At 32.7% G+C, this 116420-nt stretch overlaps 6 protein-coding genes across 7 annotated transcripts; 3 read left to right on the forward strand and 3 right to left on the reverse strand.

The window, feature by feature from the left end:
* Positions 1 to 1107: 1107 nt before the first annotated feature.
* On the forward strand, positions 1108 to 13374 carry LOC132753586 (dynein beta chain, ciliary-like; the record flags this gene model as incomplete). The annotated part of the gene is given in 14 exon segments (XM_060744070.1): positions 1108 to 1287; positions 1631 to 1791; positions 3604 to 3796; positions 4436 to 4672; positions 5044 to 5321; positions 5913 to 6060; positions 6567 to 6672; positions 7211 to 7490; positions 8354 to 8555; positions 9572 to 9777; positions 10275 to 10411; positions 11088 to 11211; positions 11711 to 11991; positions 12262 to 13374. Coding segments are annotated over 14 exon segments (3134 nt in total), but the record flags the coding sequence as incomplete, so codon positions are not given.
* Positions 13375 to 15856: 2482 nt separating this feature from the next.
* LOC132753587 (BOS complex subunit TMEM147-like) lies at positions 15857 to 24156 on the reverse strand. Its single transcript, XM_060744071.1, has 6 exons — positions 24000 to 24156; positions 22073 to 22208; positions 19776 to 19912; positions 18784 to 18868; positions 17889 to 18010; positions 15857 to 16666 (listed from the first exon to the last, which is right to left on the reverse strand). Exons 1-6 carry the CDS (start codon positions 24074 to 24076, stop codon positions 16531 to 16533), a joined length of 693 nt encoding a protein of 230 aa, XP_060600054.1. The 5' UTR covers positions 24077 to 24156; the 3' UTR covers positions 15857 to 16530.
* Positions 24157 to 32611: 8455 nt separating this feature from the next.
* On the reverse strand, positions 32612 to 33211 carry LOC132753590 (KH domain-containing protein 3-like). Its single transcript, XM_060744074.1, has one exon. The coding sequence runs from the start codon at positions 33209 to 33211 to the stop codon at positions 32612 to 32614; it is 600 nt and encodes a 199-aa protein (XP_060600057.1).
* A 1632-nt stretch (positions 33212 to 34843) lies between these two features.
* Positions 34844 to 85546, forward strand: LOC132753588 (SID1 transmembrane family member 1-like). The gene is made up of 21 exons (XM_060744072.1): positions 34844 to 35022; positions 36067 to 36211; positions 48026 to 48109; positions 48809 to 48968; positions 49173 to 49266; positions 50314 to 50369; positions 51143 to 51202; positions 51873 to 52084; positions 52735 to 52808; positions 53321 to 53387; positions 54024 to 54172; positions 55919 to 55967; positions 58349 to 58466; positions 62274 to 62410; positions 65374 to 65476; positions 66428 to 66501; positions 68977 to 69023; positions 72181 to 72286; positions 77669 to 77779; positions 79161 to 79274; positions 79989 to 85546. Exons 1-21 carry the CDS (start codon positions 34844 to 34846, stop codon positions 80049 to 80051), a joined length of 2202 nt encoding a protein of 733 aa, XP_060600055.1. The 3' UTR covers positions 80052 to 85546.
* LOC132753589 (fibrinogen-like protein 1) lies at positions 37704 to 39793 on the reverse strand. The gene has a single exon (XM_060744073.1). It carries the CDS (start codon positions 39322 to 39324, stop codon positions 38044 to 38046), a length of 1281 nt encoding a protein of 426 aa, XP_060600056.1. The 5' UTR covers positions 39325 to 39793; the 3' UTR covers positions 37704 to 38043.
* Positions 85547 to 94236: 8690 nt separating the features above from the next.
* LOC132753591 (uncharacterized) lies at positions 94237 to 115231 on the forward strand. 2 transcript variants are annotated; one of them, XM_060744075.1, is made up of 6 exons: positions 94237 to 94539; positions 107735 to 107900; positions 109136 to 109468; positions 110174 to 110311; positions 111022 to 111165; positions 115173 to 115231. In XM_060744075.1, the coding sequence occupies exons 2-6, from the start codon at positions 107834 to 107836 to the stop codon at positions 115223 to 115225; spliced, it is 735 nt and encodes a 244-aa protein (XP_060600058.1). In that variant the 5' UTR covers positions 94237 to 94539; positions 107735 to 107833; the 3' UTR covers positions 115226 to 115231. The 2 variants fall into 2 exon arrangements, with proteins under 2 accessions (XP_060600058.1, XP_060600059.1); XM_060744076.1 differs by lacking the exon at positions 94237 to 94539 and adding an exon at positions 107243 to 107407.
* The last annotated feature ends 1189 nt before the right edge of the window (positions 115232 to 116420 follow it).

A 116420-nucleotide genomic window follows, 5' to 3' on the forward strand; every position in this document is an offset into this window, starting at 1 on the left:
TACAATAAAATAATTTTTAATCTGTTCTTTTTGGTCCGAAAATAAACCTTTGAAAAAGTCATGTCCACAAACTTACACGGAAACAATTTATTTAACATTATATAACCTGTATATGAAATATCAATATTGATTCAGTCTAACTTTATTTAAGCTGTATATTGATTCAATCTCACAAATTTATATTAACATTGCACACAAAAATTGAATTATGGAAACTACAACAGTTCTGTAGTACATAACCATATTAAAGAATGGTAGACAATCGGGATTAAAGCTTGATAGGCAAGCACGAGTTATTTTTCTTGTTTCCCCTACTTTCAAAAAATAACGTGTAAGAGTTATAAATGATTTTGTAATACAATTTTTCAAAAGCTTTGCGCACAGACTTTTCAGCTTTGCGCACAGAGTTTAAGGCAGACATGTGAAAGCACATTGTTTATACTTTCAAAAAAAAATTACCAGAACAATAGGAAAATTTTGAGATTCTCGCTACAGCGATCTCAAAATTAGAAAAAATCGGTCATTTTTGAGCTAAAAATAGCACATATTTAAAGTTCAGTAGACCGTGACATGATTCTGAGATCAATTAACCTGTTGATTTATTGGTACTCTACAATTTACGTGTACTTGCAGTCACTTTTCAATGAAAACGGAGAAGATATACGAATAAAATAAACATTTACAAAGTTGATCCTGTTAGTAAACAGATAAAATTTTATAACGGCTATGGGTTATAAAAATGATAACGTGTTTAAGTTACACCCCTGACTGTTTGAATAAAATAAAAATGCATATTAAGCTCTCAGCATTGAAAAAGGGGCTTAACTCTGTTGAAACATATATCACTATGATGAATTTGTTATATCTTTTATACAAGAAAACGTGTTTTCATCATTCAACATGAAATAATCAGCGATGATCAATATAACAAAACTGTTCATCATTTAAGAGGATTGTATACGTTTCATCTTAGATTCAGAATGACAGCAACTTTCTTGACCACAATAGACATAATAAAAAATTATAAAATGAAGCAAATTTCATCACAAAATTTTATAGCTTTAATACATGTATGAGAAATAAAATTTATATGATGTTATATTTTAGAGACACGCCCTGGCTCTACAGAAAGTAATAAGAGTACTAAAGAGAACACGTCCAAGTCACCAGATCTCGGACCATTATCTGAGTTCCACCAGCTTCTCTTATTGAGAATGCTGCGTCCTGACCGACTCCCTGTTGCTCTCGCGAAATATATCAACAAGTACCTGACACTGAACCTACCTGGTATGTATAAAACAGTATTCGTGAGTATAAAATAGATTCGAGAATGTTTCAATAAGTTATAGCTTCTGACACAATCAAACTAAAATAAATTGGTATAAACTAAACTTTAAAACAATATTTTTCAGAATTTAAAAAAATGCAATTTCGTGTCTTGCTAATTGGTAATATTTTGGAGCAATTGTAACATGTTAATATTTTGGAACAATTTAACAACAACAAAAATCGAAGTATCAAATCTTGAATGATCATTCTATTGCTTCAGATACGATTGATTGCAGCATAGTATAAAAGGCTTGTAATAATTTTAATGCAGGTGATAATTGATTCTATATTATTTTTACAGATCAGATAGAGTTTAATCTACAAGACACACTACGAGACTCTCGCCGTCATCTTGGAGTTCTCTTACTACTACCAGAAAGTTTGTCTTCTATAAAATCACAGCCTGTAACCAGGTTAAAGATGACTCATCCACCAGTAGATGTGCTCTTCAAACTTGCTAAGGTATTGTATTTAACCTTGAAATACTTGCACCAAATTATGACTTCTTTATGTATATTACTAAAGCTATATGCCATATATGTTTGATTTGTCAAGGATGTCAACTGAACTTTTGTATCTTCTCTTTTTAGTCCCCTACCGGTTTACCGGAGGGGACTTTAGGTTTACCCTCCGTCCGTCTGTCCGTCCGTCCGTCAGTCCGTCCGCACTCACAGGAGAGTAATTATGTGGCTAGAGGGACAATAGGTAACTGTTCTTTCTCTTTGATGTCATTCATTCCGTAATGCTTTTATGTGGCTATTTTCTTTTGCGTGGCTAAAAAGAACAATAGAGAGAACAATAGAGTAGCCACATAATTACTGTCCTGTGAGAACGTCCGTCTGTCCGTCCGTCAGTCCGTCCGTCCACAAAACTGGATCCCGCGATAACGCAAAAAGTACTGATAATATTTTAATGAAACTTGTTATATGGATAGATGGCAGTATGGAGATTATGCACGTCTTTTTCTTTTCTTCCTATGTTGAAAATTCTGGTTGCTATGGCAACAAATAGACTGAAAATATGGCAAATTTTACACATAACCTGGATCCAGTGATAACACAAAAAGTACTGAAAATATGTTTATGAAACTTGACATATGGGTAGATGGCAGTATGGAAATTATGCACATCCTTTTCTTATCTTCCTATGTTGAAAATTCTGGTTGCTATGGCAACAAATAGACTGAATTTCAAGATTTCTGGTTCTAGTTTTTAAGTTTTCTCACTATAAGTTATTTATTTCTTAAGGTATTTTCTTCAAACTTAAAATATAAGTTGCTTGTCATCAACCACATCATATGTGACAAGGTTTACAACTCTAGCACAGAATTTTTCAGAATTACCTCCCTTGAACTTTAAATTTTCATGAAAAAAACATTGTTTTTTTTTTAATAACTTCTTTTTCTGAATGTATCTACTTCAAACTTCATATAAATGTTTCTTATTATCACTCAACATTAAATTTTGTGAGTGTTCAATACTCTAGCAAGACTATTTCCAGAATTATGCCCCTTTTGAACTTAGACTTTTTTTTGAGAAATTGGTAATTTTTACTCCAACTTCTACAATCATGATAGGATTTTAGAAATGTTATATTTTGATAACAGGGATGTTTAAAAAGTAACTTTAGAGTGTCTTTCAGTCCGTCTGTCTGTACATAAAAACTGTTTCCTGTGATCACTTTTAAAGAACTTTTTCAACAAATTTACTTAAAATAGGAACCTAAGTGAATGGCCCTTCAGAATGTTGCTTGGGCTCTTACCGGTAGGGGACTTATGGATTGCTTGCAATACTATGATAATTGCTTGTTTTAATATGACATGTGTTATAGCCACAACATCACATGTCTGTAACTGTTCAAGTCCCTCACAGCTGTGGGTTCAAATCCAGTCAGGGGCCTTGTATTATTTCATGTGAGGAAGCTATTCAGCTAGCTCATGGAAGGTCGGTGGTTCTACTCAGGTGCCCGCTTGTGCCTGAAATAATGAACAAAGGGGCAACTGAGGTCTTCCCCAAACAATGAAGCAATAAAGTTGCCATATGATCTTTATAGTGTCAACAAAACAAAAAAAAGATCTGTTATTGGAATAGTGAAATATGTTTTTGTTTAATAAAACTGTTTTTGCAATGTTTGTATTTTTGTATTAATTGGCTGAATGTTGTTTTTCTTCAAAACAACAAATTGAAAAAGCTGATTATAGTGTAAATATGATCTCTTTAACAGAAGTCTTTATTGCAATTAAATACAGTAATATTTTGACCAATTCTTTAACAGAGTGAGAACGTGAATGTAGAACATGTACGTATTGGTGAAGGTAGTGAGGTGCTAGTAGAGGAAGCTATAGACACTGCTGAGAAGAACGACGGCTGGGTCGTTATTGAAGACCTACATTTAGCTCCTGAAAAATTCTGTAACCAGCTTAAAAAACATCTCATCCGTGTAAACAGGAGCAGAGAGAAGTTGAGAGGTTTGTATGTTTTACTATTTTATGACAATAAATAAGAGTTTGATGAAAGTTTAGAGTATTAAACAATATTTCAGATGTTTATGCACAGGAGTGTCTGCTTTTCATTATGAATTTGTTATAAACATGTTTAGTGTTTTCCCCTTTGTATTAATTTAAATGTTTCTTGTTTATACGAAATTGTTTTCACCAAGAAGTATGAATTTGTTACAAACATGTATATTAGTGTTTCACCGTTTGCATTAATTTGAACATTTCTTGTTTATATGAAATTGTTTTCATCAAGACTACAGGTTGTGAACTTGTATCAACAGAAAATATAAGCTTGAAATTGAAAAATCTCTTGACTTTTCTCTTAACCGGCTGGAACTGAAAGTAATTCGCTTTTGCCACCTCCATGAAATCTGTCAAGTCTCTATCAGTTTTGATATTTTGCTATTGAAATCCCTTGAACTTTAAATGGACTGTTCCAAATTCAAAGCAGGTCAAATCAAATACATGTATACAAAATGACAGCAGGTTAAGGGTTAATATTTTGTAAGATAAGTGTCAGTTAGTTTACTACTCTTCACAATTTTATGTAATTGAGATTATGTTTGAGCATTCTGTCTTATTTTATAACCCTTCAATGTCTATTTATAGCAAATAATCTAGAGGACCGCCAGAAGACGAGTAAATTCTGTGTTTGGATCACGAGTGAGCCGAGCGCCAGCATACCAAACTTCCTGATTCTCAATCTTCACAAGGTGGCCTGGAACCATATGACCATGGATATCCTAAATCCTGACGTGGCTGAGACAAATACTGAATCTGGTGGAGACGGTGGGGAAGCTCCACTTGCCATCAACTACAAGTCTCCACAAACATATCTACATACTGGTGGGTATCTTAAACTCTGCTTATTTCTATGTTCATATGAGTCCAAACTCTTGAATTATCTTTGTTTTATTAAATGATGTGGTCAGTGTCTAAAATGATTTTGTTCTTGCCTGACATTAAAATGTAGTTGTAAAATGAAGGGTGAGATGTTTGTTCCTGGAATAGGAAGATGATGTATTTTTTGACGCAGAAGGAACATTAACATTTTATACATAAATTCTTGACAGAAAAGTTGTTGAAAAGCTTTGTATTGGGCATAATGATAATATTACAGTTAAATAAAAAAAGTAGATTCAATAGCAGATACTGATTTTGTTTCACTGATTTAATATATACAATGTTCTTGTATATTCATATTGTTTTCATTTCAGCCATTGTGTCAACAATGAAACAGGTGCCAACAAAGGTTTGGGAGTTAGTCTTACAGGAGCCCCAGAATATCAGGAACATTGCCTTCTCTATAGCTGTTATACAAGCCATGCTTGTTGCTAGGCAACTGTTTGGTGCCCAGGGACTCAGTCAGTATTATCCATTCCGGGAAGTTCAGACCGGACAAGCTATGTTGCTGGTTCTCAGCAGAATGTTGAGACCAACTGATGAAGATGGAGGGGAACCAAACAAGGAGAAGTTAACTCAGCTTGTTACTCAGGTTTGTGTAGTATATGTTTATGCAGTAAAACATTCATTTTGACTCTCTTTTTTTCAAATGAAATAGAATATATTGAATGAGTGTAGGTTCAATACTGAACTTAATGAACAGTTGAATAAAATTATATTATGCGAGCCTCTGAGGAGCCAAATATTATTTTATTCAAGAAGTTCAATAAATTCAGTAATGAACTTACCCAAATTAAATATTCTATTTATCACATACCCAAAATAAAGACTGTTTAAACTGCTAAAGAATAATTTTTGACATGCCTATAGTGTAACACTTACATTTAACGTGTCTTTAATCGCAAATACCATTTTTATGTAGTCGCAAAATCTGCATGGTTATGTGAAAAAAATAGATTATACAAATTTGGAGGTTTTGCATGTACCTGCCATTAATGTGAATGAAACATATTTCAGACTAACTCTTCACCAAACAAGTCAGTAGTTCTAATGTAAGAAAATGTTATATTTTTAGGTTGAATTAAGGATCTCAGTGGAGTTCTTTTAAACAAGAAATTTCTAATGTAAATTATAGGCTATAGATTATCACCACAGTTATATAAGAGAATGTTTATTTGTATAGGTGGTATATGAGAATACAGCATATAGTGAGTTTGATCAGGAATACGTGAAGGCTCTAGTCAGAAATGTTCTACATAATGTGTACACTGACTCCTCCGGAACACTTGTCCTTGGTACCGTCGCAATCCCTACACCCCCAGCTAATGTTGGTAAGTTCCTTGTAGTCATTTACGTTATCTTAGGTGTACTTGTGTCCAATAAGTTTATTCAAGTTTCCATGTTCAATTTGTTTTGGAACAGACCATATGGGCCATGGAAAACGATGAAAGTTGCTACAATACAGCTGCATCTTTATATAGTCACCATATAATCTGGTCACCATATAATATTAGGTGTTGGTTTGACTTAAACGGAACTAAAAAGAAAATAAAAAAAAATAAACATTTAAAACCATGTGAACACTGAGAGAACTTGTTTTTTCCCTAGAGTATAGTGTACATTAGCCAATAGCCTCACGGCTGACAGCAGCTGATTCCACCCGTGCAGCCAGTGCAAACCATGGCTTGCACTATTCGCTATTCAGTTATTACATACATGTATTTTGAAATGTTCCCTAAAGATAATAAATGGTTTTGCCCAGATTGAAAGATGGACAAGTCAATTTGAAATATTTAGCGTGATAAGTGTGAATAAATTGGAAGATATTATGTTACAGAGCCAAGTGAATATGCCTGGTGGTATGAGAAGAATGTAGATGAAGAATTTACCATGTCTGCTTTACAACTTCACACCAGCGTGGAGAAAGAGGCCTGTGTTGCCAGGTGAGTTAGTAATCCAATCTGTGCTCGAAAAGTTGACTTGAATAATTTGTTTTTGATAAAACTTGATTGTAACTAGGTCTGTTATTTTATATATTAATCTTTTTCAATTGATCTTGCTAGTGTAAGATAGAGAAAACATAGTAATTAACTGATATTAGGTAAACTCCTTAACTTGTTGCCTGCAGGCAACAAATGATTCCACCCATGCAACCAGTGCAGATCAAGATCCGGCAGTTAATCCATGCCATCTGGTCATGGTCTGCACTGTTTGCTACTCAGGCAGTTCATTTTTTGCAATTTTCTGTAGAAATGATGACTGGTTTAGCCCAGATTGAAAGATAGACAAGTCCATTCACAATGATAAGCATTTTTAGGTTAAATAATTACACAGAAATTTTCCACCAAAAATGTTGGTATTGATATATTTGTATGTCAGAACATGACAAAAAACCAGGAACAATTTATTTATGATACATGAGATTAGTAAGTATCCTTTTATACATTATGAGTTCATTTATGCCATTCTTCTTTCTCTCAGCTCAACAGAGTTTATTTCTAACATGGACCACATGTTCGAGACACAAAACATGGAAGCGGGAGATGTTTCCACAAGCAATTCAGGTGTTGTAAATCTTAAACGTCTCAGATCCTCCCTGGATATCTGCCTTGAAGATTTACCTCCCTTGTTGGAGCTTGGCCAGATACCAGATTCTGTACAACAGGATTACAACTTCCCATACCATTGTCCCAGTGTGATCTCCATAGCAACTGCTTCAAGCACAATGATGCCAGAAACCATCGGTTATGTCCTATTACAGGTTTGTTTGATTGCTGGTTCCTGTATCTTAGTAATATTTCTCCCCCTTGGCTATTAATGGACATACCTGTATTTCAGGATCTGATTGTTATATTATTGAAATGAATGATCTAGAGGTGCTTCTACTGTATTGAATTCAAGAAAATTTAAAGAACCATGTAAAATTTATAAAAAAATGTGGAGGCTAATACAAATGCATGTACATGTTAAATCAAAATAAGCAATTAATCATTTAAGTCGACATAAAATTAGATATTTAATTTTCCTTGTAAGATTATTTTTTCATAAGACAACTATGTACAATATATTACAAGCTGTGACTTATCGCATGAACTTTTCAATTATCACCTTACCATCTCCAAATTCAGTCAATTTATTACATGCTTTTCGGTGGTTTATAGAAATATATCAGTGATATAAAACTGGTAATTTCACTGTTTGAAACAGTGAAATTACCACTTTGATAATTTCACTGTTTTGAATTTAAGCCCATTACGTTGTTTCAGTGAAATAATAGCGTTCACAGTACTGGGTACCAACTTAATAACGTGACGTCGTAAATGACGTCACGTTGTATTATTATTTGGCGTGCTTTACATTCAGTATTAGGTTAAATGTCTTTTTAAAACATTTAATTTACATATAATAAAAAGAAAATTTGTTAAGTTTAGTGTAAGATCCAAATATAATTCATCTTGTGAACACCAAAAGTTCATAATTCACTCGTGGCTGCGCCACTCGTGAAATATACCTTTTGGTGCTCACTCAGTGAAATATATTCCAATCTTACACTGAACTAAACAAATATCCTCTATATCTCATTGTATTAGAAGGTAATAATTAATGACATATTTTCTATTCTAGGAATGTTTATGGCTGAACTCAATACTCTGTCATATAAGAGAACAGATTAACAGTTTACAGGAAAGACTTATGGGCGGTCAAGAAGCTCTGCCTAATGTATACATGACCACTGTACTCAGTTTACAGGAAGAACATGTACCAGTGTCCTGGGTTCATCCTAACTCTCAACCATGTACACACTCACTTGTTTCCTGGTTACAAGGTAAGTTATGAAAATGTTGATCTGATTTTCTGCCTTAGGTTAACTCTCTTGATATTTTCTTGAGTAATGTAAATTTTTACCAAAGTATTTCTCTTGTATTATAGACATCAAATATTACAAAATTTGCCAAGTTGTCAGCCTGTATTTATAGAAATAATGAATTTTCCAATTACCAAACTTTATTACATGCTTTTCGGTGGTTTATAGAAATATATCAGTGATTTAAAACTGGTAATTTCACTGTTTGAAACAGTGAAATTACCACTTTTATAATTTCACTGTTTTGAATTTAAGCCCCTTACGTTGTTTCAGTGAAATACCAGCGTGCACAGAACTGGGTACCAACTTAATGACGTGACGTTATAAATGACGTCACATTGTATTATTATTTGGCGCGCTTTTCATTCAGTATTAGGTTTAATGTCTTTTTAAAACGTTTCTTTGCATATAATAAAAAGAAAATTTGTTTAGTTTAGTGTAAGATCGAAATATATTTCACCTTGTGAACACCAAAAGTTCACATTTCACTTGTGGCTGCGCCACTCGTGAAATATACCTTTTGGTGCTCACTCGGTGAAATATATTCCGATCTTACACTGAACTAAACAAATATCCTCTATATAAATTTTTATAGACATCTAAAATTCCAAAATTTGCCAAGTTGTCAGCCTGTATCTATAGAAATCATGAATTTTCCAATTACCAAACTATAAATTTTTATAGACATCACAAATTCTGAAATTACTTAGGTCTAGAGTCATAAAAAAATTCTAAAATTTCCAATTGCCAAATTGTCAACATCTACCTATTTATATCATAAATTCTGAAAATACCAGTCTATCAATTTTTATCTGAAGTCATCACAAATTCTAAAATTGCCAAATTGTTACCTTTTACCTATTTTCATTACCAATTCTGAAATTGCCAAGTTGTCAACTTCTATCTTCATTGTATTTACATCACATATTCTGAAATACTATAGGTGACATGTTATGTTATGATTATTATTTTTGTAGACATGCAGAAGAGATATGACCAGTTACAGTCATTTGTTAAATACGGAATGGTGCCAACATTTTCCGACGGTCAGATGGGAGAAAATCCTGTCATTGGTCACGGTAGACTGACCAAAATCTGGTTGGGAGGTCTCGTCAACCCAGAGGCTTTGTTAGCATCAATTAAACAAGAGAAAGCAGTGGTTAGCCAGTGTAATATTGATGATGTAAGTATGATATTCATTTGTGAGATATGATTTACACTTCACTTAGATTGTTTAACCTTTAACAAGCTTAATTTGTGTAATGGAGTTAGGCCGCTTTGATTGAAGACTGACCATTGGCATTTAAAAGGATTTTTACAACAAAAACCTAAAGTTTGCAACATTATGAAGTCTCCTTTGACTGCATGGATTTGCAGGCTGTGTGAATGAGCCTTTTCCTAGGGTTTAGGGAGTGTCATAAGCATGTCTTGAGAATAGTATTGGCAATATTATTGTTATATGGTAGTCAAATGTGATATAAAGGGTATATAAGAAATTTCAAAAAAAACCTGCTTGAATTTTATATTAGTTTATATAAATGATATGTAAAGCACACACACACATAATCCAAAGTGTTAAAGATGTATTAAATTGTATTATGCAGGTAATATCTTTTTACCAAGTGATTATATGTACATATACTGTTATAATTTATGAATATTTCTTATTTTAATGACTAGATTGTGTTTGAGTGTGTTGTCTTGGATACAGACAATACAGCAGAATATGATATAGATGAAGGTGGAATGTTTATAACATCAGTATATCTACAAGGTGCATCCTGGGACTACGATAATGATTGTCTACATGATGCCAGGTACATGGTTTATATCTCATATGGCAGGGTTTCAAACCTTAGTCTTCTGGTAGAAACATGTGACAAGTGCAGACCAAGGTCATTCAGCACATCTGTACTGTCTGATCATAGTCTTCATTGAATGTAATCAATACATAATTTGAAAAAGATGAATGGTTTTGTCCAGATTAAAATAAGAACAAGTCCAATTAAAGTTTTTAGTGTGGTAAGGGTAAAGTTTATCTGTGACAAAGACATTGTCAGTTTTAATTTTAACTCTTACACTGCTGTATTTTTAAAATGGACATATCCCCCCCTTTTTTGAATTTTGAATTATCTATAGTGAGTTTTGGGGCTTTCAATAAGTAGATGAAAATATAACAGTGTTTGATTTGTTATAGCCTCAGCATATTAACCACAGTATATAAACAAGTCTACTTCCTGTTATCACAAGTAAGGTACAAGTTTAGATATATATAGGCTCCCAAGTAAGGTACAGTGATCGAAAGTAACTTGTGCTTTTACTTGCAAGTCAGGGTACATGTTAACATTGTGTAGAAACTTTCCATTTAGCTTCATTAATGAAGGAAGAGCTTGATGGCCCCTCTGTACTACATGTATTTACTAGCTCAAAACAATATTTGGGTAGCTTTGTTTGTCTTATACCTATTTCATGTATTTTTTATAATAATTTTAGCTCTGCACTATTCAACATACCAAGTATATACCTAAAGCCAGTACTGCGTGCAGAATCACCTGACCCAGAGACACAGGAAAATAGAAACAAGAAAATTTACAGCTGTCCCGTATACATGAATAGGGTATGTGAAGTCATCTTTTTATTTTCCTTAAAAGCTTGGTTTCATTAGGTTGATACTTTATATATTTATTCAATATTAATGTAGATGGTATGATAACTGAATACTGACAGGAAAAGACTATGCAAACTTTAGCGATTTGTATGTATAGACTTGTTCTGTTTTGCATTAGAAACTGTCTATTGTTATTATTCATATCTAGATTTTACTGCAGCACTTTATTAACCCTTTACCTGTCCGAGCTGTAATTGTATTACATAGAATTTGCCTGTGTTAAGGTCAACATAACATCAAAATATTAACCCAAACCTTAAAACAGAAGTCCTTCAATACATCAACAAGCTTCAAATTTCACAGATACTTGCTCCTTGATGAGCAGTACCAAGAAGTTCAATTTAGAGTTCACATCGTCTTTAAATGTTACTCTTGTTTTATTTTAAGCCTATAAATATTGACATATTATAATAAGGAATACAACATGGAGTTCATTTTCTGTTTTCAGAGCAGGCAATATGAGGTAGTACAGTTACAATTAAACTGTCCACCGCCTACTGACACATGGCACCTCAGTAGAACAGCTCTCATGCTTGATGCTGGTCTACCTGAAGATGGCGTCAAGAAGTCACGCTCGTACTTAATGAACCTCCGAGCAACCACTATGATGCCGACTGAAGAGTCCGAGGAGGAGTCTGAAGAAGGTGACGAAGAGCTTGAGGAACTTGAACCAGACGAGTCTGATACTGAAGATGTTGGTCCCTCAGAACCATCCCAGTTATCATATAGGTACGCATTGATTTCTTTAAAACTTGACTTGAAATTTGAGCTAAATTATAGGGATTTTGTCGTAAACAAGTTTGGAAATCAATAAATCAGTGTATATAAAAGAAAATTTGTTAGACCTTGATAATCATTCTATAGGTTTGCTCAGCAGCTTTCCTATTTTTTTCGAAATTTCTTTCATAGAAATACATGTATCTTTGCAAATCATCTCTTCTTTGTTTTGTGTGTGTAAATCATGGCAGACAACTTATAAAAAAATTTACTTTCTTTCAGGCCTTTAAGTCCAAAAGCTCCACCACTTCCACCAGGACTTGGTTTATTACGAGAACCACCCATGGCTGAGGAACCAGACTCAGCCAAGTCAAAGGAAGGTAAAAGATCACCAGCTGATAGAAAAACACCTACTAGAAAAACACCTGACAGAAAAACTCCCACGAGAAAAACACCATCTCGCACGCCACCACCAAAAACAACCCCGCCAAAAATATCACCAAGAAAAACACCACCACCAAAGGGTGATAGAACACCTACATTACAAGCATTCCCAGATGATGATAAAGAAAAATCAAAAGAACAAACAGAAACAAAACAAGACAGACAAAGTCCAGGAGGACGCATGTCTCGAGGCTCCAAAGGATCTCGAGGAAGACTTTCACAAGCCTCGAAAAAAGTAAGCGGTGATATTGATGCAGAAGATGAAACAAGACCTTTCTCACAAGCTCATGAGGAACCTCTAACTCAAGTGGAGATAGAAACAGAGGATGGGGCTCAAGACACAGATAGAAATGAAAACAGAGCAGAAACTCCGGCAAGTCAGAAAGAGGCACGAAGGGAGGGAACTCCTCAAAAACAAACTGAAACTGATCAACAATAAAACAAACTTGATTTATAACTGATTTTATGTGGTTATTCTTGGAACTGTTCAGGGTTCGTTTGATTGTATTGTTTATGAGCAGATAATTGAATATGTTCAACATAATTGACTAATTGGTTAAGAGTGTGTCTTTTCTTTTTTGAAAGTCGATTTACTTGTGTTTAATCATAGGAGAGATTTGACGTTATATTGACAAATATTGTAAGTTAATCATCATCTATTGTTATTCGAATGTGACTGTATCATATTTTGATCTTGACTTGATGTTGATACAAATATGAATACCATATCTATTGTGTATATAGGATACTGTGCTATAAGGACAACTGCCAAGGTTTACACGAGGAGCTTTTTGCTGTGCTGATTTTGACATTCACTTTATTATAGTTATTTGATAATCCACAAAAATGGCAAATATCCGTCCAATTTGTTTCTATATAATTATGCTCATAAAAAGTCACATTCCAAAACATTTTTCATATATAGTTTTAGTTTTCACTTCACTTAGGTCTACAGTATTAAAGTTGACATTGAATTCATTTACAGATAAAAAACTTATGATTTTGATATTTTCTTATGATATAATTGTCATGTTTTCATAGTTTTTGTTGTGAAAGTTATAACAATGTCTTTTATTTTAAATACATGCATGTGGTACATCTATTATAATGAATTTTAATGTATGAATGATCTTTCGGGGAAAAAAAAAGAATTATATTTAAGATTTCTTAATTTCAACAATTTACAAGATCTAAAAGAAAGTATCCAATCTGTTACATGTACATGTGCATAATAATAAATTGTTAATGTTGATTTTGTTAAGATCTGTCTATTGTTACTGCTGAATATTTTATTGTTTAAAAAATTAATTTACAGGGACTGCTGATATTTTTATTGCTGAATAATTTATTATTGCTTTAATTTACTGCTGAAATGTTCATTGTCTTCAGTTTTATTTTAAAGGGGCATGCCTTTAAAGGTATAAAGTGGTATTATGGTGAAGAAAAATATTGAATACTTCTATTTTTATAATTGAAAGAAACAAATCTAATTGCTATTCTAATGAATTATTTCAATGTCTTGGGGGTAAATATATTTTACTTGCAAAATATAGGAGACCAAACACTTTATCTTTAGTAACAAATGTTTGTTCAAAAATTATCCAATGCCTTAATGAAGAACACTGTCAAGAAGAAAAAATAAGTTATTATCTCGTTTTAGAGCCATCATCCTTATTTTATAGAAAATGTGTAAATATAGGCTTATTTCAATTTGTTATATAAACTATTTTAATATACTTATAGGCATGCCACTTTAAAATGAAACAACTCTTGTTTGACAATGATATATATGCAATATGCACATTTCAAATGAACCAAAATATATGCAATATGCACATTCCAAATGAACCAAAAACCCATCTATTCCAAAAAATAACATATTTTTTTTAAATTCTTTATATGCTTCTAGAGAATGAAAATAATTGTTTCATTAAAAATGTAAGCAATAATCATAATTCAAATGACCTGCTTGTAAGGTCTAATTAATACAAGATATTAGCATAAATTTCGACATGAAATAAAAAATGTGCCAAAGTAAGATCTATACTTGTAGGGGATATCTACAGGGATTTATTTATAGAATATATATACAGAATTGATCATGTTTTCAGTTAGATGATAACTATTTATTACTTTATATTATCCTGATGTGATATTAATGATAATTTATTTTTGTGTTAGAAATATCTCTATTTAGATAAGATATATAATTTAATGTTTGTTAAATGAATTAAAACATGAGGAAACAAATAAGTTGTTGAGTTTTGATAACAAGAGGGCCATAATGGCCCTTATATCGCTCACCTGCAACCTTTCTGACAAATTGTCAAGACATTTGAGCTTAAAATGTATCCTTTTGAGTTATATGTTTTTCCAGATTTGGTCTGTGTGACATATATTTTACTCCGGATGACCCATATTCCAACATGAGCTAGAAATTATCAAAACAACCTTTCTGAATAAATTCCAGGATATTCAAGTTGAAAATGTAACCTCTCGAGTGTAAATAAGGTTTTTCCATCTTTGGGCTATGTGACCTAGATTTTGACCCCAGGTGACCCATATTTGAACTTGTGCTAGAAGTAGTTTAAACAACTTTTCTGACATATTTTCAGGATAATATAAGCTGAATATGTTACCTCTAGTGTTAACAAGGTTTCCCATATTTTCAGTATGACCTGGCTTTTGACCCATGGTGACCCATATTCAAACTTAGCCAAAACTAATCTAAATAGCATTTTTCACCAATTTACTGGACTTTATGACCAAAACACAAGCCTCTATAGTGTAAACGAAGTTTTTCCATATTTGGGCTGCATGACCTAGTTTTTGACTCCAGATGACCCATATTTAAACTTGAGCTTGAAATCTATTAACACAAGGCTGCCTCAAGTCTGCTGGCAGAAACAGATCCTATTAATGAGCTCAGTGCAGAGCAAGGTCAGCTGGCACATTTGAAAATTTCCCTTTTAAACAATTGTTTTGTTCAGATTGAAAGATGGACTTGTAAAATCTGGATGAGATTCGAAGGCAATATACATTGTGAATAAGTTTCATCGGAATCCCTTAGATTACTCCAAGTTAATGAGTAAACATTTTGGATTCCATCAAGTATTAGTTAATTCAAGGTTTACAACTCTGGTCACAAGAGTCCCTGAAAGCATAGATCCTTGACCTGTCTAATTCTAATAATCACCTTGGTGGATACAATAAAAATTTCACCACATTTGTTAACTGAAGAGCACATGTCAATGTTTGTGGTTAAATCTATTGTTCAAATGAAAGGTCAGAGTAGGGATCTGTCAAACTTTACTTCGATATCCTGCTTTACATACACTGTGACCAAGATGCAACCAGATTCCTCAGATAGTATCAGTAGACAAGCAAACACCAATTTCATCTGTCAGCTTGTAAAAACTTGAAAACAACATAATAATAAATAATGAAACTTTTTTATTATTTTCATTGTTTATTTTACAATAAATAATGAATGAGTTTTACTCTCCAGTTTATATTTGACATATGAAGTACATGTAGATACTGCTAGAAATAAAATTTACAAAAGTGAAAGAAAAATGTATAAAAGGAAAATACATAAAACAATCCAAATAATGTATAGAGACTTTCACAATTTTAATATAATGTTTGGACATGAAGGTACAATTTCATTTTTACAAACTAAAGATCTATCTACCAAATCTCTCGATTTATATTCACTGATAATTATAAGTTATAATTTGAATTTAAAGCTTATTTTCACAAATAATTTTCATCATGAATTTGTTCATAAAATAATTGACAAGAAAAAAAAAATTCAAAACCACACCATTGTACAAAACTACAACATACATTTTGAAAATCTTATTTATATTTTTCAATTTGACAAAATCTCAGATACAACTGAATAACACTTTTTTCTTACAAAATCCCCTGCAAAACACATTTTATTGCATTGAATCATATGAACATAGGGTGACAATTCAATCTTCTTTTTCATGCTAAGCTAAAAGCAATGTTTTGTTTCCTCCTTTCCATATTGTTCTGTCTTTCATAATCATAATAACAACGCAAGTGTTTGGTGACAATTTTCCTCCAAAAATTACCCTATCAATAATATGAGTTGACAGCCTGTGTTGCCATGCCCAGGTACATCTGTACTGCTATAGTACCCACTAGTCCGGTAAAGAAAGCTTTAGCTACCAGTAGAGTCCATGAACCAAGTCCCACTGCATGTGTTAAAATCCTGCAAAAGATTAATCCAAAGATATTTAAAGACAAAAGTGTCATAACTACATATTTTGGTTCATCTCCTTTTAAGCCAAGATGACATGTAAAAATCAGGAACACCAGGAGAAGGCACTATGGCAAACACACTCAATCTAAATGAAGCACATATGCTTGGATGATAATGGGAAAGTCTGAAGGCAACTTGGCAAGCCTGTCTTAGTTGGCCCTAAACAAAAATAATGACCTCACTTTTTGTTTAACCTCAACCACATGTTAAGGTGAGATCAATAAGTGTATGTTTACAGAAAATGCAATCATACACTAATAAATGGAAATTATTCAAAGGGCCATAATTGCCAACATTAAACAACTGGCATACTTTGTTAAACCACAGTTTGACCTTTTTCAAAAAATACTTGTTAAATGCCTAAAACATAAATTTCATTCTGCCTTGAAATTTCTTGTCACTGGCAAAAATTAATCAATTTAATTATGATTAAACTATTTACCAACAGATTGTCACAATTAAAATTAAAACTTCCAAAGATATTTTATAATTCATTAATAACGTTGTCAATGTTAAAATATGCACATAGTACAGTAAAAACCCGCTTTACGACCACCCCGTTTTCGAGACCAACCCGCTAATACGAACGATTTTTTAATGACCCGATTTTTTTATTATTTATTTTAATGGTCGCTAACCCCGATTTTGAGACCACCCCGTTATTCCGTAATACGACCAGTAAATTCAGTCCCATTTCGTAAATTCTGTACATTTGGAAACCCATAAATACGACCGCAGGCACTTTCTCACCTTGATATTGACAGGCATGTATATTGCTGAAATCTTTTTGACACGTGATGTAAACAACAGTTGTCCTAGTTTTACGACATTTAACGACATCCTATTTACGGCAGAGGTCAAGGTTACTTTGTATCAAACCCGGAAATGATCAATAATATTGTCGATAATTTCTTAATTTCACACCTTAAATGTCATAACTGGAGGATTAAAACAACAAAATATTGAACAGAAAACTTTCAATAAGTTTTTTTTAGAGGTGTTGCTGCTATCATTATCTCTTTCATTCCATAGTTTTAAACAAACATAAACATGATACGATTAGGTTTTTGAAGTTGTTATCGGCGATGAAAATTGTGAAAAGAATTAAAGGTTAATTGTTCGGTGTGCGTAAGCAAAGTAAACACTAAACATGTTAATTGAAGTAACTTACTCTACAATTAGTGGTCTGTAACAGCTCAATCCTAATAAAGCCATCACAACAGGTACAAATGACTTATTAAGATCATTCCTGTTATATAACCATACCAACATTGCTGTACAAATATGATGTACCTGAAATATTTCATAAAATAAAATACATAAACAGTAAGTTATTGTTTGCTCCACTTAGCTAACCCGCAGGGTGTAATTGTACATCCAAAATTTAATATAGTGGTGGCATGGCCGAGTGGTTAACACATCAGACTAGTAATCTGATGATCGCTAGCCGCACGGGTTTAAACCCCACCAAGGGCAAGTTGTTGTTTCTTGAACAAGAAATTTTACACTCATTGCTCAGTACTGGTTGGTTCCTGACACAGATTGTGTACAGTATAAACCAAATAAATTATGTATAGTATAAACCAAAATGCATTTTAGTTTGATTAAGTATAATGTTCTTAAGCTTAACTGATAGACTGATAGACAAACTATCATTTCCTTTCCTTAAACTAATCAGTCCTTAGAATGAGTGTAAACATTTTTGCATGAGGAAACAACAGCTAGCCCAAGACCGAGTTTAAAACCGTCAAAACCAGTAATCCTTTGATTCCTAGTCTGATGTGCTCTCCACTAAACTTTATAGTACATTAATTTATTACTATATACCACAGAAATAAAACCTCTCTTTATTCTGACTCATCCAGTATTTGTTACTTTATTCTATAACTAACTGCACATGTTTTAAAGACAACGGTACAGTATTATTAAATCTCGCTATAACTGAATGTTAATAGGCCAGATAGTAGAACCTTATTTTCTTTTTCTCTACTTTGTATTTAAAAACTATTTAGCAGAAATTTAAATCAATATTTCATTTATTTTGTAAATATTTCATTTTTACTTACCAAACTAATGTTCGAATCAAAACTCATTTGAATGTATTTCCAATCAAATTCAACACCTCTAGCACCAACCCACAATGGTAAAAATCTGTAAATACACCATTTACAACATTTAACAAAGCACCACATGTAATGATAATGCTTATATGTTAAAATAACAATTTTTGAAAAAAAATCTAAGTTAAAAAGGGCATAATTCCAAAATTATAGCTTTCATAATTACAATAGATGCCCCTTGTCTAACAACTGCACCTTGCTGAGATAAGCAAGTATTCCAAGTTTCATGTTGATAACTTTTTAAATTTTGAATAATGGGTTACAGTAAAGTTTTTGCATGACAATGCAATGATGACTATGGTGCAGTTATCATAGTAGCTGGACTTTTTGTTTGAAAAAGACCATCTAAAAATACTGATATCACTTTATATCAAAGACTGTATCATGAATTCTACATTTTAAGTATGATTGGTAAAATATAAGATTTTCATTTTGAAAAAAAAAATCTAGGAGGTTTTTAACATTTTAGAAGGATGAATTAATTGATAATTTATCATGAAAAAGCCTTATCATTAATATACACAATGTTAACACTGTAAACAACAGCTTTTGAATTTAAATATAAAACAAAATCTTCAGCTAAAAGAGTAAATACTATAAGTAAATATTGAACATGTGAAGTGGGTAATAATTTAGTACAAATCAATGCTAGAGTTATGGTTTGTGAATTCTGACCTCAACTTTGAATCCAGTAGACATGCAAAAAGTTTCATGGGAATACCTTCAATGTCTTTAAACCCTTGGTTAAGTTTTATACTAAAGCAACTATAAGCTAAAAACCAAATTCTTTAACTGTTTTTTAATTAACAAAACACATCATATAACATGTACAGGTATATGAAAAGTGAAAAGTTGGGTGAATTTAATTCAGCTTGTTTGATACTTTTCAACTATTTATATTCAATTTAAATTAGATCAATAAACAATTTTACATGTACCTTGTCATCACAAGTTCAGCTGTCGCCCAACCAAGCCCTGCTATCATAAACTTGAGCTGACCTTTGCCTGCTGTCTTTGACATTACAAAATATAGACCAATCAGATCTGCTAAATCCACTGTGCATTTCATCAGCTCCTAAAATAGAAGAGGAAAATAATGTAATACAATAAAACATTATGAAATCATTAAATGTACATATAGTTAAATTTAACCTTAACAGTGTTCATGGTAAATGAATTAACATTGTACCTATGAGACCAGTGCAGACAAACATCAGCTGGCACATCCATGTCATCTGATCATAATGGCTGGCACATCCATGTCATCTGATCATAATGTCCGGCACATCCATGTCATCTGATCATAATGGTCTGCACCATTCATGTCATCTGATCATAATGGTCTGTACCATTCATGTCATCTAATCATAATGGTCTGCACATCCATGTCATCTGATCATAATGGTCTGCACATCCATGTCATCTGATCATAATGGTTTGCACCATTCATGTCATCTAATCATAATGGTCTGTACCATTCATGTCATCTGATCATAATGGTCTGTACCATCCATGTCATCTGATCATAATGGTCTGCACCATTCATGTCATCTGATCATAATGGTCTGCACCATTCATGTCATCTGATCATAATGGTCTGCACCATTCATGTCATCTGATCATAATGGCCGGCACATCCGTGTCATCTGATCATAATGGCCGGCACACCCGTGTCATCTGATCATAATGGTCTGCACCATTCATGTCATCTGATCATAATGGCCGGCACATCCATGTCATCTGATCATAATGGTCTGCACATCCATGTCATCTGATCATAATGGTCTGCACCATTCATGTCATCTGATCATAATGGCCGGCACATCCATGTCATCTGATCATAATGGTCTGCACATCCATGTCATCTGATCATAATGGTCTGCACTATTCATGTCATCTGATCATAATGGTCTGCACATTAATGTCATTTGATCATAATGGTCTGTACATTAATGTCATCTGATCATAATGGTCTGCACATCCATGTCATCTGATCATAAAGGTCTGCACCATTCATGTCATCTGATCATAATGGCCTGCACCATTCATGTCATATGATCATAATGGTCTGCACATTAATGTCATCTGATCATAATGGTCTGCACCATTCATGTCATCTGATCATAATGGTCTGGCACATCCATGTCATCTGATCATAATGGCACATCCGTGTCATCTGATCATAATGGCCGGCACATCCGTGTCATCTGATCATAATGGCCGGCACATCCGTGTCATCTGATCATAATGGTCTGCACATCCATGTCATCTGATCATAATGGTCTGCACATCCGTGTCATCTGATCATAATGGCCGGCACATCCATGTCATCTAATCATAATGGTCTGCACCATCCATGTCATCTGATCATAATGGTCTGCACCATTCATGTCATCTGATCATAATGGTCTGCACATCCATGTCATCTGATCATAATGGTTTGCACCATTCATGTCATCTAATCATAATGGTCTGCACCATTCATGTCATCTGATCATAATGGTCTGCACATCCATGTCATCTGATCATAATGGTCTGCACCATTCATGTCATCTGATCATAATGGCCTGCACATCCATGTCATCTGATCATAATGGTCTGCACCATTCATGTCATCTGATCAGAATGGTCTGCACATCCATGTCATCTGATCATAATGGTCTGCACCATTCATGTCATCTAATCATAATGGTCTGCACCATTCATGTCATCTGATCATAATGTCTGCACATCCCATGTCATCTGATCATAATGGTCTGCACCATTCATGTCATCTGATCATAATGGTCTGCACCATTCATGTCATCTGATCATAATGGTCTGCACATCCATGTCATCTGATCATAATGGTCTGCACATCCATGTCATCTGATCATGGCCTGGACTATTCACGTACAAATGCAGTCGGTACCATACATATTTGAAATTTTCCTTAAAATTATGGTATAGTCTATATTGAAGGATGGACAAGTCTATTTTAGATATTTAGCATAAAAAGAGTTATAGCTGATCAAACAATATAAAATAAAATACAGTGAGCATATTCTGACTCTTAAAATACACATACAGAAATGGTAATTTGAAAGCTTCAAGCATGTAGAACTGAAGATTTAAAAAAAAAAAAACAACTAAAACCAACAACCAGATGCATAATGTTAAAATATAAATTCAAATTCTTTCGGGTGTAAAATAAATTCGTATAAACTAAACTAATAGCGTCAAAACATATTCTTACCCCTAGGATGTCTAATGAACCTGTTGGTACCTCTGTGGTTGGAAAGAATGTAGCTAGCACCAACATTTTACACAGCTGTGTGAACAGGTACGCTCCACCAGCCTGGACACATTTCCAAAATGCACTGTACTCTGATCTATACAACAAAAAATATACATCAAATATTAATACCTTAACATTAATATTAAAATCTTAACAAATGTCCAGTCTTAAGCAAATAAATTCTTCATAATAGGCAGAATGTCGGCCCAGCTCAGACTGAAGCGTATGACGTGTATTACATGTAGTTTAATTGAAATCACATTAAAATCAATAAAAAAATATATTTCTTAAAGTCTAACAAGTTTGAGAAAAATCCTTAGTTAGTAGGGCTCCGCCATTTTGAATCCTTGGACAGGTTCTATGTTTAAGCTAAATAAAGATAATCAGAAACACTCTGATGATAGGTTGAACACCTCCAATTTATTCATTTCTGTATAAGGTAGAAAAAAGTGCAAGAAAGATCTTGTCTACATACTGAAAATATTATGCTTATTAATATGAAAAAGGCAAAGCCTCAAAGCGACCTCGATTTTCTTTAACTGTGAAATAGTATGAAATAATCGTTCATTTTTATTTCACATTTTAATATCCTTTTTAAAAATGTCATTTGGTATTTTACACACTGCTTCTGTTTATTCTGTGCGTGTCAAATTATTCAGTACTTTGGACAAAAGCTTTGAAAACCATCACTTTCTAGCTGGTGCTCACGTTACCTCAAAGCTCACTTTGCGAGCATGCCCTTTGGGCCAGCTTTTCGAACTCTCTATATTACATCATAAGAGCATTCAGTATCATTGGTAGCGAGCTCGACGAGCTGGCCCGAAGGGCCTGCTCGCAAAGCGAGCTTTACGGTAACGCGAGTACCTGCTATGTGATGGTTTTGAAAACTTTCGTCCAAAGTACCGAATTGGACACATCGCAACCTTTCGAATTTAAAGATAACGATAAAAACTGAGGAATTCTGACTGAAAACGGATGTGTTGACTGGTCACCCGCGCACGTCTATGGAACCATAATTGGACAGGGAACCAGCCAAATAACGGAAGCTGTGTATAAAAAATGAAAATCGAAGGCGCCATTTTGTTTGAAATCTGATAAATAAAAACAATTTTTTGTCGAATTGTTTGTGAAAACTATCTAGAATGAAAGAGAATGGTCTAACTAAGAAAATGAATCCGAACACTAAATATCTTTTATTCAGTCGGCGTTACCGCTGTACAGACGTTTAAAAGTATTGTTTATGTGACGTCACAATGTAGCGCCAAACAGCACGTGCAAAACAAACAAATCAAGTACGCTATTTGAATGTCGCAAACGTTTTAAGTTTTACATTTATTTCACTTTAAATAATCTTTATTTCGCTTGAAAAATTATAGAGTGAAACAAAATAAACAAAGTTTTATCAACGTTTTCAAAACTCGTTATTCATTTCACGACAGGGGTGGAGCCATATTTAACACAGTACGTGTGACGTCACACGCACTCGTTACTGCATTTGAAATAAAAATGAGCGATTATTTCATACTATTTCACGTAAAAAGTACATCGAGCTCGCTTTGAGGCTTTGCCTTTTTCATATTAGCACCTAATTTCATAATTACTATCCATTTGTCTCCCTATTTTTCAATCTTTCTTTCATCTACCAGTAGAGAAAATTGTGAGATTTTGCTTTCATCATACTAACAAATATTTAACAATAAGCATATAATAAATAAATTATTCATATTAAAATTGGCATATCCTTCGCGAAGTCAGATTTCATGACGATAACATCTTATAAATTTTGTCAGTGTCACGTTTGTCAAAATTTAGGATATCATGATCTTTTTTACTTATAGTACAGCTTAGATAATTTGGAAAATAGCTGGAACAATATGATACTTACAATCCCGAACATTTGTATACTAAAACGTATGGAACATACGCTAATGCTACACAGTTTCCGAAGTGAAACAACGTCATAATTTTTTATAAACTTGGCAAGGTACGCTTCTTGTAGACACCGGTAAGCAATTATCACAACGTGTTGATATTACGAAGTTCGTTATCTGCCCCAAAGAAAAACAATACACGCCAATATAATCGATAGACCAAAACTGCATACTCAGTATATATGTTAGATATAGAACTTGGTTTGCCAAATTATTGGTTAAGTCAATCTGTGCCTTCTGTAGTCTGTTTTATTTCAAAAGTCTTGTTAAGTCCAGACTTCGAGATCAGTACGTATCGATTTATTCAGGGAAATGACATAAACACATATAACATGCATGCAAAGGTGGAACAGTGATGTCCAATCTTTAAGCAAATGTTTAAAAACTACCGTTTATTTAAATCAGAGTTTGTATTCGAAGATTATTTTATCATACTTCCTCGGCAACTGTCTTCAGCCTTGTTAAAGTTTAGATGTATGAATCATAAAATGCCAATTGAGAAAGGTAGATTCCAAAATATAGAGAGAAATTTACGTATATGTACTTTATGTGAGTCAAACCAACTGGGTGACGAATTTCACTATCTCTTTTATTGTTCACATTTTGTTAATAGTAGACGTAATTAAAGATAATTAAGTCGCCTATTGAGCAAACAAAAATCCCTGACACGGTTCCCTCCGTAAATGAATTTCCTTTCATGTGCTTTAAACCGCATGTTAATTGCTTGATTATTAAAAAAGTTTTGCCGATTCAAAGTTAGTCCGACCCGCGCATCAAACGAAGTGTCATAAATCGGCTGCTGTCTCTCTTCGGACCCCTACGTTTCACGCTAAATAATTGCATAATACACAAATATCGCACCAGAGAGGGTCAACAAGTTGCGGTAACACACTCTAACAACATTTTATGACCCAGTGACATCTAACCAATTAAAAAGCTGCTGATTAATATCAGTTTATAGCTGAAATTTCTTTCAATTCTTAACGTGATTTACTGATCGTCTGGTATCTGTCTCACATGTCACGTGACTATCGGTAAAAATTTGAGGCACTCAGTGGGGGGAAACGGAACGCATTTGCGCACCGCAAGCGGGGTATTTAATTGTTTCCTTTTTGATGTTTATTATTATTATCATTAGCATTATTATTGTATTATACCAGTATCACTCTGCCTGTGCATTCGTTGTATGAAAATTCCGTTAAAATAAAAATAAAATAACAAAAAACTAAACTTCTGACAGTCTTTTAAAGTCCATGGTAGATGTACAAATAAGCAGGGGATATTATATATTTTTTCCACCAAACTGATAATGCTTCACATATTTTAATAGAAAATAAAAAGTATTACTAGATCGTTATGATCTGGCCTTCTTGACTTCTATTATGAATCATCATCTATGCACGGCATAGAGATCCAGTTTCTACCGGGATAGACAATAAATTTTCATACTTTGTCCCAGATTTATTAGTACTGTTCCGATTTACTGACGCGAACAATTTATTTTCACTGAGGAATATATTTTAATATCTTTTTTTTTTATTTATAGAGAAATAATCATCTTTAGACAATCTAAAATGGTTTAGAAATTTTTCAGGGACACCTTTCCACAAGTCACATAGGCGTTCACATATAAAAATGTTGTCTGTTTTTGTTGTTGTTTTACTTGACATGTTAGAAAACGAGGTTGAATGTAAAGTAAGCCTTGGAATCCGTACAAAGGTCTATCAACTCAACGTAATATTTATCAGATTAACGGACAGACAAATTATTTTCACACATTATGGATATTTTAGCAACTACATTTTTAATCAACCACGTGGGTCGTGGCGATTTTGCCGTTTATGCTTAATTATTTATGTTTCAGTTACGTACATTGGCCGACAATTTCTTAAGTTTATAAAAAGGCTAAATGTTGAGATATTCATAAAAGATGTACGTTAGTTGTACGATACATGTATTACGAGAAGTATGGACCAGTATGGACCTGTAATTCACGGATATATATGGAACTACCGATTTCCCTCATTGATGCCTCAACAGGGGGCGGAGCGTTATCGATAATCGACAGGTTACGGCGAATGCAGATACAAATAGTATAGGTTCCGTTTTAAAACGTTTAAAAACACATTTTTTGGACTAACTGCTTCCAAAATTAAATCACAAATGTGTTCAGAAAAGGTTGATAAATCTACTTAGCAAAAAATCTCATTTTAGGTATTTTCAGTGATAATTGACTCCGTTGTCACCTTAAACCATATTATTATAGGTATCCTAATGCATTGAAATTTGAAGATCTTATAAATAGTAAAAACAAGTCATATTAAAAAAAAACCTTGCTTTATTTTGTAAAGAAATAATTACAACAGGCAAATAATAAGTATAATGTTATATCATTAGTCTCCTAGAAATTTTGAAGCATAAAATTTTGGTTATTATTGAGAGTCATATATTTTTTATTTTATGGATACAATATGATTGTCATTCATTCTCCTGTTTTATGTATATTTTCATGCATATTTTTCTGTGTTCCAGTTGTTACATGTTCACAATTTTGTATTTTATGTCACATGTTCTTATGAACCATGACTGTATTTAATAAAATCTGAAAAAAGACGGTTCATACCAAAAAGGTTCACACCAAGACGTTTCGCTCCCACAGTATTTTTATGCCAGAATAAATTTGATACTTTGGATTAAATAAACTTCATTGATAAAAAGTTTAATGATATTTTGATTAATAAATGACCTGAAAATTGATGTTATCTGTAGGTATACTGTGTAGGGCTTATTCAGCAAGATACACCAGGGAAACGCTTAGTCAAAAAGGACAGACTTAAAGTCTTCTTACCTCTTTGTGCGGCACATAGTTGCCTAGATTGTTCCTATACAAACATGTTATCATAAAAAGAGTTTTTAAATGTTTTGCTTTTACACTTTGTCTCTTATTAAAAATCCTTTGTCATGATTTATAACTTGATTTTCAATAATCTCCCCTTCGTGTGCGAATGTTACAGATGTCATTCATGAACAGGCTTAGTTAACAGGAGTCAGCTTTATTATCTATTTTGTCGTTTAGACAGTCCTTTAAGCTCACCCTTTTAGCGATTTCTTTAAATTTTGAAAGTTGCTGTTTGTACACAAATATTTTGTTTTAAATTATGTGCAAGTTTAAACAAGACCACTTCTATATGAAAATCATAGACTTAACATGGCTTTCGTTAGGGGTTCTTATTTTTTCTATTTTATTGCCACATTAGCGTTGTTTTTCCGTGCTGGAGGCTGTGGAAAGTCGCCCGTACATTCAATCAGAGATGTGTATATTTCCGATCCTAAAGATCGTTTAGCACGACATTATTGTTGTGCTTTTGGTATTTTTAGTTTTTACTTTTCGGCATTTTCTATTTAGGTTGGTTCCAATATTCCTAATTGAATAATGTTGAATCACCCTTAGATATGTTGCCTGCTTTGTAACTTTGTCTTTTGACGTCTTTATTTGTGATATGCAGGCTTCATAACCCCTTTCAAAATTTTCCATTTCATTGTTTTCTCGTTCTAAAGGGCACACGCTTCCCATTACTTGGGGACCATACGCCGCTTTTCATGGAATGGCACGGAAGTGTCACATTGAAGGTTCCATAAACCCCAATATGACACATCTGCTGATGTTTCTTAATTCAAAATTTTACCAATTTCATGTTTAAATGTTGGATTCTGCTTAAGATGGTGCCTAGGGCTGGACGGTAGTTTGCACTTGACAGTACCGTCCATGAACAGGCTCAATCAAACCGAGCCTGCAACATTTTCAATTTTGACGTGTTGGGCTTTCTTTAGGGATTCTTATTTTCTCTATTTTAAAAAAAGAAGAGACAAAAACTACACTGATTTTGAACCCATACCAATTATGGTGTTAACTTTTGTGTTGTTGACGAGTGTTTATGCTATGCTTTGTGCATATTACTTTTCATTAACAATAAATTGTACTTCTTAGTCACATGCCCATATTTTATTTGTGTGCGATTTGGTTCAAAAGTGTTAGATAAATAAAGTCTGTTCCAAATCGGACTTTGTGTTACTTTATATCCTTTAACATGGATCCAAACGGACCTAAATCATGTTTTGTTTTTTGTTTGTTTTGTTTCTGTTTGTTTTGTTTTGTTTTGTTTTAAATACACTTTGCTTATGTGTACACATGAGTGCATATTAGATACGTTACCATTGTCTTAAAAAAGAGGTATTACATGTAATACTTAAGTATGCCACATAGAATTAAGTGTACAAACATTTGTAGATTGGAACCTATCTCTGCTAGACTTCGATCCTGTCATAAATCTAGGTGAGCCACATCCAATGCAAGCTAAAGGGTAATTCGCTGTGGTTTGTTACATTCTGTACTCAGGATAATTTGTACGCTTTCAATGCATTACTCTGTGTAAATATAGACGCAAATATATTTGCAAACTACTGATAAACTTTGAAAAGGAAAAAAATCCTCTCATGAGAAACACAGGTGTTCGGGGCGTGGCCATGGTTTACATAAATTCATAAATCATATTTTTTTTCCATATACCGACAGCTCTTGTTATAACATAATACCCCCATCCAGTCGGACAAGTCCATATGTTTTATTGCCTTACATAAACGCATACTTCTATTTCATACTTCTATTTCTATTTATATAAAGCAGTGACTCGAATACTTGAATACTGTTGAATCACCCTTAGGATATTTGTTTGTCTTTTGACGTCATATCTGTGATATGCAGGCTTCATAACCTCAGATCCCCTTTCAAAATTCCATTTTATTTAGTTCCGCCCATTGTTTTCTCGTTTAGGGCACACGAAGTTTTTACTTGGGGCCATATGCCGCTTTTCATGGAATGACACTTACGTGTCACAATTAAGTTCCATGATAACCGCCATATGAACACGTCTGAGGATGTTTCAAAATTCAAAATTTTACCTGTTCATGTTAAATGTTGAATTCTGCTTAAGCCGGTGCTAGGGGGCGTGGACGGTAGTTTGCACTTGACAGTACCGTCCATGAACAGGCTCAATCAAACCGAGCCTGCAACATTTTCAATTTTACCATGTTGGGCTTTCTTTAGGGATTCTTACATGTATTTCTCTCTATTTTCTCTACTAAGCTATTATCAATAAGAAAGTGGCTAGCTGTACGGGCAGCCAAAATTTCTAGCCGTACGTGAGTCACGTAAGACTAGCAAGGACACACTGTATTGGCTAGCCGTACGGAATTTTCAAAATTATATGGAAGCCAAAAATGCATGTTATTTTATGACTTTAAGGGAGGATTTTAACCAAGAAACAGCAATTGTCTTCGTATGTTTACTTTTTAGAGATTAATCGCTTTGTTGGCTACAGCAAAAAAGTACCAATATCGATCTTTGTCATCTCAAGACGTTGAGAAAAAATAGCGTTTGGTCGCAGTTAAATAACATCAATTGAAATAAATTACAAAATTGTGATGATAATCCTTTTTTGTTTCATTAAGTTTAATTTTGGACACCTTTAAAATGAAACAAAAATAACCAAATTATTGTTGTTGGCCTCTGATAATTGCGTCAATTACCGACGGTATAGAAGTTTGTTAATATAAGGAAAGTTTGCATGTTCCGTAAAACGCATTATAAAATACTATTGTCAGTCCCTGGGTACTTATTAATTGATTGTGCTTTTATGTTCGATATTTATCTATTGTATTTGAAAATTGTACAATTATTTTTGATTTTCACCGTTTTTTTTTCTCAAAGAAATCATCTTTCATACAAATAAAACAACAAATCATAATCATGAGGCACAAAATAAATATGCATGTTCGACTTCCCTTGCTAGTCGTACGTGACTCACGTACGGCTAGCCGTACGGGCCCGTACGGCTAGCCACTTCCTATCAATAAATAGTTTTAAAGATAAATTTAGTGTGTTCCTGGAAGGAATCTTGGTAGGCAAACTTGTTTTCTAAAGATTTTTTTTACATTTGATAATCCAAGTTGACACATGCCGAAATAGTAAAAGGCCGCACCTGTCAAAATTTATAACTTTGCGCTGAATGCAAAACTTTTTGTTTTAATACCCGGAAGACCGGAAGCGAGACGAAACGGGCTGCAAACGAAAGTGAAAGTTGTTTCGAACAGGAAGGGTAGATTAATTTCTATCAACGCTGAAAAATAAAATGACTCGTATTTCTGTTTGGTGTTTCAGTGTTTACGTCGTATCAGTAATTTACTTGATTAATAAAGGTGCAACCCAAAAAATTAAATAATAAATTTAAGATGCTGAAATAAAATTTCAGCTATTTTTAATCTTTTTTTAAAACTTTCCAGGGAAAAAATGTGTTAAAAAAAAAATTTTTTCAAATTTAAAAAAAAAATAAAAAATATGGAATAACTAATTTTGGGGTTTTTCCTATTTACTTTAATAATAAAAGAAATGGTAATTAAAAAAAAATTTGTATTTAAAACATTATGAAATTCAAGAAATAAACGAAAAGGAACATTCCCCTTAACCCCCTAACGAAACCACAAATGTTTTTTTGTGCAAAAACTTAAAAAATTTTTTTTTTTTTTATTCTTTAAAATTATATCTCAAACAATATGAAAAATTCATTTTCCCTAGGTTTTAAAAAATTATTTTTTTTAATCATTTCACCTTTTTGTTTCTAAATGGTTTTAAATTTTGGGGGTTTCCTTTTGGCATGCAAAATAAATGTGAGGGGTTTTTACTTTTTGAAAAATTTAAGACAACCACGGGGTTTAATATTTTTACCCGGTCAAATCGCTTGTTTTCCATTTTAAAATCAAACGTAAAAAAAAGAAATATGTTTCAAAACTAATACCCCCTGTGAAACCGACAATACATTGACCCAAAAACCTTTTTTAATTTTTTCAGAATTTTCTATTTTAAATTTAATAAAAATTTTATTTTTTTTTATGTTAAAATATCTGTTTAAAAAGTTTTGTTTGGGGAAAAATTGTAAGGTACCGTAAAATACCACTTTAGCTAAAAAGCTTATTCCCGAAAAAACATTTTTATTTGTTTTTGGAAAATGGTTTCCTTTTTAAATAAAAAATAAGTCATTTTAAAAAATTTATAATAATGGATATTTTTTTTAGGAATCTTTCACATACAAAATAAGGATAAATTTTACCCCCAAAAGGGCCCCAAAAAAAAAACTTGTTAAAAAAAAAGGGAATTTAAAGGTTTAAAAAAATTTAAGTTACATTAATTTTTGAGGAGCATAAAAAAAAAAAATATGTTTTGAGGGGTAGCCCGGGCCCTCCAAAACTTGTATCTATTTACTAATGGTTACTTCAGCAAATGTTATCACTTTGTCCATTCCTTCCACAGTATTTTAAAAGCTTATTTGTGACATAGTGATTGTGAATAGTTTTGATTTACCTGGCACTTTTGCAGGAGATAGGGACTCTGTAGGGGTATTTTGACTTGTTTGTTCACTTAAAATAGATTCCTGGGGTTCATCTACTTTAGATGGTTGCTGTGTTTGTTATGACAGGTCAGATAGTTCAGGAGCTTTGTTTAGGAAATGGCGCTTTCTACAATAAACAGCACCGTAAGGGGGCTGCATGTGAAATGAGTGTTCATTATGCTGGGTTATAACCTTGGCTGGTATCCTGTACTTATCTTTACAAATTCTTACAGATTCTCCAATTTTTAGGGGTTTCATTTTGTGTGTGTTTTTATCAGAATGCTTCTTGCTAATTAATTTGAATTTTTTTCTATTTCTTTTCTTGGTTCACGATGATTTACTGTTTGTGGCGAGAGTTGGTTGTTGGGAGAAGTGACTTGAGTCATCTTTAAGTGAATGACCATCCACATTTAAGCGGTGTATTCCTATATTCTAAAAGGGGGAAAATAAGGATCTTTATTGTCATCCTTAGCTTTCTGGAGAATGTGTTTCGCAATTTTAACATATACTTCACTAAGTCCATTTGAACTTGCATGGTAGGGACTTAAAGTTTCGTGTTTAATGTTCCATTGTTTAAGGAAATTCTATATCAGCTATTTTCCAACATAACAGACTATCCTTTAACAATGCAAACAAACAACTTGTATAAAGACAAAATATAAAAAAGGATGAAGAAGATCAATGTTCATTTTTGAATCTGTAAAACAAATTGAGCCGCGTCACAACAAAACCAACATTGTGGGTTTGCAAACAGCATGGATCCAGACCACCCTGCGCATCCACGCAGTCTGATCAGGATCCATGCTGTTCGCTATTAGGTTCTCTACTTGTAATAGGGTTGGTAAGCGAACAGCATGGATCCTGATCAGACTGCGCGGATGTTGGTTTTGTCATGACACGGCTCAATTAGATTTGTAAGCACATATTAATATGGATAAGATAATAATTGACTAAAAGCAGATATCACGCTGCAATCAAGCATCACAGAATATTACAACATACTAGAATTCCATTTTATGTACACTTAACCTTATTATTAGAATTAGAAAAAGTAAATAAGAAAAATGAAAATGAGAATTCGATCATATATCATTACGACTGACCCAAAGTCCAGCATGCTGCCTCTAGCATATATCAGTAGCAGCATTTGATATATACTCAGTAGCAGCATTTGATATATACTCAGTAGCAGCATTTGATATATACTCAGTAGCAGCATCTGATATATACTCAGTAGCAGCATTTGATATATACTCAGTAGCAGCATCTGATATATACTCAGTAGCAGCATCTGATATATACTCAGTAGCAGCATCTGATATATACTCAGTAGCAGCATCTGATATATACTCAGTAGCAGCATTTGATATATTCTCAGTAGCAGCATCTGATATATACTCAATAGCAGCATTTGATATATACTCAGTAGCAGCATTTGATATATACTCAGTAGCAGCATCTGATATATACTCAGTAGCAGCATCTGATATATACTCAGTAGCAGCATCTGATATATACTCAGTAGCAGCATCTGATATATACTCAGTAGCAGCATTTGATATATACTCAATAGCAGCATCTGATATATTCTCAGTAGCAGCATCTGATATATACTCAGTAGCAGCATCTGATATATACTCAGTAGCAGCATCTGATATATACTCAATAGCAGCATCTGATATATACTCAACTATGAAAATATGAATGTGAAACAACATGTACATGTGTCAAGATAAAATTGGAAATGTTTGTGTAGCAGTTGCTGGTCTGAGCTGGCCTAAAACAAAGTCATTTGGGTAAGCTTAATAAAAAAATATATATAGATTAATTAATGTCAAATTGAATTAAAAGTTAGACAATAAAATGGTTAAAAGCTGTTATCCCCATAATTAAATATGGGAAAAGTGATCAGCAACTCCCACACACTCAAAAACTAACATACTGACAAATGACACTGTGGTTATACAGAATAGTTGTAAGTATATAAGAAGCATATAAGAAGCACATAAAAAATAATATCAAACAAAAAATAAAGGCCATATACAAAACACAGAAGAAATCAAAAGAAGCAGCTACATTAACATACATAAAGGCAGTAACTAAAGAAAAGGCATAAACAACAATACTAAAAACACTTGGGCACACATAGAGCACTTGCATTTGAAGCCACTCCAGGTCTGGATAAGCCTCTGGAATTTGCCGTAATCAGTTTCTGTTCTTAGCTCATTCGGCAGGCTATTCCAGACTTGTTTCACAATTGAAAACTGTAATTAATTTCAGTCATTTTATGTCTAAATCACCAAAGAAAGGTGCTAGACAGGAATAATTGGTGAAAAATAGGGAAAAAATTTGTCTGCTTTGATAAAGCAATAGACAATACAGTACTTTATCTAGGTGACCGATAAGTATCAGTAGCCTAGATTTTAATCAGTGTTAAACATACAATTTTTTTTGCAACAGCAATCAACAAATAATCAATGAGAAATGGTTTACATAAAGTAAAAAAAAATACAATAGTAATCACAATACAGATGAGAATTACAATAACTAATCCTCTTAGTTTTACCTACAAATTTAAGTACACAAACATTTTTAAGAGGTAATTCCTTGATTTTAGATTTATAATTATTGCATTTTATTAGCCACATATAAATACAAAATAAATAAATTCAATATTTTAATTTTTCTAAGGAATATTATTTTACATTAAAGTTAATAATATAAAAGTTTGATCAAAAATATATGAGCCGTGTCACGACAAAACCAACATAATGGGTGTGCAACCAGCATGGATCCAGACCAGCCTGCGCATCCGCGCAGTCTGATCAGGATCCATGCTGTTCGCTATCAGTCTCTCTGCTTGTGGGTTCGAATCCCGACAGGGACTTTGGATTCTTTCATGTGAGGAAGCTATCCAGCTAGCTTACGGAACGTCGGTGGTTCTACTCAGGTACCCGTTCGTGCCTGAAATAATGCACGGAAGGGCACCTGAGGTCTTCCTCCACCAGTAAAGCTGGAACGTCGCGATATGACCTATACTGTGTTGATGTGACGTACAACCCAAAACAAAACAAAATAAACTTGTAATAGGGTTAGTAAGCGAACAGCATGGATTCTGATCAGACTGCGGGGATGCGCAGGCTGGTCTGGATCCATGCTGGTTTCAAACCCATTATGTTGGTTTTGTCGTGGCACGGCTCATATGATACATGTAAATCCCTAGTTGTTATTATAGTTAATATTGTCAGAAATATCTGTTTCAGAAGAATCCTGGGGCTGTTAGGATATATTCAACTAGCATTGACAGTGTTCAAGATTTCCCCACTATAGTGGTTGTCAGACAAGAAAGAAGTGTTATGTCATGGCAGATACCTTTAGTTATGAAAAGTTTTAACTACATGGACGTGAGTCGCACACTGTGCCCTGTAGACACAAACCATACAGTTCAGAAGATATATGTGGAGTTTTCAACACAGGCAGAGAGGGAGATATCGTTTACATTGAGAGCAGAGCTTGTATATGACTTTATGCTACAGTAATATTTATTGCTTGAATAAATTTTCTAGTGACATCAATATTAAATACGTAGAATTGGGCCCCCACCGAAATTTGCTTAAAATACCTCCCCAAACCCCCAGGGCTACTGGGATTTCCCCCAGTGCTACGGGCCAATTTTTAGAGAAAATGATATTTCTAAGAAAAATTTTGATGATTCAGATTAAATTAAATTTTTTTTAATTTAAAATTAGCCCCCTTTGGGATGTACAGAATTTTTAATAGACTTGACTGTCTTGGTTTTTTCTGATGTTGTTTTTAGATACATTTTTTAATTTTGGGGAAAAAGATTTTTTTTAATCAAAGATTTATTTAGCAGAATTTAAAACTGAAAAAACCCAGGGGTATTTTTTATGTCTAATTAAAGTCTCAAATTTCATTCAGAGTTTGTTTTTTTAACCAAAATTTAACTATAAATGATCGGGAAATTTAAACCTTAAAAGTGCAACAAAAATGAAACAAAAAAATTAAACCCTTTTTAATCTGCTAAATGTCTAATTGATTTGCCTTGCTTTGAATTTGGAAGAATCTCGATCAAAATTTAATGGATTTCGATAATATTATCGAAATATAAAAATTGTGCTATCAACAGTATAGGGCTTGGTCATACTCTAGGGATATACAGACTGGCCTAACTTTATACTGGTGGAAAAGGCTAGATAATCTTAGTTCAAGTAGATAAAGGCTTAAATATCTACATCCCTTAGTCAAATAAAGTTACAATTATGTTTGAATTTAACTTTCTACAGGGTTGGAGCATTACCTCTAGACGCAGAAATCACAATGTAGAAAAGTATCGCTTTTTTCGCCCTTTCTTACATTTTTCATTCATGATTGTACATAAATCGGTGTGAAGAGATTAATTAGACAAACTAAAGTGCATTTCGATGGCTGAAAAGGCAAGATCAAGCACCTTGTCCGGTATATATAACCGGAATACGGTATTTAGTGTGGTGCTCCAACACTTTTTTTAGTCACACTCATGTCTTGGCAGAACTACGTCAGTATTTTGTTTTCATTACAGGACCAATAGTTATCATGAAGTGATCAGTTTACCATCCAAGCCAGTGTTTAATATGTACACATTCCCCGAGGGTGTAGAGACAGTGTTGGTCAGGGCAAAGTCTTCTGATAAGAAATGTGCTGTTCTTTCTATACAAAATACTCAGGTACGTAATTCAGATAACTTTTAAGAGTTTAGCTACAGATTTAAAAGATTTGAGCTATAGATTTAAAAAGAGTTTAGCTATATATATAAAATATTTTAGCTATAGATTTAAAATATTTTAGCTATAAATTTAATAGTATATAGCTATAGATTTAAAATAGTTAGCTATAGATTTAATAGAGTTAAGCTTTATATTTAAACGAGAGTTTTGCTATGAATTTAAAGATTTTAGCAGTAGAATAAAAATAGTTTAGCTATAGATTTTAGAGAGAGTTTAGCTATAGATTTAAAAGAAAGTTTATCTATAGATTTAAAAGAGAGGTTAGCTATAGATTTAATAGTGTATAGCTAGTGATTTAAAAGAGTTTAGCTATAGATTTAAAAGATTTTAGCCGTAGATTAAAGAAAGTTTAGATATAGATTTAAGAGAGAATTTAGCTATAGATTTAAAATGGGTTAGCTATAGAATTGAAAGTACAAAAAAACTTATTAGTAGAATTTTGCTGACTTGGCAATATTCATTTTAATGTAAAACTAAATTTGTGAACAGAAATAAAGCACTTTGATATCATAGTAAAAACAAACATGTCCAATATCAGTAAAAAGTTTACACAGATTCAAAAGCAAATGAGACTGTGTAAAAATCAAAAAACAAAATCGAAAATAAAATGATGAGAACGATTTGCACAAAAAGAATTTTAATGGCAAAATATTTACAAAAACATTTCTGTATACTGTAAAGAATATATTTTACAAAACTTTCAATATAATTTCTACATAGAAATTACATAGGAACATTGCAACGAACAAGTTCCTCCTTCAATGTAAATTAACCAAATCTAGTCTTTGTGATTTTTGCTGTATGATAGAGCATCTATTTTGGGACTGCCTAACGGTACAAATATTATGGAAAAATATATTCAAATGGCTAAATGAAATAGCAATAAATGTAACATATGACAATTTTACATCTGTCTTCATGCTAAAGGTAAGAAAACATCATATATTTTCCTCTTCTCAAAATATTACATTTATACCAGCAAAATAAATAAAGAAACAAATTCCAGACATTAGTATCTTTCAAAAGGAAGTTTTAAAACAGATAAAAATAGAAAGACCTGTTGCATTACAAAATGATACATTAGTTTGAAAATTGCTGGATAAATCTAATCGTTGGGTTGATATCTACAAAAATACATGCAGAGAGAATTGGTACCAAACAGTTTTTTTTCACACTTTTTGCCCCTTTTCTTGTGTAATTATCTATATAAATGAACCTCTTAACTTTATAAAATATCTTATATCTTCAAAAATACCTGACTTAAACATCATAAGTATATTTATTATTGATAACCTACTTATCAATTTAAATGCTATAGTTATCTTGTTTGTATTGTATTCTTTTCATGTTTGTTTTCTTTTTATTGAAATATTAAGGGGCCTTAAACTTGGTTAAAAAAAAACAACAAATATATATATATTCTAAAATCACATTTTGCCTGCCTTATTATTACTTTGTAAGAAATTTAAGATAACTCATATAGATAGCGTAACATTCTGTGGGATCTTCACAAGATTTGAAGAATTGGAATCAATACATATACATGTATACATGTATGTTTGAGGCACTATTTAATGTCAGGTAACATTTGCAACCAACAACGTAACTATGAAATGTTAGTCAACCTGACAGTGATTCCACTATGCATGTGTGCAGTCTTTTTTCTTGATAAGCTATCACAAGAAATATTTCTTTAAAGTTTACATAACAAAATACTACAAACGTATTATTTGATAAACTTTATAACTGTGATAATATCTCAGTAGATCATCTTAACGGAATTTCATTTCTACTTTTTTCAAACTGTAGTATTTTTTCTTCCAATCCCACCAGTTAATTCCAGTATAATGCATTTTGCCAGGCTGGTTATAATACTGTCCATTTAGATTGGAATAGTGGCAACTGTTATACCACCATGCACCATGATTACTTTTTGCACAATTCATTGTCCTGGATGTATCATGGTCTCTATCATACGTTGAGAACATCGCTCCATTATGACGTCTAAGAGAATCTCCAGCAGTTCCACTGTATCCACTCACCTCCAGTCTGTAATTGTCTTCTTCCGGATATACCTTAAACTTACTATACTTGGCATATGCACTGTTTCCCTCAAAATCTTCCATGTCTATTCTCAGTTCATGTCCGCCATCTGATGTCAGTAGACTCAAATGTTCATTGCCGAGCCAGAACTCACCATTCAGGTCACCAAAGCCGTTTTTATAATCAGTCCAGTTTCGATAAAAATCTGTTTTACCATTAAGTCTTCTTTGAAATACTACCCAGCCCCCACCGTCTGTAGTTTGGTCACAGTAGATTTCCAAACCTTTTTGAAAATTGTAAATTTTACTTTTCTTCTGATTAATTTTTCTTAACAAATCACAGGGGGAACTCGAGAATGAGTAACCACTGTGCATTAATAAAACAGTAACAAGAGTTTCAATGTTTTCAATTTGTTTAGTGTTTAGTTGTACCTGGTCAGCCATACTTTCTAGCGCTTTAATTTCAGGTGTGTTTATAATGTCTTTGTGCACATTTTGGACCTTTTCAAAGCTGGTTAATAAATGATCAGTGTTATTAACAGCAACTTCACAATAATCTTTAACATCTTTGTTTAGGGATATCAAATTGTTTTCAATCTTTGGAATTTCCCGTCGTAATCTTTTAATCTCAGTTTTTTCTTCTGTGAAGGCTGACCTAAGTCTAGTGAAATCCTCTTTCAATGTATCCACTGTTTCAAAATCAGTGTCGCCAGCTTTTGATGCAGCTGAAGGAATGGGCTGTTGTTTTCCAATAGTAGCATTTAACACTTTATCTATGTCATCTAGTCGTCCTGTAATTTCAGCAATATCCTCGTCTCTAAACGTAAACTCGGTATTAAGTCTAGTTTCTAAATGTTTGACCCTTAACTTTAGACGATCAAATTCGTTTGCTGAACTCGTCAAAGCAAATACACTGAAGAGAATGACTGTTACTTTACCGAACAACTGCATATTTATATGTAAATATTTGTTGTAAAACTTTCTTGAAGCTGGTACAAAATATTTGCCCATATCAGTTTAGAATAATTTGAAAACAACTTGAAACAATCCGATTCCTTTATTCATAAGAACAAAATTTTATCCCATTCGTTCACTATTCTTTCAGTTTATGATGATAAATTTTCTCTCGATCGAAAGAATGTATTGTTTATACATTAATTTAAAATAACTACTTAAATGCTCTTATTCTTAAGAGGTTGTGAACTGTTCTCTTGCCTGTCAAAAGAAACAAATACAAGATGCATTGAAACGAAATGGCACCAGTTATTTTTTCCTCAAGTGTTTTAAGGAGAGATACTTGATACATTGTACCATTACATCATTAAATCTAATCATAATAATGTCAAGTATACATACAATTAGTAATTTTCCCAAACAAGTTTCACATGATGTTTTGAATGTAATATAAAATTTATTTCCGGTACAATAATAGGACAAAAGTATTCAAATGCACGTGCCAGAATGTACATTATTTGAAAGCTGCCTCCTGATAAATAAATAAAGGGTCTTTCCTCAGTTTATATATTATTATAAATTATTTCATTTTTCTTCTTTATTTCAACATATTAGATGTAGCAATATATGGCTGACTGCGATTGGTTTTCTTTTTTGAAGACTTTATATAGAATAGTAAAAAAGAGTTTAAAACAAATGATTTTATATACATGTATTAGAATGAATGACAAGAACGTCAAAGTAGTCAAGCAGAATGATTAAACTGAATTTGTAGGATCTATTGCATAATACTTATTTTGACTGCATATATAGAGGTTGCGAGTTAGCTCAGTCGGTTAGACCACTGGATGTCACTTCCGAGGTCCCAAGTTCAATCCTGAGTAACACCCTTGGGATTTTTCAGAGACACTTTCAGTGTTTCCCACCTAACCAGAGGTGTACTGGTAAGAAGCCCAGGTAATCCTCGCATGTATCAGTGCTATTCACTGGGCATGTAAAAGAATCAAAGGGTCTTTTCAATAAGAGCTAGGGACTGGTTCCCAGATTCCCTTGTATCTCATAGCTTTCTCTCTGAAGTGACAAGTCTAGAGTCATGTCTACCAAATCTGCGTAAGAAGCTCAGCTTAGCATTCTTGATGATGTTCTGGCCTGAGTACTACATTACATTACATAACATAACATTACATTACATTACATTACATAACTTTACATTACATTACATATTTAACTATTTACTTGGGTTTAGCTAAATTAATCTCGCCTTGTAGCATAAGTGTATACATGGGACAGGATTAACTTGAGGACGAAAGATCTATTCCTTTACAGGCCAATTTACTCTTATTTTTCCACCAAACTTACATTGTAAATCAAAGCACAGAAGGCGCTGAATTTGTTTGGGTCTCAGAATGTAAGAAAGGTGCAGGTTGTGAGATTATATGTATAGTGCCACCAATGCTTTCCAGCGTTTTAATTGTAGTAAATTGGCTATAAGACTAATTGCAACACTGATATTCAATCCAATGTTTATTTGACTTTAACAATTTGAAAAAAAATGAGTTACCTTTACTGGGATTTGAACTCCAGACCTCTCGCTTTCTAAGCGAGCCCGAAAACCCTTCAGCCACGGTGAATTTATATGTGAACGGGCTGAAGAAAACCATATTATTCTAAATTAGGGCTTGTAACGACTTTAACTGTTGTTTAACACAGATGTAAATAATCCTGGAGCTTACTATAAGCATTTATATTTATAAAGAATCAAAGGGCTGCAAGTTCTGTGGTATTTTCTGATCTTTGCAATCTAAATCGTACTGTATATCTGTATGCATTTTCCTGTATAGGTTTATTTTTATGTAATTTAATTCATTTTGCAAGGCACCAGAGTTTGATACATACGGAATTCTGCATAACTAGAGTTGCATCAAAAAATCATTTATGTTCATTTTTTACGACAGCCACACTTTATCCTTGCATATCATGGCTACTTCCTTAACAAAAACACTTAAAAAAAGAATTTAACAAAAAAAAAGTTTCCTCGACTGGGATTCGAACTCGAGACCTCTCACTCACTACGCCAGCGCGTTACCACTGTACCACGGAGAAGTTATACACAGAAAGTCTGAATAATATCAAGTCATTCTAAATTTAGAACTTCCATTGCATTTCGGGTTTGTAATCCTTATTAATTTCGAGGTATTTTGTTCAGGGTAAACCTGTTGTTTAAAATTGAAGTAAATATTTTAGCGAAAATCCTCTCCCCCAAACAGTCCGACATGTAGAATCTATATATCCCACTTCTCGGTTTATGTAGTATTCGGTAATAAATAGTATTTTCATTGATAAAATCATATTCATCCGCGTAATTTGTGATTGTGCATTTATTGACAATTCTATAAGCCAACGCTATTGTTTAACTTTAAATGCGTTGTAATTTGTTGGATACTTGTAACAAAATAAAATATTTCTTTCTTTTAAATCGCTAGTTTTAAGCTGTTTTGAGAACTACTTGTTGTTAGGTTTGTTGTAAACTTCTGTGTCAGAGATTGAATGTCCGCTTCGTATTTAGTTATTTTCGATCAGAAAATACAATAAAACAATATTAGAAATCTTCGACCATTCGGGAATTACTTTGCTTGAAAATTGATGCGCCTGTCTTTGACCATCTTTACGCAGTGATCTCCCCTGAATTTTTCGGCTTTAGTGTACATACAAAAGGGAAGTAACCGCTTCAAAAAAGTGGACTACTTTCGGCATTTGCAATTAACAACATTAGACTCTGAAATTTCGCTACCATTATTTGTTTGGTCTGACGACCCAAACAAATAAAAATGGCCAAAAATACCTTAAATTCAGAATTTGTTTTTAAAGCTACATGCCTCCAGATGAGTCAAAATATCTCAATAAAAACAAACTTGAGAAAAAATGTACTAGGTTTTACATGTAGGAATAGTAAAAGGATACAAAATTCAAGTAATATTTTATATTTTATGTGCGATTAATGACTGATTTTTTGTGTCGCCTCTACGGAGTAGTGGCGACATATAGGGATCACTTCTCCGTCATCTGTCTGTCCCTCTGTCCGTCTGTCTGTCCGTCTGCACTCACAGGAGAGTAATTATGTGGCTAGAGGGACAATAGGTAACTGTTTTTATGCTCCCCGAAAAATTTCGGGGGAGCATATAGTCGTTGGGTCGTCCGTCCGTCCGTACGTCCCAAATTCGTGTCCGGTCCATAACTTTGTTATTTGAAGTCTTATTTTAAAACTATTTCACAGAAATGATCACCATATTGAGACGACGTGTCGCGCGCAACATTTGGCTTGCTATCTTGAAGGTCAAGGTCACAGCATGACCTTGCAGCAAAATCGTGTCCGGTCCATAACTTAATTATTTGAAGTCGGATTTTAAAAATATTTCACAGAAATGATCACCATATAAAAACGACGTGTCGTGCGCAACATTTGGGTCGCTACCTTGAAGGTCAAGGTCACAGCATGACCTTGCATCAAAATCGTGTCCAGCCCATACCTTTGTTATTTGAAGTTGGATTTTAAAACTTTTTCACAGAAATGATCACCATATTGAGACGACGTGTCATGCGCAACATTTGGGCCACTTCCTTGAAGGTCAAGGTCACAGCATGACCTTGCAGTAAAATTGTGTCCGGCCCATAACTTCGTTTTTTTAAAGTCCGATTTTAAAAATATTTCACAGAAATGATCATCATATTGAGATGACGTGTCATACACAACATTTAGGTCGCTACCTTGAAGGTCAAGGTCACAGCATGACCTTGCAGCAAATTTGTGTCCAGCCCATAACTTTGTTATTTGAAGTCAGATTTTAAAACTATTTCACAGAAATGATCACCGTATTGAGATGACCTGTCATGCGCAACATTTGGGTTGCTACCTTGAAGGTCAAGGTCACAGCATGACCTTGCAGCAAATTTGTGTCCGGCACATAACTTCATTATTTGAAGTCGGATTTTACAACTATTTCACAGAAATGATCACCATAATGAGACAATGTGTCACGCGCAACATTTGGTCGCCACCTTGAAGGTCAAGGTCACAGCATGACCTTGCAGCAAAATCGTGTCTGGCCCATAACTTCATTACTTGAAGTCGGATTTAACAACCATTTCACTGAGATGATCACCATATTGAGACGACGTGTCGTATGCAATATTTGGGTTGCTACCTTTAAGGTCAAGGTCACAGCATGACCTTGCAGCAGAATCATGTCCGGCCCATAACTTTGTTATTTGAAGTTGGATTTTACAACTATTTCACAAAAATGATCACCATAATTATTGAGACAATGTGTCGTGCACATTTGGGTTATTTTTGCACTTTGAACTTTTTCTGTGATATAACTCTGACACTGCAAGAGGTATACCTTCCTGTGTCCAAAACCTATTCAGGGAGCATCACCCGGTTCAACCAGCTCTTGTTTCTCTTTGATGTCATTCATTCCGTAATGCTTTTATGTGGCTATTTTCTTTTGTGTGGCTAAAAAGAACAATAGAGAGAACAAAAGAGTAGCCACATAATTACTGTCCTGTGAAAACGCCTGTCCGTCCGTCCATTACAAAACTTGTCCGGACTACTCCTCATATACTATTGGTGCAATTTCATCCAAACTTTACAGGAATGATCAGTACCAAGTCTAGTTGTGCATATTGTCAGCATTTTCCGGTTCAATGATTTTTGTCAGAGTTATGGCCCTTTAATAATTTTTAATTTTAAAGTTTGTCTGGACTACTTTTCTTATACAACTAATGCAATTTCAATGAAACTTTACAGGATTGATCTGTAGGTCAAGTCCTTGCGCATATTGCAAGGGTTTTCCAGTTGAATGATTTTTGGCCGAGTTATGGCCTTTTGATAAAAAGGTGTTTTTTCTGTGTGTTGCCAGATACACTAAAGCTTGTCCGTACTACTCCTCATAAACTACTGGTGCAATTTCATCCAAACTTCACAGGAATGATCAGTACCAAGTCTAGTTGTGCATATTATCAGCATTTTCCGGTTCAATGATTTTTGTCAGAGTTATGGCCCTTTAATAATTTTTGATTTTAAAGTTTGTCCGGACTTCTTCTCTTATACCACTAAAGCAATTTCAATGAAACTTTACAGGATTAATCTGTAGCTCAAGTCCTTGCGCATATTGCACGGTTTTCCGGTTGAATGATTTTTGGCCGAGTTATGGCCCTTTGATAAAAAGGTGTTTTTTTCTGTGTGTTGCCAGATACGCAAAAGCTTGTCTGTACTACTCCTGCAATTTTATCCAAACTTTACAGGAATGATCAGTACCAAGTGTAGTTGTGCACTGTTCGTCTGTCTGTCCGTCTGTCACAAACTTTGTCCCAACATGAAATTGGCCATCATGAGGCGACACATGTGATTACTGATCGCTCTTGTCAATATTTACAACTATATTTCTATTGCGTTACTAACGCAGTAAGGGCTATTCATGTATATTTTGACCACTTTTTGGTAATTAACATGGGTTGTAAGCGCCATTGATAATGTGTGTATTGCTTTTATTTGGTTATTTCACAATATTATACATTCAAATATATTTTCAAAAATTTCATGAAAATTAGTATGAATCTTGAGGCGTGCTGCTTTAAGATCTTAATTTTCTATGAGAAAAATATGCCTGACATGTAAAAGTAACCTGGTTATAAAGGGATTGCCGACTAACATGTCTTCAAACAAGATAGCCCCTCATTTCAATGAAATTTACTGATGATCACAGAACTCGCATACACTTCATAAAAATCTAATTATGCAAGTGAAAAATCCATGTCCTCCCTAGAAAACAATGTTTTCTGTAAATGTTAAATATGATTTGTGATCAGTTTCAGTTATACATTATTATATATATTTTTCAATTGTTTTTGCAGAAAAGATCATATTGTTGTTTACAATTGTTATTCATTGTTTAAACTGCCTTTGTGATGAAGTTTGATAAATGAAATTTAGATATTACAACTCTCTGTGTGATAATGTATTTAGATATTACAACTTTCTGTGTGATAAAGTATTTAGATATTATAACTCTCTGTGTGATAATGTATTTAGATATTTCAACTCTCTGTGTGATAAAGTATTTAGATATTACAACTTTCTGTGTGATAATGTATTTAGATATTACAACTCTCTGTGTGATAATGTATTTAGATATTACAACTCTCTGTGTGATAATGTATTTAGATATTACAACTCTCTGTGTGATAATGTATTTAGATATTACAACTCTCTGTGTGATAATGTATTTAGATATTACAACTCTCTGTGTGATAATGTATTTAGATATTACAACTCTCTGTGTGATAATGTATTTAGATATTACAACTTTCTGTGTGATAATGTATTTAGATATTACAACTCTCTGTGTGATAATGTATTAAGATATGCAAAATGATGGACATATAATGTTTTATTTCTGAATAAAGTATAAATTATTGTTACTGTGCTGCTATGATAATGTGACAGTGACGTAGAATTTATTTTAGAGAAAAAAATACAATCCGAACCAGTCTTGCATTGATATTTAACTAGAAAATTAACTGACAACCTTACCTACTGTGTTACGCTGACAGTTGATCAATTTGTCAATATTTTAATTATATAGCAAGCCTGCCTGCCTAAAGATAATAAACACAATATGATAACTGTTTTTTACACCATAATAGTGGACTTGACCACCGCATCTCGAAATAATTATCCTAAAGGGACAGTTTATAATCCAGTTAAAAAAACAACTTAATTTGTGTGTTGTCAGGGCTGAAATGACCTCTTAAATTACTGTTGTTCTTTCTGGTCATTCCACTTTTTAATTGGTCTTTTGTAATATTCCCCTTTCATGACCATATTATAATTATTCACAGGTTATTAGCCTGGGGTATATTTTAGTAATTCCAGGGATCTTCAATAGTAAATGAAAGCTTATTTTTTACTGCATGTATATAAAATATGTACCTTCAGTTTTGTAGAAAAAAAAGAAGTTTTTTTTCATAAAATCTAATTAAAATTTTGACAAAATTATATCAAAAGGTCAATAATAAGATATCATATTTCATTTAATTATTTCTGTAAATAGCAAAAAACTGCTGATTGAAATAGATACCCAGTCTTGTAAGAAATTTGACTTATATCAACCTGATATATATAAACTGCTGATTGAAATAGATACCCAGTTTTGTAAGACATTTGGCTTATATCAATCTGTAAATATAGTATTTCATTTTATTTCAATGTTAAAAAAGAAAAAATGAAATAGGGGGAAATTATATATTCATAAGTGAGTAAATAAGTAGTTTGATATGCTTCATAGACAAATTTCCATGAGTGAATAATTATTTCTTTGATTCACTGATATCTGTCATGAGTGAAAATAGCATTTTGTTTTGTTTCAATGATACACTGGAATGAGTACCATAATAACAGATATTTATTAATTATGTTTCAATGATGAAATGCCATGAGTGATAATTACTATTTCATTTTATTCCCGGGTTTCAGCAATATAATCTAAAGCTGCACACAAGTCCTCTACAGTTAAGATGAGTCAACCAATTTTCAAAATTTCAATCTGACACAATGAAACAAAAAAGATAAAAAAAATAGAACAGTAGAGATAATGTATGAATATTTATAAATCATTTGATGAGTTGCAATTTTTATGTAGACACATGTTTATTTGTTGCAATCAGTTATCAAGGTCAGTTTGAGTATTGTTAATATAGACAGGAAGTAAGAAATGAAGTGTTCATTGTTAAATTGTCACGTAATTATACATATATACAGGATCTAACATAAGCTGTCATTTTACACTGACCCCCCCCCCCCCCCCAAATAAAAAAAAAAGTTTGAAGAGACAAAATCATTGTGTTACAGGCAATATTTAAGTGATTTCACCAGACGTTGACTTAATTGTATTGTCAAGTGAACTACAATCAAAGAGTAAACAGCACTTACAATCTATGAAAATTACCAAATAATTTGCAAAAAATAGCACTTACTGCATTAGTCATACATTAGAAATAAGTGCTGCAAAGCCAGTAATTAATTGCATATATCATTAATTTTTACACATTAGTTTGAATTGAAAATTGCATTTTGGTGAGACTCTTGAGTCATTTTTCACACTTAAAAGAATTATTCTGGAAGAACTAAAAGTTTGCACACAAGTTTATTGGTTCAGACATACATCAAATAGTACATAAGTATTGAAAAAATATTTCCAGGCCAATCATATCAAAAGTCCTATGTTGAGTTCCTTTAAAATCACTTCATGTGCATTATTGATTTTTTTTATCAATAATAATTACAGAAATATTTTAAATTTCAATTTTTTTTTATGAATTATAGCATAAATCTTGAAACTGGCTTTAAAAAAACAACAACAAAAGACAACTTTGATCATTATCATGTTATGGTGGTATAATGACAAAATGAGCCGCATCACGACAAAACCAAAATAGTGCGTTTGCGACCAGCATGGCTCCAGACCAGCTTGCACATCCGCGCAGTCTGATCAGGATCCATGCTGTTCGCTATCAGTTTCTGTACTTGTAAAAGTGTTGGTAAGCGAACAACATGGATCCTTATCAGACTGAACGGATGCCCAGGCTGGTCTGGATACATGCTGGTCGCAAACGCATTATGTAGGTTTTGTCATGACGCGGCTCAAATGATTATTATTTTTCCTTTGATTTAACAAGTTAACTATTTTGTCTGTTTCAGTGTCCTATATTTGACCTTGACACAGATGTGGAGTATCAGGGCAAGTACCAGACCATGACAACACAGGGAGCAATTTCCATCGAGGTCTCAAAGTTTTCTTTAATTTTTATTAATGAATATGAGTTGCAATTGCTACCAACGTTTTTAGTTTCAACATTATTAGGAAAAACGTTTGTAGCTTATTTAAGCCTCTTTTATGGTGGCTGATTTTCCAAAATGCGAAAAACACAAATCGATGACTTCAGGTATTCGCATTTTCACATTTTGAGGCGAAGAAGCGAAAATATGACATGGCATTAATCAACCACATACTCTTTTGAGTTTGCTTCCTGGAACTAACCAGTTCTCTGATATCATATGAGAATATGGTTGGTACTGGATTTGAGCTCATACCTACAATACAATGTATTTAATGTCATATTTTGATAAATGAACATCAGAAAATTAACAATGAACTCTTTCAAAATGAAATTAGGACAGGTCTTTTATATCAAAATGAGCAGGGATTAAATGAATGGATTAAATGAATGAGTTGAATGAATTTATTGTGATAATTAGTTTATTGATAACATTTTTATATGGGTTTGTATACTGTATTTGAAGATTTTATGTCTCGAATCTTTTTTGCTCGAATAATTGGTCAGGAGAAGGCTTTTGCTAGTAGAGAATATTAAATTTCTATTACTGAACAGAAAAAATGGGTTTGTTATTGAATTTTGATAATAAATAAAAATCAATTTAGGTTGATTGAAATCATGATTATATAAATTTTGTTTACTGTAGAAATCCGAGCATCCAAGCGGGTCATTTTTTGTTGTTGTTGTTGTCAAACCGAGTGACACTGAATGTACAGATGGCGTTACACCGGTTGCTATTCAGCCGCCAAGTGGTGCCTTTATCCGGCAAAAAAATGTCTCAATTCACATTGAAAAAACTATACCAAGTAAGTCATTATTTATACAACCTTTTCAACCCAGATTTCTGTTCATAAATATGAAATTATTGCTATATTTACATGAAAATTCAATAGGCCACAATTTTTACAAGTATGATTTTAAGTCTGATGATAATTAAAAGTAATTAGTTTGGAGACAAAATAGTATTTTGAAAAAATGATAAATTAAGATTTGTAACTTTTGTATTTTAGAATCTCAGTATTATAAAGCTACCCTGGCTGCAGCTGGTTTCTTCATAGCATTTTATGTGGTGGCTCTAATTATAGGAATATGTTACCATGGCTGGTAAGATTGTTATTGTTTACAAGACATTGTTAGTTAGTTAAGTTCAGCTTTGGCTTAGTTTAACTTAGGCTTGGCTTAGCTTATTCATAATTTAGCTTAGCTTAGGCTTAGTTCATCTTAGATAAGTTTAGCTTAGCTAAGGCTTAGGTTAGCCTAATTTAGGTTTGGTTTGGCTTGGCTTATTATAGTCATATTTTAGCTTAGACTTAGGTTTAGTTCAGCTTAGGTTAGTTTAGCTTAGTGAAGCTTAGCTAGGACTTAGGCTTAGTTCATCTTAGATCAGCTTAGCTTAGGCTTAGTTTAGCTTTGCTAAGTTAAGCTTAGCTTAGGCTTAGTTAATTTAAGATTAGTTTAGCTTAGCTAAGGCTAGCTTAACTAAGGTTTGGCTATGGCTTGACTTAGCTTGCTCATAGTTAAGCTCAGCTCAGGCTTAGTTAAGCTTTAATAGCTTAGCTTTAAAGTTAAAACTTAGTTCAGTTTAGTTTATAAGTTGGACAGTAGGTGTGCTTGTTTGTTTCTTCTTTGATTGTTTTGGTTAAGCACTGCTAGTATTTAACAGTTGTTTAAGTCATAGAGTTCAGTAACTTATCAAACATTCTTGTATTCTGTGAGAGAATGTAACAATTTTCTGCAAATAAATGCTTTCCCACCAATAAGATCTGTGGTAATGTGTAGTGTGGGGAAAGTTAAGTGTATATTTTAATCTTAATTGTCATAGATAAACATTTTTTTATAGAAATAGTGAGAATATTGTCAGTTGTACAGTTGAGATTTTTCTAAATGATATTAAATTGCAAGCTAATAAAAAATGAATGTTAGCAGATACTGTCTGAGTTGAAGAATTTTTCTAAATATTGGAGATGAGATCTTGACAAAAGAATGCTAAGCAGTACAAGAAATGAAAACATACAGATCTCTGATCCTTCTACAAAATATGTGTCCTAGAAAATAAAATTCAGTGCTACGTAAAAAGAAAAACTTACTTTCTTTCAAGACCTTATATAGTCTATAGATTTAGATGAATTATTCATCATTCTTGTATTTCAGTAAGGACAATTGGGGCATAATAGAAATAGCTACATTTGAAAACTCAATGAAACAAGGTTTGCGATAAATTTTCTGTGTTTTTAGTCACATTTTAGTCACATTGGCACTGTTAAGGTCACACAATTGACAACTTTTAAGCTTTACTGTAGGACCTTAGTTGTTCCTTCATGCATTATATCAATTACAAGTTACTGCCAGAGTAAAACCACTAATCTTTCCTAAACTGTTTTTATAACTTTTTTGGGGGCATCCATGGCCGAGTGGTTAAGGTCATTGACTTCAAACCACTTGCCCCTCACTGCTGTGGGTTCAAATCCCGACAGGAACTTTGGATTCTTTCATGTGAGGAAGCTATCCAGCTAGCTTACGGAACTTCGGTGGTTTTACTCAGGTGCCCGTTTGTGCCTGAAATAATGCACGGAAGGACACCTGAGATCTTCCTCCACTAGTAAAGCTGGAACGTTGCCAAATGACCTATACTGTGTCGGTGTGATGTAAAACCCAAAATAAACAAACAAACAAAATAACTTCTTCACAATTAGGAATCATGTAAAGTGGTGTGAAATAAGTAACCGGACCAAAAGTTTTGTATTGGTGAGCAATTAATATCTGCCAACCAGGCATTAAATGAATGACTACCACATGGTTTAAGACTGTTAAAGCCTGGCTGTTAATGCTTGGAATGCCACACCACAGCGACTACTTTTAGAATGGTAAATAAATGAAGGAATGATGTTATATTTATAGTTTGAAGTGCACTGTGATTCTTATAGTTGCCATGGTGTTTATGTATTTTAGATGTTTTTATCTGATCATTTCTTTCTTTTAGAAGAGTTACATGAGCCAATAGCTGACACAAGTGGTCAATATCACACTTGCGGAACCCAAGGTGATGGTTCTTTAAATCTTTGTTTATCTGTGATTTATTTCACTGCATTTTACTCATTTACTGAAAACTACAAAAGGTCATGATACTACTGGTTATATCACTTATTTGATTATTTGAAGTATAGGGAGAGCAGGTATTGGCATCTGTGTCACACCTCGTTTAAGTTTTGCATGCAAGTTGGTATCTCCAAACTACTAAAAGGAATTGTTTGAAACTTCACACACTTATTTAAAAGAGCATAATAGGAGGTTCCTAGCCAAAGCAAATATTTTGACAGAATTACAGCTGTTTTATGAACTTGGAAAAATTCTACATTATCCGGGCTCTCTCTGTTACTATCAAGCACTTATTATAGTCAAGCATACTGTCCTACTGACAACTCTTGTTTATGGAGTTATCTCCCATTATTAAGAAAACATTATTTTTTAGTATGTTAATATGTTGTTTAGCCTCTACAAATAGGAAACAGTTAATGAATGTACAGATCAGAAGGAACATGAAGTCAATTACTGTGGTTAGTTGTATAATGTCCAACTTAAAGCACCTGTAATTGTACATGTTTTGCACAAATTCTTACAGACTCCCGCAAAAATATTTTTTTTGCAATTTTATATAAAGTAGCTATATATTGAATTGGCAGTTTACTTATTACAAGAATTTGAACTTTTAGATGGAGATAATCAACGTTTGGTTAATGAAACAGTTAGACATGAAGGTGGAGCCCAAAGTTATGGTGCTATTTCAAACCCCACCTCTAACCCAGCCTCTATTCCAGCAGCTGACCAATCACACAAGAGAGCTGAAGATCTTGAGTCAATCAGTTCTGAAGATTATGACTTCGTTAAAGATGCTGATCATGATAAAAATATATTCAGAACAAAGGTATCAACTTTTCATTCTTTAATCTTTAGGGTAATTGAAATTCATTTGGGTCATTCATTATCATTAGCATAATAGCAGCTCTAATCTGTTTAATAAGAACTCAAAGTTAAATGTAAATAGCCGATGCTGTTTACTTAATGCTTAATTCCAAAACTTTTTATGGTGAATATCAAGTGTGATATTCTTAATTTATCGCAGTGATATATATTGTTTAGTCAGTGGATAATTGAATATGTATATTACTGTACATAGTGCTAATTCAGTACTGTAATAGAACTACCTTGAAAGTCTGAACATATTAAATATGTACTATAGTCATTAAAGCCAACTGGTATCATTAAAACTTATGATTTTTTTTATTGATATGTCACTCTAAAATTAGGCATTTTTTGCTCAACTATTCAATTAAAGAATATAGAGAGCTATTGTACTAGACCAGTGTCACACTTTGATTGATGTTTTGTGTGTAATTTGTTATCTCCAAAACTTCAGAATGGAAATGGTTTAAACTTCATACACATGTTCTATGTGATTATCTACTATGATGGTCACAGGTCCCATAACTCTGAGTTACCTTTTTACAGAATAATGCCCCTTGTCGAATAGTTCAGCACACTGTCTTACTGACATCTCTTATTTTTCTATTACAGACAGCCCTATTTGTTTGTGACTTAGCAAGAAAAAGTGAGAAAAGGGCAGATAAATCCTATAAACTATATTGCAAGTAAGACTTCTTTAATTCACATACAAGCCTAAAAGTGACATGCTCATTTCTGCTATATATATTGTAAATGATTGTTAATGACAAATTTCAAGCCTAAAATGTAAAAACTATCCAAAATATAATAAAAAAGACTGCTCTACACCTTTATAACTCTAACATTGCCAATCAATTTTGAATTTTCGGTAAGTAATGTGGGTTAATGAATATTTATGGGGAAGTAGCTAGAATATAAAATTGATATCAAATAAGACAAAATGTAAAGTTATTTTGTTGACTCACCATTTATGCTTGGGTGAGCACAATGCCTTTTGAAGCTTTCAACACAACACATGACTTGGCTAAGCTATTAACATTGGAGAGGAGTGGAGCATTAACAAAGATCTTTGACTCGAAATATGCTAGTCTTATTTACTTAAAATTTGATTAAGCATCTTATTTTTGTGACCGTCTTTTTACATTTTGCTTGAACTATATCATTTACAGAATTCTAAATTTTGCTTTCTCACTTACAGAAATTTGTTCACGATAGCTATATTTTATGGGTTACCAGTAATACAACTTGTGATGACGTACCAAACAGTAAGACAATATTTTGTTTATTTAATAATATGTCAGATGTACTATAAACTACCTTTATTTATAAAGTTTAATAGTAGACATATACTGTATGTACAAGATTAAATTTATCTTACTAAGTATCTTTTTTTTTTCGATTTTTGATTTAAAAACTTGTTTTATAAAAAGAAACAAGGTTGATTAGGTTATCAAAACCAATTTATTTTGTTCTGTTTTGGTCATGTAGATGGTTGTAAGTTCTAGCCATATGTTTTTTGGTGTGACCGTGTCTGAATAAATACGGAGAGTCATAAAACAAAATACAATGAAATTGTATATGATTGTAAAATGAAAACATTTGAGCTGTGCCTTGACAAAACCAACATAGTGGGTTTGAGATTAGTATCGATCCAGACCAGCCTGCGCATCCATGCAGTCTGATCAGGATCCATGCTGTTCGCTGTCAGTTTCTCCACTTGTAATAGAGTTGGTAAGCGAACAGCATGGATCCTGATCGGATCGGACTGCGCGGATGCGTAGGCTGGTCTGGATCCATGCTGGTCGCAAACGCACTATGTTGGTTTTGTCGTGATGCAGCTCATTTGTACTGTTCAAGTTATTGCATGTACATGAATTTTGTCACTATTTTTGTGTTTGAAGGTACTAAACTTCACTGGCGACCAGGACATATGTTACTATAATTTTGAGTGTGCTCATCCGCTTGGTAGAGTGAGCTCATTTAATAATATCTACAGTAACATAGGTTATGTTATGCTGGGTATACTGTTCCTGATACTGGTTGCCCGCAGGTAAGTTAAAAAAAAAATTCTTTACACCCCTAAATTTCTATAATGGACTTACCCTGCTATGAATTTGGAATTGCACCTGGGTATTTTCGTGTGGATTTATTCAATATTTTTAGAGTAATTGCCCTTGACTTAGTAAAAATTTGCACTTTTCAACTTGTGTCGCATGTAACTCAAAAAGTATTTGACCTAGAGTCATGAAACTTTACAGGAATGTTGATCAGCATGTGTAGTTGTGCACGTGGGTATTTTTGTGTGGATATATTTAATATTTTTAAAGTTATTGCCCTTGACTTAGTAAAAATTTACAATTTTCAACTTGTGTTGCCTGTAACTCAAAAAGTATTTGACCTAGAGTCATGAAACTTTACAGGAATGTTGATCAGCATGTGTAGTTGTGCACCTGTGTACTTTAGTGTGGATTTATATAGTATTTTTAGAGTTATTGCCCTTGACATTTTGCAATTTTCAACTTGTGTCGCATGTAACTCAAAAAGAATTTGACATAGAGTCATGAAACTTTACAGGAATGTTGATCAGCTTGTGTAGTTGTGCACCTGTGTATTTTTGTCTGGATTTATTTAGTATTTTTAGAGTTATTGCCCTTGTCTTAGAACATTTTTGCAATTTTCAACTTGTTTAGCATGTAACTCAAAAAGGATTTGACATAGAGTCATGAAACCTTAAGGGAATGTTGATCAGCATATGTAGTTGTGCACCTTGGGTTTCGCTTGTGAATTTATCCAGTATGTAGAGTTATTGCCCTTGACTTAGTAAAAACCGTTTCATTATGTTGTGTTATTTGTTCCTCGAGTGCTTGAGCTAGAATCAACCAACTTTACAGGAATAATTATCAACATCACTAAATTACAGGAATAATGATCAACATCACTGTGAAGCTATGCACCTGGGACTTTGCAAGTGGATTTTTTTCAGTTTTGCTAGAGTTATTGCCCTTGACCTACAGTAGTATAAATTTGCAATTTTCAACTTGTTCATGCATAGCTCAAAAAGTATTTGACTTGTTGGCCTGAAAGTTTACAAGGATGTTGGTTAGCGTGTGTACTTATGCACCTTGGGGTTTGCTTGTGGATTTATTCAGTATTTGTAAAGTTCTTGCCCTTTACTTAGTAAAAGATTTTTAGTTTTCAACCTGTGGAACATGTAGTTTAAAAAATATTTGACCTAGAGTCATAAGATTGACAGAACAGTGGTGTGTGGGGGCACCCATGTCCTATGGACACATTTCTAGTTTCTTCAAGCAATAGTTCGTAAGAATATCTAAATGATACATTTCTGTTGTTTGTATCTATATTTGAAGTACTTTTGGAAAATGTGCCCATTGTAGACCAATTCACTTTAATACCATGTATTCTTAATTTTAAAGAAATAATGAGACATTTGCAAATTTGTTCAAATTTATAGTGATTTTGAGCTTCAGTTACCTATATGTTAAATAGTGAAAAATAAAACTGAAAAGTATAAGAAAATGGTTAGAAATTGTTTGTTAAAAATGGTAGAAAAGTCCAAATCTGTAAAATATTAAGATATTGTAGCTGCGCTTGTCGAGGAAAAGAGTAAACATCAATAGCCTGTCTAACAATGACAGCTGTTGCTTGAAAATAAATTCTGGTAAGTTTTGTTAATTTAGGCAATTGATATTGTAAAGGTTTTCTATTGATATCTTTATTTCATCTTCTTTAATTTTTTCAAAATATTTAGTTTTGCATTTTTTCTCTCCTCTTTCAGAGAGTTTCTGTACAAGACAGCAAAAGATAAAAGTGAAGGTAGACATAAGGTACCATGATTTGTATATTATTTTGAAATCAATTTTTTTATAAGTCTTTTTAAATCTGCAAATTTTGTCAATGCTTTCATTTATTGATAAGTAGATTTTGGACATAAGCAATCACATTGTGATGAAAAGTAGATTTTAGACATGGCCAATGACATTGTGATGAAAAGTAGTTTTTAGCTCGACTTCTAGTATTTGATAAGAAAAAGTATAGCTATTGAAGTCAACCCAGTGGCTTATGTTAAAGTTTTTGTGATACCTCCAATATTTTCATAGTCCATTGACATATAGATTTGAAACTTTGCAAACTTGTTCACAATCATGATTCAAACCTGTAGACAGGAGAAGGTAACTGTATCAAGCATTTTGACAGAATATTGCCCCTTTTTGTGTCGCCTTGAAAAAGGCGACATATAGGGGTTACTTTTGTCGGCGGCGTCGTTGTCGGCGTCCCCTAAAGCTTGTCCGGAGCATAAGTCAGTCATTATAAGTTGGATTGATTTCAAACTTGGTATGCATGCTTTTTATAATGACCCGAAGTGCAGTGCACAAGAATGGTACTCTGTACTTCTTATTTTTTGAGTTATTGCCCTTTGTTTATTTTCATACTTTATTTTTGTCCGTGCCATTTCTCCTAAAGTATAAAATCTATGGATTTAAAACTTCATAGGATGATAGATCTCATTAATAAGAAGTGCAGTGCACAAGAACTGGTACTCTGCATTTCTTATTTTTTGAGTTATTGCCCTTTGTTAATTTTCATACTTTATTTTTGTCCGTGCCATTTCTCCTGAAGTATAAAAGCTATGCATTTGAAACTTCATAGGATGATAGATCTCATTAAGAAGAAGTGCAGTGCACAAGAACTGGTACTCTGCATTTCTTATTTTTTGAGTTATTGCCCTTTGTTAATTTTCATACTTTATTTTTGTCCGGGCCATTTCTCCTAAAGTTTAAAAGCTATGGACATGAAACTTCATAGGATGATAGATCTCATTAAGAAGAAGTGCAGTGCCTAAGAACTGGTACACTGCATTTCTTATTTTTTGAGTTATTGCCCTTTGTTAATTTTCATACTTTATTTTTGTCAAGGCCATTTCTCATAAATTATAAAAGCTTTAGACTTGAAACTTAATAGGATGATAGATCTTATTGATAAGAAGTGCAGTGCACAGAAACTGCTGCTCTGCATTTCTTATTTTTTGAGATATTGCCCTTTGTTGATTTTCAAATTTCATTTTTGTTGTGGCCATTTCTCCTAAACTATATTGTTCACAAGGCGACACATCCGACTCGCGGAGTTCTAGTTCAACTTAGAATTTACGTTAAAGATTTTGTAATACCTCAAATATATTCAAAGTCCATTGACATATGACAGACTTGTTCACTATAATGACCCCAACCTGGTGGCAGGTGGAGGTAACTGTATTAAGCATTTGGACATAATTATGCCCCTTTTTCAACTTAGAATTTTCGTTTAAGTTTTTGTAGTACATCAAATATTTTTAAAGTCCATTGACATAATTATGGCTTTGAAACTTTGCACACTTATTCACACTCATTACCCCAACCTGTAGACAGGAGGAGGTAACTGTATCAAGCATTTTGACAGAATATTGCCCCTTTTTCGACATAGAATTTTCGTTAAAGTTTTTGTAATACCTCAAATATTTTTATAGTCCATTCACATATGACTTTGAAACTTTGCACACTTGGTTACCATCATGTCCCCAACCTGTAGACAGGAGGGGGTAACTCTATGAAGCATTTGGCAGAATAATGCCCTTTTTTCAACTCAGAATTTACAATTAAGTTTGCATACACCTCAGATATTTTCATATTCTATTGACATCTGGCTTTGAAACAAGTTGAAATTATATATTTTTTCTTTGAGAGCATAATAGGACTCTCTCCAAGGCCTATAACTGTAACATAGATTCAAAGAAAAAATTTGCCCTTTTGTTAACTTTGAAAATTTTACATTACCAAGGCTCTTTCATTATCAAGCACTTAGAATAGAGGAGCATTTCTGTCCTACCGACAGCTCTTGTTTGACTTGGCCAATGTCATTGTGATGAAAAGTAGATTTTTTAAAATGATCAATGTCATTATGATGAAAAGTAGATTTTTTACATGACCAATGACATTATGATGAAAAGTTTTGCACATGGCCAATGATATTGTGATGAAAAGTACATTTATTTGCTAGTTCTATAATAAATAAACCTTTTGACCAAGATGTTTGGGATGACTTTTCAGATTCTATATACCTCGAAGAATTATTGTGTATAATCCAAATTGTTAAAAAAACATTATCAGTTTATATATATATATTACTGCTTTGTTGTTGAAATATTATGTTGGTAAATTTTTGTTTTCCTCAGAAATTTGGAATACCACAGCATTTTGGTTTGTTTTATGGGATGGGGTTTGCATTGTGTATGGAGGGAATCATGAGTGCATGTTACCATGTGTGCCCAACTTTCTCCAATTTTCAGTTTGGTAAGTATCCATTTACAGTGTTTCTGCCAGCTCTGATTTTCTGAGGGTCTTTTATGACCCCATGTATGATATTTTAGGGGTCATTTCAAATTCATAAGGGTCATGCCAATAAATTTAACAAAAATGTAAAAAACAACAGGTAACACTTTATAAGTTTCATTTTCTTAGGCACTTTACTTCTTGCCAGAGAACATTTATGTACCATCATGTAGTTCAACTATATGTGAATAAAAATATTGTTAAATACTTGTTTTTGTGTTATATTTTTAAATAGTTATTTTAATTTTTTATGTCAATTTATTCATCAACAAAATTACACCATTTATAATGGATTGTTTTTCTTTCGGGGAATTAGTGTCATCGTCAACATTTTTTTATATGATACTTCTTTTTGGTCATGGACAACAATATTTTGTGTATTTTTCGTAAAGAAATTGGTCAATCTCCGCTATTTTGGAGCAGACGGCATTTTCCACAGACAGTTAATTCGTTCGCAGAATATGACGACAACAAAATAAATAATTTTGTCTGGGCGCTTTCAATATATGCAGTATCGTATAAATGCAAGCGTTTATTAACTAGATGAAATTGGCTAAATGCCGGACCACGGACCCGGTAAATTTCATTTCTCATTAAAATTATAGTGGAGCCCACGGTAAACATTCCGTACATTTTTATACTGAATTGACGGTTTATAGTCTGTATATCTGACTCGTGTTGAAATCAGCGACGGTGAAATTCTTGCGTCACAAAATACGCACTAACTAAATTTCATTGCGTCATGGCCGAAAATAATGCGCCAAAAACGCAAAAACGCGCTCTGGCAGAAACACTGCATTTAACCTTAAATTTATATAATGGACTAACCCAGTATTAATGTTTGAACAGTTGAATCTGAAACAGTCCATTGCAAGTTTAACCCAGTCCTTCATGAGCATTTTGTGAAAAATGGCTGTTTTCATTGAAAAGTCTCCCGTTACAAGTTCAAATTGCTATAATACTATAAAAACTGCTTCAACACTAATCAAACTTGGCACAAATGTTGACTGGACCATTGCCCTTGCAACAACATGCTCAGGCTTAAATTTTCTGTTACCATGGCAACGAGGGGACATCTCAAAATTGCCAAAAATCACTATTTTGCGTTGATTTTTTCCATCAAAATGGATTTCAAAGTGCTGCAACTTCTCAATGGATTGAGACAGAGTCAAATGCTTTTCAGCGTTGGTTACACGTTACCTTATGATCAATCTGGGGTCATTTACAGCCTCTCACAAGTCCAAAATTTTCTTGGCGATGAGGGGGACTCCGCGCCCCTTCAAACCCCCCAAACAGAAGGGGGCACATCCCCCTTCTGGCAACCCCCTGATGTATCTATTGGTTGGGGGGCCGCGCCGAAAACGAGGTCACTTTTTTTAACAACATTTCTCAAACAAAAACAAGTGTTTGGGGCCTAAATAAGGCATTTTTTCATCATTTGAGACAACAAAAAGGGGGGGGGGTGAAAAAAGGCGTTTAAAAGGCGTGTATATGAAGTAATGGGTTAAAGCTAATGTTGATATTGATTTTTTCACAAATTGAGGGGCAAACATGATAAAGCCTTGTCTAGTTGCATAGATGTGCAGACTTAAAGGCCCATTAAGCCTTAAAATGCTATTTTTTTAGTTTTCAAAAGGTTATCAATTTAGGTGTCTGGTTACAGTTTCCAAAACATTTCTCGTTAGGCATTAGCATGGCTGAGACATCTTTCGTATTTTTTTTTGTAACCGCTATAATGATTCAGTATTTTGTCTGGAAGTAAAGATAGCACTTTGTTCACATTTTGCCACTTAAATCAAATTTTCAATCAAATTTTACTTCACACTCCCAGCTATTTCAAGTGATGTTTTTAATCCATTATTACAACATTATCAGGCAATGTTTGCCCTTTCTACAGAAAGAAAAAAAATCATTCATTTCTTAAGCATAATGTTCCTTTAGGAATGGCCTAGCTTAATATTTATGGCACTGGCTGTTATCTTTTAGTGTCAGTGGTATAAAGAATAATGGCATTTTGATTTCGGCTGCATAGGAAAATCATTGTGTCATAATTATTTGTGAATAGTGGTATACATGTACAAATTGAATATATAAGTATATGCAAATCGGGGGTTAAATTTAATACTGTCATCATTGAAAATTGTGATTAAAAGTTATTGTAGTGATAAAAAATCCATTGAATTACGATACTTAATCAAAGTTACAACAACCTGTTTAGTTACTAAAAGGAATGTCCATATTATATATATATTCTTTATTTGAGTCTCATCCATACATAACAACATAAAACAATTCAATTACATAATTTTACAAAATAAAAGTTATTTATGTTGGCTATTCTAATCAGAATTACAAGAGACTATAAAAATAATCTAATGGAAGGGAGGCAACTCTGCAAGAATTTCCAATATAACTTACAGAGTTACCTCTCTTCTTATTCAATATTCATATGCATATTACAAATTAAAATTGCTACAATCAGAAACTATTGCTAATCTTGTTCTAGAATACTTAAAAAATTTCTGGTATAATTGCTTTACAGTGAACCCTAGTACTGTTCTCTTCCTTAAAACCATAAAATTTAGACTGAATAGCAATAGATTCTTAACCTATAAAATCATAATCTGGATAAAATTATTTCGCATCATTCGATAGATAAGACCTATATAAATAAAACATTATTCAAATTTAAGTGACTGTACATGTAACGTCTTTGTCTAAAAATAAAATAAAAGAAGATTGAGGAGTCAGTTACTAATCATTAACTATGAGTGTTTACCCTTTCAAGAGACCTCGAGAGTTTTGTACAAATATCCTTGTCTAATGATTAAAAGTATTAAAATATTACCAACCTTAAAATCAGGCTTATAAATACACTGATTAGTACAATTTCTCAATAACATAATGCAAGACCCTCAGTTTGTTGGATAAAATGTTTAATAATTTAAAAGTAACTTTATAAGAGACAGTTCTCAGGAGTACAACCAGTTACATGTAGTTCTACTTTTAAGAATTTTGAAACAGGATTTTGCAGCACACTTTACAATTTCAGTATTGGAAAAAATGAATGGCAGTTTATTGTTATCAGACAGCCTTAAAAATTGATAATTTACATTTCCTGCTTTGGCAAATAAATCTTTCCTAATATCCTCATCCCTTGCACAATACAAAATAACATGTTTCTCATCTTCAATGCCAGTTTTACAGATTGGACAAATTCTTTGGTTTTTAAAGCTAACCTTTCATATCTGCTAGTTTCGAGTCTAATAGGGGCTACCCCACATCGAAACTTTGCAAATGCTGCTCTATGCTTAATTCGGCAGGATAGCAGTTACATATGCTATTGTTTCATAACTAAACTTAAAGGTTCTGTAAGTCCTCAATTTATTTCCCCTTTGCCCAGAACTACTATTTATTGTATGAAGTGACTCAATCCATTCATCGAAATACTCATTCAGATATATGAGGGTACATTGACAGCATAAAACATTCATGGATTATCTTATATGTTATAAAATAAATTGAAGTCATCCTTGTAGATGAAAATGACATTATGTTTTCCTTTGTTTACACTGTACATGTGATTAGAAATATAAATGTGATTTGTGGAACACAAATTAAAAAAAAAATAGTGGTGTTTTATTTTCTCAAAATGTTGTGTACTTGAAAAAGATAAGAATGTTTTAATAAAAATGTAATAATTTATTTTTTTAATCATGAATTGTATACATGTACATTTACGATATTTTCATGATTTTATATTTACAGATACATCATTCATGTACATTATAGCATGTTTGTGTATTTTGAAGATCTACCAGAATCGTCATCCAGATATTAGCGCTAAATCACATTCCGCCTATGCCGTCATGGCCATAGTCATCATCATCGCCGTTATTGGTGTGGTACTGTACTTTCTTTTTAATTTTCCTCAAACTAAATTTGTTTTACCTTCCTACTGCAGTCCGACCCTGGTTATTCAACAACCCTTATTTCGATTACCTGACATTATCCGAAGTACATTGGCAGTCCTGTTTTGATCTCTATATAAATTGATATAAATAAGAATGTATTATTTGAAATGCATTATCCGAATACTTCCTATATTTCAAAGTAAAATTTCGGTCAAACATAAAGAAATACACACCTATCATGCTAAGCCAGATTAATTGGCCCTAATCCACTTGGTAACTGTCCCCAGTTATTAAAAATTTCGAACAGCCATGCGAGTATATAGACAATCGTAATAATTATACTTTGCATATTATGTAATTGTCTTTAATTACCAGAAATTACTTGTATACGAGTGTTTTCTGTTTAAAAAATTGGACGGTTTAAAGTGTTCAAGTTGATAATTTTGATTAAAGGATGAAATTAGCAATTTAAATATAAAGAACAAGCAAATAGTACAATGTATGTAAATGTAAATGCTGAGAAATTTCTTTTTATCCCCCGCCGATGGAATCTGGAGAGGGATATAGTTTTGGCGTTGTCCGTCCGTCCATCCATCCGTCCGTCTGAATTTCGTTTCCGGACTAGTTCTCTGCAACTACTGGCTGGAATTCAACGAAACTTTATGGGAATCATCAATATCAAGAGGAGATGCGCATATCGTCAGCTTGTTCCAGTCAGACCCTTTAACTCAGAGTTATGGCCCTTGATTAGTTATGTAGTATGCATATGGAGTAAAAATCATTTCCGCGCTACTTCTCTGCAACTACTGGCTGGAATTAACAAAACTTTATGGGAACCTTCAATATCAAGAGGGGATGGGCATATCGTTGGCTTGTTCCGGTCCGAGACTTTAACTGAGAGTTTTGGCCCTTGATTAGTTATGCAGTATGCATATAGAGTAAAAATTGTTTCTGCGCTACTTTTCTGCAACTACTGGCTGGAATTCAACGAAACTTTATGGGAACCTTCAAAACCAAGAGGAGATGCGCATATCGTCGCCTTGTTCGGGTCAGACACTTTAACTTAGAGTTAAGGCCCTTGATTAGTTATGCAGTATGCATATAGAGCAAAAATCATTTCCGCGCTACTTCTCTGCAACTACTGGCTGGAATTGAACAAAACTTTATTGGAACCTTTAAATACCAAGAGGAGATGCGCATTTCGTCACCTTGTTCGGGTCAGACATTTTAACTCAGAGTTATGGCTCTTGATTAGTTATGCAGTATGCATATAGAGCAAAAATCGTTTCCACGCTACTTCTCAGCAACTACTGGCTGGAATTGAACAAAACTTTATTGGAACCTTCAATACCAAGAGAAGATGCGCATATCATTGATTTGTTGGGGTCAGACATTTTAACTCAGAGTTATGGCCCTTGATTAGTTATGCAGTATGCATATAGAAAAATATTCATTTCTGCGCTACTTCTCTGAAACTTCTGGCTGGAATTCAATGAAACTTTATTGGAACCTTCAATACCTAGAGGAGATGGGCATATCCTCGCCTTGTTTGGGTCAGACCCTTCATTACAGAGTTATGGCCCTTGATAACTTATGCAGTATACAACCAAAGCAATAATGGTTTACGTGCTACTTCTCTGTAACTACTGGTTGAATTCAAGAAACTTTATGGGATACGAAGAGGAGATGTGCATATAGTCGCCTTGTTCCGGTCAGACACTTATGACTCAGATTTATGGCCCTTGATTAGTTATGCAGTATGCATACATCTCATTGGCATTTCCAGATATATCATTTAACACAGAGTTATAGCTCTGTTATTGCCCTGAATATTTATCAAGTTCAAAGAATATTACTGTTTATGCCATGATAAATATATAAATAAAGCCTTATTTCTTCAGTTGTTGTGTTAGTAATTACCAGTACTCGGCGGGGATATAAATTCAACGAATTTGCTTGTTCTATTTCAATCAGTGCATTATGTCAATGCTAGCACAGCTTTATGTCTATGCTAGCACAGCGTTATGTCTATGCTAGCACAGCATTATGTCTATGCTAGCGCAGCGTTATGTCTATACTAGAGCAGCGTTATTTCTATGCTAGCACAGCATTATGTCTATGCTAGCGCAGCATTATGTCTATGCTAGCGCAGTATTATTTCTATGCTAGCGCAGTGTTATGTCTATGCTATCGCAGCGTTATGTCTATGCTAGCCCAAGATATCATAATATTGCTTGTATAAATGTGAATTGTATTTATTTAAGATAAGAATCCTGCACCATGTCTAATGCTGTTTTATTTTAATGCTTGAGGATGACAGCGATAATTTTCAAGTACATGTATAAGCTATATATGCTGCATAATAACTATTTATATCTTCACTACTGATAAAATTTCATTTTTTTATGCATATTTTGTTGTTTATGTATTCTTGATTGATTAGTGGAAACAAATGTGTTGTAAATGGTAATTTTGCTATGATTGACAGTCATATGGTCAAAGTTGAGAAGTTGTTGTCTATCCCAATATTCAGATTTCCATTAAAAGTATTTAAATTATTGAGACAATATTGAGTTCAGTTAAGATACTGTTAAAGAACTCTACTGCGGTACAAAAGCCTGAAAATATATAACTTGAATTTCTGATAAAGATCCTCTTGAGGAACTTAAAAAAGAAAGATATGGAAACAATAATTTAAAAATCTACTCTGAAATAAGTTGAAAATCATATATTTGTGTTATTCTTAACCGGATTCAGTGAAAAATGTGAATAATCTGAAATTTTGCACACAAGCTATTGGTCTAGACCTACTCAAGTGGAACATACATTTCGAAAAATTCTCTTTCAAGTCCCATCATTTTAAAAAAACAACCTCAGTGGAGTCCCTTTAATTTTAATATTTCATGTTTTGATACTTTTACTAAAGTTTTTCTATGTTTTTTTTTCTACTGCAGGTATATGGTACAAACTTGTTCTGGATACTATTTGCTATAGTTTACCTTTTGGCTTCTCTTTTGCTTAGCATACATCTCTACTTTATGGGCAGATGGAAACTTGGTAAGTTTTAACATACCCAGTTCATTAGATCTGGCAGCAGCTTGCTTTAATCCTGTCTGTTTATCTGTCTGTCTGCATAATAATACTTTAACCACAGGAACTTGATATTTAATAAATAAATCACAAAATTTAGGTATATTAAAGATATAGCCCAAATCTCTATAAAAAAATCCTTAGAGATAGGGGCTTTACCTTTAGTATATACATATATTTTCTGATTTGAGCCACGTTACAACAAAACCAACATAATGGGTTTGCGACCAGCAAGGATCCAAACCAGTCAGGATCCATGCTGTTCGCTTACATACTCTATAACAAGTAAAGAAACTGATAGCGAACAGCATGGATCCTGATCAGACTGCGCGGATGCGCAGGCTGGTCTGGATCCATGCTGGTTGCAAACCCATTATGTTGGTTTTGTCATGAGGCGGCTCATTTATTGATAAAATATCAAAGTCCTGTGGTAAAACCATGGCCATCACATGTATAAAAAAAATGTCTTCATACTTAAAAACAGTTAAACAATTGATAAAACATGCTTAACTCTTTCCTTTTTTGAGAAGCAGCCATTTTAGGTCAGATCTTTTAAAATTGTATTCTGTCCTAGCAAGAGGGTATAAATGATTTGGTTACATGTCTTCAAAATTATGCTCACCCATGAAAAGCATACAGCAACATTTTAAAGTTCTCTTGATACAAATTTTGATTGGTGTAATAAGTATTTCTAATAATTACAATAAACTCAAGGAAATGATTTTGATTAGATTACATTTAATTAATTACATGACTTGTAAAAATGGCTTTGAATGTTTTATTCTTCAAGTTGCACTATATGTAATTGATTTTGATTGGTTTACATTTTTAAATTACATGACTTGTAAAAATGGCTCTGAATGGTTGATTCTTCAAATTGCACTATATGTAATTGATTTTGATTGGTCTAAATTTCAGATCGTTTCATATGTAAAAGAGTTTGGTTACTGATCATTTCTGATTGGATAAAATGTAGCAAGCCTGTGTATCCAGTAAGTACAAAAGATTTCTTCTTCAGTGGAAATTATACAAAGATTTACATACCCCTTTTTGGGCAGTAGAAATTATGTCTTATTGGTCAGTTTGTATCTTTTTTGCCCACATTTATTATGCGGAAAGTCTGTGCAGGGCTACAGGCTGAAATCAAATGGCATTATTTTTTATCCCCCGCCGAAAAGGCGGCGGGGGATATAGAAATAGTCTCCTTCCGTCCGTCTGTCCTTCCTTCCGTCCGACATTTTTGTCCGGAGCATATCTCTAAAAGTATTTGAGTTATCAACTTGAAACTTCATAGGTGGATAGACCTCATTGAGGAGGAGTGCAGTGCACAAGAATGATAACTCTACCTTTCATAATTTTTGAGTTATTGCCCTTTGTTTTTTTTCAAAATTGATTTTTGTCCAGAGCATAACTCCAAAAGCCTATGATATATCAACATGAAACTTCATGGGTGCATATATCTCACTCAGGAGGTGTGCAGTGCACAAGAATGATAACTCTACCTTTCATAATTTTTGAGTTATTGCCCTTTGTTATTTTTCATACTTAATTTTTCACCTGAGTGGAGCAAAACTCAAAAAGTTTTTGAGATATCAACATGAGATGTCATAGTTGGATAGATCTTATTGATGAGGAATGTTGCGGCAAGAATGATAACTCTTCCCTATACAATTTTTGAGTTATTGCCCTTTGTTCTTTTTCATGCTATTTTGTCCAGAGCTTATCTCAAAAAGTATTTGAGGTATCAACTTGAAACTTCATAGGTGGATGGATCTCATTGAGAAGGAGTGCATTACACAAGAATGATAACTCTTCCCTGCATTATTTTTGAGTTATTGCCCTTTGTTATTTTTCAAAATTAATTTTTGTCCAGAGCATAACTCAAAAAGCCTTTGAGATATCAAAATGAAACTTCATAGGTGCATAGATCTTACTCAGGAGGTGTGCAGTGCACAAGAATGATAACTACCTTTCATAATTTTTGAGTTATTGCCCTTTGTTATTTTTCATACCTAATTTTTCACCCGAGTGGAGCATAACTCAAAAGTGTTTGAGATGTCAACATGAAATGTCATAAGTGGATAGATTTTATTGAGGAGGAATGCTGTGCACAAGAATGATAACTCTTCCCTGTACAATTTTTGAGTTATTGCCCTTTGTTCTTTTTCATACTATTTTGTCCGGAGCTTATCTCAAAAAGTATTTGAGGTATCAACTTGAAACTTCATAGGTGGATAAATCTCATTGAGGAAGAGTGCAGTGCACAAGAACGATAACTCTACCCTGCATTATTGTTTAGTTATTGCCCTTTTTTTATTTTTCAAAATTAATTTTTGTCCAGAGCATAACTCAAAAGGCCTTTGAGATATCATTATGAAACTTCATAGGTGCATATATCTCACTCAGGAGGTGTGCAGTGCACAAGAATGATAACTCTACCTTTTATAATTTTTGAGTTATTGCCCTTTGTTATTTTTCATACTTAATTTTTCAATTCAATTTTTTTCTCAAAAATTATTTGAGGTATCAACTTGAAACTTCATAAGTGGATAGATTTTACTGAGGAGGGATGCAGCACACAAGAATGATAACCTACCCTGCATTATTTTTCAGTTATTGCCCTTTGTTATTTTCAGCCATCAGTATTCACATAGGTTTCAAATCTGTAATCACTATAGCCATCAGTTTTCATTACCAAAAGACCTCTTAAAATGGAATTATTCTGCTCTACTACATATACATTCTTCCAATGAGCAAACACATTCGGCGGGGATGGCCATGTTGACATGGCTCTTGTTTTAAATAATTTTTTATAAATCATAATGTTAAAATAATGTACAAACAACAACTCTGATTAGAGATTAATATAAATGGCGGACAAGATATTTGGAATCACTAGAAATATTTCGCTGAAAGATGGAACACTATACCAATTCATTCGTGTAGATAGAATGGTACTAAATATGTCCATTTGCTTATAATTTAACATCTGTTTCATATATTGAAAATTTTAAGCTTGTTATAAGATCATAACAACCAGTATTGGTGTCATACCAGTATTGGTGTCATATCAATATTGGTGCCATATCAGTATTGGTGTCATACCAGTATTGGTGTCATACCAGTATTGGTGTCATACCAGTATTGGTGTCATATCAGTATTGTATTGGTGTCATACCAGTATTGGTGTCATATCAGTATTGGTGTCATATCAATATTAGTGCCATATCAGTATTGGTGTCATATCAGTATTGGTGTCATACCAGTATTGGTGTCATATCAGTATTGGTGTCATACCAGTATTGGTGCCATATCAGTATTGGTGTCATACCAGTATTGGTGCCATTTCAGTATTGGTGTCATACCAGTATTGGTGCCATATCAGTATTGGTGTCATACCAGTTTTGGTGTCATATGAGGAAACATAATCATGATAACAATCTTTATGTGACTTTCCTTCTTTTCAGAGCCGCATGATTTTTCTTATCATTGGAAATATTGTAAATTGGTCCATGTAAGTATTTGATAATTTTAGAACTTGTTATACAGTTATTATATCTTAAAAGTCATAATAATTTCTGTTAAAATTTTTTTATTTAACAGAATCTATTGCAGCAACAGTTAAAGACAGAAGTTTTAAAGAAAAAACATTACCTTCTTTTGCTTGAATTTAAACTACAAAATGTTTGCTAACAATGAACAGTAGTCTAGAGGCATTTTAAAAATATGGTGGAGTATGCAGTCCATTGCAATGCATATATCGTGTTAATCAAATGAAAGTACTTAAGGTGACAACAGACACTTTCCGTGGTACTCACATAAATGTCATTTAAACCAACTTATTTTAGTAATAATTGTTATTTATTTAATCTTTGTGCATTAAATGTCGTTGATCAACATAAAAAATAACATATTTGAAAAAAATGCCTTTGTAAATGATTTATTTTTAATAAAAATCCTAAAATTTTAAATCGTCATATCAAAGTCATTTTTTATTTTTTTGTCAGCAAACTTTTGGAAAATAAACATACTTATAATATCTGGGGAACCGTGTCTCAAATTTTTCTATCTTTTCTCAAAAAAATATTACGTAACGTCAAACATTTTATGCGACTTTTTTTCACCATACATATTACGTAATTAAAGATAATTAAGTCGCCTATTGAGCAAACAAAAATCCCTGACAAGGTTCCCTCCGTAAATAAATTCCCTTTCATGTGCTTTAAACCGCATGTTAATTGCTTGATTATTAAAAAAGTTATGCCGATTCAAAGTTAGTCCGACCCGCATCAAACGAAGTGTCATAAATCGGCTGTTCTCTCTCGGACCCCTACGTTTCACGCTAAATAATTGCATAATACACAAATATCGCACCAGAGAGGGTCACAAGTTGCGCTATCATACTCTAACAACATTTTATGACCCAGTGACATCTGACCAATTAAAAAGTTGCTGATTAATATTAGTTTATAACAGAAATTTCTTCAAATCTTAACGTGATTTACTGTCGGTCGCACATGTCACGTGACTTTCGGTAAAATTTGAGGCACTCGGTGGGGGGAAATGGAACGTATTTGCGCAACGCTAGCGGGGTATTTAATTGTTTCACTTTTGAAGATTATTATTATTATCATCAGAATTATTATTATATTATACCAGTGTCACTCTGTCTGTGTATTCGTGTATGAAATTCCATTAAAATATAAATTAAAATAACAAAAAACTGAGCTTCTGATGGTCTTTTAAAGTCCATGGTAAATGTAAAAATAAAAACGAGATATTATATATTTCTTCCTCCAAATTGAAATAAATGCTTGACATATTATAATAGAAATAAAAGGTATCAGTCGATCATTATGATCTGACCTTCATGACTTCTATTATCATGAAAATCATCTATGCACGGCATAGATATCCAGTTTCTACTGGGATATACAATAAATTCCATACTTTGTCCCAGGTTTATTAGTACTGTGTTCGATTTACTGGCGAACAATTTATTCAGAGCATTCACTGATAGTATATATTAATATCTTTTTTTATTGATTCATAGAGAAATGATCATCCTTAAACAATCTAAAATGGTTTAGAAATTTGTCAGGGACACCTTACCACAAGTCATATATAGGCGTTCACATAAAAAATGTTGTCTGTTTTTGTTGTTGTTTTACTTGACATTGTTAGAAAACGAGGTTGAATGTAAAGCAAGCCGATGAATCCGTACAAAAGTCCATAAACTCAATGTAATATCTATCAGATTAACGGGACAGACAAATTATTTTCACAAATTATGGATATTTTAGCAACTATATTTTAAATCGACCCGTGGTCGTGCGATTTGCCGCTATGCTTAATTATTTATGTTTCATACATTATGTTACGTACATTGGCCGACAATTTCTTATATTATAAAAATGCTTAATAAAAGGTAGACGATATTCATAAAAGATGTACGGTATTTGTACGATACATGAATCACGAGTAGTATGGACCAGTATGGACGGGTAATTCACGGATATATGGAACTACCGATTTCCCTCATTGATGCCTCAACAGGGGGCGGAGCGTTATCGATAATTGACAGGTTACGCGAATAGCAGATAAAAATGGTACAGGTACCGTTTTAAAACGTTTAAAAACACATTTTTTGGACTAACTGCTTCCAAAATTAAATCACGAATGTGTTCAGAAAAGGTTGATAAATCTACTAAGCAAAGAATCTCATTTTAGGTATTTTCAGTAATAATTGACTCCGTTGTCACCTTAAGACCTTTAAAGGTTAAAGTATACAAATGTAATACTATGTGCGCATAATTATGCCTTATTTTGATAAACCTGATACTTAAAGTGAGTATAATTCATGAACATTTTGGACCCAAAAAATTGACAAAATGTCCTTGAAAAGTCCTTAAAGTCTTTGAATAGTGTCCTTTAATTTCTGTATGAACCATTAGTAAGCTTTACCTGAAAGAGCCTTAATTAGATTTCTGACATCTTGGATAAGTTTAAGCAGTGTTTAATCAGCTCAGGCCAAGGAAACATCCATCTGTGTCAGTTATATGTTTTTTTTTTTATAATATTTTTTTTAAATAAAAAGAGTTATTATTTTCTTGTTTTTAATTCATACAAATTTGCTTCCCTTTTATAACCTGTTATGGGGCGTCCGTGGCCGAGTGGTTAAGGTCGTTGACTTCAAACCACTTGCCCCTCACCGCTGTGGGTTTGAATCCCGACAGGGACTTTGGATTCTTTCATGTGAGGAAGCTATCCAGCTAGCTTACGGAACGTCGGTGGTTCTACTCAGGTGCCCGTTCACGCCTGAAATAATGCACGGAAGGGCACCTGAGGTCTTCCTCCACCAGTAAAGCTGGAACGACGCGATATGACCTATACTGTGTTGATGTGACGTAAAACCCAAAACAAACAAACAAACAATAACCTGTTATGGTTATTTTTGTTAATTGAATTGTTATGTTGTTGGATACATATTACTCCGCAAGTTAAAACAATGTTGTAGTCACAGCATCACAAGATTATATAAGGAAAATCTTTTTTTTTTTAATTTTTTGAAATACATAACAAACAGTACATCATAAGAATGATGCAATCACATCTAAAAGTTAAGGTACATTAGAATAGCGGGATTAATTTGTATATATCATTTCATAAAGAGCTTTGTATGGAGGGCTTTCAGAACCATCAGATTTTGCCAGTCTTTTGCTGGCAGTGTTCATTGCAAATTTGGCTCTATACATGCTGTTTTATATATTTATGAAGGTAAGGTTTGTATTTCAACCATGCAATGTAGTTACATACCACAGCCTTCCACCCTGCACATTTGTTGATATCATCTAGCTAGTAAAGCACCAGTTTTTGGTAGCATTATGTTATTCTTGATAGAAACTTCACACTTATTTGAAGAAATATCTTAAAATTATGAATTGAAAATATTTTTGACAGGTTATATAGCCCAATAAAAACAATTGAAGCTTATATTACCCAAACTTCTTGGTGAGGGTTATATAACAGTTAAAGTTGTATGTCTATTGCCCTTTTTTTCTCCATGGCAAGTTCAGTCTACTAGCTGCTTAATTATACCCCCACAAACGAAGTTTAGGGGGGGTATATAGGAGTCAGCTTGTCGGTTGGTCGGTCCGTCGGTCCGTCCACATCATGGTTTCCAGACGATAACTAGAGTTTTGAGTGAGGTATTGTAATCAAACTTGGTTTATAGCAACCTTATGTGGAAACTCCGGTTGGTATTGCATCTGGACCCCCTGGGGCCAAGGTCAAGGTCACCGTTACTAAAAATAGAAAAATGGTTTCCGGACAATAACTAAAGTTAGGAATGAGATATTGTAATCAAACTTGGTATATAGCAAGCTTATATGAAAACCCCGGTTGGTATTGCATCTGGACCCCCTGGGGCCAAGGTCAAGGTCACCGTTACTAAAAATAGAAAAATGGTTTCCCGGACAATAACTAAAGTTAGGAATGAGATATTGTGATCAAATTTGATGTACAGCAAGCTTATATGAAGACCCCGGTTGGTATTGCATCTGGACCCCCTTGGGCCAAGGTCAAGGTCACCGTTACTAAAAATAGAAAAATGGTGTCCGGACAATAACTAAAGTTAGGAATGAGATATTGTAATCAAACTTGATGTACAGCAAGCTTATATGAAGACCCCGGTTGGTATTGCATCTGGACCCCCTGGAGCAAGGTCAAGGTCACTGTTACTAAAAATAGAAAAATGGTTTCCGGACAATAACTTAAGTTAGGAATGAGATATTGTAATCAAACTTGATGTACAGCAAGCTTATATGAAGACCCCTGTTGGTATTGCATCTGGACCCCCTGGGGTCAAGGTCACTGTTACTAAAAATAGAAAAATGGTTTCCGGACAATAACTAAAGTTAGGAATGAGATATTGTAATCAAACTTGGTATATAGCAAGCTTATATGAAGACCCCGGTTGGTATTGCATCTGGACCCCCTGGGGCCAAGGTCAAGGTCACCGTTACTAAAAATAGAAAAATGGTTTCCCGGACTATAACTAAAGTTAGGAATGAGATATTGTAATCAAACTTGGTATATAGCAAGCTTATATGAAGACCCCTGTTGGAATTGCATCTGGACCCCCTGGGGCCAAGGTCAAGGTCACCGTTACTAAAAATAGAAAAATGGTTTCCGGACAATAACTAAAGTTAGGAATGAGATATTGTAATCAAACTTGGTATATAGCAAGCTTATATGAAGACCCCGGTTGGTATTGCATCTGGACCCCCTGGGGCCAAGGTCAAGGTCACCGTTACTGAAAATAGAAAAATGGTTTCCCGGACTATAACTAAAGTTAGGAATGAGATATTGTAATCAAACTTGGTATATAGCAAGCTTATATGAAGACCCCGGTTGGTAGTGCATCTGGACCCCCTGGGGCCAAAGTCAAGGTCACCGTTACTAAAAATAGAAAAATGGTTTCCGGACAATAACTAAAGTTAGGAATGAGATATTGTAATCAAACTTGGTATATAGCAAGCTTATATGAAGACATAGGTTGGTATTGCATCTGGACCCCCCTTGGGCCAAGGTCAAGGTCACCATTACTAAAAATAGAAAAATGGTTTCCGGACAATAACTAAAGTTAGGAATCATATATTGTAATCAAACTTGGTGTTTAGCAAGCTTACATGAAGACCGCACTTGGTATTGCATTTGGACTCCCTGGGTTCAAGGTCACAGTTACTAAAAGTAGAAAAATGGTTTCCAGACAATTACTAGGGTTAGGAATGAGATATTGTTATCAAACTTGGTGTATAGCAAGCTTATATCAAGATCAAGATAGTTGGGATTGCAATAAATTGAAATAATTCTTTGTACACAGTGCTGATGGTACTTTATTTACTGTAGGTTTATTTCAAATTTTTCTTCAGACAACTTATTGTTCAAGAGTCAAAGTTGCTGGTGGGGGTATTAATCACCTTCAGTGATAGGTCTAGTTTAAGTAGTTTTATTTTGAAACCCCCATGAACTGGTTTTAGTTAAGTAGTAATTTAAGTGGTTTTATATTGAAACGCCATGAACTGGCTTTAGTTAAGTTGTAATTTAACCTTTTACCCCATGAGCATATTGCGAAAAATGGCCGTTTTCATTGAAAAGCCTCCTGTAACAAGTTCAAACTGCTATGAAACTATGAAAAATGCTTCAATACTAATGAAACTTGGCACAAATGTTGACTTAACCATAACCTCTGTAACAACATGCTCAATGGTAAATTTCCTGTTACCATGGCAACGGGGGGACGTCTCAAAATTGCCAAAAATCACTATTTTGCATTGTTTTTTTTCCATCAAAACTGATTTCAAAGTGCTGCAACTTCTCAATGAATTGAGATAGAGTAAAAGGCTTTTCAGCGTCGGTTACTAGTTACCCTAAGATCGACCTGAGGCCATTTTTAGCCTGTCACATGTCCAAAATTTTCTTGGCGATGAAGGGGACTCCGCCCCCCTTCAAACCCCCCAAACACAAGGGGGCACATCCCCCTTCTGGCAACCCCCTGATGTAATATTTGGATGGGGGACGGCGCCGAAAAAGTGGTCACTTTTTTTAACAACATTTCTCAAACGAAAAACAGGGTTTGGGGCGTGAAAAGGGCATTATTTCACTGTTTGAGGCCTCAAAGGGGGGGGGGGGGCAAAAAGTCGTCCAAACACGCTTTTATAAGGGAATAGGTTAAGTAGTTTTGATATTGGAAACCCACATGAACTACCAATGGATCATTCCAAATCCAAAGCAGATCAAATCCTTATAACAAATTTATCAAGTTAATAAACAAACATTTAATTTACCAAGCTATGGTATATGCCCATAATACTGTTGAAAAATGCCAATACACCAATGAGTCATGTATGTATATTTAACAAAACAAATATTGATTTTCCGAGAATGCTTTTTCCCTTTTGTCAATGTGGAAAATTCAGAAAAATTACTCCGGTTATAGGTAACTAGGTGTGCACTTTCAAGGAGATAAGTTTATTGCTACAAGACCAAAATAGTGTTCATAAAAGACCTTTGTCATTTTATTTAAAACACAAGAAGTCTGATTTAGAAAAAAATGTTTTAAGTGATTTTAGATGACAGGGGCTCAATACAGTTTTTTGTATAAAAACCTTCTGTTATATGGATGGTGATTTTTGAAAGAATAGTCTTCAGAACTGAAGATTTAAATCGGAACTTGACAAATTTAAACTATGATGAAACACACATTTGCATTTGTAAATATTAAATCATTGCACTTTATTTTTACTCAGATATCTATATACCTACACAATGTTTATCCCACCTTGGTATACCTCTATTTACAGAGCTATATATGGTGTTGCAAAAAACAAAACCTCAGACTTTGCCTCATTCCTGCTTACCATTTTCATTGCCAACCTTATTCTATATACAGTATTCTACATTGCTTCAAAGGTAAGTGAATATCCTAAATTATTTGTTCAAGGGAGACAACTCTTATGATTCTAATATCACTTACATACTTTTTTAGAGTGTGTAATGCCAAACAGTTGCATAATAGACATTAAGTTTGTCAGTGTGTTTTTTACTAATGAAATCTCCTGGACAGTGCTTTCTAGAGATTTTTTATCTCTTGGTAATAATTTATATGTGAGTAATATTTTATAATAAAGAAAAATGATAAAAATATTAACAAATTTCATGTTTAGAGATGATAGGGGTTGTTACAAGGAGATAATTCTTAAAGCTACACTTCTCCAGATTAGCCAAAATATTACAAGAAAATCAAGCTTGCCAAAAATGAGATTTTATGAAAAGTTAAACAATTCAAGATTCAAGTAATGATTTACATGCTCTGTGCCATTAAAGACTGATTTTGCAGTATTTAAGCATATTTCCACTGCTCGACTAACACATTAACTGCTGTTTTTTTGCATATTTTGGCCTCTATTTGGTAATTAATGATGATTTTGCAATATGATAACTTAAAACTTCAATTGTTCACTACACAATATTTTACTTTTAAACACAATTTCCTTATTTTCATAAAATAAGGATGAATTTGGAGGCATGCTGCTCTAATGTCAAACATTTGAATGATAAGGTTTTCTTCTACTTCTAAGAACAATGATGTTTAAAATAAAATATTTTATTTCTGGAGTACATGATAATCTACACATGAAATAGCATACGTTCTGGCAAAACATGAAATATTTCTTTAACCCTTAAAGGGACTCCACTGTGGTTATTTGGCATGACAGGACTGGAAATAATTTTTCCAGGTAAATGTTCTATTACATCCATTAGATGTAGGTCTAGCTCAATAACTTGTTTGCAAAATTTCAGATCGTTTGTTCACTCTGTTTTTCCTGAATAATAATTCTAATTGTGGAAAATGATCCAAAAATTGAAAAGCGTTGCAAGGCTTTTCACAAGAATAGCACAAAATATGATTTTCAATTTGTTTCTAAGCATATTTCTTAATTATCTTTTGCATATACATGTATTACTATTTTTAAGTGCCCCAGCTGATCTATGAAAAAAATCAAATTTCATGTTTTAGGCTTTTGGTCTTAAGTTGAGTTTCTTTAACTTCATAAATGAACTTGTTGACCCTGTCTGTTACCAATTTTGGGAATATAAAAATGAGAATTTGAAGCTGAACAGCCAACATTATGGACCCTGGTCTGTCTGCACTGTAAGCAAGTTGGCCTGGCTCTATACTGGCAGCAAAAGGCTGATCAGTTTCAGCAGGATGAGTGTTAAAGCTGCATGCCTCCAGATGAGCAAGAATATTTCAAGAAAATCAATAATAAAAAAATGTACTAAAACTAAAAACAGGTAAAGTAATTCAAGATCCAAGTTATATTTCACATGTTTTGTGCAGTTTAAGACTCATTTTGCTGTATTTTATTACCATATTCCTACTGTGTTACTAACACAGTAAGAGCTGTTTTTGCATATGTTGCCACTTTTTGGTAATTTTCTTGGATTTTAAGTGTCAATTGCAATATGTCAATTGCTTTATTTGTTCGCCTCACAATATTTAACTTTTAAATACGTTTCCAAAATTTTATTTTCATGAAAAATTAACATGAATCTGAAGGCGTGCTGCTTTAAATTGTATACTATTATTTTTAGTGGTGGGCTAAGGAGAAGATACCTCACTTGACGAAGGCTTTTATACTGATAGCTGGCGTAACATGGGGGTTTGCTTTGTACTTCTTTGTAGCACATCTAACTAGCTGGCAGGTATGTGAACTTAATGCTTCGTATAACAGTTTGGTCCTATCCATAGTACAAAGTTGATAATTTATATGTACATATATTAGTATATAGGAAAACAGTTTTCAATTGCATTGACTTTTCATGAAATAGACATTGCAAAATATTGCCAATTCTAATATGAATTAAGATTGCTTCTTACAATTTGTCTTAATTGCAAGTAACATTTCATTATTTGACACAACTACTGAACATACATGTGACATCCCGGCGGGATTTAAAAAAATCCCGATATTTCAACACTGATCCCGATTCCCGATATTACAGCTTGAATTCCCGATATTTAAAAAAAAATCAACATAAAAAAAATCAAACACAGCACCTGTATCTAAAATGTAAACCGTGCCTCCGGGCATTGATTGTTATCTGTCCATATCCTAAATTATAGCGGATTAAATGTTGAGTCACTAATTGACAGCAAGGTGACGTAATAAACAATCCTATACCCAAAGTTATTCTCACATGTTTAACTTATCACGTGTCGTGTGTCAATCAATTGACCTCTTTTGTAATTTGGCAGTAGGTATTACACGCTACGTCATCAAAACTACCCTGTAAATTTACATGTATGAATTCGGCTCAACCTTTGATTTTCTTTGATTAGTGCCGCACTGATAAAGATAAAAGGTGAGCAGAATCATTTAAAGTGGATCATTCAAAAACCTGTTCGAGATGTCTAATTAACCTATTTTTAGTGAGTGGGTAATTTTTTTGTTTTGTTTAGGAATTACACTATCATCGAGGCAAAAATGTGGATTTAATTAACGGAACGATTCTTGCATTTATTTTGAGTCTTCTACTTATGTTACGTTATTTAACTGTCAGAGTCTTATGTTCATGAATAGTTGTTGTACGTTTTCAAATAGCTTGTAGACAATTATTGAATGACTGAAAAGACAGATATAATTCTTCAAACTGAAAATAATGAAATGTGAAAATGTGACTGTTTTGAAATAGCCTGTATGACTACACTTATTTATTTATCTATTCATTTATTTTTTGGTGAAATAAATTAATATTGATCCACAAAAAAATCATAATTTAATGATTTTGAGGGTAATATAGATTCTTTGAACCAAATGTGCCAAACACGCTTTGAAATTCAAGTCGATAAAAAAAATCCAGTTTTGAGCCTCAAAATCCAGCTGAAAATCCAGATTTGGCCCATTTCATTTGTCACATGTATGACTGAACAGTTCTGGAAATTGAACAGATCAATGTAAGTTGAAACTTGTTTAGCCATTAATTTTAAATAAAAATGTTTAAGCTATGTGTACGTAAATACTGTATGTATTGTAATTCACGAACACATGATAAATATCTGATGTAAATTTGTGTATATTTTCAGCTGTCACCAGCCGGATCTCGGGCCGGGAACCAAGAATGTTCACTGTTCCAGTTTTATGACAAACATGATATCTGGCACTTCCTGTCTGCCATAAGTCTTTTCTTCTCATTCCTGGTAAGTCAGATCTATTTTCATGGCAATAATATTCTTTTGCTGATCTGAGCTATAATGTTCAGAGGTACCTGATGTCTACTATCTGGAATGAGCAGAGATATATTTCTGGACCCACTTCACTTGTGAAGTTTTCATAATCAAAAGATAAAATCCTGAAAAATTTTCTTGCTTGTATCACCATTTGCACTATTTTTTTTTAATTCTCGCCCCACTTTATCAATCTTTTGCTGTCAGTTATTAACAAAACCTTTTGAAAGAAAACTAAAATGTCAGAAAGTAAGGTGTTTGATATGTAGCATTAACTAATTGGCCATGGGGGAGTCCATGGCCGAGTGGTGAAGGTCGTTGACTTCAAACCACTTGCCCCTCACCACTGTGGGTTCGAATCCACAGGGACTTTGGATTCTTTCATGTGAGGAAGCTATCCAGCTAGCTTACGGAATGTCGGTGGTTCTACTCAGGTGCCCGTTCATGCCGGAAATAATGCACGGAAGAGCACCTGAGTTCTTCCTCCACCAGTAAAGCTGGAATGTCGCCAAATGACGTATACTGTGTTGGTGTGACGTAAAACCCAATCAAACAAACAAACAAACTAGTTGGCCTGTAGTTACAAAGTGTGGTAATAACCCACATTTGCCAAGCTCTGGAGTATCTCTATCATTGTTGACCTACACTTATATATCACTGTATAAAATGATCTTGTTTTACTTTCAGATAATACTCACCTTAGATGATGAGATCATCCTGATGAGAAGAGACAAAATCTCTGTGTTTTGATTGGTCAAAAATCAAGGAGAGAATTCTCTGTGTTTTGATTGGCTCAAAATTGAATTGACAATAAATATGCCCTAAGTGCCACATGAAATGCTTACCTTATGTGATATTGTATATTTCATTTTAGTGCTTTACTTAAAATTAAAACTCAAAACCTAAATTGTGATAAAGTTTTATTGTTAGGTTTAGGCTTACTTCATACTTGACATTGTAGTAAAATATAAAGTATTTGTAGCAAATGAGATATAAAATGTTATATATAAAATTTTACTGTAGATTATAAATATATTAAAATAAGTGTTAACTGTTATTCTATATTTACATTTAATTATTCTAGATACAGAGTGATTATTAGAGGTAAATCTTATAAAATAGAATTTATTTAATTTATTTACAGTAAGCTTTATTATGAAGATGGCTTGCTATTTATTTGACTTACTAGTACTGACCCTGTGTTCACTTAGATTTAGATTGACTCCACTTTGTTCTAAAATCCTTAAAAAATCCTTATTTTTATCCCAAAATAGCGTTATTTCTTTGCAAATTAGAAATCTTTTACATTTTGCTTCATGCACTGTATTATATATCCTCAGTAACCCAAGCTATTGACCGTATGCCAGTATCGATTAATGTAGCATATACGGAATGTGTACTGTGGGTTCCTACTGTAGTGAATGTGTATTATCTTATCCTTACGCATTACATTTTAGTGTCATAAAGTAATATAAATAAAATCAGTGCCACCTGATCCTGATCTTTTCTTTGTGAGCACAGGGAATTATGTCATATGAGGAAACATGGTGGTGACCAAAGTAGAGTTTGAACCAATGACCACCAGTTTAAAAGCCAGATGCCATAACCACTAGACTAGCACTCCCTTGTGTGATTATTGAGATAGTGCTAATTTAGAACCATTTGATTTAATATTTTAACATTCCATGATAATAATTGATTGATAACTCGAAATTGTTAGTGTCTGAATGTATTATAAGATGAGATAATCTTTAGTTACTGTGTTATGCTTTTTATCACATGATGTCTGTTTTATATTATATTTTGTAATATATTTCTTTATGATTTTTCTATTACTCATGTGTAATCTAAAACATTATGACGTCATTAATCATATGTAAAGTCAATAAATGACATCATTTTTCAAAATAACTTAATGTTTATCAAGTATTCAAAACAAATATTTTGTTATATGTACTTTAATCTATTTACATGTACCTGTATTAAGGCTACTGTTTTTTTTCTGTTTGTTTTTGTTTTGTGTTTGTTTTGGAGAAGATCAAATATTACAAAGTGAAAACAAATATTTGATTGCAAATCTTGTTAAGAGTATCAAACTGTTATTGAAAATATACATGAGTAGTCTCCCATTTACATTAGAATAAAAACTATATCACATAATTATCTTTACAATAAAGTGTCATAGTATTTTAGCTCGCCTATTTGCAAAAAAAAATCAGGATCTATCCAACTCAACTGCTTGATCACATTAGTTGTTAAAGTTTAAGCGTGCAACCTCATTTCACTTTAACAGGTTAGGTAATTCCAACATTTCCAAGCATGGATTTTTACTGAATAGTCTCCCTTTGTGAACTCGGGACATTAATTATTAAGGTTTTGAATCTTATGATTCCACAAGCAATGGAGGTTTATGCTGATAGTTGTAACTCACATATCAAGATATACGGATACTTACTTAATCATTCCACATACCAAACTACTTCAAATATACCAGAATTGCTTTTGTTTTATATTTGTAATCAATTACTGGGAATAGTTAAGTGCACTGTCCGTGTGACATCACTTGTTAAATATGCATATCTGAAAATGAGTTCATTATCCGGCAAGCTGACAGAAAAATTTACTCCTTGATTCTTCTGCAACTCTATGATAAGTAAAAGTGATTTAAAAGCACTTAATAGTGCTTTACCGTCAGCTGCTTTCAAGTTTTCCTTACTACCTTAAAATATATTTAGAGCATTGATGAAACTATTCATTACTTTTATGTTTAAGTCAATGTGAAAATCCTAGGCGGTGCCATGATTTTACGGGAATATTACATACCTCAGGATATAGACATTGTTTCTATGATATTTAACATTCCATATTGAATGAGATGATCTGAAAATTGTTAAATATTTCTACACAAAAAAATATTAATCTGCTTAAAATATTTAGCTTGAATAAATACTTTTCCATAGTTATAAAGGGTAATTGTTAGGCTTGGTGAATTTGTGTGTCTGTTTAATATTTTTACATTATAAAGAACCGTGTCATGACAAAACCAACATACAGTGCGTTTGCGACCAGCATGGATCCAGACCAGCCTGCGCAGTCTGATCAGGATCCATGCTGTTCGCTATTAGTTTCTCTACTTGTAGTAGGGTTGGTAAGCGAACAGTATGGATCCTGATCAGACTGCACGGATGCGCAGGCTGGTCTGGATCAATGCTGGTCGCAAACCCATTATGTTGGTTTTGTCGTGACGCGTCTCATATAAAGAACCTCTATCACATCATTTTGATATCTCAAGTATCAGGATATTTTGTGATTTCTATAGAATGAATGTTTTATTTTCTGTGTGTAATACGGTAGACACTAAATCTTTCAAACAATTCGTCAGTTTTAGTGAAATTTTCAAAAAATTAGTACTGACTGAGTAGTGAACTGTCAGATCATGATGGCATGGATGTGCAGGCTGACCTTGGTCTACACTGGTGGTATGGATAGATTTTATGCCACCAGCAGGTTAAAGGTTTGAACATTTTGTGGCAGTAAAGTTCCTTTTACTGATAAGTTTTGTAATTGATGGTATTTTTTTGTAATTGATGGTATTTTTTTTATATATATATTTAAAAGTATATCCTTATCCATGGCAAATGTAAATATTTATAAAGTGCTCTCATGCAGCTAAAGTATTATATTCAATTATAAGTAAACTTTATGAAACTTGTGAGTGCTACCATCAATATTGGTCAGTGTTAAGCCAGACCAGCCTGCACCTCTAGAAATACCTGTAGCCAGGCAGAGACCTTAAATCATACTATAGCACTAGTTTAATTCCATAATAAACACAATTGACTGGATTTCACCCATGCCTTGATTAACAGGTGATTAGAGGTAATAGACCACTATTGAATTTCGTAATTTCAGAACCATTGCATGTCCTTATTATTTTATTCCTATGTATGTTTTGGGTAGTCAGGCAGTTTATTGCATGTACAACCTTCAAAAAGTTGCACACACATGTCAAAAAATTGTTCTTATATATACAGTAATTATAGTATCAGATAGAAACAGCTGATTGTCAGTAAAGGTAACTAACCTTAGATTAAAAACAGATTTTCAGATCAAACATGAATGAAATGATTTGAGCCGCGTCACGACAAAACCAACGTAATGGGTTTGCGACCGCGCAATCTGATCAGGATCCATGCTGTTGGCTATCAGTTTCTCTAATTGTAATAGAGTTGGTAAGCGAACAGCATGGATCCTGATCAGACTGCGCGGATGCACAGGCTGGTCTGGATCCATGCTGGTCGCAAACCCATTATGTTGGTTTTGTCGTGACTCAGCGCAAATGATTTTATTTTTATTCCAGTGTAAAATTTAATCCTCGACTTTGTGTAGAAGCAAGGAGATTAAGTAATAAATGAAAACAGAGAGTCTCCAATTTGTTATGTATTTGAGCTTGTTACAGCCAATGCTGTAATAATTTGTACAGAATAAAGCTGAGTTGCATAGCAAATCATTGAAAAGCAAAAATAAAAGGATTGACTTGAAAAAAGAGGGCATTTATAATCCTTACCATGCCGAATATTTCAAATGAATTTGTTCATCTTTCAGTCATGCCAAAAGTATTCAATATTTTTAGTAAATATTTCAAAATAAGTACTGACTGAATCATAAACAGTGCAGACCATGATCAGACTGCATGGATGTGCCCACAGATCTTGGTCTGCTGTGGTCGCATGGATAAAGTAATGTGCCACCAGCAGGGTAAATGTTAAAGAGAAAGAGTTTAAATCTTGTAAAGGGGAAAAAATTCAGTACCCCATTATGCCACTGTTATGTTCACTTTATTAGTGTTCCATTAATAAATTTTGTGTCAGGGATTAACTTGTAATTATTTAGTCAATATTATAGGTGTAGTACTCACAGCTTTTAATAAGAAAAATGTTATTTATTATTGTATCCTAAATATTTTAATTCATTCTAATATTTACTATAACATTGTTGTATTTCCTTTATTTAAATCAAATTATTTCATGTTTCATAGTATGCAGATTTTACTAATACCGTAGTATTTTGAAATTTATGTATTTTATTTTTTTTACTTTTATTGATATTAATTTATGTTTAAGAAAGTTGTTTAAAGAATATGATTCTTGGTGTTATCAAAAAATGAATGTCAAAATGTTTACAATATCTTATGATTTTTGAAAGCATGTGTTTTCAACTCAACATTAAAACCTCAAAATTTGGAAAATATGTTGACCGATAATATATAAGTGTTATTTCAAAATGAAATGAAATCATCTGTGTTTAAAAAATCTTTATTCCATAAGAAATAACATTGTCGTAAAATAAATTGATGAACATAATGACTTCATTTAATTTTCACCTTTTTGAGCAAATTGAAAAAAATGTAATTATATTAATAATTTTTCATATTGTTATAAAAGTACATAATTATTATGTATTTTATGAAAAGTTGTAAATGGTTTTGCAGGAAAATTATTTATTACATGTATTTATAAGAATAAATATTTATACAAAATATCCTTTTGTTCTGTTCTATACAAAATATATCAATTTTTATTGCTTTGGACTATTTGGTGTACATGATATTTTAATTTTCACCTTTTTATGCAAATTAAAAAATAAATTTCATAGAAATTAAAAGTTTGTGTTATACATGTATAAATAGATATGTGTTCCATGAAAGTTGTGAAAAGAAATTTACTATTTATGAAAATAAATATTTCTACAAAATATTTTAATTATTTATTGCTTTATTCTATATGCAGATAAAGTTTAATTGGAATATAGACACAAGTCAATAAATAAGCACAATAAATGACAACTGCACAATGCAGTATCATATCAAGTATATCATATAAAATGCTTTATAAATTACATTTTCTTATTACTTTAACCTTTTATTGGTGTAAATTTAATCTCTTCTATAGTGTCATACCAACAAATATGATTGTGTAAAGAGATTTAATTTCAACTTGTCTGTGCAAGTGTTAATTTATTCCCTGTTTTATTGTTACATGTATCTACAAAAGTTTCATGAGAATTGGTTTTTATGGTATTTTATGTATTATGACCAATTGTATAAAAGAAAGGCAGAGGATTTAGATTGGGTATTGTGTGATAAACATTGTTATGTTTGTAATCCATTTAGTTGTAAATGCTTTCTCTCTTTTTCTTTGATATTATATCTTATGTTTCATGAAATAAAGTGTGTGAATAACTACTATTCAAATAGTTGGTCTTATTTTTACATTTTTTTAAATAAATTATTATGAACTACATTTTTGTCAGTCAGAACTTTATTTAATTTATCTAATGAATTAATTTATTTAAAAAATAGTGAAATTTACTCTAATTCATGAATCTGGAATATTAAACAAAAACAGGTAATAATGTACTTTCACACTTTGTTTGTTTGCCATTATACTTAGTTACTCAACTTTGTAGTTGTTACTTTTTTAACAATATAGATTATGCTTAGGGGCAGAATTCAAGGATGTAATGATCAGTAGTTTCAAGGTCTTAAGTGACCGAGACCTAATACACGAAGCAGAACTCATGTGTTAGTGGGTCAAAGGTTAATGTCATGGCCGAAAATGTATTTAGCAAGTAGGTCAGAGGTCAAGGTCATTAGTAGAAGGTTGGAAATGAAGTTTCGATATCAAGATCATTGTGACAATGGAAACATATAATTCAATGATTGTTTCAGATAATAGTTGGTGACCCTATTGTTTAACCCTTTCCCCCATGAGCATATTGTGAAAAATGGCCGTTTTCACTGAAAAGCCTCCTGCTACAAGTTCAAACTGCTATGAAACTATGAAAAATGCTTCAATACTTATCAAACTTGGCACAAATGTTGACTGGACCATTGCCTTTGTAACGACATGCTCAGTCTTAAATTTCCTGTTACCATGGCAACGAGGGGACATCTCAAAACTGCCAAAAATCACTATTTTGCCTCGATTTTTTCCATCAAAATTTATTTCAAAGTGCTGCAACTTCTCAAGGGATTGAGATAGAGTCAAAGGCTTTTCAGCGTTGGTTAAACGTTACATTATAATCGACCTGGGGTCATTTTAAGCCTCTCACAAGTCCAAAATTTTCTTGGCGATGAGGGGGACTCCGCCCCCCTTCAAACCCCCCTAACAGAAGGGGGCACATCCCCCTTCTGGCAACCCCCTGATCTATCTTTTGATGGGGGGCGGCGCCCAAAAAGTGCTCAATTTTTTAAGCAACATTTCTCAAACAAAAACTTATGTTTGGGGCCCAAATAGGACATTTTTTCACTATTTGAGGCCTAAAAAAGGGGGGGGGGGTCGAAAGTGCGTTGTTTCGCGTATATATGTGGTAAAGGGTTAAGGGTCATAAGCCAGTTCAAAGGTCAAGGTGGCTGTCACAAAATGATATGTAGTGACTGAATATTATTCGGTACCCAATTGTATTTTATTTGTTTTATTGACAAGTTTTCATGATGGTACATGAGTTTTATCAATTAGCTACTGTTTCATTTGTTATTATATATTTATAAGTGCACTGGGGGCGGAAATTAAAATGGAATATAATTACATGCCCTATATTTAAATTCTATTCTCATTTTACATGTTAATAATGTTAAGTCATGGACATTTATTTGTACTTTTTTTTGAAGGGCTTTCTTTGTATTATCAGCTATTATCATATATTGTTAAGCTAGCAAACTTTGCATTTATTTAACTTTATAGTGCCAATATTTGTCAGTATCGACCATTAACGTAGGTGTAATGGTTTGTGTAGGTAGTTCATGACAACCCGGCTTCTATGTTATGTTTGATAAATACTTGCGACAATATTGACTTTTTTCATTTCGCTTGCCCATGGACACACTCGGAACTTGTCCCGGAATAGTTTCATCTACCCGCCGCCCATCTATGAGAACCCACTTAAAACTTGATTTTTAAAATATTTTGAATTTAAGAAAGTTATCTTGTTGGCTTGCAGAAAAGTTATTAGCATTTTATGCATCACCTTAGTGCAATAACTGGTTAACTCATATTAGATTTAGAAGGACTTAACCCATTACTGCACTAAGGTGATATATTATGGTATTTCTGTGGCTAAACCAATGATTGAAGGGGCAGATTCCGATATAACCCAATTAAACCTGAAATATTGCCAGATGACCTTTTATATTGAGATTTATTTGAAATCAAACAAAATTAATAGTTTCGTTAATGTAAGGGCATTGTGATTTTTTTATGCATATAGCTTTTGTGACATGTATTTTTATAGTATATATATTTACTGAATATTCAATCAATCTCCATATTCTCTGTTGAGACTATATTTGTGTTTATAAATATTTGGTTTAAATTACCTGGTGTTTGCTTATACTTGGTAGCTATGATTGAATTCTTTAACTATATAGAATCTGCTAACATAGCCTTGAATTGAACTGATCTTATGTTTAGATTAAACAATACATGTTCTCACTTCAAATCATTCCTGGCGCATTTTTTCATTGGTAGTTTATGATCAAGGTCAATTTCAAGATTTATACTCCTTATATAGGTTTCTAGACTAAAGACTATTTAATGTCTTAACATCAAAGCACAAAAAATAAAACCTTTAATTATTTTATGTTTTTTTTTTTATATTGTATTTTATTAAGATATCCATACACTAGCTATAAATTATGATAATTATCATGAATGATTATATAACAGCTATGAATGTTTTTATATTGATCACTTAATCATGCCACTTTAAATAATCAAATTTACCTGAAAGATTATTGAAATTTGATTCAATATAAATTGGTCTTGGTTTAGACATATTGACATACAGCTTTATGAAGTAAGAAGAATCATAAGTAATGAGTTATGTTATAAGATGTTTACTCAATCACAATATAGGTATGCCAACTGTGTATTGTATTTTTTTATATCAAGCATTTCAAAGCTACTCCCATATTGAAATAAATATATCCCTTATATTGTTATGCCCCAACTATTTTTTATATCAAACATTTCAAAGCTACTCCCAAATTGAAATAAATATCTCCATTTTTATATTGTTATGCCCCAAATATTTAGGGAGCATATAGAATTATAGATTTGCCCTGTCCGATTTGGTCCCGTTGTTTTGCTGTTTGCCCATTGATTGATAAAACTGTGGAATGTGGGGGTATATGTGTGCTATGGATATGTTTCTAGTTTTTTGCTGTTTACACTAAGTCTTGATAACCATAAGTAGACAATGTGTCATGTGTAAAACCCACATCCTCACATTCATGGTTTAGGTCAAACTTGAAGGTTAAAGGTCAAATCCTGTCCAGCTTATAACTTTGTCAATTCAGTATTCTTCATGAATTGTCAAATATTTGGCATTTGTCAGACAGTAGTCAACAATATGTCTCATGCAATACCCTTTTCCCCACAATCAAGGTCATTCTTGAAGGTCAAAGGTCAAATCCAGTCTTGGTTAAAACTTTTATCATATTTGATGTCATTACTTAATAGATTATCAAAATATTTGACATGTGTTTCACTAAGTAAGGCAGCAAGTCTGGCATAAGCCTCATAAGTCTGTTGCATAAGCCTTCTAGACCAGTTTGTTTGTGACATAAGCGTCGATAAGACTCATATGCCCATTTATTTCTGGCATGAAGCTTATAGGCTTGTTTATTTGTTACATTAATCTTAAAGGCCTGTCTCATTTCTTCTGCCAGCTCTCAGTTAGTTTTTTTCAAATAAATTTAATTACTTTATGATATATTGCCTTGATTGGCGTCCGCGCCGAAGCGCGGCGCCTCTTATGGAATGAAATCAGATTTTGTGAAAGGGCGACAGCAACATCTCGAGCCTTTTAGTCGGTCATAATAAAAGCCGATCATTCCGATCGGTATGAGGGTGCTTGATTATTAATTAAAAATGAAATGTCGCGATATGTACAATGAATAGCGAACTGGAGAATTTCGCAATGCAAACATTTTCAAATGAAATCTTATATCCCAGATGTATCCGAAAGCTGTAAATAGAATGATGAGTTGATGACCTAAATATTCCGAAAATCTATTTATAGAGGGATGTACTCCTATCGGTAATTCCCGGTCTCTCCCGGTCTATTTTGACCGGGATTTACTAGTGGCCGGCCAATAGTATCACACGTTTATCTCCGGGTTGGAGTAGATGTTTGATATCATTACAGAACAGAACAAATATTTTACAGATAAATAAGCTTTTTTTCCAAAATAAATGTTTGTCACTTAGTTTGGTTACAATATATAACGACATTATGTCTACTAGTTCATCTTCACCTGCTGCATTTCTTGCTTGGATGCCCTTTGATGCTTTGCATCAATGCTTTTCTTGTTTATTATTTATAAGACATTCTAAAAGTTACGTGTTCCAGAAATTTGATCACAATACCTTTAAGTTTAATTAAGGGAGAAAAAAGCCATCCGAAGTGATGACTTTTACAAAATTGCGAAAAAGTCAGCGAGCTTATTGATAATTGAACCTCAGACCTGTCATATGATAATTTAACATTGTTATGCTTGACTGATCACGTTTACATATGCATGATTTATAAGGGGTAATGAAAATGTTTCGAGCAAATGGTTATAAAGTCAAGCTGTATTGATGCGGTACATATTGCTCTCTTTGTCGTTTGATCATTTGCATTTTTAATAGGGACAGAATATTTATGGGTTTTTTAAATGCCACGAAAACGATGCTTGACATAAAGTTTGCAAATTGTTGTTAATATGCCATTAGCAAGATGAAAAAAAAAAATGATAAGAAATAAGTATAGAAAATGGCCACATTGGTTAAATTGCTCAAGAATTGCTATCTTTTCTATCAGTAAACCACTTAAGTATTGTTCTTTTGTTGATTTGAATTTGAATATAAAGGGAGATAATGCATGGAAACTTTCCAAAATATAAAAGTGATTCTACTTAGGTTCTCATGTAGGCAGAAAATGATCATTGTACTAAATTAGAGTATGAAATTTTTCTTATGCTGATACTTTTCAATTCCAATTTAAATTATTGCTATAAAATAAAACCTAGTTTGTCTAGTTTAAGTAAATCAGTCAATGTGATGCATGGCGTAAATATGAACAGATATATAGAGGACAACAACATAAATTTATGCTTGTAAGCAGGGTCTTTAAAATCATTTGAAAGACTCTGTTGTAAGGTAGCTTATTTCACAAGTTATACAATATAGCCAATGCCCTTTAAGCATTTACACCCTGTGATGTTCCAATACAAATCATTATTGGATCCAATCTTATCAATTAATAGCCTCTTTTTTTATTTCCAGAGTCCAAAAAGTCTATATCAAATCCATTTCACACCCCTTATTGCCTTGTCCGATATAGTTTTGACTCATCCAATATAGTATTGACTCATCCAATAGGATCAGTATTGCACTCAACCTTGTGATATGTAAAGCAAAATATAACTTTTATCTTTTTATTTAATTTCCTTTCCTCTTAATTGTACATTTTAAGTGTAGGTTAGTGTTTAATAATATGTATTAACAAAAATAAAAGTAAAACTATCATGTCTCTATAGAATATCTGGAAAAAACAGCGAAGAAAATGATGCAAATAGGTAAAAACAACGGAGTTAATGAAATGTGTACATCCTTTATAAATAAATGGAAAATGTGAGAAAATATACAAATGCGTTATTAGCTTTAAGTTATTCACTAACATTTAAAATCCCTATAGATTTGAAAATAAGTTTTTCTGTGTGTCAATCTAGGTTTACAGGTGGAGGGGATCAATTTACAATGAGTTTTCCAGCCAAAAAATGTAATCATTGTATTCTTAATATCAAGGATTGTTAATGCAGTTCATTCCTATCAACTGAAAGAAAATTATGTTTTGGTTACTTTTTCTAGAAAAAAAAGAAGTTTAAAACAGTCAGCAATTTATAACAGACATTTTTCTTAGGATAAAAAAGTTACTATGTAATCATTTGTCTCTGCATGCCCCACATGTATTATCTATGTAATAAATTAATTGATTGTATCCTCACATTTAGAAACACCTGACCTCGCTTTACGTTGGCATTGTTTTGCTAACCTTTATATTTTACAATTCAGAGTGCAAATCACACCTCTAACTCCTCCCTAATATAATGCATTATTGAAATCTGTTAGACTGGTTAGACGACAGATTAAGTAAATTTTATTTTTTAATACACATTAACCAAAGTTAGACTTAGCAGAAATTTGAAAAATACTACAATGTGATTGGACAAAAAATAATGTTGATCATTAAATAAAACATGCAACTATATAATATGTGAAATGAGAAAGAAAAAAAAACACATTCAATCATGATGGACATTATTCACACACAGTTCAATTTAAAAAAATATAATAGCTGTCAAAAATTGATTATCTGTCGTGACTTATTATACCACTTTTCATAATAATCATTGGAACGTACCAAGTAATTAGCAATATACCAATAATACAATAACTAGTACACTTATTAACAGGGGATTAAAGTCATAAATCAATAACCTATTCCAAAGAGATACATTGGTAATGTAAATGTCAGCCTATTCAACCCTGATCCAGGATGTAAATTGTATGAATTTGATTAACCTTTACCTCCACTAAATATCTTATATGGACTTGTTCATCATACAGCCAGGACATTTATCATGTTCTTGCATATCGGACTGTATTTCCCTTAGTTTTATCCATGCCTCAAATTTCATCTGGCATGAGGGGTGCCAGATGAGTGGCGTGCTATACATGTGGCATATTTAAGATGAAAAATTTAAAATGTAGTGGAATATGAAAAAATATCTGACATGTTTGTGGTCCCCTCTGGATGGATATTCGGATCAGAACTGCAACATTTGACAGATATTATTATAAGTGTACATTTCAAACTGTACACTGAATAAGGTACTATGGCAACAAACAAATTCCATCAGTATAGAGTTTAGCCATGCCAGAAAGTCATGTTTTTTTTTGGTATTCTAACCTGACTTTGAGCATTAAAATCATTTTTGAAATCCCATTGAAAAAAAAATAATCATACTGTATATTCTCTAATAAATGCCCACATTATCATTTGAGCCGCGTCATGACAAAACCAACATAGTGCGTTTGCGACCAGCATGGATCCAGACAAGCCTGCCCATCCGCACAGTCTGATCAGTATCCATGCTGTTCGCTTACAGACCCTATAACAAGTAAATAAACTGATAGCGAACAGCATGGATCCTGATCAGACTGTGCGGATGCGCAGGCTGGTCTGGATCCATGCTGGTCGAAAACCCATTATGTTGGTTTTGTCGTGACACGGCTCATTTTATTTTCCAAAAGGGGTGGAGTGTTAATTCTAGTACAAAAAAAAGTTATACAGAAAAGTGTATGTTGTCAAAATATAATGAATGTCTGTTTACTGTTTTTGCCTTATTTTCTGCAAGATTATTTACTGGAAGCAGCAGCTCTAATTTGTGCTAAATTCCTTGGATTTATCATAAATTGCTATTGTCATTGTATTCTGTGTGAAATCAAAGAGGGGACATTTATTTAGGAAATGGGTGTTTATTAAAGTACATACGGAATTATAATGTTCAGCATTTTCATGACATCTTTTCATTAAAATCATAAAGAAGGAAATGGGTATTTATTAATGTATATACGGTTTTATAATGTTCCGCATTTATGTGACATCTTTTCATTTTAAAGGTACTCAGCTCAGAAATGATAAAATTGTGTTAATTTCAATGAATGTTTATTGAACTTCATTCACTTATCATTTTTCACAACTCAGTTAATCTGACCGAAATTTAATTAACATATGAATACATGAAAACTTACTTACTTCTCCCATCAACGGTATGTTAAAAATTCATAATGTTATTCAACTGATTACATTTAAGTATTGACATTAAATTGGTCACATAAATAAATATATTATGGGTATTGGCACATCTTATTTTAGAACTTTTTTAATGGGCATGTTGTTTATATGATATAAAGAAATGGTGCTGTGTTTATCAATACTTTGCACATGAGCATTTTAGGCCAACTGAAATAATTTAGTTTTAGTCTAGGCAAAAAATCATGAATAGAAAGACTTTAAACCTTCTTTTATGAAATCATAAGGGATGTCCTTTGGGTTGACAAAGTGACATTGCACAAATATTTGAGGAAAAAAACAACAACAAAAAACATAGATTAAAACAGCAGTTTTATTTTAACACAATAAATACAAATTAAACCTTACAGAATGATCTATGCATCCAGGTATAAATATTTTGTAAGATTAGTTATAAGAAAGGTTATTCCCATTTGTTTGATCCGTTATGTTTTTTTTCTTACATTGTTCTTTTTTTCCCCATCATTTGACATAAACCATTATATATTTAAGAGCCAAATGTAGCTGGTTTCCTTGTTGTTAATATGTTCTGTTATATTTTGTATATGTCATATTCCTTCAGAGTTTTATTGTGCCTCCATCTTTCATGTGGGGAAGTTGTTATGAACAATATAGCAATATGAAATATTACAGTGTGGAAGTGGAGAAATTTTTTAATTTAGGACAATTACAGAAAACTATGATATCTTGCAACAGAAAGTTTAATGTTTATTTATTTTTTATTTTTTTGTGCAAAACTTACACAAAAAGTCTGAATATCTTCTGAAATCGTCTGAAAGTGATATTTTAAATTATCTTAACCGATCAAACTGCATTGATTTTATATATTTCCTATTCATTCATTGTACGATTTTCAAATAATGCACATCATATTTCAAGGTTTGAACAAAACAGTTTATGGAGAATTGAACAATGTCCTTTTTGTGAAATAATGCAGATGGTTTTAAAATACCTGTCTAAAGTACACTTTCCCCAACTACTGAAATTCAATATAACCCGTACATTATAATAGTCCACGATCAGAGCTATAGGTAAGTTGAAAAACAATTTCTACGGCTTCAATATATTTAATATAATAACGTATTAACTTGGAGAAGGCTTTATACATGGATTTCACCCAATAGTCGAATTTCTATAGCATTTATTGACTTTATATGGTTAAAGTTTAGAAAAGGAATTACTCTTTGATCGTGGGGTTGGTTTTTCGTGTTGGATTTTTTTTCGTTTTGTTAATTCTCGGTGTCACGATTTAACAGGTTTTTTGTTAGTGGATGGTGCTAAGGTTTCCATGGATATTGAATCATAGTTGACTAAGGTGAGTATTTTAATAATATGTGTGATATTAGTGGTAGGTCATGTGATGTAGATATAACAATAATGTAATCATTAACTTTACCATGGTTACCATAATAATAATACTGGAATTTTTGGACATAATGAATTTTTAATATTAGTGTAGTATTTAGGATGTTTAAATAAAGTTAAATTGGAGGAAAAAGAAAGGTATTTAATTTTTAAGAAAAAAAAGTGTTTTTTGATTGAAGTTCATGTAAATGTATTATTTAATAAGTTGTTTTTTTTATATTTATTTGTGTTTTTGTCCTAAACTAGAACATAGTACATGTACATAAGGTGTGATGTTTACATTGAAATAAACATGGATACTTAATGTTTTAGTTAAAATGAGATAAAAAATTTCATCTTAAATATTTTATGGGAAAGTTGTTATTTCATGTTACTGAAAGAAAAAGAAATAAAATAAGATTTTTTTTATATTATGGCTTATAAGTTGATATATAGATATATGTGTCTCATCTCAATGTTTTTTTAAACCACTATCATTCACCCACCCATTTAATGTAAAGAAGTCACTTCTTTCTGTTTTTTGACAACCTGCATTGTTCAATGTTAAGAATTGTAAAGAAAATTATCCAAAATATGCTTAATACAGGTGGCTTTTGTGTGGAGGGGTATTTAAAGCCTTGTTTTCAACAACTTCTTTACTTATATAAAAGAATAACACTCTGTTTAGAAACATTTTTATATCTATCTGATATTGATAATCTGCATGTTAAATAAAGGTGGCCTTTTTCTGGAGGTGATCTTCAATACTGGTTTAAGTAACTACAATATTTTGTCAATTTAAAGAAATTAAATCACCTTTCAACACATTCTATCTATAGATATGGTACCAAATGTTTGAATCTAAATTTGAAGATGAATGCATTGACAGTATCGACTTCTTTTATATACCCTTTGAAAAGTTTGTACAATTGATGGGTAAAATGGTTTTTTCGTGTCTTTTGTATATTACACTATAGATTTATAAATCTGTCTTTTCATGTCTTAAGTATGCCTTAAAGATTTTAATGTCTACATCTTTATATATCAGATAAAACAAAATTTAACCCCCTGTACTTACTAATGACTGGTTAAAAGTTGAAAATGTTTTCAAAGCTAAGGGTATGATTTACTCGTCAAACAGAACATTTTTGATAAATTGGAAAGGTGGGCGTTTTTCGCACCCTTCATCGATTCCACTTTGAATGCTACATTTGATAAATTGTACTTTACAGAAGAAATAGTAAAGCTCATAACTTTTGTAGCCTATCTCTGTTGATAATTTAAGAATGATCAAATTTGATAGATTGTCATGAAAAATGTAATTTATGATTGTTTGCCAAACTATATCTGTGAGTAAAGAATGATTAAAATTTGAACCTAGTGACGAGATATCATGACAGTTGGCAGTGATTAAGCAAGAATTCAAAGTGTACTTTGTATTATTAAAAAAAAAATGGTTGATGTGCAGTTGTTATCTGAGTTTTTGATAGGTTGTGTGGGAGTTGGTGCACTATATTATTTACAAGTTATATTGCCATGTGTACCTGTATGACCATGACTAAGGGGTTGCTTGCAATATATAACCCATGTGTTAGTGGTTGTTTGCAATATATGACCATGTGTAAAGGGTTGCTTGTAATATATGCCATGTATATCTGGTTGTTGCAATATATGGCCATGAATAAGTGTTTTTTTGCAATATATGGCCATGTGACTAATTGGTTGTTGCAATATATGGCCATGTGTAAGTGGTTATTTGCAATATATGGCCATGCACAAGCAGTTGTTTGCATTATATTGCCATACATAATGTTTGTTGCAATATCTGGACATAAAAAAACTGGTTATATGCATTAAATGGCCATTTATTAGTTGATGTTTGACATATATGGCCATATAACCAGTTGTTAGTGTTATGTGGCCACATGCAATCAGTTGTTTGCATTAAGTTAATGTTAGTGTTTATAGATTGAAATTTGAACAATTAAGAACCGTCAAGGAAGCCACTGGTAGGAATTTATGAAATACTATACACAATCCTTGATAAAGATAATGCTGGCCCACTGCACCAACTTTATTTAAATAAAGATCTTATTTCATCTTTGTCTACCTTTTCACAGCTTTCTTTCCAGTCCATAATTATGAAGAAGTGCCAAAACTTTTTATATTTTGTCAAACAAACAAAATGGAAAACAACTTTGATATCAACAATGGAATCTTTATGAAAAATAGATTTCTTTGAAAATAAAGGGAATATAAATCTTGACAGCTAAACGTTAAAATCAGATATTTTCTTTCATTGAAAGGTTTGTTTGAAAGTGATTTAAATGGTGCAGCAAACGATTATTCTTGGATATTGCAATTTTAGCTGAATTCAATCCGTAATAGAAAAGTCAATATAATTGCATGCATGAAGATCAATTTGGCTGTTTGAAGGACATGGAATGTCGAATGCTTCATTTTTATTTTCTATTAAAAGTTATAAATAAAACACATTAAATTTATATTTTGTAATAGAAATTTTTATGAATTTAGGAAAGTTTATGAATTTACTTTGTTAAGAAAATAACTATTTATCCTTATTCTTTGAAAATGTGTTTTTGGGAAGTTTGCTATAGAATCAGTCATTATTTTAATGTTGCTTGTGTCATCTAAAATTTAAAAAAAAAATATTCACCAATGTTTTTCTTATTTGTTTGACTGGCCTGGAACTCATAAAATATTAAAATCTGAATTTAGAAATAGATTTAAACTTTAAACAGCGTAGATATTGTTTTTCACAACCTACCTACCTATGGGGTTAAAATAATGTAGAGCTATTCAAAGGTAGTGTCTAGTTTATTTTGTAAATCCCTCTTGCAAAAAAACACACACACACACAAACCAAGAAAACAATGTGAATAAAAGAGTAGCTAATAAAAGAAAGCATCGATTTACATTTAAACTGTGTATTTCATTTAAGATTTACAATGTAATGCACTATACAACTCTCATGACATTGAAAAATATATCCTTGCAAGTAAAGATCATGTTATTCTGTTACCTGCATAGCAACTAGAGCTATTATGCATTTATTTCATAGGTGCATTCTCACAGATTTTCATATGATGGACTTTGGTCTCACATACATTTTGCTTTCGTTTTAATATTATAAGATTTGTTGTAAAAGGCTTTGTTTTCATAGCATGTTCTCTCATAGGAATTATTAAGAAAGCTTTGTTTTCATATGATTTGTTGTAAAGACTTTGTTATTGTATGATTTATTAAAAAGGCTTTGTTCTTGTATGATTTGTTGTAAAAGGCTTTGCTATTGTATGATTTAGTAAAAAATACTTTGTTCTTGTATGATTTATTAAAAAGGTTTTGTTCTTGTATGATTTGTTAAAGAGGTTTTGTTCTTGTATGATTTGTTTTAAAGGCTTTGTTCTCATAGGATTTGATGTAAAGGCTTTGTTGTCATATGTTTTGTTGTAAAGGTTTTGTTCTTATTACAATTGTTGTAAAAGCTTTGTTCTTATTACATTTGTTGTAAAGGCTCTGTTCTTATTACTTTTGTTTTTTATTACATTTGTTGTAAAGGCTTTGTTCTTATTACATTTGTTGTAAGGGTTTGCTCTTATTACATTTGTTGTAGAGGCTTTGTTCTTATTACATTTGTTGTAGAGGCTTTGTTTTTATAACATTTGTTGTAGAAGCTTTATTCTTATTACATTTGTTGTAAAGGCTTTGTTCTTATTACATTTGTTGTAAAGGCTTTGTTTTTATTACATTTGTTGTAGAAGCTTTATTCTTATTACATTTGTTGTAGAGGCTTTGTTCTTATTACATTTGTTGTAAAGGCTTTGTTCTCATTAGATTTGTTGTAAAAACTATGTCCTTATTATAATTGTTTTAGAGGCTTTGTTCTTATTACATTTGTTGTAGAGGCTTTGTTCTTATTACATTTGTTGTAGAGGCTTTGTTCTTATTAGATTTGTTGTAAAGGCTATGTCCTTATTACAATTGTTTTAGAGGCTTTGTTCTTATTACATTTGTTGTAGAGGCTTTGTTCTTATTACATTTGTTGTAGAGGCTTTGTTTTTATAACATTTGTTGTAAATGCTTTGTTCTCATGTGATTTGTTGTAAAGGCTTTGTTCTTATTACATTTTTTGTAAAGGTTTTGTTCTTATTCTGTAAAGGCTATGTCCTTATTACATTTGTTGTAGAGGCTTTGTTCTTATTACAATTGTTGTAGAGGCTTTGTTGTAATTATGTTTGTTGTAGAGGCTTTGTTCTTATTACATTTGTTGTAAAAGGCTATGTTCTTTTTACATTTGTTGTAGAGGCTTTGTTCATGAAATTTCTTCTCTGGTACTCTGTTCATTAAATAATTATTATGAAAGTGTACAATTATTTCTCTAAACTTTCTTCATCATATTTCCTAGCAATAAAAGTTAATATGACCTTTTTGTCACACGTTAGCTATGGCCATTTTCACTCAATAAATCAACAATTAATTGCATGTGCATGTATAAACAAATAGGGTGGATTGGGTTTATTGTAGTGGTGATTCTCTGCTAGAAATATATCAGTGTAACTAAAATAATCTGATATTTATTATCTGACGGGTTTTATCTGATCAATAAATGTCATTGACATCTATGTTTGATGACAATATCTCTGTTGCTGGGACAAATCAATCATCTCACAATGACAGTAATTCAAGGTATTGACATACGTTACCCGTATATTTCGCTCCCTGATTAATCAATGAATTAAAGTACTATTGCATACAAACATATTGAAAACTAGCCGTTAATTTTGCCGTCTTTAATGAAAAGCTTTTTTACGGTTCTCCTTGATTACATGCGGTGACAAGTGACAAAAAAATGTTATCTAATTAGATGATGTCTTTATTAGTGGTGATATTTCATTTATACATCTTTATTTATGTTTAGGTTATTCTGCTTGTTTGCCAATTCTTGTGATAGATTCTACATCCTCAAATGTCAAGAGCTTTGTTTTGGTCAAATATTTTAGAAAGCTTTTAATGGAAAACAATCTCTTTTGATCACAGGTTTTAAGTAAAAGTCATTTAATGAACAAGTATGACTTTACATTAGTTAAAATTTTTGTTTATGTAAACATTATTAATGACAAGATAAGAGCTTTGGAATTTTGTTTCTACTGTTTGTTAGATAGGAAGTCAAGGGTCATAATTCTTTTTTTGCTGATTTTTCATATTTCATGGCCCATTTTGGTTATAAAGATTTTGCAAGACTGAAGATAAAGGACATTCAAATGAGCAGCTTGTACCAGTCCTGTAGGTACTGTATAAGTGGATCTTTTCCCATGTCGAAAACTTAGCGAATTGAAAATTCCAGACATTTTGTGTTAGGAATTATTCGTGAATCATGGAACGGTAGATTTTAAAAACAATTGGTTGCTAGAAGAATTTTAGTGATTTTTGTCAGATCGTGAAATTTGCCAATATTTGCGGGTCCCTGACTTAACCACTTATACAGTATCTATTAAAGTTTCGTAAAATTAAAATTAATCACAAGATATTATTACAAGTTATTAAAATTATTGCTTAACAATCTGTCCAGCTACAGTTATGGTCCTTTGTGTGCAAGCTGTTTCGGTTGATGACTTCAAACTTTGGAACTTTTTTCCTTCTATGAACATTTTCCGATTGACAAAATAAAATTAATAAATTTGGACATTGTCTTATTTTCATTTAGTTGGCATCAGTCTTCATAATTACATGTAAAATTGCACTTTGTTAAGGTTTTATTTGTACATGTATGCATCATTTTTTATAAGCAACAGAAATGTCAATGAAGGAGTATTTTGACTTCCCTACAATATATTAATTCACTGTAACTATACATAAAGCAAAAAGCATACTGTAAAAGTACACCAAAATTAAAAAAAAATTGAGAAATGAAAATTAAAGCATTTCTGAAGCAAAATGAGCCTTTAAGTTTGTAAAAAATAAGGCATAGGATGCATGTTCTTGTTAACTACCACTGTGGTTTAATTATTTTATAAACATGAGTGATGTAAATAAATTTTAAAACATTTAATTGCTAATTGATTACAATGAGAAATAAAAAAGTATCAAAAAAGGAAGCTGATCAATATTCTGTGGTTGTTGTTACAGAATGGGTAATTTCATTGCAATAACAACATCAATTATTGAACATTAGCATTGCATGTCCCGGTTGAATTAAGTATGTTCATCAAACAAAATATTTTGAAATTGTCATCTATGAAGGATCTATTCCCTTGGCGCCCCATGTTTTATGATTTTGTCATGTAATTGGTTATTGGTTATATTGATAATGTTGCTATTGAATGCTGTAAACTCCGAAACGTTTATGTCATGCTCTTTGAGACACAGCTTGTGTACTTGGAGGTTGAATGCATAAATGTCATAACTCATTGATGTTAAAAATAAATTTTAGGTCAGTTTTGCATGCTTATTTTAGTAAACCAATTTATTAATATATAACTACACTGTACTGTACTTTCTGCAAAGAAAGGTATTAAAAAGTTTTTGTATGTGCTTTGTTTTACTTTGAAGTTGATGCTCAAACATAATGCCCTTCAGTCTTCACATTTTTGTCTCCCTTTACCTTTAAACTTCACATTTTAAGCTCCCTTTAATTTTGAATTTGAATTATTTGTTAATGATGATCAGAATTTTGGGATATGTTGGTAAATCAGTATCTTCACTAGTGTTGATTTATAAATAGATTTTCTTATTGGCCTCCAGTGTTTATGCATCATCAGAGTCATGATTTTATTATTGTCAAAGGTTTTAGTACAATGTTATATTTATAGATCAAAGGTTAACATTATACTTGATTGATTGATATCTTTATCAATATTGAGAACACCATATGAATGAAAGCACCATCCGGTAAGTTCAGTTGGAAGAGCAATGGACTGTGAATTGGTGGACCTAGGTTTGATTCCCAGATGGTGCAGGTCACTTTTGTTGTGATTGGTAATGAAATCCTTTCTGTGGTCATTCACACTGTACCTCTGCTCAACATGTTATGTTTTTGCATGCTTGATCTCTGTGATTTTCATGCATGATGGACATAGTTCCCAAAACTCTCACCTGATACCTTTAACAGAGTTACATCCCTTTTCTTACTGTTAGCCACTGAGTCAAGTCAAGTGCACTAGGACAGCTCTTTTTTTCTTTTTTTTGAATATGGTTCAACATTCTTTGAATTGCTACTACAACATTGATTTTAGTTATTGTGAAAAGGAAAGACAGGCAGTAAAATTTAATGTTTAATGGTTTTAGGCCACACAATATAATATCTTGTTGTTAAAGATGAAATTTTTTTTTCAGTCTAATGTGACTTAAACTGTTGAACTAAACAACATTGTTGACAATCAAGTATATTTTCTAAGCTGTAAGCTTATTATTTTCTTGTATTTTTTTTGTCTTTGCTCTGGAATATTAAAACAGGCATAGGTATACAATTTGTTTAATTGTAGATAATAAATGATTCTAGATGACAGTCTTATTCATCCTTAAAAACATCAAATGAGCAATTATTTAATTTTGGTGTGGCCTTAAATATTGATTTCAGAACAGTGTAGGTGATTTAAACACAAAAGATTCTCTCAATACATACAGAAGTCTCTGTCCTGGCTGGTCTGAACTTCAACATTCCATGTTACACACACTGTTGCCAGGGGTTACCGGGGTTGAGTAGGATTTGGGGATAATTGCCTTCACAGTGCAAACAGAATTTTTTCCATTATTCAAATAAATTTTCAATCAATATATATTTAATGTTGATTTTAGATTTTCACAGTGGCTATTTAATCAGAGTTGGTAAAAATTGACCGATGAAAATCTAGCACATATGAAAATTTAACGAACGTTCTGTTAATCATTATTTTTGCAGCATTTTTGTTTCTGTTGAAATTGCATTTTATTTTGATCTTTTTTTCCCCATACAATATGATTGAACATTGATAATGTCTTCATTTTGATTTAAATTTTTTATTTAATTATTTATTTAAGACAGAAAAAGTATTTATTTTTTGGATTTTTGGAATTTTTTTTTGGTCCATCAAATACAGTCAGTTCTCTTATAAGAATCAGTATAAGTTACAATAAGTTAGTAAAATACATATTGCATTTTTCTTTTTAGAAAAAAACTTGCTATGATTTATTTCCAAAATAAAAAAAAAATATGATTTATTTCCAAAATAAATTTTCCATTTTAACATTACTAAATCTATATTGATGTCACACCATGTTTGTCCATGTTAATGCTGTGTTTACACAAACAATCATAATTTTGACAGCTTAAATGGCAAAGTAAACAAAGTTTTAAAGTTGGAACGAGATTTACCTTTTATCAGTACATCAGGTTTTGGACGTCTGCCTGCAAAGATCAAAATTGACCGAAACCAAACACGGGACTTCACACCAATAGAAAGCTTCTGTATACATGTATGATAATCTCGTAATATATCGAATTTCGGTAACATGTCTATTACGGGACTGCTGGTGTTTTAAAAATGTTTAATTTTCAAAGTAATTTTAGAATTCAATAATTGTCCTTATTTTTATCTTCTTAATTGGTTTTAAAGTTGCACTGATAGGTGTTAATGTCAAAGTGACCTCTTAAATGTTCAACTTCTTTGGTGGATGTAGACACCAAATGTCCTTTTGCAAAATTTCAGGTACTTAAATCAACCCTGTGTATAACTATGATTTTTCTGCATTTTAATGTATGTTATTTTCATTTGACCATCTGCCCCTGTTTAAAAAATGAAGTTGTTTCTCAAGTTCTTTACCAAGATGTTATAAACAATTATAAACAGGGTGAAAAACATCAAGAGCTTATAATACTAGAAATGTTTTGAGTGTTCTGATTGTGAAATACTGATTTTACTTCTGTATTTTAACTACATGTATTTTTACTGATACATTTGTCTGAGATATAAATACATGTATCTTTCAGAGTATACAATGTAAGTCCCTGTCATGAATAACATTTCCTATCTTTAGACTTCAGTGAAATGATTAGTTTGTCTACTTAAGACTCAGTACAACACTTGATACTTAACTCTATTTGTTCATTTGCTATTTCATTGTAGAATAGAGCAACAGGGGAAGTAACTAGGATTTTAGTTGGGGTGTAAGTCCCACTGACAATGTAAGGATCATACCGGTAATAATGGTGATGGTCCGCTGAGCAGACCTCAGGTGCCCCTTTGTTCATTATTCCAGGCACTAGCAGACAAAATAGTAGTCTAAGAACCAAAGACTCGTCATAAGCTATTTTGCATACCGTTCTGTAATAAAACAATTTAAAGCCGCCTTCCGGGCAGTGAGGGGCAAGTGAAATCAAATCAGAATGATAATTTGGGACTACTTTCAAATGAGCAATTAAATTATTAATTAATTTTAATTGTCATCTTAGACCAGTAAGGGGTTAACTCCTTTATAAAATTCATTAGGAGCTAACCAGTGAGTTACTGCACTTAAAGGTGACATAATATGATAGTTTATTGAAGATATTGAATATTACACAAAAAGAGAGAAAAATAATAGATTCCTAACTTACATATAAGTTTGTTTAGGATTTAATCTGTTAAAATATTCAACCTGGGATATTATGGGGATTAAACGTCCTGAATAGGGTACATAAACAGCTTATATCCTAGCTTCTACTCTACCCATGTTTAGTAATTAATAATTCATGAACTGGCTAAGATAGGTCTTCTGTTAATCTGATTAAAATCATTCCTGCTAAAAATAAAAACTCAAAATCATGATTTGAATAATTATATGAATATTCCTTTATTTTCATCACATGAGATATAATCTGTTTCAATGTAATGTTTATTAACAAAGGTCATTTGCATATTGTTAAAGATCAAGCATTCTTATTTTGAAAATTTAATGACTTATGAAAAAGGTATGCTAATGCTTAGCATCAAAATGTTAATTCCTTTACCTCCCTTGATGTTAAAATAATCTAATTTTAATTCAAGTTACCTCCCTTGATGTTGAAATCCTGTAAATGTTACTTAAAATGTTAGTTCAAGTTACCTCCCTTGATGTTGAAATCCTCAAGATGTAACTTAAAATGTTAGTTCAAGTTACCTCCCTTGATGTTGAAATCCTCTAAATGTTGCTTAAAATGTTAATTCAAGTTACCTCCCTTGATGTTGAAATCCTCTAAATCTTACTTAAAAAATGTTAAGTTATCTCCCTTGATTTTGAAGTCTCCAAAATGTTACTTTAAAGTGTTAATTGAAGTTACCTTTCTTGATGTTCAACCCCCCCCCCCCCCCCCCAAAAAAAAAAAAAAAAAAAAAAAATTGTTCAGTATGAAAAGGAACAAATCTGCCAAGAATTCCTGTTCAATGGAATTTTAAGTTGGAACAATCATTATTATCGTAATGTTAGATCAAGCCGACCAACATTGCACATATTTGACATGTTTCTATAGAACTACAAACAGCATGTTGAAAAAGTGATTTGAAATGTCTGATATAAGTCATGTATTAGTTAAATAGTTCATGTTTAGTTTAAACATATTTTATTTCTCAGAATACATGTATATAATTATATACATGTTACAATTTACAATATACACAGAGCAATTCAAATGTTCTTAAAAAACATGATTAAATGAAAGACAATGTGACTCCTAGTTTGTGTTAGCATTTGACTATGTGATATAGTCATAGGGGTACCACTTTTTAAAGCAATATTTTTACTGTCATGGTTACAAAACACCTTTTGATTAAAGAATAAGTATTCTTAAATTCCTCTGTTTATAGTTTTATTTGTCTTGATTGGACATCACTGTATCATCAAGCGGAAATAACAAAAAATTATTTCCAATGAAGCATTCTAAACTGTGAAAATGTAATCATCACTTAGCTTGTAAGGTGAAATCTTTTCCCAATATGACACACTATGACAAACTTTTGGCAGTTTGTTGTGTTACAGTAGTTGAAATAACAAGATGTTTTACATGATTATGAATGAATTAATCACTTAAGTTTTAAACTTTCTTCACACAGATTTCAAATTATTGACACTCTTATTTATATTTATAATGCAATAGATGGTTATGGAATTGTGTTACTGAACATTATGGATAAATACCATGATAATTCATTATTTTCAACATAATGGTCATTTAGTCAAGAGTTGGCAAGTGTATGATTCCATACCCCTGGTATTGATGCATGTCTGGTCCTAACTCAGAGCACAGGGTTTTTTTTTTCAATCTGTGTAACCATTAACTTGATCTGCATTATTTATTGGTATAACGTCCTAACAAAAACTTGTGGTAATTAATAGCATATTTTGTCATATTAATGTCTTTGACAAAGCAAATATCTGACTTTATTGCAGCGAGCAAAACAGGTCTTTTCAAAGCTGGTATAAATATTTTAAAAAGATATTTATCCTACGCCTGCTGGAGGCAACAGATTCTACATATGCGACCAGTGCAGACCAAGATTAGTTTGCACATGTATGCCATCAGATCATGATTTGCACAATGTTTGCCATTTAGTCTTTCTTCAAATAACTTAGGAGATTTACCCAAAAATGATAAATGGTCTTGCCCTGATTGAAAGATTGACAAGTCCATTTAAGATATTTAGGGTGGTAAGGGTTTGATTAAAAAGTAATTGTATATGTATTATGCTATTGATGGATGCAGGACCTTAAAGGCCCATTAAGCCTAAGAATTGATTTTTTTTCTCTTTGTAGAATGTTAGACATGTGTTTATAGTGTTGTAATAATGTATATAAGATATCTTTTTACAAAGTATCAGAATTTAAACGCTAAATTTAGATGCTAATCCTAAAGCAGTGATAAATGAGAAATTATTTGTAACAAAAGTACCAAATGTAATCAAATAAGTAATTTAAATTCAATGCAAAATATTAAATCACTGAAACTGTACTCCCTGCTAAAATACAAATAAACCATGTTGGCTCAGGTATATGGCTAATGAGGAACTTTTAATAACTGTAAAAGGTCACAAAAAGAAACACGCTTTTTAAAATAAAATTTTAGCATTTTCAAAGCTAAATGGGCCTTTAAATATTTCTCATGCAAATTAAATAGAGTATTTCATATAGATCCCTATCAATTCTTTTTGTTAAGATTTCAAAAGTATTTTAGTTAATTTAAATTTTAGCCATAAGTGTGCCATATTACATACATTTAGGGTGAACAAATGGGGCTATAATTACCTAACTTTATGTAATTACCTTTCCAATGGTCTAATGGCCTATTTATCAGTCTATTTTTTAACAAAAATGATAACTGCTATAAATACCTTGTATTATGTTAAATAGAATTTCTTTACAAGCAAAATTGTTCATATTTTAAAATTTAAGAGCCCAATAATTTGCCTTAAATAGCACTGAAAAATATTAAATTTCATTTACTATTTATTATGTACAATTTTGTCACTATATTCTTTTATCCACCAAAAATAAACTGAATGTTTGTTTACAAATAACGGCTCAAATTAATTTACAATAGAAATACTGTGTTTACCACATTTTAAGAAGTTTTTTCTTCTTCTATTAAAATCATTGTTCAAAAAGAAATTTGATAGTATACTTTTTTTTAGACTGAAACCCACATGTTAAAATGGAGTTGTTTGACCAGATTGTTATACTATTTATACCAGGTTTTCAATTTTAAGAAAGCTTTGAGGCTAGTTTAAATTAGTCCTGAATTGGTATAAATTTTTACCATTGAATAAAAGTAAATATTATATTAGAATTTGCGGTTATATACATTATATATTGGAGAATGGATTAAAAAGGAGGTAGTTATGTTTGAAATGGTGTGTGTATAAAGACTTAAACGCCTGTACAAACTTGTCATGTTGGATCGTTTTGAAAAACAGATTATATTTAGTGTTGAACTTGTCATTGCGTAATTTGTGTATTGGATTAAAAGTGGGGAAAAAAATCTTTAAACATAAGTTCAAACTTATTTGAGTGTCAAGACCTTAGATTAATCATAAGTGAATTTAAGATGTTTTAATTGAAAAAGAAAACAAAAAAAACAATAACAACCCAGGATATAAAGTGAAAATAAAGTTTTATTTCGCTGTGTCTTTTATTATTTTTTTCTTATCATTCTATTGCAGAAGGAATAACTGAGACATTTGGAACATTGGATGTAATGGAGTAATTTGAAACAGTATTTTCGATTTCGTTCATTGGAAGAACTATAGGATATTTAAGCCATGATGAAGCCAGTGTATTTAACATTATTAGTTTTAGTGCCTTTCATTTCTTACGTTTCTTCTACAAGTAAGTATACAATTTCAATTATATTTTGTTAAATTGGTTTCTATATATTTTGACCAAAAAGTAATGAATGAAAAAAAAAGTTTTATTTTGTTAATGAGTGATGTATACACATTTAATTTGGCCAAAAAAGTAACAAAACTAAAAAAAAAAATTACTTTGCATATTTAATCATCTGTTCAAATGACTGACTTTGGTATATAATTTTTATGTTTAAGTGGTTTACTCAGTGTTCTGTTTTATCTTAAATGGTATAATTGCCCAGTGTTGATATTAGAACAGTTAATTCAAAGCTTAAGGAATTTCAATATCAAAATACAAACACTAAAATTCTCACAGCATTATATAGAGCCTAAATGTCAAACTACAAAAATTTACAGGCTAGCCTGACCCAGTACTTGGGTTCCAGCAGGTTAAGGCTTAAAAATGGTGCTGTTTACCAAATCAGAAGTGTTCGTTTAGGCCTTAAAATGGTGCTGTCTACCAAAACAGAAGTGTTTCTTTAGGCCTTAAAATGTTGCTGTTTACCAAAGTGTTTGTTTAGGCCTTAAAATGGTGCTATTTACCAAAACAGAAGTGTTTGTTTAGGCCTTAAAATGGTGCTGTTTACCAAAACAGAAGTGTTTGTTTAGGCCTTAAAATGGTGCTGTTTACCAAAGTTTTTGTTTAGGCCTTACAATGGTGCTATTTACCAAAACAGAAGTGTTTGTTTAGGCCTTAAAATTACAATCACATCTTAAACTCTTTGAGTGTTTGCTGTTACAATGCCTTGTCTATTAAGCCACCAATTAAACCAAGCCAGCCTCCACATCCTTACAGTATAACAAAACTTTATTATTTTGCATGTTTGTAACGTTGCTTGCCATTGGATAATCGTGACGATTATATGATTTTATATACACGACTGCTGTCATTTTATGAAGAAATCTCACTTATTTTCTAAATACGGAAGTTTGCTGTATCGTGAATTCGTCATAAATATTCTTGACAGGTTATATGACTGAAATAAATGGTTGTTAGCAATATAACCCTCATGTAGTGGCTTGGGTTATATTTACAACAAACAACTATTTATATAAGGCCATATAACTTGTCAAAATTCTTTATAACTAATTATATACAACATTAGCTGCTTGTTTTTGGCATATTTAATGATGGGTATTCTCAAATTTAGAGCAGAAAAAGTCCATTACTCAAATTCATTCTCATTTAAAATGTAACATTTATTTTGTTTCCAGCCACATCTTTAGTTTTAAATAATGCAAACAATGTGGTGGCAGGGCAGTCGGCCACATACAACTGTTCAAGTGATGGAAATGGCGTCAATCCCACAATTCAGTGGTCAATAAGAACTACAGACGGAACTGTCGTCAGAAGTAATGCGCAATTATCATCGACGGTAGTGAGTGGGGCTTCCGTCGATGACGGTGCTATAAAGAGTAGTGTTACGTTCACGGTACAATCATCGTACCTCACTAATCACAGATTATGGTGCAGTGCCGTGGACGCAGGTCAAAGTTCAGCTACTATGCAGATATATACGGCCATATCTGCTACAACAACCACAACAGGTAACAGGTTTTTTTAAAAATTCAACACTAGCTGTGCCTTTTCTGTTGCCTTTTCTGCTCAACAGCGAATGCTGGATGTGTGACCAATGTATGTAGATGTAATACCAACTAGAAAACTTTTAAAAGACAATATTACATCTGGGTTTAGTGGTGTTAAACCTTTAAAGGCCCCCACTGGTTTTAAAATTGTATTACTGTTGTTAAATTTTTTTACAGACCACAGTAGCTTTGTGTTCACAGTGGGCTGCTGTGATTAACTATTTAATAGTTTCTTCTACAAAGAAGCTTATTCAAAGGCCCTGACTATAGCTTCACGTTTACCATGACTGGACTTTTAATGGAACACAGTAGCTTTGTGCTTAACATAGTAAAGCCTTTTTTAAGGCCTAAAAGTTTGCTGTGAATAACTTTTTAAATGGCTTCAACTTAGCATTGATGTCATAATATATATTATTTGCCTATTGGTCTCAAATTGAAATCAAGAATGTGAAATAATGTTTTTTTGGAATAGTGCACTTACAGAAACTTATATGGAAGCAGTTGATACCAATTTTAAAGTATGTTAACATACCCCAGAAACAAATAATTTTTACTTCTTGATAAAGGGCAATTATGAATATTATAATATTTAAATACTGTTATGGTTATAGATCGTGTTCAATGCATTTGATTGATTAAAGTATGATTTTTTTATGTTTTTAACAGCAAGTCTAGGAGGAACATGTTCATCCTCTACCACATGCTCAACAGCGAATGCTGGATGTGTGAGCAATGTATGTAGATGTAATACCAACTATTATGATACCAACGGGGACAATAATTCCGGTGGAAGCTGCAGTTTACGTAAGTTCCGGTGATTGTTGTCTGTATTAAATCTACATAATTTTTTTGTGGAAAAGCTAGATTTCCCCTCCCCCTCCCTGATTTGGAGTTCTGGAAAAGCACAAATAGAGAAAATAAGAATTCTTAAAGAAAGCCCAACACGGCAAAATTGAAAATGTTGCAAGCTCGGTTTAATTAAGCCTGTTCATGGACGGTACTGTAAAGTGCAATCTACCATCCACGCCCCCTAGCACCGGCTTAAGCAGAGTTCAACATTAAACATGAACTGGTACAATTTGGAATTTTAAAACATCCGCAGATGTTAAAAGTCATGCGCTTTTGTAGTAATATAGTTATATTCTAATTTAATTGTACATTGTACTTAAAAATATAGTATATGATTCAGTAATTGTAGATATGGTGGCTTATCTCTGCCATTTTGTTCTTTGTGTCTTTGCCCCAGGTAAAGACACGATAACTGAGCATGTTATTGTCTTTGCCTTTGATATTTTAAAGGGGCAAAGATATGAAATGGCAGAAATCGGCTATCATATGTAGATATTATTACGAGAAAACCTCACAGAAACAGATAAGATTTTTCTAAAATGCCTTCTATACCTGACATATTTACAAATGAATATACAAAAGATACAAAGTATTTTAGTCTCTGTGATTGTAATTATATTTCAAATAATACACCTATCTGAATACTTCTTTTTTCATTATTATAGAGGTCGGTTTAGGTGGAACATGTACGGCTGGAATTGATGCATCTTGTTATACAAACAATGCCAGGTGTAGTTCAACCAGCCCCTACACATGTGTTTGTTCGAGCGGATATGTGCAGTCAGGCTCATCATGTGTAGCAGATTCTGGTATGTATTGCCCTCTGCTGTTTTGATTTAAGGAATCCTTATATAGTGGTTCAACCCAGATGCCCTATTTAGTCTGGAAAAATGTATAGGGGGCATCTGGGGTCATCATTCACAATTAATTGCAGTAAATGAAGTAGAATCTGTACATGACCTTGACAGTGAACCCAACAAATAAGCGGATTGACTTGCTGATGTTTGGCATTAATTTTGGACAGTATAAGTCCATGACATTTCAGTTTGTGACAAAACACTTGATCTCCACCACTTCAAAATGTAGAAAAGTTGTCAGTTGTTTGCTTGGATATGATAATTGAAAACCTAGAGACAATCTTGTTGAGAAACTGCATGCATAATATGAATGCATCCTTTATACAACCAACACAGTACTAAACAATAAGTGTAAAGATCCATGCCAATGAACCTTAAAGCAACCAGCAATCCCTAGACTTCTTACCTGACCTGTAAACCACTTAGCCATGCTGCTACTTAATTATCATTTGACCATATGAGGACTAGCAACAATATTAGCAGATCTGTACAATTAGTATAGAGCTACTGGTGATAATAAATAATGATAATAAAACATTTTAATAATTCCTCAATGTCATTATCATAGACAACCTTTACAATTTTGTCATATGCATGCAGATATCTTTATAAGAGTCCATATTTTAGATGTTTTCCTCTTTAGATTTAATGTTCTTTGCATATATAGAGTAACTTACTAACATATATAATTTCTATATCACCCATTTAACTGCTTTTTGATCCACCAAATGTTTCTTTAATAATTGGTTAAACTATGACCTGAAATATTGGTATGATTGCCTTGGTCACCAGTGTAGAACCAGGGCTGTCTGCAGGCTTTCATTGATGTCACACAGTTTGACCCCTGTCTAAATTTTTAACATTTTTATTATTAAAAACCCTTATTTAAAATTTAAAAAATGGATTATTTCTAAAACAAAAGGGGGCCTTAAAGGGGAGGGGGGTTTTAAGTGTGGGTTTGGGGATGGGGGAAAGACCGTTTATGCAGAATTTTAAAAAAAGGGGCAAAAGGTCGCAGGGTTTTTTTCAATTGGGTTTTTTAAAAGATAATACCCTTATTTGTATTTTTCATAATTTTTGAATAATTTAAAATCGAAAAATTTTAAAAAATTTTTGTTTGGCATTCCCCTTTATACAAATTGGTGGATCAAAGAGTAGATTTCAAATAATTTTCACTTTGTTAATCAAAATATTAAAGCACTGCTACATTTTTGATGGGAAAGTTTATTTTGCCATTTGCTCACCATTTATTATGCCCCCATTTCGAAGAAAAGGGGGTATATTGCTTTGCACTTGTCGGTCCGTCGGTCCGTCGGTCCGTAGACCAAATGGTTTCCGAGTGATAACTAAAGAACCCTTAGGCCTAGGAACTTCAAACTTGGTATGGTGATTGGTCATGACCACAATAGATGACCCCTATTGATTTTGGGGTCAAGGGGTCAAAGGTCAAGGTCACATTGACCTTGTAAGCAAAAACGGTTTCCGATCAATAACTAAAGAACCTTAAGGCCTAGGAACTTCAAACTTGGCTATGGTGATTGGTCATGATCAGTAGATTGACCCCTATTGATTTTTGGGGTCAAGGGGTCAAAGGTCAAGGTCACATTGATCTTGTAAGCAAAAACGGTTTCCGATCAATAACTAAAGAACCTTAAGGCCTAGGAACTTCAAACTTGGTATGGTGATTGGTCTTATGATCAGTAGATGACCCCTATTTGATTTTGGGGTCAAGGGGTCCAAAGGTCAAGGTCACATTGACCTTGTAAGCAAAAAAAACGGTTTCTGATCAATAACTAAAGAACTTTAAGGCCTAGGAACTTCAAAAACTTGGTATGGTGATTGGTCATGATCAGTTAGATGACCCCTATTGATTTTGGGGTCAAGGGGTCAAAGGTCAGGTCACATTGACCTCTTGGGTAAAAACGGTTTCTGACCAATAACAAAAGAACCTTAGGCCTAGGAACTTCAAACTTGGTATGGTGATTGGTTATGACCAGCAGATGACCCCTATTGATTTTTGGGGTTAAGGGGTCAAAGGTCAAGGTCACATTGACCTTGTAGGTAAAAACAGTTTCCGATCAATAACGAAAGAACCCTTAGGCCTAGGAACTTCAAACTTGATATGGTGATTGGTCATGATCAGTAGATGACCCCTATTGATTTTGGGGTCAAGGGGTCAAAGGTCACATTGACCTCTTAGGTTAAAACGGTTTCCGATCAATAACTAAAGAACCCTTAGGCCAAGGGACTTCAAACTTGGGTATGGTGATTGGGTCATGACCAGCAGATGACCCCTATTGATATTGGGGTTAAGGGGTCAATGGGCAAGGTCACATTGACCTTGTAGGTAAAAATGCTTTACAATCAATAACTTAAGAACCCTTTGGCTTAGGAACTTCAAACTTGGTATGGTGATTGGTCATGACCAGCAGATGACCTATTGATTTTTGGGGTCAAGGGGTCAAAGGTCGAGGTCACATTGACCTTGTAGGTAAAAAATGGTTTCCGATCAATTTTAACTAAAAGGCTTAGGCCTAGGAACTTCAAACTTTGTATGATGATTGGTCATGACCAGCAGATGACCCCTATTGAGTTTTGGGTCAAGGGGTCAAAAGGTCAAGGTCACATTGACCTTGTAAGTAAAAACGGTTTTCAGATCAAAAACTTAAGAACGCTTAGGCCTAGGAACTTCAAACTTGGTTATGGTGATTTGTCATGACCAGCAGAATTTACCCCTATTGATTTTGGGATCAAGGGGTTCAAAAGTCAAGGTCACATTGACATTGTAAGTAAAACGGTTTCTGATCAATAACTAAAGAACGCTTCGGCTAGGAACTTCAAAACTGGCACTGGTGATTGGTCCATGACCAGCAGATGACCCCTATTGATTTTGGGGTCAAAGGTCAAGGTCACATTGACCTTGTATGTTAAAACGGTTTCCGATCAATAACTAAAGAACCCTTAGGCCTAGGAACTTCAAACTTGGTATGGTGATTGGTCATGACCAGCAGATGACCTATTGAGTTTTGGGTCAAGGGGTCAAAGGTTAAGGTCATGACCAGTAGATACTTGATAACCCTTATTAATTGTTTGATCACTGGGTCAGAAGTCATGCATAATAACCTTATCACATGACTAATTGGCTGCAGATAGGGGGCATACATGTTTTACAAACATATCTTGTTTTCTAAAACTTTGTTACGGATTATGTTTTCTAGTTAAAAATTCTCTATAAGTACTCAGATGTGACCGACACAAAAAATCCAACATGCAAGATTAATATTTAATGAATAAGGGTTTCCAATGAAATATTCTGTTAATTAGATTCTGTATATTAAATCGGTAAATGTCGATTGGTGGGCTGGCAGGTTTGCCTTTGGAAAAGATAAGTTTTTTGAATAAGTGACTCTGAGAGGGACCAAATTTTGACAAAAAACCTCATCAGGCTCATTTTGGTTTGCCCTTTTTTTTTGCACATATATTATGGTTTGAAAAAGCCTGGTTTATTTTTTATTAATGTAGATCACTTTGGTGTTATTGTGACACTGCTTGACGCGCTCACTGCTAGGCAATGTTTTTAAAATGCTCACAAATGACAGTGTGCAACTGCAATGTTTTTTTCAATCCCCTTAGATTAACATTTTGCGCATCAGAAGTCATGCTCTATTGTTGAAGACATGCTTCCGTTTTAAGATGATCAATTCAAATATACGTATATTTTTAATCTTCTAAATGTGGGGTAAACCATTTACATTAAATAAAATCATGTTTGAATTCTAAATGTGTTATAATTAAGCATGTTTTTCTTTTAAAAGTGATCAGTTAAATATAATTATGTTATATTTTAGATCTTAGTGTATTACTAAAGAGGAGCATGCTCATAATGTCTTATATTGGAGCATGGCTTAATCCTTTAAAAGATGATCAGTTTGAGACAAAAAGTGATGTTTTTGTTACAGCATTTTTAGGAGAATCGTGTGTGAGTCCTACACGAACATGTTTATATAACTAACTCAAAATTGTAATGGTAGTATATGTTGTGTGTAATACTGGTTACTCTAGATCGGGATCTGTTTGTGTAATAACTCCAGGTAAGATTGCATGTGTCACCCTAAAAACATATAGCTAGGGATAACGGGAAAATATTTGTACTGTCTTGCTCATCATGACCTTTTCTGAAGAAGGTTAGGCATGTTAGGCCTAAGTTAGTTTGTTTGATTGGCATATCAATTACTTGTATTATAAAAAAAATATGTTTTATACTTTCAAAATTACCTGAATTAGACGTAACATATTTGTATTTGTATTACACATAACATTTTTATGTTTTGTTAAATAGTTGAAATCTTACCATTTAATTTTTGAAAAAAAATAAACAAATAATCATTTTTAAAAGCACTGTCTTGTTTAAAGATCAAAACAAAACAAAATGCTGAGTTTATTATATCAATAATCATAGAGCAGAAGTCTGCAAAGCAATTTGTCTAATAGTGATTTTAAAACTGGTAAAAACTGTAAGGTCACACAGTCTATCAGATTATCAAAAATATTCTTTACAACATGTATTCACAGTATTGTCGTTGACCTTGACAACTTGATCATTTAACAGTGTCAACCAAGTTACAAAAAAGAAATTCTTTGCAATATTAGCTATGCCTACAGCCTACTTGCAATAACATTTGCAAAGTTGCCCAAGAACTATTGCTTTAGCATCTGTTCATACATCCAAAGCTATAAAGTTTGCCTGATCCATACATGTTCAAAATAATCACTGCCTAATATTCCAATCTTGATAGTTTTGAAACCACCCTGAAACTGCTCATGAAATACATGTACTTTTTGCATGTCAGCGAAGTGAATAATTAATGCATTGTAACCTCTGGAGGAAAGGTCGTGTTGAATTATGATTACATGTTGCTTTAATGCATGACTGCTTTACTCAAAGAGCAATGAGACTGCTTAATAATATATGTTGTATAATAGCTAGCAAAATTAAAGCATTAAGTTTTTTTTATATTTATTGTATATAGGTAATAATATTCTCCCCTCAGTTGTAAAAGTTGCTGAATGTTTGAGTGCTTATTTTACTCAAGTTAGATATTGAAAAATGTATTACATATATAAAAATATATAGATGGTTAAAGGTTTTTAAAACATATTTAAAAATTTTTTTTTATCCTAGTATAGATATAAACTATTACATTGGA

Source organism: Ruditapes philippinarum, unplaced genomic scaffold (genome assembly GCF_026571515.1).
Source record: "Ruditapes philippinarum isolate M1 unplaced genomic scaffold, ASM2657151v2 ctg7457_1_1_1_1, whole genome shotgun sequence".
Classification (NCBI taxonomy): domain Eukaryota; kingdom Metazoa; phylum Mollusca; class Bivalvia; order Venerida; family Veneridae; genus Ruditapes; species Ruditapes philippinarum.

Bases quoted from the DNA above. Each gene is read 5' to 3' on its own strand.
- LOC132753589 (XM_060744073.1), bottom strand. From the start codon at position 39,324: ATGGGCAAATATTTTGTACCAGCTTCAAGAAAGTTTTACAACAAATAT.
- LOC132753587 (XM_060744071.1), bottom strand. From the start codon at position 24,076: ATGACGTTGTTTCACTTCGGAAACTGTGTAGCATTAGCGTATGTTCCA. The intron at 22,209-23,999 runs GTAAGTATCATA...TTTGTTGTATAG, and splicing joins GTATACAAATGTTCGGGATT to ATCAGAGTACAGTGCATTTT. The intron at 19,913-22,072 runs GTAAGAATATGT...CTTCTATTTTAG, and splicing joins GTTCATTAGACATCCTAGGG to GAGCTGATGAAATGCACAGT.
- LOC132753591 (XM_060744075.1), top strand. From the start codon at position 107,834: ATGATGAAGCCAGTGTATTTAACATTATTAGTTTTAGTGCCTTTCATT. The intron at 107,901-109,135 runs GTAAGTATACAA...TTTTGTTTCCAG, and splicing joins TTCTTACGTTTCTTCTACAA to CCACATCTTTAGTTTTAAAT. The intron at 109,469-110,173 runs GTAACAGGTTTT...TGTTTTTAACAG, and splicing joins TGCTACAACAACCACAACAG to CAAGTCTAGGAGGAACATGT.
- LOC132753590 (XM_060744074.1), bottom strand. From the start codon at position 33,211: ATGTACATGTTGTTTCACATTCATATTTTCATAGTTGAGTATATATCA.
- LOC132753588 (XM_060744072.1), top strand. From the start codon at position 34,844: ATGTCATGGCAGATACCTTTAGTTATGAAAAGTTTTAACTACATGGAC. The intron at 36,212-48,025 runs GTACGTAATTCA...TGTCTGTTTCAG, and splicing joins TTTCTATACAAAATACTCAG to TGTCCTATATTTGACCTTGA. The intron at 51,203-51,872 runs GTGATGGTTCTT...TTGAACTTTTAG, and splicing joins TCACACTTGCGGAACCCAAG to ATGGAGATAATCAACGTTTG.